Source organism: Anabrus simplex, chromosome 8 (assembly GCF_040414725.1).
Source record: "Anabrus simplex isolate iqAnaSimp1 chromosome 8, ASM4041472v1, whole genome shotgun sequence".
Taxonomy (NCBI): Eukaryota; Metazoa; Arthropoda; class Insecta; order Orthoptera; family Tettigoniidae; genus Anabrus; species Anabrus simplex.
In genome coordinates, this window is record NC_090272.1 from 32,093,358 (window position 1) to 32,237,536 (window position 144,179).

A 144,179-nucleotide genomic window follows, 5' to 3' on the forward strand; every position below is an offset into this window, starting at 1 on the left:
TGTACGAATAGTGGGCTGGTAGTATCCCTTTTTTGCAGTGACAGACTCCCGTTGATGTGTTGTAGATGACACTATCACTTGGGAGATCTGCGGGCCTGGTGGACAGGTTTCTCTTCACTCGCCGTCGTTCCACCCTCCTTACCAGCTTCACTATAATTCCGCTACGTTGTTGGTGCGGGGCTTTCGGGAGGCGATGAGAAGCGTCCATCATCTCTTCTTTCACCTCAATGTCCAATCTTTTGGATATCATGAACCCCCTGGATTTCAACTGTGTTCCTTCTTGAGTACATTTCCGCGCCATTCACTCAGCACACTAGGGATTTTATATTTTCCCTTAAATCGCAGTTTTCCGCAGTCAGGTTTTTTATGTGATCAAAACACTTGTCGAGATCAGTTTGTTGCGAAATAAGCTGAGCCGTATCGTCCAACTTATAACACGGTTCGAGTGAGTTCCCTAAATTACCCAGTGCCTTCATTTGCAGAATTTCTTCGGCTCGTTTAGAAGAGAAAAGATACTATCTAAGGATGGAATAGTGTTCCCCAGTGATTTCATTTTACTGTTGTCCGCTTCACTTACACTACAACTTCCACAAGTCCACACACTAAATCAATTTAGGTTGTTCACACATTTCTTGTGGTACCACTTTTTGCACTGAGCAATAAGCTCCGCAATTAATACTACTTCGGAATCCCCGATGAGTAAATTAGTGTATCTTTAATAACTTGACAATAGGTATAACACACTTGAATACGTCGGGAGCGCACACTGAAAATCCCGCTGTTAAACACTTGAAAATACTTTTGAGGAGCTCGTTTCGCTCGTGCCACTCAGACGCCATCTTGTTCAGCTCCTTACGATGTTACATTCACGTCATAACTATATACCGGTACTTCAGCATATGACTGTAATTGTGTTTAGTTCTACGCGACAATTTTAAGAGCGTGTCTGAAACGCAACGTAAGCCTTGGAAGTTCGCTGTTTATTCAAAAGTTTTTAAATGCGTCAGCAAAATTACTTCTGGGATGATCTGGCACTTAAAAAATGCAAATCACTGTAGAAGAATCGCGCAGAGAACACCTCCGGAACGGTCTACATCACAAGGTACCCTTGTCGACAAGAACTGCGAGGTATACACGTAGGTGTACATCCTATCTATAGTTATTAACTAATTACACAGGGTTATTAAGCCAAGATATCCGTGTCAAAAAACTCGTGATCAGTTTTAAGATACTGACATTCTATTTTCGGCACATAAGTTTCCATATGACGTTATTTCACGCAGTAATTGCTGATATATTATCAAGCTTAAGCTCGTCGTTGCTGGGACGCTGCATAGGAGAATCGGTCTCGATAGTCTCGAGGGAGAGCACTGCCCATCACTAAGGCAAACCTAGACTGGAGTACGTCGACCAGATCGGGGGTCTGGGCTACTCCACATACCTGGAGCTGAAGAGGCTGGCCAAGGACAGGCAGAAGTGGAGATGAGAACAAACCGCTGCAAACCAACCTTAGGATTGCCCTAGAAAAGATGACGTGCTGTTACACTCGGCAAGATTTGTTTCTAAATGTCATATACTAAAAGTGAACACGCAAGTAAAAGCTGGAGCAACACTTTATACGCACCAAAATAGGTATCTCTCAGCGAAAGATAGAAATCTTTACTCCATTAGCAATACTCAGGAAAATACGAGGGCTGTTTCTTATTAGTATGAACACCAGTAAACGAAACCAGGGTTTTTCGCACGTCACGGTGGTACCCAACTAATCTCACAGTACACGGACTCGTCCATCCAATGCTCCGCGCATGTGCTGCGAAGAACGCAGTCATCTCCGAGACCGGTCCAACGGTTAGTATCCAAGATGTTCTCGAAACAGGAACAACGCAGCTGGATAAAAATTGAATGTGCCTGCGGCCGTACAACACGAGTGTCATGAATATTTTCGTTGAGACATGCAGGGATTCGGCGTTGCCTTACAGAACTATGACACGGTCGGTGAAAATATTCAATAACGTAAACGCCTCGGCCGGGTCGTCCTCGTTGGGAACGTTTCGTGAGTGTTTCATATCCTGAAAGAACGCCTCGGCATGAGAAAAATTGCATCGCTGCGGATTCCGCACCAATTGACGGAACTGCAGAATGGTTATGATAGGGTGCTGTGCTAACCAACTTAGCGCTATGACTGCGATGGGGAGGTTTTGCTACGCCGTATCGTCAACAATGAACTGAGTCCTTACGGGTCCCCACCCCATACTTCAGCCTCTGTGAACCGAGGATGAAGGAAACGCTTCCGAACTTCTGCAGGCGACAGATCGCTCCGCCCATAGAACAGGCGCTGCTACAGGGACAACACGGCTTCCGCATAGAACAGACCGCTCCACCAGAGAACACGCGCTGCTACATGGGAGAGACAGCTTCCGCAAAGGCGGCAACGAGTTCTACACCATGCTGGGGACTGTATAAGTTTCACACAAGTATCTTCTTTCTACTGGTTGCCACATATTTTTTTGCTAGTTGCTTTACGTCGCACCGACACAGATAGCTCTTATGGCGACGAGCCACATAATAAAACAGCCCTCGTAACTTGTACCATCTTGAGGTCCGACGACATAGTGTCAATTGAGGACATTGAGTTTTATCAGAATTTTCCATTTAAAATTCATAGACAGTAACACTTCAGACCAACTGTACTCATGAGGAAGATTAGACTGTCCTCTGGTAATAGAATTTTCAATTGGAATAGGCAAGATCTGTTTATTTTACATCACAAGTCACATTGTTTACCTATGTGCTACTCCACAGCAAATTGATATTGTTTGCGTACAACTGTTGGTACTCTTATCTTTCTCTGTTGATATGGTGTTTGAAGTTTTCTCTTAGTCCTTGATTATTCACTTAAGGTGAGTGAAGACATTCTGATCTGTATTGAACATAGAATTTGTCCTCAAATTAGGACATCAGGCTTCGAATCAGTATTTTCAAAGACTTTTCTTATTTGATTCAGTCTTTATTTTTACAATTTTATTTTGTTTACAGAGATGTCACCGAGGAATGCACTATCTGCAGATGAAATTCTGGATCCGATTGAAAATGGCAATGTGAACATTTTGGAACATTCCTCTCCTGACATTGTACTGTATGAAGTTTATTTTGAAAACTGGAAAGTGGCTCAACAGGAGGACGATGTGGACGTAGTTCCATCTGAAATTACTGAATGTGAGTTGGAAGGGAATATTATCAAGCCGTCTGTTTCTTTCAAAGATGATTTATGCCTTCACATATGGAGAAGAGACTACCAGATTCAAATTCCAGAAATCGAGGACGATATTCATCCTTCAGTAGAGGATGTTCGTAATAGGAAAGAGTGGTCTGCCACTAATTATTTCCTACAATATGCGACTGAAGACATTTGTGAAACAATGACCTTGAACACTAACTTGCGATCTGTCCATACTGGAAAGTCTGAATGTAACCAAGGATGAAGTTACAAAATTTACTGACGCTGGCATTCTTATAGCTAGTTTAAATTACCCACAACTTAGAATGTACTGGCATCACAATCAGGACTAGTGCTCGACTTTTGTGTTTATAGGGGAAAGGAACATCATCTGCAAATTCCAGACAATGGGGATGTAGGCATTGGCTAATCATCTGTCATTCACTTCTGTGAGACAGTACCACTGGCATCCTATATGTACACAGGTCTTTCACATCTTGCAAACCGTTTGAGTTCTTGCTCCAAAAATCTTACCTATGTAACTCATACCATTCAAATCAATCAATTTCCTCTAATAGCAGAGAAAGAACTCTCGAAACAGTCCCACCGGTCATCTGAACAATTTGTCCATAATGGTAAAATTTATTTAATAAAATCATACGATAAGGGAACTATACCCGTGTCCTCTTGTCAAGATTCATCATCAGTTGGCAAGTGTGGGAGCAAGTACGATAGAAATACGCCGGCCAAATATGATCAAATTCTACGAGTTCATGGGAGGAATGGAATTGAATCACCGCACGATTGTGTATTATCGCACAAACAGGTGGACTCCACACAATTCTCCATCTCTTGTATTAACGCCTGGTTCCAGTATCGACAAGACAGCAAAATAAGGGGAATTGCCTGAAAGAACATAATGCAGTTCTTGAACATTCGCATTCTTCTTGCTGAAGAACTAATCACAAGAAAGGAGGGCACAAATGAAGCGAGTAGTGAAGATGACTATGAGCCACCTAGGAAAGTTCAACTTCCATGTGAGGCAACAAAAAAGGGGGCGGTAACACAGAATGTTGCCCTTGTGAAGGATGGCATGGGAAGAGCAGAACGCGTTGCATCAAGTGTGTTCCTGTGTCTCAACAAAGGCCAAAACTGCTTTGTTCTGTTCCATTCTTAAGTAGTATGTGATTTGGATTTCTGTGTTGTTAGCAGAACGCATTTTTCCAAGTGTATTCCTGTGTCTCAACAAAGGTCAAAATGGCTTTGTTCTGTTCCATTAATATTAAGTAATAAATATCATTTAAGACCCGATGTCATCAACCCAGGACACTATATTTAAATCACTTACTGCTGAACAATGTGAACTTTAGTACTGACACTGTATGTGTCACCACATAATAGGAAAACCTATATTCACAGAATAGTGAAAACCTATATTTGAGAATTAGACAAAAATATATATTTCAAAAAAATTTCTGGGCCTCAAGAGGATAAGGAACATTATGACCCAGTTGGAAGAGTTGTGACCACCTCCACAAAGATGAGCAGCTACATTTTTACATACATTACATTCTGCAGGGCATAAAGTCTTGCCTTTCTAGCCTAACCTAACCAATACTACTGAAGGAGGGCTTGATGGACGAACTGCTTATGAATTCCGTGTTTACACACACTAAAATAGGTGAAAACGTGAAACAGGCAATTCTATTTCAGTTTGTATCTTCTTTGCTGTTCAAACTAATGGTCTGTACAAGTTTGTCACTTTCATCTGCAGCCGGCGAGTTAAGCTCTTCAACACGACCCGCACAGAACATTAATAGGGGAGTGCTCCCAACAAACATAGGAATAACCGAAGAAGGAAGAGTAGAATGTGTATTTAAGGATTAATGATAGGGTTTATACAGTTAAAATTAGTAGTAAATATTTAATTTAACCTCTATAGGGTTTCCTGTAACAAGGTGACATGACTGGGTCAATTTCAAGTAACAAATATAACTTCTTTCTTTAGAGACAAGGCAAACACTACCGGAAATTCTGGGATACTGAGAGACGCAACTAGTGGAGAAACATCATATGGGTTCTGTAAATGTGCCTATTTATTGAACATTTTACAATAATTGTGACTTTCTTTCGGTTTCTCTCATTTTCCTAGTACATCACAGTTTCAACTGCTTCCAGATTTTATCCGACAGCAATCGAACTGAAGATCATATTCCTGGACCATTCCATTCTTCATATTCCTAGCAGTCCAAGTCTATGCAGCTATGGGACTCTTGGGTGCATGACATCAGAACGGGCCTAAGCATCAAAGGTACAAATGTAACGCGAAGATCTGCTTACTTGCCAAGGACTTCACTAAAGAACGAACATGTCTGGTATGAGCAATGATTGACAAATCTGTGCTACCATTACATCTATGGTGGTTGCATATACAGCGACTATAATCTTTTGTAGTTATTTTTTGACTGGAGACTTGTACTCTCCAACATTCAGACCATCCATTAGAATATTCACACGCTCACCTGTAATTCACTTTGTATATTTTCACTGTGATCAACCTTAGACCTTCAAGTTCAATATATCAGGCCCATGGAAAGAGAGGTTTATTCCTAAATAGATTGAAGTTCTTATGCTTATATCATAGTCAATGGTTTGGAGGTATCACAATAAGAAACCACATTTTGCCAGTTATATTTAAAAACCGATTCCATACCATTCATGATTACATGATGCATTCAGGATACACTATTTGAAAGTTTATTAACGGGAAAAGTACAGAATTATAGATTTCTTTTTGGATATATGAATGGGATTGAGGACCAAAATAAGCATCAGTTAATATTACTATCTTTACCAAAGAAGATGCATGATACATTTTAGAAACCTGACAAGGACTACACATCCTTGGGACAGAAACTGGTTTACAATTAACAACAGAAACCAATTCAAAGGTGAGAAGCCAGGGGGATCTAAAGACGGTTTGTCACACTACACCATAATTATGACAATGTTTTAACGTTCTTCTAGAGCAGAGTACTGACAATGGCATGACCATTTATGCACAAATCACAGAATTAAATTAGTAAGAGTCCATGCCAGATTAGGAACAAAAACAGCCATAAGAAGCACTACAATACATAAGAAATTATCTGCAATAGCAGCAGTTCACATGATTATAATTATTCTATCATAAAACCTACATCAATCTGAATGAACACGGTTTCCCCTGCTAAAATGCTACTAGTGACATTTCTTCCGGCATATAGAAGGTTTTCTTTGGTTGCAACTGGTCCTGCATTTGTATATTTCAGTATCAGAATAAAAAACCTGCAGCTCTAATAATGAAAACCCTACAAGAATGCAGCATGCTTTTCTTCCAGCCTGTACCCCAACCCTTAATATTTTTCCAAGAGCACATTTTCCCATCCTTTTTCCATATTATAAATATCATTCACAAACAGAAGAGCATGAGGTTCAAGTAAATAAAAGACCAAATATATATATATGCATTAAAAGATGAAGACTTGCAATATTTAGAAAAAAGCTTATTTGAGCATATCAATTAATGATGGATTGGGCACTTCCTCAAACTGCTGTAATCATGTCTAACTACAAATTGGATGGTATCAGCTTGCATTTGCTTCATTTGAATTATGTTGATTTATGGATGTTCTGGAATAAGTTGGATCATTTCAGATAAAAGGTTAGGGTATACATATGACATCTACAAGGTGTCAATCCCATGAACACAGGATTCAGGACAGGCATAATTTAATTTTCAAATTCATCAGCAAGTGGACAGGATAATAAGAGAGCAACATGCAACTTCACCAAAAAAATATTTATAACTTGCACAAAGTGACTAAATTCATGGGAAAATACCTTCAGCATTTTGTTGTGGAAAAACCACTTTTATTGAGAGATAATCAATCCTACCTGCTTCTTCAGTCAGCACTGCACTAGAAGAACAAAACACAACAACCACTGTCTTGGTCCTTGGTATTTCATTCAGGTTTATTATTAGAGTTTTGCACTGTACAAATCCAAGCTTGCTTGCTCTGCTGAGACCTCAAAATAAGGGATAAAAATACATTTATTTTGACGTGTATTCACATGGTTTGCACACAAAGTACTCTTCTATTCACTGTTTCGTTCAACCAGTTACGAACAAAATTAATTAAAAATAAATGAAAACACCATTTTGAAATACAGAGTTCAGCGTCGCCAAATACTATCGTCAATAAATTAAAGCAGTTTTTTATATTCACAGACAAGTCTTTAATCAATTTTTAATTGACTCATAGTTTACCGAAAGTTACAAAAGAGTAATTCTCGTCTCTCGTAACTTGAGGTAAACAAAATAACATAACATTCAATAGTTAGAAATAAAGAATATTTAAAAAAATTCAAAAATCTCTAATCCACCATAAAGCTTTATGCATTGCTGATGTGAGCAATTTACAACAATCCACGACATGGTAACAACTTCCTTAAATACTGCAACGTAGCATAGCGTTCCAATCCATCTAGCCATCCTTCACTTCCCAGTCCGTTTAACAATGGATACTTCTTAATCAGGATTCAAGTTCTTATACCAAAACAAATTAATAAAAAGTAACTAAATTTTATTTTTTTAAAGATGCATACCCTTTTTTCATACGAGGTACAAACAAGAATTTTGTAATATAACAGTAGTGTTTTCCTTCTTAAATTAATGCCCCAATCCTGTCAAAGGAAAAGTGGATTTACATTTAGCATCAAATTACACAGTATTTACAGTTCAGGTTTGGGTTTCATCTTTTTTATCAACATGAACTCAAGAAACTGAACAATGGTCCATTCAACTACACCCAAACAGATTCAGGTAGTAAAAGTGGTGTTTTCCATTGTATTGACAGTACCCCAAAGTGCATAATTCTTGAGAAAGTGATTCAACAATGGGGACAAGTTGACTGTCACGTATCATTAACATAGTAGTATATACACAAAGGATGCCTCAACACAAGATTCCATATTATGAATGTCCTTTGCACTGCATAATTATTCACTGCAAACCTCATGTTGTACAAGACAGAAAGACACAGACTAAAATGAAGTACCTCCTCCAGCATCAGTGATCTAAGGCTTTTTTTTCCACAGGTGGTAGGGTGAGTTTGTTTCAAAGAGAATTCACTAGAAGTCATAATAATAAGCATGATCAACTCCCAATGCTTCTGATAAATAATTTAAATGTGTATTATTTCAGTGTTTATTAACAAGTTTCACAAATAGTACGATTACACATGTTCCACTTCAAAATGGAAAAAACTGGAGAAAATGTACAATGAGAGAAAAAAACGATAAAGGGTCCGAACTTTGACCAGAGTCCCATCAAAGCTTGGTGCCTTTTCTTTTGTCTTCTCTTTTTAAATTATTTTCTTTATTATCTGAAGTAAGCGAATGAACCACCATTGATAAAAAGTTCATTCTAAGAACGACTCGTAGCGGAAGTGAGAAGTAAGGAGCGGGTGGGAAGAGGGAATCCAATGGAAGGATGAGATGACGGCGGGCAGTGAGAAAGCAAGGAAGGGGGCAGGAAGGAGCGTGTGATTGATTTACTCTCTAACTAGAAGTGTCCAACTCTTGTAGCAGACATGTTTTTGTTCAGGACATTATTTTGCCCAGCGGCGTGGCTGTGGCACAAGTATAAAGGAGGCGAGGAACTTCCTATGACCGGGCAAGTAAAAGCATAAACCCAAACCCTTCCGACTCGTCACATCATGCTCACTTTAAAACGTTAACACCTAGACTGACACCACCGAAAACTCATTTTCTTAAAAACCACCAAGTATACGTGCAAATAATTCAAAAGGGGAGCGACAACAATCGAATCAATGTTTCTTTTCCTTTTTCCCCCCCCTAAGTATAAAAAAGAAAGAAACGAGGTGGATCATTAGCAAGAACAACCAGGTCAGGAAGTCCCTTTCTTTGAGTTTTCTTTTTTGTTGTTTTCCTTTTAGTTCTATTGTTTATAGAAAATGTTTACGGACAGCTGATTTTGGGTGAGCCGGGCCGCTGACGGGATGGCATCACATGGCATACTTGCGCGTCCACTCCCTCGCAAGTTCATTGTATTTTTCCCTATCCGTCTTGTATATCCTAGCTATTTCTGGCACTAACGGGTCGTCTGGATTTGGATCACACAACAGAGAGCAGATGGACAAAAGAACTGAAAAAAGAAACAAGCGTTATTCGATTCTTTCAATGAAGCACAACTCATGAGCAGTCAATGGACAACTAGAACATACATACCTTTAGAAATAGTAAGCGCTGGAGACCATTGTGATCTCAAAATATCCAAACAAATGCTACCATTACTATTAATGTTTGGATGATAAATTCTGGTTGTAAATGCAACCTGTAAGAAAAAACAGAAAAAGAAATATTACTACTGAAGGAGTTTTTAATGCCGATAGACTACTCAACAAACAAAAATTATATGAAAGGAACCTGTGCCACAAATTTCAATCCAATGAATGCAGAGAAACAATGCGCTACATAAATCCTAAGTGATAAGGCAAACTGTGTCAATCTCATTTAGTCATAGTATTTGCCTCTGAACTATTCTGTAAAACCTTTTAAACATTTCCAGTAACAATAGTTTTAAACATCTTAACATATAGTCCCATCCAATTTAACCAGACATATTACAGTGGAACCTCGATTCTCCGTTTTGGGGGGAACCACGAGGAAAAAAGTACAATACGGTGAAACGGAAAATCCAGGAATGAAATAAAACCATAAACAATTTGGCTAAACATTATAATTATACACATTTAATAATTATGATCTCACGAACATTCCTAAAACGAACCAAAAACTACAGCCATACTGGGTCTTCGCCTACCAAGCGACCGCTGATCAGCCCGAAGAGTGCAGATTGCGAGGTGATGCATGGGGTGAGGAACCCTCTCGGCCATTATTTCTGGCTTTCTAGACCACAGTCGCCATCTCACAGTAAGATAGCTTCTCAATTAACAATAATCACGTAGGCTGAGTGGACCTAAAACCAGCCCTCATACTCAGGCAAAAGTAACTGACATGGTTGGGAATCGAACCCCGGGCCTTTGGATGAGAGGAAGGCAAGCTAGACCACGCAGCCGGCTTCAAACATTAATTACATCAATGAATATTTAATTTTCACGACCGCATTGTAATCAAAACAGACTTTCAACATATTAGGTCGTGTTACGTACATGTAGTACGTGTTGAAGAGATGTTAAGTACAGAACAAAAATGGCCAGCCGGACACCAGTGGGACCCGAACCCACAAACTCCCGATTTTGCGTCGGTTGCTCTACCAACTCTTCAACACGTACTACATGTACGTAACACGACCTAATACGTTGAAAGACTGTTTCGATTACAATGCGGTCGTGAAAATTAAATATTCATTGACACGCCCCACAACGGGCGACAAACGCACTCTACAGTGTGCTAGCAGCAGTGCCAGACCTGTACTTCAGATCCTTTCAAACAGAACAAAGATGGCCTAGGCCACCATAGCTCAATTGGTAGAGCAACCGACGCGAAATCAGGAGGTTGTGGGTTCGGATCCCACTGGTGTCCGGCTGGCCATTTTTGTTCTGTACTTAACATCTCTTCAACACCTAATACGTTGAAAGTCTGTTTCGATTAATTACATCAGTTAAAATTCTCAATACTTTACATTCAGTTTTACCAGGGAAACTTCCTTCATGTCAGCAACTTTTGATTAGCCAAGCCCATCGAAAAATCGAATAAATAATGCCAAACTGAATAACAATCGATCACGGGTAGTTTTTAGTTCCCTAATCTAATAAAATAAAGCACATTAGAAAAGCGCCCAACATAACGAAATCTCTTCCTCTTATCTTCCATTGTAATTTGGTCACCGGTATACTGTTTGTGATAAGTTTCTGGAAATCTTTTATCACTAAGTTAGGCCTATATTGACTTTAAAAGGCTATGTTGAACTCGAAGATATGGTTTCGGATGCATCGATTCTCAAAAATTCTCCAATGCATTATACTGTATATTCAATTCTGCCTGTCACTAATCACAAGCAGATTGGAAAGAGAGGGAAAATCATCAAAACTCCAGAAATTTTGTTGCACAAGCCAGTGGGAAATGATACAAACGTTTTAAATGTTACGCTGCACAAATGAAACTGCTGTTTTTATAAGGACATTTTAACATAAAAACGTAAACGTTTAAGTCCCTGTATTATATTAGGCCCAAAACCAAAGTAGCTCAATATACATAAAGTGCAACATCTCTTCTGGGATCGAGAACAGGATTGTATCCGATTATATAAAAATACTAGATTCATGTTAGGAAGGAGCATTTAGATTCCTGCCTGAAAGCGCAGTGACTGCTGTAGGCAGTGCCGAAAACTTGTTCGACAATACAATAGAAAAAAGCAAAAAAGTAACTTCTAACCCTGGACATAATGTAGAGGTTTTAGAAGTACGAATATTTGACGAAACTCGTTCGTCTTCATTCGTCCATCTTCAAGTAGAGCCGTCAAAATGTGATCTGTCTCCTTCCAGTTGTTGTGGCCACATTCTGCTTTATGCGTTACGAGGATTCCCTACCAGCTGAATGTGATGCTAAGCTGATCCCTTATGCAAGTTCACCGCCGATAACTTTCCCAGAACACTATTTGCTCAAGACCGTAACAGGCCACATGGCCCAGTGCTTGGAAGGATGATGATGATGATGATGATGACATAACCTCTCCTGCCCAAAGGCCAACCTCACCTTCCCAAGATGAAAAAGCCTGTTCCCAGCCCTGTTGACAGAGTCACGGCGGTATAACCGTTACATGGAGGAAATGCTGTGATTTCAGCTAGTCCATTAGCTGAGGTGGCAGCCCCACCAATGGTCTTACTTCCTTCAGGCTAGCAACCCGTCGGAAGGACATTTGATTGCTTTCAAGTCTTGCAAAAAGTAAAATGCAAGACCGTAACGGGTCACATGGCCCAATACTTGGAAGGAAGATGATGATGATGATGATCGCAACATCTAACATGAAGATCGAAAGGTATCTCATAGCCATCCTTTCGTGACATACTTTTTCTTGACAAACGTTTCATCGAGGATTTAGCATTGATAGGACTGAAATTTCTGGACGGTTGATCTGGGAAATCGTTTCTTCAAGGAATGATTAACGCGGGATTTTTGCTATTTAATTAAGATGTTTTCAGGACCACATAATTTGAACTAATAAACCAGGAAAACAGTTTCCATGAACAGATTATTGAGGTTCCACTGTATAGCTGTAACATACTCCCACAGGTACAAAACTTACTACTTTTACGGTTTTTGGAGACGCGGAAATGCCAGAATTTAGTCCCGGAGGAGTATCTTTACATGCCAGTAAATCTACAGACACGAGGCTGATGTATTTGAGCACCTTCAAATACTACCGGACTGAGCAAGGATCAAACCTGCCAAGTTGGGGACAAAAGGCCACCACCTCAACGATTTAAGCCACAAGCCCGGCGAGGATATCTTTCTCTGATGGGAAGTTCATAAAGAGTAACTATTGTAAGTAGACACCTCCAGTACAATTATCATGATTGCTGTCCCCCCGAGTTTTTTAGCATCCCAGTATAGCTAAAGTTCCGAGGTTAGCATCAAGCACAAAAAATCAGTTATAACACACAATATTTTCACTGGAGAGAATGAGCTACAATTAGATAGTAATTTCCATCCCATTCGCAGAGGAAGAAGGGAATTGCTAGAAGGATGGATTCTTAACATGAAAAAGTAGTAGTTGCTGACAAAGAATCAGTTCATATGTCATGCATCTTCAGTTAACATTATGTCAAACTGTTGAGATATCATGTATATACATATCTGGAGATATATTTAAAAAAAACAAAGGAAACAAGAATGACCATCAAATATATGCAATAGCTCCCTCTGTGGATCAGTGGTAGAGTGATGGCCTCCAGATCCCAAAATACAATATTGGGCTCAAACCCAGCAGAGGGAGTTAGATTTTCGAAGAATAGAAAAAAGTGCATTCAACACTCCATATTAAACGTCAGCACGTAAAAGATCTCTGATGAGTGAGGCTCAGGTGTTTAGGTAAAGTCATATTTTTTCATTGTCTATTTTCTTGCCTCATTGGATTTTGGTGCAAATCAGGTGATTACCATCACAATTAAATGATTTTTTTTGTCATATAAATGCATATTTTGGCTACTTTTTTGTCATAAGGTCATATTTTGAGATATTTTCGTAGAAACTTCACATTTCGGCGGTTTGAGGACAACTGTAGCTATGCAAAATCATCTTCAACTTACTGAATGCGAACTAGTTTCACAAAACCGCTTCTCGGTGTGACATCTGCAGTTAATGACAGTTGAATACACTTTGTATAGAATGAAGGTCATAGACTTCACTGCACCTTTTACCCCAACCACTACACTCTGAAACCTGGTCTCCCACGTACATATAGAAATAATCCTGGAAAAACCATCCCAGCAGTGAGCTAATTACTACTGGAAATAACTCACTCGTCTTTGTTCATATGTTGAAAACTAAACCTCTTTCATATACACAAGCGTCAGTTTACAGCGAATTGTACCGCAGCGCACATTTCAGTATGCCGAAGAAAAAGTCCTCTATTAGTATCAAGTTACAAACCTACAGACGGTTAGGTTCAATTTTGCAAGTTGCGTGAAATGATAGTGGTGGCTGAAAAACATTTTAATGTGCAACAACATTGTAACACGCCAAAAAAAAAACAGCAGCAATGTAAAAAGAGAGGCAGCAACTGATATTCGATAAGGCTGTAATATCTTTAGCGATGGACAGGTGTTCGAATGTTTCAAAGGAACTTTGTGAGATGATGGTGTTTGCAAACATTCCTCTATCAAGGTGAACAATCCACATTTCAAGATTTTCCTGGAGAAATACACAAAGAAATTTGTTCCTACAGAATCAACACTGCAAAAAAACTATTGTGTTGGTACGAAGATACTCTAAATTGAATACGACACAGTGTAGCAGACAACAGATTTGGATATCTACTGATGAGATGACGAACACTGCAGGTAGATATATAGGAAATGTAACTATCGAGGTTTTAGAGAGAGCAAATCATTCAACGATTGCAATTTTTTTGACAATTTTTTTTAAAGATGTACTTAAACACGAAAATCTTTTCTCTGTAGAGGGTGAAAGCTACTGAAGGCCTCAAGATGTTTTATCCAAGAATGACTCACCTCACTTGCCTTGCACTTTCTACGCAGGGTGGCAGAAGAAATTCGTGAAAATTTTCCTGAAGTCGTTAAATTAATATCTAAGGTCAACATTTTTGAATAATATTAATAATAATGTTATTTGTTTTACGTCCCACTAACTACTCTTTTACGGTTTTCAGAGACGCCGAGGTGCTGGAATTTCCGCAGGAATTCTTTTACGTGCCAGTAAATCTACCGACACGAGGCTGACGTATTTGAACACCTTCAAATACCATCGGACTGAGCCAGGATCGAACCTGCCAAGCTGGGGTCAGAAGGCCAGCGCCTTAACCGTCTGAGCCACTTAGCCCGGCCCCAACAACATTTTTTTTTTTTGAAAGTACCACTGCGGGTTGCTATTTTCAAGGAGTTAGCTCCTTTGACACCACTCACAGCCAGTTCTTACTAGGTGGGAGACGCGGCTTAATGCTGCTGTGTTTTATTGCGGAAACTACTCCACTGTCAAAAACATTGTTAACGTCTTCAACAAAGATGATGACTCTTCTTTCAAGATTGCGCAGGAATTGTTTTCCAACAGTTTGTCGGAAAGCCTGGCATATATTAAGTCTAACTTTGGAATTATATCGAGTGCAATTTACTTGTTTAGAAGCTGCTAGCATAGAAATTCATGCATGTATTGAAATTGTGAGAAGTGTTGAACTTTCAGTATAACAATCACATGGAATAGTTGGCGATAGTGTAAAACGGAAACTTCAAAATGGGCTTAAACAAAATGACTGTTTTCTCTGTGTGTGCAAGATAAATGATGTCCTTAGAGGAGAAGGTACCAGTATACTTCAAGACGAGTGCGTACTCGACAGCAGTGATTTAACATTATTTAAATATGCACCAACAAAGTCTTATGACATAGAAAGGAACCTCTCTTGTTACAAGAATGTGTTAAATGTTAATCAGAGGTCTTTCGCGCCTGATGCTTTGAAGATTACTCTTGTCATACGCTTCGATTCCATCCGCATAAAAGAATGAAGAAGACATGCGAGTTTGCACTATAGGCCCTGCTGACCTACCATGATGTACTGAAAGACATCTAGTAAATTCATTTCGTGGTGCTCAATTTAACCTTTAATGCATTTTAATGATGTTAATGAAATTGAGCTTAAATGTTCCAAAATAATCATTTTCAAGAGATTAAATTCTAGTTTTCCTGTATTTCAAACCACCAATGCAGAGTGCAAACATGTTCTGACTTTTAAAATGTGTGATCTGATAATCTTAGCGAACTTACTAGTTAACAAATACATATCAACGGAACTGCCATTTCGATTCAAGACTTTAAAATTGGATTTTTTAAGATTTAAATTAATTTTCGGGCCATATTTTGTAATTTTTATGCCACATTTAGTCACTTTTGAGGTCATATTTGCTTGCTTATTTGGGCTATGCTTAGGTCTTAGAAACATCCAAGCTCTACTGATACATTTGGTGTTCAGCCAGCAAAATTAATTGAACTCAGCCACAGACACACAAGGCAGATTCGGTTTATCTGCCATCTAGAAATCTAGTGTAGTGGTCCGCAAAGTGGCGGGCATGGAGAGTAATCTAGGAGGGCATGTCTAAGATACAATGTTCATGCAACAATACAAACGCCATCTCCTTTTTTGAATAATTATTACTATCCTCACATTCTCGGTACAGCAAATCAGCCAAGAGGTTCTTTCAATCCCATTTTTAAAAATTTATGTTAACACATTGCAGACCGGGTGCACTTCACCCCATGCACAGCCCTGTTCTCTGCCACTTTCTAACTACCTCTAAGCTGGAGTGCATGCATTCAAATAAACTGTCAGAACTTCACTATCTTTTGAAGGACTACTGCGTATTTTTCTAGTGGCCTTCCTGAATAGATTTTGAAATGCAGGGTTTTTCTTGAAATCTATTTCGGCTCATAGTTTTCGGAAATATGGGTTTTTTTATTAGGGGATCGGTTGGCCAGTAATCTTCCAGACATGATTTCTTCACCTGCCCTATCAATATACACAGAGCAATATTTTTTTAATTTCCCTGATAGTGACATTAGTCCACTTTATTTTAGGGGATACGTTATGAGAATGTGAATTCTGCTCATAGTATAAGTTTGTCTTTTCAGCTACATACTGAAAATATTCCTCACCAATCATAAGTCCTGCTACTTGTCCTATGTTTCCAGATTCATTAGACCATACCTTTATACCAGCAGCACCTTCAAAATCCTATAGCCTAGGTTCACTGTTGCCCATAACCCAGTTGTCAGAAAACACTACATTCTTTACAATATTTAGAATGTTTACACCCGCAACACAATTATCAGACTCGTTCTGCGCTACGAGTGTTTCACACCTTGAAGATAAGACTATATCCTCGTCATCACTTGAAACATTTCCGTCAGAAGATATTTCATCATCGAACTCTAAATATTCAGCATCACTTTGATATTCGGAGCCTGTATCAGCACATAATTCGCGAATAATTTCATCTTTGTCTAAACACGTGCGATCCCTGGGCGCTGCCATCTTGCATGGCTCTTCGAACTTTGTAAACATGTTGTCAGGAAATGCAAAGAAAATCTATGATATGAAGAATACTCGAAAAGAAATGCGACTATCGATTGTGTAGAACCATACATAACAGAGTTCTATCACCCCTGACCTCCAAATAGTTCCCGTATATCTCAAAAGATAGCACTAAAGTTCAGTCTGCTGGGTCTGCTGCTAACACGAGATAACTCTGGACCGGTCCGCAACGCTCGGCTAGGCAAACACGAGTTTTCTCGGGACCGGTCCGCAATGTGTTAACTTGGCAAATAGTTTGGGTTGCTGACTATGATGCAGTATACCAATTTACATTATAATTTAACTAATATACTTTCATGGAAGCACACTAGCTCACTTAGAATTTCACAAGTGCTGACCAGAAAAGCTGCTGATTAGACCCTGCCAACACGAGTTCGGATATTAGGTGCTGTAACATCTCGGCAATTACTCCAGAGCCTTTTCAGATCCGAACCTACCACTCATGGCGCCAACTTCCACCCATTTTAGCTTAATGACAATAAGCCACTTGACAATGTTACCGCCACTACCTCACTATGCTACGAGAATACATTTCTTCCTCAGGCTGAAACTCGATATCGCAAACACTGAGTACACAATTCAACAAGAAATTTGATCTTGAGAATAACTTGAAAAGCCTTTCTTTCCAAACACACAAAATGAAGGAACTGAATACAAGCTACAGATTTTTAAAATTCAATTAGCAAACTCATAAAAAATTATAAAAACTTAACATTTCTCATTGACAAAGTCTTAAATTACTGCCAAAAAACAAGAGTCTCAAGGTATTTTCTTTTTACAATTTGCTTTATATCGTGCCGACACAGATGGGTCTTTTGGCGACGATGGGATAGAAAAGAAGGAAGCAATCGTGGTCTTAAAAGACACAGCCCCGGCATTTGCCTGGTGTGAAAATGGAAAACCATAGAAAATCATCTTCAGAGCTGCCAAAAGTGGAGTTCAAACCCACTATCCCCCGAATGCAAGCTGATAGCTACGGGACGTAAACCACACAGCCACTTGCTCAGCAGTCAAGAGCGTGAGTGCATGCAAACATAACACTAGTCTATTATACTCCTCTTGACCATAGCAGATTTGACAAAAGTTGAAATAAGCTCACTCTAGGATTTATCACATTTGGAAACTAGCAAACTTCATGACCATCACAACTACACTAAAAAAAGGTACCATTAATTACAAGTATATTCCACATGCCTGCTCATCAGCTTTGGTAACTGCAGCTATCCCTATACATGTAAACTTAAATCATTAATCAAGCCCATGAAGCAATAACACATGCTGATATAGAAATCTTACCTTTGGAGGTTTGAAGGGATAGTCTGTAGGAAAGTGTATTGTTAAAAAGAATACCCCTCCTTGGTACGGACTGTCAGGCTGAAACAGAATAACACATTAACAACATTATAGGTAAATACTGAGAGTGGGGGAGAGAGAGAGAGAGAGAGAGAGAGAGGAAAACACAAAATCAATTCCTTTACTTCAATGAATTCCGTTGCTCTATGAATTCGATAATGGGTCTTTCTAACACATGGACACACGCAAAATTTCAAGACTCCCATATAGGATTTTTTTTGGGGGGGAGGGGGGATACAGTATCAGAAGATTGCACAGGATGAAAATGACTGCCTTGAAAACATCCCTTTCTAACAGCACGGCCGCTTTTGAGCGTCTACCAGCATCAAGATGGTTTCAACATTTGCTATTCTAGTCCCTCAGTATTGTGGTATACATTAGCAATGCATTAATTGCCTATTGTCTGGCCAAGAAATATGGGAGGACATGGGCAGCCTCATTGTTTTCTTGGGTAATAACATTGAAACCTGATGTCTACTTCTGTAGAAAGACTAGAAGAGACAGAAATTGCCTACCCTTGAAAAAAAAAAGAGATGAAAGAAGCAGAAGACCCTAGCTAAACTACGGAAAACTAAAAGAAAATCAGCAGCAAAAACAGCACAAGCCCATAATATAACTGCCAGTACCTTAAGCATCACAGCTGTCATGGAAAACCAGGCTCTCCCATTCAAAGTTTCTCCACAGTTGTGAGAAGAAATTTTTCACAGATTTTGAATGAGATATTAATGAATCTACAGATGAACATTCACATGAAGTGTAATAAGCGAGGATATAAACAGGCATCAGTAAAACAAAACTCCAAATAAAAGGCTTACTTCCGACAATCGTGCACAGTTCTGCTTCCTCAGAAGCACTCGTATAGTGCTGTGGGGAATAGTTCACCTATCTGTGTTAAGATGTCCTGCTAAGTAGTAAACTCTCTTACCTTTTTGTCTGTAAACAAAGTGAACATTTTACAAAAACTTTTGAGAAATCTTTTCAAACCTCCATGAATATACCTCGTATTCACAATACCTTAAATGACTTATAACACTGAGCCACAGTTCTGCTTCCTCAGAGGCACCATTATACTGTTATTGCGAAAAGTATCCCTACCTGTGTTAAGAAGATTTCTTGCGAAGTAGTAAACTCTTTTTCCACAGCGACTCTACAACGAACATGAAAACTTCACAAAAATTTCTGAGAAATCTCCACGATTCTGTACTACCCTTTATGGATAATTATATTGCCTTCAATGATTACACGTAAAGATTTAACTCAAAACTCTTCGCGATGATTCAGTAGCCAGCTGGTATCAAACTGAAATTTTCAGAAGGAACAGGGACTGAATTGCATGACTTTGCTTCAAAGTGATTTCATTTCAAACTACATATGTTTATAAGATCTAAGTATCCACCAGGAATAGAGGTTAGTGTAGATATGATATTGGAGTGGTACTCCTTGATATAGCATTGGGTAACCTGGAACAGTTGGAAGAGATGATTTGTAATGACCGAAACAGAAAAATAGCTGAACTTAGTTTTATAGTAAAGAAAAATTTCAGCATATAGCTACACAAATATGGCAACACAGACAAAATAAAGGGCACTAAGATCTGGAACAGACACTCTCATGAGCAGAACCACAGTCTGAAGAATAGTAAACTAGAAATGAAATGGCATGGCTTTTAGTGCTGGGAGTGTCCAAGGACAAGTTCGACTCGCCTGATGCACGTCTTTTGATTTGACGATCGTAGGCGACTTGGTGTCGTGATGAGGATGAAACGATGAAGATGTCACGCACACCCAGTCTCCGTGCCAATGAAATTAACCAATTACGGTTAAAATTCTCGACCCTACCAGGAATTGAACCCGGGACCCTTGTGACCAAAGGCCAGCATGCTAACCGTTCAGCCATGGACAACAGTAAAGTTCACAAGCTATCACTCCAGCATCAACAACGTCAAAAATCTTAATGATCCAAATTATCGTTTTATATATGATGGAACATAGTTATGCAGAAAATGAAGCTCTAACAAGAGTTCAATGGACATTGTATTCAGGGTGGTTAGTCTCAACATCTTGGGACAATGTGGTGTCCGTGTGATACGTATAATTTTCGTATTTACCTAAGATAAGTCAGAAAACAACGGAAGGGTGTGATTTCACACCTCTAAATTACATTACCCGGAAGTCACCTGCAACCTGCTCCGGCATCTCACACTAGTACTATTTAAGGCAGAGCCAGGAAATCAGGCCAAAGGAAACTAGCTATATGATCATGGTGGGGCTCGAACCCACCCTCTCCTAAAGGTAAGCTCAATGGGAAAACTGAGCAAGAAAGTACTATATAACACTAAGCAGCAAATATTACAGATAGATAGTATAGTAATATGCATAAGATAACTAGGGCTCGGATGTTTAAGAAAAGTCATATTTTTTCTTTGTCTCTATTTTCTTGCCTAATTGGATGTTGGTGCAAATCAGGTGATTATAGTCACAATTAAGTGATTTTTATTTGCCATATAAATGCATATTTTGGTTATTTTTTGTCACATGGTAATATTTTGAGCTATTTTTGTAGAAACGTCATATTTCAGCGGTTTGGCGACAGCTGTAGCTGTGCAAAATCATCGTCAACTTTCCGAATGAAAACTAGTATTTACAAAACTGCTCTTTCGTATCACATCTGTAGTTAATAAAAATGGAATACTCTGCCTCTTCTATCAAGATTGCGCAGGAATTATTTTCCTACAGTTTTTTTTTCAGAAAGCCCAGCATATATTAAGTTGAACTTTGGAATTATATCGAGTGGAATTACTCGTTTAGAAGCTGCTAGCTTAGAAAACCATGCAAGTATTGAAATTGTGAGAAGTGTTGAACTTTCAGCACAACAATCACATGGAATCGTTGGCGTCAGTGTAAAATGGAAACTTTAAAATATGCTTAATCGAAGTGACGGGTTTCACTGTGTGTGCAAGATAAATGATGCTCTTAGAGGAAAAGGTACCAGTACATTTCAAGATGAGTGCATACTCGACAGCAGTGATTCAATGTTATTTAAATATGCACCAATAACATCTTGTGACGTAGAAAGGAGTTTCTCTTCTTACGATTAAAATGGCCATATTTAATCATTTTCGGGTCATATTTTGCAATTTTTACGTCATATTTCGTCACTTTTGAGGTCATATTTGCTTGCTTATTTGGGCTATTTTTAGGTCTTAAACCTCCGAGCCCTAAGATAAAATACACAAATATCTACATTATGTACACCAAATATCCACATGTACACTACAGTTTCAAGGAAAGTTTCGAAGATAAAGCAACAGCTAGCTTTGTTTTTCAACTGGCCTGTTTAGCAAGTATTGGCACCAGAATTTAGGGTCTTCAAAAATGAAAAGAAGGCAGTTTCAGTTAATATGAAAAAATATGCATTGTATAGGATATGGAGAGAATAGACACCATTAAGCTGGAAATTATATGGTATTTACATAATCTGTTAGCTTGGACAGTATCATATGGATAACCACCCAAGAACTTCTTTAAAAAAAATGGAACTGTTTCACAGCATTAGTGTCCGGAAAAGCCTAAGACATCTTTAGGCATGAAAGATGCCAAATGCCTCAGATTACAATGAAAGGGAAAATTGTAGGAAAGACAAGTAAGTGTTGACTAATGGATTATGCATCTAGAGCATTGGAACAGTTGAAGACTAATAAAAAACACATGCAGCGAAGATTGTCAAAGTTCATTCAGGAGATGGCATATTCCTTTGATACATATTTGTTAACTAAATTCTTTATTTGTACTTTCATATTAATTTTCTGAATATACACGTTCAGCAGTTATTGACAGTCTATTGTCCTAGTTTCATTCTTCGAACATTTGTGAATACATACCTATAAAGTACTAAGTTCGCTAAGATTATCAGATCACACAACATTTTAAAAGTCAAAACATGGTTGTGGTTTGAAATACAAAGAAAACCATAAATCAATCTATTTTTTAAAAAATATTTTGTTTTCCTACAGTTTTCAGAAAGCCCGGCATATATTAAGTTGAACTTTGGAATTATATCGAGTGGAATTACTCGTTTAGAAGCTGCTAGCTTAGAAAATCATGCAAGTATTGAAATTGTTAGAAGTGTTGAACTTTCAGTACTGCGCAATCTTGATAGAAGAGGCAGAGTATTCCATTGTTATTAACTACAGATGCGATACGAAAGAGCAGTTTTGTAAATACTAGTTCTCATTCGGAAAGTTGACGATTACTTTGCACAACTACAGCTGTCGCCAAACCTCTGAAATATGACGTTTCTACAAAAATAGCTCAAAATATTACCATATGACAAAAAATAACCAAAATATGCATTTATATGGCTAATAAAAATCACTTAATTGTGACTATAATCACCTGATTTGCACCAACATCCAATCAGGCAAGAAAATGACGATCAAGCCACAAATTATAGAAATAGGCTCAAAGTTTAGCACCTTTTAGATCATTTTCAACCAAATTTCAAGTCATTTTACAAACTCAACCAAAAGCTATCACCAGAAGAAGGAATGATCCCATGGAGAGGGTATCTCAAACTTAGAACATACAACCAAGGAAAATTTACTGCATATAACAAACCATATTGTTAGTCTTGGGGCCTTTTTTTTAGGTATGTAGCATCACATACACCAGGATAATTACAGTTAACTCCTGGTTATTTGTGTGTGTGGATTATCTGGTTTGCAAGATATTCCTACATCCTAAAAAAAAAAAAAAAAAAAAAAAAAATTAAATAAAAAACCAGTACACTAAAGTGCACATTATTTTCACCCTGCTTTTGAGCTAGACTTTCTCCAAGTTGAGTTGTTACGAAATTCAGCTTCTGTGACAGCACAAACTTCCACGCCAAGTGCCAACAGAGCACCGCTCCTGTTACTATCTGTCAAAAGTCTTGCAGAAAATTGAACATTTCTGTTCATCAGTCTGCATAGTATTCAGTTTTCTCCCCTCGTGGCAAAAAAAAAAAAAAAAATTAAATTTAAACAAAAGCTGGAGGATTTTGTACAGAAAAGTAATTGCAGTGGACCTTTAAATTGTAGAAATTTTAAAAAGCCTACATATGAAAAATTAGATGTTGCACTACTAAAACAACTGTAGTCCAACAAAAACAGAACTGGGGAGGCATGGGAGTTTTCATCACAGGTGCAATGTCAGCAAAGAAAGTCAAGCTATACCACAAGTTTTCATTGAATTATCTGTGCTTTTCGTCCATGTCCTCTCCATTAGCCTAAATAACTGGAAAACTGAGCGGCCAGGTGAAGTGAAATCCCCTTCTGAGAAACTACAAAGAGAGGAATTGAGTTTTGTGCAGAGTGGGGAGGCTGCACTTCCAGTATGGAAAGGATTAGTTTGTTAGGATGATATCTACCATGCATGATGCCTCTGTGCAGTGTAGAGGCAAACAAGATAGAAAGAGTGGACAAGATTTCTATGAAACCAAAGTGTATAATTGAGTATAACATATGAGGGGTCGATCAAGCAGACCAGTGCTTATCTTACTTCACTATACTGCATAAGATAAACATCCCACAAAAATTAAGGTGCAAAGAGTTTTTGATGGGACTGGCTGGGGCCTGGTTGGCTGATTACCAAGGTGTGTCGGATCCTTAACACATTGATGACAGGTTCCGAATGGAGGCTGCTACCCCATGTAGACCGCATACTTCAAGTGTAAAAGAAATTACACTGCTACACTCAAACTACTATAACTTGAAAAGTATTGAAGATATCAACCTCAAACTTAGAACATGTTCTAGCTAGGTTGCTTAGGAGTTTGTGCATTGTGATACCTTTCAAAGCAGTACCATTTGTGGCTCCATTTAATAGTCTTTCTAAACACAATGCAGTATGAACACCCTGTTTGTGCCATTTGTGTACTCACCATTTTCAAGGCAGTATGCAAGGATTTCTCTTTACGTCTACTCCCCGTTTAGTGTTAGCCGTTAATCAGAGAAATATCTCATTTACTGTCGTTCAGCACCTCAGTCTGTACATAATTAATCACAATTATCGATAGCCATCAGCAAATGAATATGCCGCGCCATGTTGACATCTGCACTGGAGCTCCAAGGAATAGCTCTACATATCCGACATCATTTTGTTAAATACGTGAAGGTTTAAAAAAAAAGAAAGGTAGATGCAGCGATAATTTATATTCCATGACTACACCGTCTGGAACTCATGATCTGCAGCACAATTTCATCAATAATCAAGAAAATATAAGGTGCATAAAAGTGAGAATTCTCGTCGACTGCCACCTACTGTCAGCTGAGAAACTACGAGAATTCTCAGGGCTCATCACCCATGTGGCACATCAGACAATAAATCTGCAAATAAATTTTGAAATACTTTGTCGTCACAGGGCACGTTGCCATATGCACACCATCTTGTAGTTTCCATGGCTACAAAGACCGTACAATTAAAAAGGTACATCGACACTAAAAATCTAAGATCCCTCTACTCCATGACATGATTGAAAGCAGATAAAATTATAGCCAACAGATAGCACAACAAGCTACAAACAATGCCCGTGCGTAAAAATTGAGATCTCCTGGGCCCATCAACAACCGCTGGCCGCAGTACTACGGAGATCTCCGGGGCCGGAAGTCAACGTGTTAACCTTCTCCCTCTTCAAACTTGTCCAAGAGGGCTCCAAGTAAGTACACACCAGGAGACTGCCAGGTCAGATAAAGGATCATGTCCACATTGAAATTCCAGCTACAGGAGTGAAAAAGAATCCTACGAGAGTGTGCAGAGTGTATTCTAGCAAAGACAAACAGGTCGAAAGTAGGTACATCTGCAGTAGTAGTTTTGTGCTGCTTCAGCGATCACTGCTACACAACCTACCACACAAGAAAACATTAGGACACTTTCAGAAGGTCTCCAATAAATTTCAACACAATCAGTAAAACGTTAGAGAAGCTAGGCACATTTGATTCTATACATGCACTTAGCATTAAGTTGCTCAGAAAATGGCTGGGCAGAGGGAATGTGTAGAGTGAGGAGCACTGGTCAGTAATGTGTTAGAGTGCCATAATTAAAATTTGGAAATACAGAGTGTATAGATTAAGACTACACACTTCTGCACACAAGAATCCCCAAGCGAGTGCCATATGGCTTGTGTCAAAAAGTGTTGACAGCCGAGGCAGCATGATGTTTAGCTCTATCGCGATGGTTAAGTACACTACAACGGAGAGAATACTTCTGATCGAGTGTTATTTCAACAAGAAGAAGAAACCAGTCAAAAAGTGCCATCGAAAATTTTGTATAGAGAGTTTTCCGGTTCTACAATACCATCGAAACATTATGTGCATCAACTCATTCACAAGTGGTGTAGTACTGATTCCATAACTATTATGGAAAAACAGCGAAGGAGAACAGCTCTCACACAGGAGAGGTTAGAAGAAACACAGCAAGACTCCAAGTCAGTTCACGTAAGTCACTTCGGAGAGTAGCTCGGGAAACTGGTATTTCACATTCGTCAGCTCTGCCCCACGGTCTAGGGACAGAATGCCTGCCTCCAACCCAGAGGAAACAGGCGCGATTCCCGGCATGGTCAGGGATTTTTACTTGGTCCTGAAGGTTGGTTTGAGGTCCACTCATATGTGATTACAATTGAGGAGCTATCTGAATGTAAGATGGTGACCCTGGTCTAGAAAATCAAGAGTAACGACAGAGGATTCGTCGCACTGACCCAGCGTCACCTCGTAATCTGCAGGCCTTAGGGCTGGGAAGCAGTCACTTGGTAGTCCAAGGCCCATCAGGTCTGTTTAATAAATAATGTCCACGACGGCATCGTGGATACAAACTCTTTTTTTATGAGTGACGAAGCATAGTTTCATTTGAGTGGATATGTCGATTCACAAAACAATAGGATCTGGGATAGAGAGAACCCGCACATTTTATAGCGGACACCTCTGCACCATATGAAGGTGGGTGTATGGTGCACTGTCAGTGTCCGATGAATTATAATGCCTTGATACTCCGCTATGAAGTCTTAAAATATTCTTCTTCTTAAGACGTCGTCTCCAAACGGAGGTAGACGATCCACACGGCCAGCTCTGATCTTGACATTGCAGCCATGCCATGTGAATTTATTGGAATATCTCTCAGGATCTTTAATGCAGTGGTTTCCCGTTGCCTTCTGCATCCTAATGCCGTTGACCAAACTGGTTTCTCCGCCTTTGGGAACAATTTCTTGTCCCCAGGACAATAGAGTGCCCTTACCCATACCCGCTCATCCACTCTCAAAGAGACTGTTGGCACTTGGTATAGGGGATCTCCTTATACCGGGAGATAATCGGTCCATACATTCGTTAGCCGCCTGCATATAAAATAATTTTTATATGCAGTCGTTGCCCCCTCTCTACCACGGGGAAGTGAATGTCAGGATTTCACCGTCATATACTCCTAGTATAATTCTGAAAGTGGTCAGTTTATGTAGCTGTTACTTCAAAGAGCCTAATTAAAAAAGCAGAATGCAAACTAAATGGCCCAGCAATGAAAGAAAGTGTGGATGACACCACATGACTTCCCAAAATGTTGAATAATTAGAGAGTAAAAAGAACTGATGAACCAGCAATCTGTCTTTGAACCCATTGGTGACTGGTGAGGTTTTCGTCTGCTGTAAAATATATGACATAGTTGACATAATGACATAATGGAGTTGATTTTCATTCAAAAATTGCTATAGAATCTAGATGTTCAGAAAGCTAGATTTAATTTTATTTCAAAATACAGAAAAAGAATTCAAATTATGAACTAAAGTATGAAACTATTAAATGAAGATAATGCAGTAATTAACTTCACTTGGCACCAAAAATCTCTTAGCAATATGAAATTACAGTCAGGAACTCACCAGTAAAATCTGGAACATTATTGACACTTATAAAACATACCCATTTTTTAGATTTGACGGTTAACATTAAAAACCTACCTCTCACTTACATTAGATCCTAAACATGTGACTATCGCAAACCTGAAACATTTTTCATTAAGACAATTTCACTGTTGCAAAAGTTGTAGAAGCTGAGATTTAAAAAATATTTTAAATGACAAATTTCTGAAGGTTGTAACATATACCAATCGCCTAAGTGGTTGAAACAAATATCAAAACTTGTCCTCTAAACAAAATATTTTCGGACTACTGAACAGCTTCTCTTCAAACTCCTCTAAACTATATCTTCTAAAATAAATAACATACTTACTGGCCCCATAATTGTAGCCTGCCAATGGAACACTGGAAGAGAAGGAAAATATATTAGATATATTGGTGTTATTTCACTCTGAAACAATGTACACATCTTAAAATATAGTCACCCAAATGTTCATCTGGTTCTACCTTTTTCTACACAGCTAAAATGTTGGGGTGGGAGGAGGGAAAACCCCTCTTGTATTAAAACATGGCAGAAAAGGTGAAACATTGGAGTTGCTGGCTGGAAAACTGAATTTCAGTACTGCCAACTGGTATTCAAGAAGACTTTGATTTAACACACCTGAATAACTAAACTTACTTGGGTATAATCCTTGTGTATTCACTCCAGCTTATAACACACTACCTCAAAGAAATATTTAGAAATCATACTTTAAAATCCTTGTAGAGGAGATGTGTTCATTACCAATGCCAGGGATCCACCCAATCTGTCCAAAAAAGGTACATTTACTTTTATAACCTAATTAAAGATTTCATGCGCCATTGACTATGAGCCAGCCAGCTGCGAGCACAGCCATTGGCCGACATGACATCATTCCCGGAATTCCTATCGTGCTGCTTCCGTTACCAACCTGCGCAAAATAAAAACACAACAAAAAGCTTGGAAATAAAAAACGTAAGGGGGTCACACTTGCTTCAAGAGACTCTTTTAACTATCGCTGCGACACATACTGCCTGCACGGCAAGAAAAAAGTTAATTTAGTGGTTGTAACCTCTATATATATAAATAAAAGTAACATTTCCTCAAGAGATCGCTGGCAGATCGGAATGATGCTTGTATTGGCAATCCCGTGATCTAAAAATAAAAGAGCATCGCGGGTCACTGAGCCTCCGTGTACAGCGAGCGGAGTACACTAGGGCTATGCCGTTTTCCTGTACAATATTGATACCATGCAGGCTAAGAGACATTCTTTCTTAAAGTTAATTAAATACTTCTTGAAAAGAAATAAAACACTTCGAGGTTGAAAAATAAATCACGAAGAGATCAAGAAGGAAGGAGGAAAATGATGTTACTTTTTTAAATGGGCTTAACATCTCTGTCATCGGCCCCTAATGGTATGTGACAAAGCGCAATGATATGATTTATCAAAATTTCAAAAGCCATCCACTGACTCGAATTCAAAAAGACAAAAAAATGACTAGGATATTGAAACAAACAGTGGATCCAGTCCCCAATGCTCCACCTTCCCATAAAATAGCTTAAAAACAACAGTATAAATGGAACATGGGACTGCTACCAAAGCATAATCATATCGACGATGCTTGTTGTCCAAAGGGTTACCAGCCCCTCGTAATGGTACTAATCACTGATAAAGCAGATCCATGATGTTCCTCATATAGTGGTATTAATCAGAGGTGATGAATGCAGACCAATGGGATTCTTAACATAATTGTACTACTGACAGATGATGCAGACCCATGGTGTTTCTCACATAGCGGTACTAATCACAGGCAACGCCCAGAAACGAGGTGTTCCTCACATAATGGTACTAATCACTGGTAAAGTAGACCTATGATGTTCCTCATATAGCGGTATTAATCACAGGTAACGCAGACCCATGGTGTTCCTCATATAGTGGTATTAATCACAGGTAACGCAGACCCATGGTGTTCCTCATATAGTGGTATTAATCACAGGTAACGCAGACCCATGGTGTTCCTCAGATAGTAGTACTAATCACAGGCAATGCCCACACCCGTGATGTTCCTCGCACAGTGGTGCTAATCACAGGTAACATCGACCCAGGGTGTTCCTCACGTAATGGTACTAATCACCCGTAATCTCATGTTACAAAAACCATCATCACAGGGCGAGTTGGCCGTGCGGTTAGAGGTGTGCAGCTGTGATCTCGCATCCGGGAGATAGTGGGTTCGAACCCCACTGTCGGCAGCCCTGAAGATGGTTTTCTGTGGTTTCCCATTTTCATACCAGGCAAATGCTGGGGCTGTACCTTAATTAAGGCCATGGACCCTTCCTTCCAACTCCTAGGCCTTCCCTATCCCATCGTCGCCATAAGACCTATCTGTGTCCACGCGACGTAAAGCAACCAGCAAAAAAACATCACAGGGTCACCCCTTTTATTTGCCTCTTACGACAGGCAGGGGATACCACGGGTATATTCATCTGTGTCCCCCTCCCATAGGGGGTGAAGAATGAAGGCATTTGCTATGAAAAGATCAAGGTTAAGTTAGGAATGAACTATAATACAGCTATGGATATGAAAACAATTCAGTAGTGATATCTGTGTGATGTGGCATAGGAGAATAATGCACCCTGAAGTGAAAGGTAATAGATGCAGGGGATATGATGGCATGACTTGGCCTTTTTAATTATTACAAGGTAAGACTGACACACCAGTGGCAATTGCAAGGATCTTACTGCAGTCCCCTAGAAGTGTATCACATTTTACTCATTTGTGAACGGACAAACCATTTGATGTCCCAGAATAGTATATTGTAAAATATACACGTTGAAAGGGCTCTATAGCATAAGTGTGAAAGCGTATGTTTTACAATGGTCATTTCTGCAGGTGTGTAACATACTATTTCTTTCTACAAATGTAAACCAATTTAACTGCTCAAAGAAAATTGCATACAGGTCGGAATGAGTTCGAACGCAAGATAAACACATAGGTGTATTTATTAACAACACTGTGGAAAAAATTTCAACACTCTGCAGAAAAAGAAATTTTCAACAGCAGTTTTCTTAACGGAAACACAGTCTTTTTACACTCAGAGTGACTGAAGAACTTTGTAGAAAATGTTAAAGGGCAACTGCACACAACTGCATATGCCACACTACTCTCCTTTCAGCTTTTTGATATCCACTGTAGGGCACATGTGTCTCCAATCTATCTCACCTCGTTTGACTATTATTTTATGTTGTTCCACCTGACGCTTCCATTGCACAGCTTCTTTGTGCAAAACGCTGCATTTATTATTTCCAGTAATGCAGACAAACAGTTAGTGCTCCTCATCCTGGAGCAAGTCACATAAAACTATTTGCGGGAGAAGCAGCACGTTCATAGATCAATCGACACCTGCAGTGTGGAGCATTTGACTCTGTAACTTGTTGACAGTCATAGCGAAAGGGACACTCATGAGGAACTGCAAACGCTTGTACTGGAACGGATAGTTGTTGAAGACGAGAGGGATATGCAGGATGAACACACTTTCTCTAGGCCACTGTCTGTATGGTCCCTTGATCACATTTCTTCGTAGCGACTTCACCAGTCAAAATGATTTTTTTATATCAGCCGCCTGGTTATATTTTGTCATCAAGATACCCAGTTTTCTTTGCTTGAACGACGGTCTTATTATCGGGGTACACTTCGGTGATTAGTTCAATGACTAAGAGGAGGTTTGGAAAGCGGAAACTGAACTTCACCACTGACCTCAATCATTGTATCCTCTCTAACCTTCAACACTAGGTCAGAAAACTCTCATGCAAGCGAATCACCACTGGTAAGCAAGAACTTTCTTCCGCGAGACAAGAGGACATATTGCTTCAGGCCGGTGTCAACATGCATGCCTCAGGTGATTACAGAGAGATTCCAGTGGAAGTCGCCAGATGACAAGAATCTAACCCCACCCATTAATCGGGTATTGTTTATGCCATGTAGCATGCAGTTTACTGCTTCTACCATTTTCTCGTTTGCCACAGCGCACTCATCCCATGAGATGAGAACACAATCGCGCAGCACCTTCGCTAAATCATTTTTGAAATACACACAGGACACTTAGTGTAGGCAAGAACAATTGGTATTTTTAACATGCAATGCACCGCCCTGCCTCTTGACAGCAAGGTTACCGTTATTCCAGTAGATGCCACCACTATGTTGCCATCACCTCGAATCTTATCCAAAATCAGATTTAATAAGAAAGTTTTTCCAGAGCCCCTTGGGACATCAACGAAAAAATGATGAAGTTGTATGAGACAATGGTTTTCTATGTCGATACTATAAACGAATTAATTAAGCGTCCTATAAAAAGAGGGCTCAATCTGCTATTTATACAGTCAACCAGCCACATGCCCCATGTCATGAGAATAGAAATTAGGAAGTCTTGACAGTGCAAGACACTTAGAAAAGTAGTATTTTACTGTCCAATTTATTCAATGAATTTTATTTAACAATTCTCTTTGATTATCTTTTTACACTGACAATGGTACATATTTTGGCTTTATTAAGCCACTGTGAGCCATTAAATTTCACATCTGGTTAAGATAACATAAGAAAAAGTAGCACAACACTAAAAACTCATAAGTTAACTTCGTAATAAAATGTTTTTAAAATGCTTCTAAATTTCAGTTATTTTCAACAATGTTTCATAATAACCGATCAACGAACAAATCATGTATACATAATACTTGTTAAAATGTACCCTCAATGGTTACTCAACTTTATCATGTATCCTTTTAATTATAATGCTAAGTCAATTTTTGCATGTACTATGTGTAAGATGTATGAAATTTTAAATTATAAGATATACCCCAACCAAATGTTGTTTCAACAAATTCTGTTGCATAGTTGGAACGATAAAACTGAAGGCCTATAGGACATAAATTATAGGAAATTGTATTCTGAATAACTTTTGATATGTAGTATTCACCGACAGGACAGCTAATTGAAATAATAACATTAAATTATTATTTCAATCAAATATCATCAATACGGACCAAAAATGATATTTATTACATGTAATGTAAGGACAGCTAATAACACATATTTGAAATTACCCCTAACTACCATTTCACTCAGTGTGAAAAATATTACTTATAGCCTGACATGTAGCGTCTTATTGCCAGAATTTACGTAACGATTATCTTTAAATTCTGTTCAACCATTTTCTCATGGTGCACATACAGACATGATGGAAAATTAACTCTGCATTTCCTTCTTCTGTGGTCATAACAAATGCAGAAATACCATCATTTCTTCTTTTAAATTCTGAGCAATGTACAAACGAAACTCTTATGTTATTTTTTTTTTTTGCTAGGGGCTTTACGTCGCACCGACACAGATAGGTCTTATGGCGACGATGGGATGGGAAAGGCCTAGGAGTTGGAAGGAAGCGGCCGTGGCCTTAATTAAGGTACAGCCCCAGCATTTGCCTGGTATGAAAATGGGAAACCACGGAAAACCATTTTCAGGGCTGCCGATAGTGGGATTCGAACCTACTATCTCCCGGATGCAAGCTCACAGCCGCGCGCCTCTACGCGCACGGCCAACTCGCCCGGTCTCTTATGTTATACATACAGAAAGTATAATATAGATGAAAACACAACCCACTGCTGAAGGCCTATTATCCATACACCATACCCAAACATGCTATATCTCAACGTTATTTTTTTGCTAGTTGCTTAACATCGCACCGACACAGATAGGTCTTATGGTGACGACGGGACAGGAAAGGACTAGGAATGGGAAGGAAGCGGCCATGGCCTTAGTTAAGGTACACCCCCAGCTTATGCCTGGTGGGAAAATCGGAAACCACAGAAAAACACCTTCAGGGCTCTCGACAGTGGGGTTCGAACCTACTATCTCCCGGATGAGAGCTCACAGCTGCACGCTCCTAACTGCACGGCCAACTCGCCCGGTCTCAACTTTACAGAAACCGAGTGTCTGTAGGGTATTCAGCCCGAAGGCTGGTTTGATCGTCAACAGTTCCACCAACAGCTGTCATAGTTAGCCTAGGCGTCACTGAAGAGGCATACTAGGGAAATGAGGAGTAAGGTAGTTTCCCCCGTTGCTTTCCTCACCGAGCCAGAAGTTGCTATTACGTATCAGTCTGCCAAGTCCACTGAAATGCATGCACCAACCGACCCTATGAGTGATATTTTCACACCATTCATAACACGGACTGACTGCATAAGGAATGGTATTATTAGCATCGCTCATACCTCCGTCACTTTCATATTGCCAAAGCCAAGGATGAGACTGAGACAGGGCAATGAAAGTAACAAATTTATTCTACCCTATACCAGAAGACATAGCACATGCTAAACACATCTCACCGGCAAAGGCATCTACAAGGGAACATCGGCGATCGTTAAGTCTCCGATCCAGCAAAGAATTCCTACTGGCCAATGCTAAGCCGGCACACTAACTGCCTAGTGCCACACCTCTTCACTTCCTCCCCACCCCCTTCCTTCTGGTTCAGCACAGCACGTTTCCCTTCTCCCCGCGCCTGCCCGTCTGCTTAGGTGTTGAACGGGACTGGCGCTATACTTTGCATACTCTATCAGCCTTCCTCATGGCTCTCCTTTGTAATTCCCACACTGTATTTGTCGGTTTACTTTTTCTGAAAGGTTTATAAAAATGTTTGTGACGATTCCTTAAGCGTAATGTCGTTGAGCGTGTAAAAAATTATTTTGCATCTTCAAGCAAATCACGGAAGGCGCGGTGAAGAAGGTCTGCTGAACCTTCGCGAGCTACAGCTTTATGACGCGATTGAGGGTGTGTTAAGCAGTCAACTGTTTTCATATAGATTTTGACGCACACGAGGTGATGTCCCACTGCATGAAGCGTGGTCTTTTGCGCTACATGTGAAATTTTAGGTTTTAGTTTTCAGCACAGGACCGTCTGATATTTTAAAAAGTAAACTCTTATCCTCATCCCGAGGTGGTGCAGCTCTTTTCAGGCACACCCCCAATGAAGGTGAGCTGCATGTACCATTTCAGTTACAGACCAGCCCTCCTGCCATTCTTAAATTTCTGGCAGTACCGAGAATCAAAACCGTGTCCTAAGGACGGCAGCTAATAACACTAACCAATACACTCAATGAATATACATATAACAACATGCATTTTAATTATTTTTATTTTATTTTTCAGAGCTATTTTAAAGACATAAAAAGGTCTGGGCCTAAAACCGGATTTTGGTCGCCCGAGGTACTAAATCTCATTTCATTCATTGAGATCCTCTATCTGGGCACGTAATTTCTTTAAATATAAAGATATTTAACGTTGTTTGAAGGTGGATGATTTATTTAATGGTGGGTGATATAATTTAATTACTTTCACAGGTATGTCAATGTCCGCCTCTGTGGTGTAGTGTAAATTTGAAAAAAGTGGTATGAGGGCTGAAATGGGGTCCACTCAGCCTCGGGTGGTCAACTGAGCAAAGGTGGGTTCGATTTCCACCTCAGAGCCATCCTCGAGGTGATTTTCCGTGGTTTCCCACTTCTCCAGGCAAATGGTGGAATGGTACTTAAGGCCACAGCCGCCTCCTTCCTTCCTAGCCTGTCCATTCCAATCTTCCCAACCCTCCACAGGGCCCCTATTCAGTATAGCAGGTGAAGCTGCCTGGGCAAGGTACTGGTCCTCCTCCCCAGTTGTATCCACAACCCAATGTCTCAGACTCCAGGACACTGCCCTAGAAGTGGTAGAGGTGGGATCCCTCGCTGAGTAAGAGGGAAAAGCCGACCCGGAGAGTGAACAGATTAAGAAAGAAGGGTGTATGTCCATTCTAAAGGACACCACTGACAGCTTTACTGTGGTTGTAGAAGAAAATAAGCATTTAAGCGTAGGTAGGATGCGGTATTCCATCCTACGTTTGACCACATCCAATTGTGCTTAACTCGGGGTTGTACCCATGAATGGAACAACTCACCAGAATTAGCAGGAATTAAAGTATAACATTTGAATAAAATATGGGAGGGGGTTCTCAATGTTCTCACGTATATTTAATTCAAATCCATAATTACCAGACAAGGGATCCACATAAAGTTTTAAATGAAACAGTCACAAGCAACATTTTGTTTAAAAACTTGAGTTGACGTAACATCAGGTGCTTCCAATGCAACCTTGAGGTGATGTAACATCATGTGCTTGCAGCGCGGATCCGTACTTAAAGCTAAACATTTGTCAGTACTCGACCAACAGCCTGAACACGAGGAAAAGCCAGCCCTTCCTATAGTATGTCCATACCTTTTACAACAACATTATAAGTTAATATGTATTATTTTCATACTTTTACACTTGTTTTTTTATTTTCCTTATTTTACAGTTGATGTCAACATGGCTACATTTTAAACTCATTTTAACTAATTTTCACGACACTCATGTGGAATTAAATTTAAATTTTAACACTGATTATGGACCATAGTGTCCAAAAACTGGTTATGTTTAAAAAAACTGTGTGCTGATACGACTGTATATAATTAATAATAATAACAATAATAATAATAATAATAATAAAATAACTACATCAGCACTGTTTATAAGATTATAATTAGCTATAAAGTATGTACCAGTACAACTAGTCTTAAAGAGTAATAAGAGCATTTCTTTAAAAATTTATGTACCGGGCGAGTTGGCCGTGCGCATAGAGGCGCGCGGCTGTGAAGCTTGCATCCGGGAGATAGTAGGTTCGAATCCCACTATCGGCAGCCCTGAAAATGGTTTTCCGTGGTTTCCCATTTTCACACCAGGCAAATGCTGGGGCTGTACCTTAATTAAGGCCACGGCCGCTTCCTTCCAACTCCTAGGCCTTTCCTATCCATTGTCGCCATAAGACCTATCTGTGTCGGTGCGACGTAAAGCCCATAGCAAAAAAAAAAAAAAAAAATTATGTCCTTAGGCATTTTCCAAAATGCTAAACTAACAGCTGATTTCTAGAATAGTGTTCTCTTTATATGGGTAAAATAACTTATCATAGTCCATTTTTTAATATGAAACAGTTCCTCATAATATGTAATCTAAGAACCATCTATAATGTACAGATTTTCTTCCATCAGAATAAAAGATCTAATGTTACAGTTGCTCTAAAACAGCTTAATTTGATGATGTGCTATAGGTATTAGCCCTGTTTTTCAATGTTGATCCAATATTGTGGGGCTGAAGCCATGCGTTGATTGACGAGATATCTTGAAAATTTCAATTTTCAGGTGGATTAGAATGAGTTTAGAACGATCTCGAACCAACACTGACCTCGAGCACCAAACTGACAAGCATAGAGCATCGCAGTTCCTCACTAACTCTACGGGAAAGTTGGAAAGTGGTGATATCGTCAGACTCGTGTCAGCAGATTTACTGGCACGTAAAAGGACTCCCGTGGGACAAAATTCCAACACCTCGGCATCTCCGAAAACCATCAAAATGGTTAGTGGAACTTGAAAACAATATTTTTTTATTATAATTATTTTAGCACAGCTCTGACAATGATTATAGAGCATTTTCACTTCATCGTCCCCTGTGATGACTCATTGCTGTCATACTGATGTGTCTTAACACTGTACATGAGGATAACAGGCAATTAATAAGCAAAATTTTCCGCAAAAATGCTATATGGAATTAGCGTCACAAATCGCACCATAACAACAGAGGTGTTCTACTAAATGTTGAAAGGAGGCTGCAGCCAATTGTAGTGCCACAGATAACAATGGTAAACAGTTCTCTATATTGGCTTGCACTTATTTCATTCTGTTTAGTCATGCACGAAATTAAGGAAAAATGTAACGAGAAAATGAGTCGTAATATGATTTATCATCAGTAATGACTCTTTCTTCAACCTGGAGATTTCCTCCGTGTGCAACTAATAGTGCAATAATTCTTGCGTGCCTTTTTAAAAGTTAAAGAGACCCAGGGTCCCTTTTTCGTCACCTCTTATGACACGCAGGGGATACTGTGGATGTTATTCTACTGCCCTAACCCACAGGGAAAAAATAATGATTGGGGAATGAAAGAGACATCTGTATAATTATCTCTTGTCAGGAAAGTGTAAGGCTGACATATTTGAGCACCTTCAAATACCACCAGACTGAGCCAGGATTGACGCTGCCAGGCTGGGATCCGAAGGCTAGCACTTCAATCGTCTGAGCCACTCAGCCCGGCGTGTTCAAATAGGGAGCGGATATTCTGATGGGTTTGTCACGTTATGGGAATACAACAAGGCAGTGCTTTGTCATTATTATTCATCGCTGTGATGATATCATAAAGAAGGTGAAACAATAGAATTCTGGAAATGATTTTCAAGCATTTGCTTTTGCAGGTTATGTAGCGATATGACGTTGCTCAGACGAAGTACACAAGAAACTAAACATCTGGAACTACCAATTTAAGGAGTTTGGCTTTAAAATCAGTCCTACAGAACTAGTAGCAATGAAAGTGAGCAGGCAAGGACACTCACATTATGCTGAATGGAAAGAAATTAGAAAAAGTCTACCGTTTTCAATACCCTGGCAGCATTATAACTCACGACAGCCGAAGCTCAATTGAAATCACCAACTGAGTTCAGAAAGGGGCCCATTTTTAGCACCAAGTCAGGAACCTCCTTTGAAACAGTCAAGTGCCTGTGATAACTAAGAAGACTCTGCATCAGGTCTACTTCGTACCATTAACAACATATGGACTGAAAACCAGTACCATCAATGGGAGGTTAAGTAACCTAGAGGCAGTCCAAGGAGAAGATGGATATCCCAAATAAAAGAAGATGTGCAAGGAAAAGATGTAGAATGTAGTGAAGTTGAAGGGGAAGGAACGTGCCTGTGCAGATTAGTGATGTGACGAGTCGAATATTTCAACTCGTTTGACTTGAGTGACTTTCTGTTCTAATTCTAGTAAAGAAATCAATGGATGTCCAGATGAATCATGACTGACAGCGATCAGTCCTCACTCGCTGACACACTCCCGAGTCATTCGACTCAGAGACACAAACTCGACCGAATCATCCCGTGTGAGCTCCAGTGCTTTCTGTTCATTGATCGATTTTGAATACATGCTATGAAGAGAACTGAAGTTCAACTATCAAGTATTCATTCAATTATATAAATAATAGTAGTTTACTTTTGCATCCCATCTCATTCACAAGACATAGTGCTCGAGTTGCCAGCTTCCGAATACGAGTTACTTGAGTTGACAAAGTATTCGACTCATCGTTTGTTACATGAGGGAAAAGATATCAAATGTCCCGAATAGCCCTTAGGTCGGCTGAGTGCTTGCTGTTCTTTGATAGATTCCTAACCTAAGCAAGAAACCAGTTACAGTAATAACTTAATTTTCACAAATCATTATGCCTTTTTCCTCCTGCTTTAGTGTAATGTGGTACAGAATTAGTTTTCTTTACAAAGGACTGAGACTATTATTTGGTGTACATGTGAGAAGAACTCAGTATTTGTTTCCTTATTTATTAATGTTTTCTTCAGCTGCCGGCCAGTGTTAATTTAACAAGTATGGGATTCCTGGTAGAAAATACATTACTGTACTACTACAAATACAACTGTCTTCTTTTCATGACTCAAATGTGCAACGTGCACGGTCTTAAGATAGATTAAATCCTGCACACACAGAAAGCACTCTAGTTCCCTCACTCGTTTCTTTTACGAGACATAACGATGGCCTCGGCGTCTCGTCTAGCTTTCCCTACCTGACTCGTCAACTCGAGTTTCCCTACTCGCTTCATTCACTAGATATTGCAATTGTCTTGGCTCTCCCTGCCCTACCCGGTCGACTTGTCAACCCAAGTTTGCAGCGTTTCCGAATACGAGTGACTTGAGCTGATGAAGTATTCGACTCGTTACATCGCTAGTGCAGATGGAAATGGAGTGTGCTATTACACCACACCGAGGGAGCTGGAAATGTTTAAACAACACTGATCAACAAAACACAAATAATTTTATTAGATATCTTGAAACCCAACATGTGCTCAGAGATGTTGATTCAAAATATGCAAATCATCTGTTTACATCACTCATTGTTCTTGAGATACAAGACATCAACCATTTACATATAGCAAACTCTCGATTATTCGGTTTAATCACCAGACAAATTTACACGGATAACTACGTGCATACACAACGAAACTTTTAATAAAACAGAACATACAACACTGTTTGAAAATGCAATAATGTCAAACAATTAACACACTCAATAATCACTTTTATCCATAAAGTAAGCCAATATACAAATTACTTACAATATCTATTAGTAAAACACGTGGGGTACAAAAAGTATATAAAATGCCAGTTTTTGTGGTTTGGTGGAGAATAATCAGTATGGTCACTTGCTTTCGAAATTCATTGAAGTTCGTTCATATACAAGTACGAATGTTCCAAAGTGCTGTACGGCATGCCCTGAAAGAAGTCCACTGGTTCCAGGAAAAACCCCAGAAGAAAGGTACCCCCTGGACAGATAAGAGAAAGGAGTTACACCGGTAGAAAATGCGAGAATACTGGGCAAAGATCAAAGCCCAACAGTTGAACAAGCGTGGTCCAGAGTAGGACCATTCGAACCAAGAAGAAAAGTAGTCATCGTGTACTACACAGACACTCCCTAACGAAAAAGCCAGCGTTATTAAAGCAAGTATTACACAAGGCAGTCAAAATTATCAACTTTGTTATGCCACAATATTTGCAGAATAGACGGCTCAAACTACTGCATGAAGATATGGGAAGATAAAAGTATTCTGTGTAAAGTGTGACCTGTTTGCTTTAACCTTCATCGGCTAACTTATGTGGCTGTTGGCCGCAAAATTTGAAACCAACTCGCCGTTCCGTCTCCGTGTATCACAGTGTAATGGGAGGAGCCAGTATTCCTTAGTTACACCCTTCCCCGTTAGGCGGCACAGTTTCCGGAAGTCTCCACGACAAGGAGGCGCCCAGTGTGACTTCTAAGTTCATAGGTGTCAGATCAGCGGCTGTCTGCCGCACGTTAGCCAGTGTGTCTCAGCTTTTGGTCACAATGTAAGTGTATGTTATTATTTTGTTTTGTGGATTGCTTTGTAAATAGGCGTTTTCAACGACATTAACTATAAAATTATTGATGTCTAATATAAATAAGTACATATTATAAAACTTGTGTCATAATATAAAATATACGCATCGTTACTTAAGTGAATGATAAATTTCCGTTGGAAGTCTGAACTTTCTGACGGTAACCTTTGCACTATTTAGGCCTATTACTCTATCAAATAGTAGTATATTACTAAATCGCTCTGAAATAATATATATCTTTACCGAATAATAGAACCAATGTTTCTGTAGAGCGTAATTTTGGTTTCTTGTTTCTAGGGCGAGATATAGCACTCCAGAGGACATCCAAAGAATTCTAAGGGAACTAGAAGCTGAAGAGGCTGCTGGAGAAGAACAAGGGTGCGATTTAGATGACGACGAAGATCCTGACTTCGAACTTCAACGAATTCTCGACGATCATAATTCTGACTCAGAGACCTATATGGATAATGGTGACTTCGCAATGGAAGTGGATGATGAAGAGGAAATGTGGTTCTACATGAGGAAATGTGGTTCTACATTGGTAAAGATGGGGAGACTCTTTGGTCAAGTAAAATATTGTGGTCTCAGACAAAGGTGAAGTCAAAGAACATTGTGAAGGTTATTCCTGGGCCTAGGGCACAAGCTAGACAATGCCAAAGACCACTGGAGTGTTTCCTGAAAATTATAAGTCCCGACATAATTTCTGATATAGTTAAATTCACCAACATGTATATTGCAACCAAGAACCATCAGAACAAATGAAATGAAGCAGACGATAAGGTTCGAGAGAGCAGATTCAAGTCAACGACGAAATTATGGCTGTCATCAGTGCTCTGTTTCTAATCGGTGTGAAAAGGGGAAATCATGCTGATTTTTCAGAATATTTTGCGACAAACAGTACTGGATTGACAATTTTGCATGCGAATTTCAGCAAAGAGCGGTTGTCTCCTGAGGTGGATTAGGTTTGATGACATAACTAGGGAACAGAGGAAGAAAATTGACAAGTTGGCTCCAGTGAGAGATCTACAAACTAAATTCATAGCCAATAGCCAACAAGCGTACAACGTTGAGGAATTTGTAACCATCGACGAGATGCTCGTCGCATTTCGAGGACGATGTGGGTTTATTCAATATATGGCTAAGAAACCAGCTAAGTACGGCCTAAAAAAGGATAAGGCAGTTATCCCCCCCACCCCGAGTTTGTGACTGAAAGCAAGAATCTTCTACCAGGGAGTCACTTGTTTGCGTGTCAGGAGGATAAATCTTTGATTTCTTTTGTCACCCGAAAGAATAAAGTTTTTACTCTCCACTATGCACGACCGCAATGATATAGACGAAGAAACCGGTAAACCTATACACATCATGGATTACAATGCCACAAAAGGTGGCATAGACACAGTTGACTTGATGTGTTCATGTATTACTACGTCAAGGAAAACTCTCAGATGGACAATGAATTACTTCTTCCGCATTCTAGATCTAGCTGGAATAAACTCCATGCGTATTTTCCAGATGTACAATCCTACAGACAAATCATTGAGAAGAGAGTACCTCCACCAGTTGGTCCTTGAACTTGTGCAAGAAAACCTTCAAGATCGGGCCAAACTAATACCAAGGCTTCCTAAAGAGTTAGCTCTATTTTTGAAGGACTACAAAGAAGAAAGCTGCTCTACAAGAGAAATGCCGATATGACCAGGAATTTGCTATATTTGTGCAACACATAAGAATCACCGAACACGGCTCTCCTGCAACACATGCCAAAATAATGTTTGCCAAACACATGCTAAATTGTTCTGCCATAATTGTTATGAAAGTTCTGAAAATGAGGACGACTTTGTGACTAATGAATAATTTTAGAAACTTCACCAGCAACTACTACTTCTGTAGCTAACCGCTTCCTGAGCATCTTCTGAAGAATAGTATTACATTCCTTGGGATTCTACGTGAAGGTAGGTGGCTATCCTCCTCAAGTGTGTGATTGAAAAGAAAAGTTTTGTTTTGGTTGTTTGTAATATGTGAGATATATTTGTTTTGTTCAAACATGTACATTTTGGCTAATACACACTTTGAATGTTCATGATTTCCTTTCGCCTTTATTATATTTATATGATTAACATATTGATATTGTGCATACAAAGACAGCTTATTGACGTGAACTAAAACCAACTGAAAATTGATGTCTTAGAACAATAAGAATTGTGATAATGTTTAAGCTTCTCAAATATGTTGTAATGGAGAAATCACTCTGAAAAATAATAAAGTTTATTACTTAATACAGTACTTATTAATACTGATTTAAGAAAACTGCTGTCTATTATTCATTTAAGTTAAATAATAGCACTGACAGAAAGATGCAAGTGCGGCTAATAGCCGCAACACCCGAAGTGTTAAAAAATTTACGTTAGCCGATGAAGGTTAACTTCAAACAGAAGTTCCTTCACTTTTTAATGACTAAAGCAGTTTGCTAGCACGTTATTTGAATGATCAGGAATTGTGCAAATTATGTTACTCGCTAGACATTTCTTTTGAAAATGAACGGATTCAGCACATCCATACACGGGATAATTTTTGTTACAAATGACAAAATTGCTGTGCTGAAGAAATATAGCATTCTACGTTGAAAGCATCAAGAATAAGACCCTGACCTGTTTCTTATAGACTTCAAAATTTTTAGAAGATTAATAAGATAACAATAACAAATTTTTGCCAGTAATAACAAAATAACTCTAACTATTTGTTTCCAAATCTGGATTCAAACTTTCCAAGGGACACCCAGGAACCAATTTTAAAAAAATTCCAAGTGGGTATAAGGATAACGTAAGACCAAGAGCATGGCTAATGACAAGAACATGACAGAATAAGAGATACATCCAGCTAGCAACCAAACCATTGGTCTGGATTGATTAGGTCTGCCTAGTGACAAGACCATTGATTTGGATTGGTTAGGTCCGGCTAGTGACAAGACCATTGGGCTGAAGGCAAGCACAGGGGGTCGGGGGGCATAAGCTCACAGCTTAGGGCCGCAATGCAGCCAGCAAGCCTCTAGCATGCTCTGGAACAGTATTGGAGTATTGGATACTGAAAAGACAATTGAAATCCACCAAAAACCACTGACAGTGACAGATTAGGTTGTGATTCACTGAAAAGCACCGATACAGGATTAGGTTAAATGCGACAGAATTTCTGACCAACTGTTGTCAGGGAAACCACTGTTGGTGACAACAATTGAATGCAATAAACATAAATTAATTATTGGCCTATTAAGGTTTCGTCCGGTAGATCCACCAGGAACTGGGGACCCAACACCATATGAACACAGTTTACATACAATCAGTAAAACAGGATATTAAATTATGGTACTCACTGATCTGTAAAAAAATATATATCCAGTTAACTACAGTTACAGTGAACTTATTTTTTTACTACTACTGGGCAAAATAGGAACTTTGGCTAGAACATTATCTCGTCACTGACAACTGTCGGTCAATTAGAAATTCTGTTGTATCCAACCTAACCTGTGACTAGTGATTTTTGGTGGATAACAACCTCTCTCTCTGTATGTGTGTGTGTGTAACAGAAACTCAACTCATGAACAACTGGAAGATGTCCAACCACACCAATGTATGTTCCAGACTACTTCCATACTTAAAAAACTGGATTTGTCCTCTACAATGATTTTGCAATTTTTGTTGAATATATATGTGGCTAAAAGGAAGCTAAATAAGCTACAGGCTGTCCTTTTTATAAAAGGGGTGTGTTGTGGTAATAAAACTCATGAATTGGGTTTCATGTACTTTTTTATTGTTTCTCAAAGTTATGTTGATAGCAATTCAGTCACATACGACAGCGACATCTTTCATGGTAAATATGAATTTCAATGACTATATGTACAGTGTGGCCAAGTCCAATCCATCCGCCATGTTTTAGCCAAGTAGGCCTACTCAAGTCAGCTGAGATATGGAGAGTGGTATGATTATTGTTTCAATAAAGAACAAACTAGTTCAATGTTTTAATGTGTTTTTTATTTTGCTTATACTATGTGTATATATATCAGTATCTGTTGTATTCAGAACAACTACCTGACAAAACTAAAGTTAGATTTATGTGAGGTAGGCCTGTACAAGAAGTCGCAATTATGAGGTCATTGGTAGGTAAGGCTATAACAACATTCACATCAGTGTTCTCCCTAGTACCTTTTTAATGGGCACACCACCCGGCTGTTTCTACAGATCGCCCGGCTAACATAACCTAGATGTGTGCTAGTTACATAATATGAACATCTTAATTTGAGTCATTGGTTATTTCGAATTAAAATATAAATACTGTGAAACTGTTTATTTAAATGATAAAAATTCATTGTCAGCATAATTACACTGGAGTTTAAGTGTGTTGCTTGACTATCACGTAGCGCTGTGTGCCGCGCGAGCGACTCCTGGATCAGCATAGACTCACATGCGCGCACTCTGCTCGATTCCGCATGACGTCACAAACCTGCACGGCACTCCACAGCAACGGAGTGGCCAAGGCCGATGATACGCGTAGCGTTACAAAAATGTTGCAATGTTTGGGTTGGGAAGAATTGAGAGAAAGAAGAAGAGCTGCTCGACTAAGTGGTATGTTCCGAGCTGTCAGCGGAGAGATGGCGTGGAATGACATTAGTAGACGAATAGGTTTGAATGGCGTCTATAAAAGTAGGAAAGATCACAATATGAAGATAAAGTTGGAATTCAAGAGGACAAATTGGGGCAAATATTCATTTATAGGAAGGGGAGTTAGGGATTGGAATAACTTACCAAGGGAGATGTTCAATAAATTTCCAATTTCTTTGAAATCATTTCGGATAAGGCCAGGAAAGCAACAGATAGGGAATCTGCCACCTGGGCGACTGCCCTAAATGCAGATCAGTATTGATTGATTGATACGCGATTATGAACGAGCGGTAGAACACTAGAAGTTCAAAATTCTCGGTTAATACTTGAATTAATAACGATTATAACAAATTCTATGCAATACAAATGGAAGAAATAAACCATATAATATTGGCCAGAATTTAGAGACCACTATAAGAACGAGATAGTGATTGTGATGTCTTAGTAGCGTTCTAAAACAAAATTCTAACTACATTCTCTCAATATAGAAATACATTTACAAATCAACTGGAGGGGATTGTCTATTGCAACATCCCAAAGTGATGCGTGCTATGGCATCCTTCCAGTCACCTTGGTGAAGTCATTAACAGTGTTATTCTGATATTACTAATGTTATCCTTACGTACCAGTAACTACTTTGAATGGTTTTCGGAGACTCCTAGGTACCGGAATTGTATTATCCCGCAGGAGTTCTTTTACGTGCCAATAAATCTACCGAGGCTGACATATTTGAGCACCTTCAAATACTACCGGACTGAGTCAGGATTGAACCTGCCAGGTTGGGATCAGAAGGCTAGCTTCTCAACTGTCTAGAGCCACTCAGCCGGGCAACAAAATCACTAGCAGCTACAGAGAAATTACTGACATTCAGTCCTTCAATACTTAATTTCATGAAGTGGTAAGGCAAATACCACACTAATGTTTAATGAGATTTAAGTTCAGATTTAACCGAGTTTGGGTTTTTGTTCATTATTTTATTCTTGATTTGAAATGTATGTACTCTGCATATATTGAAGCACTTGGAATCATCAAGTGTTATTTTAAACACACTTCCTTCGTTATATCACGATTTCATTCCCACTAGTTTCGTTGTTATGAGTAATTTTACAAACTGTCAGAGATACGACGCGTTTTCCCATGGACTCTATTCCGGGGCTGTGTCAATTTCCAGGCATAGAAGTCAACTGGAGACCGACTTTCTCGACTCTGAATGAGTAAATTTCAGGTTCCCTATGGGAATCAACATCTATATCATCTGATGGCCAGCCAAGCATCAATTTTTGGTAACGAGACAAAGTCTCTCATAGTGCATTGGCACTGCCAGCGGCTCCAAGTAGCCTACGCAGTGGCATCTATGGTATGCACTAGCCATGCGTCTTGGTGGGTGTGCTATTTACCAACTGATGAGCCCAACTTAACACACTGGGCATTGGCAACCAGGAATGAGTTAGCTGGAAAATTTATGATGTCCAATAACAGACCATTTATATTGGTATTGCAGTTTGATCCCTGCAATGAGCAATGAAATATTGGTATCACTATACAATATAGTTTGAGAAAATACTGCTGGTTGCTCGCTGAAAACAAGCAGCTATCCAGGTACCGGAGTACATTTATTCAGGACTCTTGTTACCAACCACCCGCAGTTCGATCTTTGTGATGTGTGATTAATTCTGTGACCCGGTTCGGTTAGTACTGGTAGATGTCCATTGTATTTTACACGTTCTATTTGCTACTGTCGATTTTGCTATTACAGTTATAAGCTATAAATTTAATTTTCCAGATTTACTTCTTTGCCTGAGGTCGAAGCTCAACTTAAAGACATCACATTATGATAAAAAAATCACAACCATAATTTTTGTCATATGTATTTTAATGTTTCAATTATTCATGCAACATTGTCTTGTATACATATGTTTTAGTTGTCACATGATCTGTTCAATTTTTATTTGGCTGAAGATGGCCACTAAGTGGCTGAAAGTAGTCCCAAGACTGATGTAATATTACTTGATATATTGTTTTGAAAAGGTGGACTGTCAATTTATTTCTTACTAGCTGACCCAACAGATGTCGTTCTGTCAACAATAAATGACAATGGGACGAACTGAAATTCAGTCTGTACTGCACGCAAAAATCAGAATAATGTAAATGACTACATTATCAACATCAAATCAGTTATTTTTCTACTGCTACCAAACGTTAGTAGCAAACTACTCAAAAAAATGTGTTTTCACTACCTGCAATATTAATATCTTGATTGTGAATAAGAAAATGCTCAAATAGGTCACAGCATATCACTACCCAGAAATAACCCTGTTTGACTGTAACGTAGATGGGAACTGTTCAGCAGGTCTTCAAATCCCTCACAGAGCCATAATTATCCCCCGTAGCAAATCAAGTAATTTGATAAGTTGATGGCGTGAAGATAATGTGGCGTTACTCCTCTTTCTTCGTAGGAAATAACTATCATAGAAAACACCGATTCAAATGAACACTATGAAGTTATTTTTCATTGTAAAGCTTTTAGGTACACGATAATTTTGTTTGATTACCTGGCACGTAAACAAACAAAGTTGATGGTTTTCCAACATGGGAACAGGCAACATACAATTGGCCATGCGAGAAACATGGGTGTTCAAGATTAATGATGCAAACACTCAATGAATGCCCCTGGGATTTATTTATAGTCATAGCAAAAGCGACCCGCACTGGAAACTGCAAAGCAAAGCAAAGCAAAGTCACCTCCGTACAGGCCACGAAAGCCCCTTGGAGGAGTGGAAAGCAAAGGCTATTGTTAACCTTGGCACGTGATGGGGTAGAGTGGTTAGCTCTACGCCCGGCCGCCTTTGCCCCCAGGAATTAACCTGGTACTCATTTTTGTTGTAGGCTGAGTGAACCTCAGGACCATATGCACCTCCGGAAGTGGAAATCTCGTTTCTTAAATTTTACGCCTTCCTGATGGGGATTCGAAACCACGTCCTTCCTGGCAAGCCGAGCACGCTTTTACCGCCTCGGCCAGGCAGCGCCTACTCGAAACTGCAGTCATTTAAATTTAAATGGTATGTCAGTCAGCATCATAGACATGCGTGGTAACAAAACGTCTTCTCCATTATACTTCCCCATTAGAATGGTTGCTTCTATCACGTTGTTCAGTAATGTTTTCACCGCTAGCCGTGTGCCATTACAAAGACGCAGTTGGTTGATATTTCCTAACATTATGACCAATGATCCGACCTTTAATTGAAGAATGTGAGGCGGCAATCCTGGCAAATCCAATGAGTTCAAAAATCTGTAAATTAACAAGGACAGGTTTGTTATTTTTGTCACAAAAACTATAAAATCAAATCAAATAAAGCAATATGGGGGATAAGTCTGTTTGTTATATGTTAAAAGAAAGCAATGTTATATGTTACCTTGAAAGTCGGCATGAAATTGTCCCGAAGTATATTTGTTGCCCCAAATGAAGCCATTTGAAAGCAGTTGTCATATCTTTGGATATTTGTAAGGAAATGTATGGAATCTGTTCAAGTTCCTGAAACCAATTGGTACAATGGATCTGGTGATGGAATCTATGGTACTAATTTCACTTTGCCATTTGCGCAACACAACCCAGCGACTTCATTTTTGTATTTCAATGCCTTACAATTTTGGCAAACTGAGTGCATAGATCCAATAGCAACGCATTGTTAGGCATTGTAATCAATTGAAACATCGTAACTGAAAGCAGCTCGATTCAAACTTGGAAGTTTATTAGCTGAATGACGCGCTGCACGGGTTTGTGATATTTTTGCTATATGCTTTACGTCGCACCAACACAGACAGGTCTTTGGTGACGATGGGATTGGAAAGGCCTAGGAATGGGAAGGAAGCGGCCGTGGCCTTAATTAAGGTACAGCCCCAGCATTTGCCTGGTGTGAAAATGGCAAACCACAGAAAACCATCTTCAGGGCTGCCGACAGTGGGGTTCGAACCAACTATCTCCCGATTACTGGATACTGTCATAATTTTTAATGTGTATATTATTCTTGTGTTTTAAACATTATCACTGATATTAGATTTACATTCAATGTAATGAAATTTGTAACAACAATCCAACTATGACAAACCTTGAGGCAATTGTATAGGCTGATGATGCTTGTGAATAAAACCGAAACATGTCCCGGTAAATTAGTGTTGTAACATTACAACTCAGCAACACAAACTGTAATTTGTATTGAAAAGGTGGATCAAAATAACCAACAAATTGTTAGTATATCATACTGGATACTGGCCGCACTTAAGCAGCTGCAGCTATCGAGCTCGGTGGTTTGTGATACTCGAATCCTTTCAGTTTCATTTTGCTCCTCACGTTGTTGTGCAGTCCGATTAGACTGAAAATTAGCTTGGCTTGTAGCATTTCAAGTTCTTCGACCGAAGTTGCTCCGCCCGCGTCTTATAGGCAGCATGAGTCTTGAAATGAGTATACTGTATATGGAAGCACACACAACCATTCAACCAAAGAAATCGAACTTGTTTGTTGAGAAGCGAAGATTTAAAAATAATCAGGGTAGACAAAGGTCTCCAACTATAACAAAACATGACACTGCATGCGACTATCTGGAGAGCGATGTTTGGGAGATCTGTACCGGCAGTCGAGGCAGCCAGGCAGAGAGCCCGTGCAAAACCGAAGAAGACATTCTTCCTGTCACAAACTGAGAACTAAGTGAGATAAGGACTTGAGGTTTGTTTTAAAAATAACTTCCATATCTGAAGACCATATGCCTCGCTTTGACCCCCCATGCAAATTCAATAGCAAAGAAGTTGCCCAGCGACTTTTTCGTGCCTGCACATAAAAATCTCTGAATATGACTGAAAAGAAACACAAATAGTGCATGTTCTTATCATTTAAATTTAAAAACAAACTTATCTACGTCAAGCTGAAATGTTCCTTTACCAGCAGTGAAAAAATTACAAATATAGTGAATATAACATAGGAGTTATGACATGATAAGTTCTATGCAATGAAGATTTTGCATTTGAGGTAACATTCCATTATATTAACTTTTTCAAACTTAATTATTTTGTAAACCTTTTTTTGTTAGCGGAATCAAATGCGGCTAGAAATTTTGTACATAATCCGATATTCACCTATTTTAACCGATAACATTAAGATTTACGGACATTTGGCAAACGCGCTGGATTAAAGGAGGACAGCACCAAGCGCAAACATGGGAGAAGGAAAGAGAGACGAACAGTTTGAATGGAAAAAGAGAAATGGGGCTTTTACGTTTTTCCAGACATTTTTTCCAATTTTTTCTTCGTAAAAACCTTACTCGGACTTCGACGATTATTTGAAAAAAATAATTAGCCAAATTGGTCCAGCCGTTCCCGAGTTTTGCGCTTAGCAACACATTTAGCAATTCATTTTTATTTATATAGATAATTGCTATTACAGTGTTATTGTTATCATTACCATCTTCTTCCATCACTCTTCCCACAGCTGTGGGTGTGAACTGCAGCAAATGTGGATTTGACTCTGTTGTATGGCCGGATGCCCTTCGTGATGCCAATCCTATACGGAGAGATGTAATCACTATTGCCTATTTCTGTGGTGGTTTGTAGTGTGGTGTGCTGTCTGAATATGAAGAGGAGAGTGTTGGGACAAACACCCAGTCCCCGAGCCAAACTAATTAATCAGAAGCTATTAAATCCCCAACCAGAATTGAACCGGGGACCCTCTCAACTGAAAGGAAGTACGCTGACCAATCAGGCAAGGAGTCTGACAATTATTATTACAGTGGTTAATCATATTATTAGGGCCACTAGGTAAACAATGAAGAATTTATGTTTGGATCAATATTTTCGTGTATTTACTTATTGCTTACTTTTATGGTTGGATATTATTAAGTACACATTTCTGTAGTTAAATTCAGCAATCAACCCTACATTAAGAAGCCTAATAATGAAAACTCCAGTCAAGAATTGAGAAAGGCGCCAATTATGTTACAGTTCCTTGTTAACTGTTGTTGGAATAACACACGTGTTTTACTGTAGATTTGTTTTCTTGCATCTCTTGTGCGAATTTTGCTACCTATGTGATACAGTGAAGTGACAAGAGCAGAATAAAGTTAATTATCTTTCAGTATATTCTTAAAAATACTGGTATTTAGAAAACAAACATGGGGAAAGCTACAGACCTTTCTCGCAGTAAAATTTTATTTATTTATTTATTCACGAAGCACAAGATACAGCTACACTGAGCAAATTTCACGTGCACTGTCAACAGACTATTTAACAAATGTAAACTTTCATAATAAAATATAACATAACAAAAATAACAAGATCAGGTACACAGCCTACTAATAACTAATAGCGTCCATCACTTGTGTTTCAAAGTCAACAGTGGGCAGAATTAAGAAAAAACTTGACCAAGGCACGAATATGTCACCTGAACGGATGGGTAAATGTAGCCGCAAAAGTATCACATCTCCACGAGCAGAGCGCCAGTTAAGAAATATCATTAAACACAGAAAGGCTTCAATGAAAGTCGTTTCAACAAAGATTTGATAAGCGGGGATCAATGTATCTTCAATGACAGCTCGTCGGAGAATCAAAGAGCTCGGTTTCGCTTGTCATCGTCCAGCAAAGAAACCATTACTGACACCAACCATGATGAATAAGCGACTACTATGGGCAAAGCAACATCGAAATTGGACTGCTGATGAATGGAAAAGGGTAAGCTGTTTGACAAAGTTATAATTTGTTTACTTCCTCGCTGTTATGCTCAACTGCACTTGGTGTAAACAAGTTTTAGTACAAAACTACATTCTTTTCAGGTTTGCTTTTCAGATGAGTCACCAATACACATCCTTGATGACAGATCTGTATTTGAGAGGAGGCGCAAGGGTGAGAAATACGATACTGACTGCATTGTCAAGACCGTTAAGCACCCGTTATCAGTAGTAATGGAACCAACCGCCTGTATATTGTCGAAGGAAGCATGAACCAACACCAGCACGTTAAGGTTCTACAGAAACGGCTACTTCCACAAGTTTGTAAATGGTTCCCAGATGGCAAATTTGTGTTTATGCATGACTCTGCACCTTGTCACAAGGGTAAAACTATGACAAAGTTCCTTCTGGACAAAAAACTGAAGGTTCTGGACTGCCCCGGCAATTCTCCTGACCTCAACCCGATCGAGAACCTTTGGGGGCTAATGAAGAGGAAAATTTGTGCTCAAGTCACGAATAAGATCCAACTGATCAAAAGAGTAATCAGTATGTGGCATCATGATGATAAAATTAAAAATAACTGCCTCAGATGCATTTGTAGTATGCCAAATAGAGTCCAAGCTGTAATTGCTGCGAAGGGAGGTGTTACAAAATATTAGATTTTCCTAGTTCCCTTAGTTTTTTCATGATTTTCATTAATACTTCAAATAGAAAATTATGTAATATGTTTGTCAAAAGTCAATTTTAGATTAATTAAACGTATATCAGTGAAGTTTAATTGTGCATGTTTTATCAAGTTTGAAAAATACAACTTTCATCTAGTGGCCCTAATAATATGATCAACCGTTGTATGTTTAGGAATACTCAACTTCATACTGGCGGCACTTATAGCTTAGTCCTTTAAGGGACACTGGGACTGAAATTTTGGCAAAATATATGAAAAATATTGATTTTCGGTTTTTTCCATATTAATACACCCCTAACCCCTACGGATCAGATAGCAGTGTTTTTATCCGAATTCCGCCATTTTTAAAGCTCTAGCGTAGCTTTTAAATGCCTGGCGTGCAGTCCTTTAAACACCCACTTTCGTTCGACTCATGATCAGCGCACATTAGTGGTGTATTCAAGCAGATTTCTCGATGTCTTTTCATAGGAATAATTCAAAAAGGCCTCCTACATCTGTCCGTCTGCATTGTGCTGCTTTCTAGTGGAGGAAGTAGGCCCTTTTACTACGTAAACTATATAAGAAATACAAAAGTTTGAAAAAACTGAATGGAAATTACATGTGGTGTTGTGGCCTTGCATAATACATTGAGTATATTTTTATACCTATTTTCAAAGACAATGATTACTTATTAAAGAAATATTTATTAGTTTCAACATTATGACTATTTCCATACATACCATGTGCAAATCTTGTTGTTTTCGAGTTTGATTGTGTTGAGGTGTGCGAGTATTTTCTACTATTGTTTGGTGCTGTTCTGTGGTAAAATGCATACAATAAGTTCTCGGTGGCATAAGCCAAAATCCAAAAGTAGGAGAAAACAAATTTCTTTGAGATTATCAGCTGCTCTGTGGAAATCAGCTGGCAATACAGGTTATGAGCATTGTCCATTATTTTAAAAAATTGCTTTTTTCTCTATTTCACTTTTTCAGTCATTCAAAATGTTACATGCATCACAAATCTTATGACATTGTTTTCAAAACTTGCATGTATTATCTCCATTGCAATGACTATAAACCTGCGGATCGATTTTTGGATTGCACTTTTGGTCCGGCTGGAAAAAATTTACAAACTAAAACAATTGAAGATTTTTTGTAGAATAAAACTTGGATATGAAAAAAAAAAAAAATTTCTTCATACTCATTAATGCAATTTAAAAACGAATCCGTAGGATTCTTGCAATTGTATTAGTGCAATAGAATATTACCTAAAAGTTACACTATCTTGATTGGTTTAATGCAGCAGACCTTTATAAATCTTGAATAATTTGCGCATGAAAATGTACAAAATAATTAATATTTCAAGAACTAATCAACTTGCCATGCTCAAATTTCCCACAGTAGTTTACGTTATGACTATTCATAAGCATATAGAATTTCAAAACTGTACGTCAGTTTATATAGAATTTGGAAATTTCAGTCCCAGTGTCCCTTAAGAGTTGAATAGCCATAAAAGCTTGAATTCGAGTATATACCCATGACGATAGCATACGGTGAAATGAATGAGACAAATGATCAGAAGCGACCTTTCCTGTCACTTTTGTTATATACAGAGTAGATACTTGTTTAAAGAGGCCTAACATATAGGTCACCAGCCTGTACAGATTTTAGTTAAGATATATTTTCAGGGATATTTGGAAATTTGTGAAAAATATTATAATTGGGAAAATCCACGTTATTTTTCCTCAAACGGTAAAATCGCACAAAACTTAAAAATTAAAATTATATTCTTAACAACTTTTGTTATGTACAAGATTTTGATACGGCGAATATTAACGGAGAAAAACTGACATTTACTGACTTGGCCTCCATAAAATTACCATCCCATATTATTATTATTATCATCATTATTATTCTTCTTGTTTTCGAATGGGTCTACTATGGACCACGTTAAGCATCATTCATTTACGGTTCTTCCTCTTTCGATCGGCCCAGTACTTCTTCATCCTTTCGGAGTGGGCTTCTTTACGTTCTCGTGACCAGTTGTTGCCGGTCCGTTTTTTGCTACTATGATCTTGGAATCCCTTAATTTTGTTGATGATTTTTCTGTATTCCTGTCTGTTGTATACTACATCATTATTATTATTACCATTAAAATGCATGTGGCAGCTCTACTCGTTGCTAGGTGCACGTTATAACGTACTAATTTCAGAGCTGAAAACAAGCAATTTAGACCTCAGAAATACATAAATTTACACACATTTCAAAACTAATAACACTAAATAATCCAGCATGTTTAATAAAAACATTTTCAGTACTATTAAAGTTAGAACAGATAGCCTACATTTCACTGAAACTGCATAAAGAATGATATTACCCCGTGCGGAATACATACGTTTAAATCAGCTCATGAGACATTTGGCTAAAAGCTGCCAGAGCCAATCAGAACGAAGCCCTTGGTAGCCACATTGTACGAAAGAGTCACTGTAATAGGAATTACTTTGTAATGCCATCTGTCATAATGGCAATGTACTATGCATATGTATAGCCTATATGTTGCACTAACGAAAACAGCTAAGTGAAATATTTCAGCTTAGAACTTTGGCTGGAAAGGCTCTGTCATCTAAGGTTCAATACTGTGTGAGTTGTCACAGAATTCTCTCTTCATGATGTGCTGTGGGTCAGTATATTTCCCACACAGCATATTTTCCAGGCACAACAATGATATACGAATTTCAAATCTTTATGCATCAAGTGACATGTTAGCCAAGTGGTGAAGCTAATACACTATGGACTTCAAGACTGGTGGTTGAAATCAACCCATCACCAGCAATTTATACCAGGCAAGTTCAATTTGGATAAAATGCAATCATACAAGATGAAAATAAATGTAAGATGGCGGGGGGGGGGGGGGGGGGGGGGGGCGGCAGCGGCAGGTGGAGTGAAGAGGTCAAATTAAGACTAGTCACTAATTAATTTCTTCCCACCGGAAACCCTACTACCCAGGCAGGCCCTGCAAGAACGATGTCACAGACGTGCCGGCGTATTCTGGTTTTGTTCCGTGTGTTGTAGATAAATTTTCAGCGACATCAAAATCAGTAGCCCTCACCGTGGGAGAATTTATTTAGCATATAGCTTTACAGATACAACTCAAACATACATGATTTTGGAAAACAAACTAGGCTATATGAATATGAGGTCCTTGTAGACATGGTTTCAGACAGCCGCCTGCTATTATTTAAAAGCAAACCACTTCCCGAATTTTGGGCTCAGCTTGGGATGGATTTTTCAACAAAGTTGAAAAGCTAACATTTTGCAAATACCTTAACAAATTGTTATATCATTTAGTAGATTTCATTAATAAGATCGTCTCCAATTCCTTTTTACTATTGTTTTCTTTATTAATACAAAATTGACCATATCATTCATACCGTATAGCCCGCCTGCTGGCAATGACCGTCAAAGGCATTGAAGTCTGACACCGTGGTTAGCTGGTTCAAGTCCCGTTGGTCGGAAAATTTTTCAACATCAGAATGTTGGCCGGTAGGGTAGGGGAGATGGTGGTATACAATTTCTAATCACAAGATTCTTTTTTTTTACTTTATGAAGCCATTATTTTCATCCACGAAAGATTAAATTAAAATAACAGCTAGTCTGCCTTGTCTACTTCACATGATTTAGACAGTTCTCACAAGAACGCTATTATGTGATCTGCCAAGAAATTACAGAATTGTTTATAGACTTCTCAGGCTCACTAAACTGGACTTTGCCACCAGTCAGCAAGAATACAGGTATTATACAGTAATTCAATTTTCTACTCTTTAGTTGCCAACCTGGGAAATCGAAATATTTTATTGTTGTGACAAGTGACAAACTTCCAACAACATGTAGAGTGTACTCCTACAACAGCTTACTGTTAGTCAGAAGAATAATGATATTGCATTAGATTGATTTTTTGAACAGGATTTAAATCTCTACCTGTGACAAGCGGTCGAAATAACAACCTGAGAATTACCCCTCGAAAAGGACGAGACATTTGAAATTTCAACCACAGCCAAACCCCGCCAAAACCACGTAATTTATCTCACATTTTGCCGTGAATTATGGCTTATGAAAATGATCTTGTTTTATTACCAATATATGAGTCACTACGTGCAATGACTTGAATTATGGCTTATGAAAATGCACATAAGAATTTGGCAGCTGCATTTACGGCTAAAAAATAAAGCAATTAGTTCCTTAAAAGCAGTGAACATGGCTGTACATGCAAGTGTTGCGTTCCCTTAGTCACGACGATATGCTTTTTTTACATTTTTTTTTACAAGCTGCTTTACGTTGGACCGAAACAGATAGGTCATATGGCGACGATGGGATAGGAAAGGGCTAGGAGTGGGAAGGAAGCAGCCGTGATCTTAATTAAATTTCAGCCTCAGCATTTGCCTGGTGTGAAAATAGGAAACCATGGAAAACCATTTTCAGGGCTGCCGGCAGTGAATTCGAACAACGGCGAAGTGCAGGAAATTTTGATGGGACTCTGGATTCAGATGAAGATGTATTAACTGTGAGAGTGAAAGTGACGTGGGTGATTCAGAATGGAGGCACAGACTTCCCGGAGACAAAGCAAATGTGCACGCGTTTACCAACCTTCCCGCTGGATTATCTCGCTTAGGGAATGATCATTTCAAATCAGACTTACCTCTACTAGAAATTTTTAACTTACCGAAGAACTTTTCAGAATACTTTGAGACACAAACCATTACACATTTCAAACTTTCGGTGCAGATCATAAACGGTATGCACTAGCCAGCGTATTGGTAGGTGTGCTAGGTACCAACTGATGAGCCCAACCTAGCACACGAGGGCGAAATGCTGGCAACCAAGAATGAGCTAGCTGGAAAATTTATAATGTCCAATAACGGACCATTTATATTGGTATTATAAATTTGCTCATTCAGGACAAATATTTCAGATTCCCTATGGGAATCAACATCTATATCATCAGATCATAAACAGCCGGAAATTCAGATGCATGAACTGTACTATTTCTTGGCCACAATTGTACAGATAGGTCACTGCCAGAGAGACACTGGTCTACTCAGGAGCAGTACTACACTCCTTTCTATTCGAAAACAATGAACTGTGACCGCTTTCTCTACATTTTTAGGGTTCTATATTTAAAAAATAATGACAACCCATCTGACAAAACTGATCCCATTTATGATCGACTTTGGAAACTACATAACATATTCAATTACCTCAATGACATATTTTCTTCAGTTTACAACCCAACAGAACACCTAACAGCTGATGAAGTGCTAGTCCTATTCAAAGACAGAGTGACCTTCAAGCACTACATACCAAAATAAATAAGTGGTTTGGTATGAAACTGTACAAGCTCTGTGACAGAAATGGTTACACATACAATATGACGGTCTACCTTGGGAAACAATGGCAAAATGCCACAGCGAACAACAATTCTACGCTTCGTACATTTCTGCAGCTAACAAGTGGAGGGTGTAGGTCATAAATTATTCATGGACAATTACTTTTCCTCTCCAACTCTCTTCAATGATTTGCATGGAAGGAAAGTAAAGTGCTGTGGCACTCCAACAAACGGAAGGACATGCCGAAAAATTTTGGACGTAAAGATTTGAAATTGAAGGGAGATATTATTAGCAAAGTGAAGGCTAACCTATGCGCAATAAGCTTGAAAGATAAGAGGAAAGTGTATTTGCTTGTAGGCCCTAACTAACATCATAACCCCCCCCCCACCATCCGGTCACATTATGGATGATACTGGGATTTTGCACCGAAGCCTACAATAATCGAGAGCTACAATGCACATATGGGTGACAACAGCGATCACATAGCCAATAGTTACGATATTTCTCACCAAACATGGAAGTGGACAAAGAAACTATTTTTCCATCTGTTCAACATAGTTATTTTGAACGCCTTCATCATTCACACGTCGTGTGAAGGAAAGCTGTTTCTCAAGGAGTTTCGTGAGCTACTTCTTAGAAATCTAATACATGCTGCTGAAGACATGAACCCAGAACTACCATCCACTAATCTTGGCAGACGGGTTACCAGCGTTGCACGTCTCTCTCACCTTGAAGCGAAAAGTTCTAAACACTGGACTCAGAAGGAATCATCTCACAGATGCAAAGTGTGCTCCGAGAAGAAGGGTAAGGCATTAAGATAGAATTTCCATTGTGAGGAATTTGGTGTAGCACTTTGCGTGTATCCTTGCTTCAAAACGTACCACACTAAAAGTAGATTTTAAGGTCCATGTTTTCACCCTCTTCTTTATGAAATCATTCATTCGTTCGTTTGAATATTGTTTTTGTGCCTCAAGAAGTGTAGAGTGATATAAAGCGATAAAAATAAAATAACTTGCTACTTCCCTGCAGTCTTCACCTCAGCGTGGCTCGTTTCCTGTCATTGCATTAGCGCATTAGTTTCCTGTTACGGACATAAATTCCCATATCAAGCAGTACTATTGCTCCATATCTAACAAATGACTCAGGGAGATTTTCATGTCATTTCAAAGGTTTTCTTACAAGCAATATTGTGTAAGTGTGTGCAAATTCAAAGGTAACGTAGTGTAATAAGAGATTTTTGGACTAATTAATAAATTGTAACGGTTGTTTTATATATCATTTACTATCATCGCATTCCTCATTTTTTATGGGATAATCAAATCCTTATTCGAAAATCTCTAATTTCTAAGAAAGTATAATTAAGACGGTGTAGTTCATACTGTCACTCAAAAAGAATACTCCGGCTGGCATAGGCTTGGACCTTACTAATAATCCATCCACCACGCCCGTCCGATAAAGGTTAAATACGTAATTGATGAACGTAAATTGCTTAAAAAAAAAAAAGTATTTTTCAGGTTTAACAGTGCATATTTTGTTACTTTTAATGCAAATGCAAACGTGCATGTAAATTTGCCACTTTAGATGGTTGCTGTTAATGACAGGTAAGATTCTGGTTTACCGTAAAGCACTGTCAATTACAAGACTACATTCGAGTTTGGTTAGGTCACGCGACCTTAATGGCTATTTACTGCCAGTGTCTAAATTACTGATAGGGAGGGTTAGGTTACAGTCAGTGACATAATTTCTAACAGTGACTGTTAGTTTAATGTTTATGACAAAATTACTGATAGTAGTGACTGGTTACATTCTGGTTTACAGCAAAGCACTACTGATGAAAGGGTCAGGCTAGAGTTTGATTAGGAGAAACCTATGGCTCATGTATGGAGTATCGCCACTTGTTGACAGTACTGTGTGCCGTAGGAAGCTCATGACATCAATTTTGCTACTGCACAATATGCTGGCAAAGTCATTCATTGAGAAAGTTTTGGTAGAAAATTTCATTTCCTCTTAACTTGGTACATTAAATCTCAAAATAAACCAGATGAAAGATGCATATTTACTGACTAACCCATAGAGAGCTCAAAACGTTCTGATGGGAGAGAACAACCATCAAAACAACATATAGTAGAACACTAAACACAAAAATGAACTGACATACGTAAAACGTTACAAAGGCAGATGTGCTAAGGATGTCAGAAGACGTAGCAGTAAACAACGTAGCAACTAACTTTAGATCGACTGAAATGGCATTGCTGAATATTAAAACTGAAAATAACAGCAGCTGTCAAGTTCCCAGTCAGTGTTAAATGGACTGATGGTGCAGGTATAAGGGATCATGGCAATATGAAGAAATACCAATATACCCTTAATATCACATATTACACAAGGGATGGTTGATGGATGGTACAAGAGACTATGAAAGGGTTCCAACACAAAAGACTAAATCGAACAGCTCAAATTAGTGATTTACAGTATAAAATTATGAATAATATTACAAGAGTCCCATACCCAGAAATTCTATACTCTTGACTGGTTTACTGATAAAAGAATCGCTCATCTAAATAAAATGAATCCATTACTGTCCCAGAATTGAGCATCGGCTGATGATAATCTTGGAAATTTTAAAATATTACACATTTAATTGAGTTCACGGGTAGGGAGAAATTGGACACATGGGGAATACTGTCCCAGTATAGTGGAGCCATAAATTAGTCAAAGTAACAAAGAGATATGTTAGCAACCCTCTGTAATACAATCATCGAACTACTACTTTTCTTTTTTTTTTCTCTCAACGGCACCAGTGATTTGTGTAGCAATACCTCAGTGTCAACTGCATCAACTCTGAAAGGTCCAAACTAGAATGTGCACCATGATGGCAAGGTGCTACAGCTGGTGGGGATGAAGATTGGTTTCCACATGCTATTGCTCTTAATTTGAGTACACGTCCAAGGAGTCCGAGTTTTGTAGCATTCTGCTTAGGGTTCCTACAAATTAATATTTCTAGAGGGTTCATCAACTGGACAACTCAAGTGAGACAAATCAACTCTACCTGCAGTTCTGAACTGATTCCAACAACCCAAACTACTTAAAACTATCTGACATATTCCCTTACTGACGATCCTTCCAGATGCAACTAAGTGGACATAAATGAGATTGGCCTCGCCATTGCAGATCTTCCATTGAATCTGCAACACAAAGGGAATATTTCCTTACTGACATTACTACTTCAATTGGTTCAATGCTCATGATTTGATTTTGTTTTACTGCCATTATGTAGAAATTCATGCAGGACTAAGTTAAAAATTCCAAGAATTGCCTCCTATATTTCATATAAAAGTTCAAGACAATGTAAAACATACAATGAACAAAAGGTGAAAAACCTAATTTACCACCCATTAAAGAAATGTACTTAAAACTGAGAAACTGCTTTAAAAAAAAAATTGATTGAAGTAGTTTGCAATATTTAGGGCACCTTAAATTACACATCATGACAACTATTTGTGACAAGAGAACTAAAGTTTTTAACCACGTAAATTCTAAATTAGATATTTATATACTGCAAAAAGGAAAGTAATCCAGCACAGAAGTACCTAGCCTTAAATAAAAATGTTCAAATTTGTTCAGAACTGTAAGACACATACAAGCACTATTATTTTCCACTCACATTGGTGTAAAAGTTAAAAACATGCACTCTAGTAAATATTTATGAAAGACTCAAAATTAATAAATAACCTGCAAGTAAGTCGAAAACAGACATGACACTGTTATAAGCTCTCTGTCACTTGAAAGTGTGTTCCTGACCCAAGTAGAATTATTCTGACATTTGAGACTTTTAAATAAACTCACTGGACAAAAAATTAGTCACTAGCGCGCACACACAGATGGATCATTAAGCCTATACAGATGGCACAGCGAACGAGTCCCGTGCTCAACTGCACGCGCACTGCCTCCGCGCTTTCAATGGGCCAGTCTAACATCAAACATGGGACGTCTAACATTAACATCAAACATGGGACAGTAACTGAAAGGCCAAAGGAGTATTTCATCCTGGACGTGTGACAGGTCAGGTTGAAGCTGGAGGTGGGTCTGTGGTGTTTTTCGTATCATGGATTGGGCTCGCTCACTGAGATGACCCCGAACATGAACATTCCGGATGATCAGGTCTTGCCTTTCAGACATCTGCATGATGAGTATGCTATTGTTACCCCCCCCCATTTTTCAAGATAACAGCAAAGTTCAATGGGCTGGACGCATATGTGACTGGTTTTATGAACACCATTCCTCAATTAATATCAAGTGTAACATGTGTTGACACCAAAGCAAGCAACCAAGCAACCTTTTTTTTCTTTTAAATTTGTCAAGTGAAAAAAAAAAAAAAGTGAACTTGTCAATATCATTTTCCAATAACAATTAGTAGATGTTCTAACACTGCCGTGAAGATGATCTTCGAAACATTTTCTTCAGCTTATCCCAGACATTTCTGGACTCAATGGAGCTACCCATGCTCATTTTGGTTTTGGCTGGGGATGTAAAGGCCAGGTGCCCTTTCTGACATCACAATTTTTTAGTTGAAAATCTCAATCTAGGATCAACTACGATTCGACCTTCATCCTTCTGGGTAGGAAGCCTTCGAGTTAATCACGCCTCTGAACGTGGTCTTTAATGTGCCAATAAACCCACAAACATGGTCTTCCAAATTCAATCTTGATCTTACAATCTTGAGCACTGGAAACAAGGGCCTTATCTACTTTACTGACAAAGCAAAAAGGAAAGAAAGCTCTAGTAATGTGCAGTAAAGCCAGTCACTGAACAAAAAGTAATGACAATTTTAATGGTTAAAAAGTCAATATCCGTAAGGTCACATCCAATCCAGTGAATATGGCATGTGTGAAAGTATATATTTATGGTATTTAAACATGACATCCAAAGTATTATTTTATATGTGTTAAACATGACTTCCAATCTGAGTTTTAAATATTTGAAACGGCTACAAAATACTTTGCTAAGATCAGTCACCTTATACCACAGTCATAAAATGGAGCTGTTGTAAAACAGAACAATCCTCATGTCTGTAAGCAATGTAATGTACGGGCTGCAGGGAGTTGGAAAATAAACTCAGCCAAAAATAGCCAATGCAGCAACAAAAGTCCATGCATGTCCAATCCGTTATATGCCCTACAGAAAGTACATTCAGTATTATATAAGAGACTATTCACTAGAACTCCAGTTCTTTCCCTGTGCGCAATATTGAAAGTGTTGGACCCAAGCTCATCATTCTTCTCAAATATTAGTCATATTACATACGGCTATTGCAAAATCAAAAATCATCATTTTACAAGCATTTGGAATTAAAAATGGAAACCTTAACCCTTTGCTACTATCATGGATTTCTTCACATTACCACTATCCTCGGGTTTATTATGACCCGAAATATTTCACTACGACTTAAGACTATGGGTCCTAATATTTCCTTAATGTTATAGAAGTATTAGTCACCTCCGAAATCTACTTTACTGACAAAGCAAAAAGGAAAGAAAGCTCTAGTAATGTGCAGTAAAGCCAGTCACTGAACAAAAAGTAATGACAATTTTAATGGTTAAAAAGTCAATATCCGTAAGGTCACATCCAATCCAGTGAATATGGCATGTGTGAAAGTATATATTTATGGTATTACTTTCTCTTGAAGTAAATACTGTAGGTGAGAAAATACCTACAGATTTTTTTATTGTGAAGTTGCAGTCACTTCTTTAAAGTTGTCCCCACACAAAGCCGAGACCACTTTGTGAAATAATGTACAATAAGAGTCCGCTATAGCGAGTATGGGATATAACGAGAACCCCGTTGTAACATAAGTTTTTTTCTGTCCCTTCAAAATTCTTATATCAAACTATTATCCTTCGGTTACAGCGAGAGCCCTATGACCGATGCATCATTATTACGAGCAATTAAGCGTGCACATGTTGTTGTTTTTTCGTTATCGATATTTATGCACCCAGCCATTATATTGCATGGGATCGATCATCTTTGATACCGTTTCCTCGCTATATGCACAAGCGAGCTCTCTCGTTGACTTTCAAAGGCGATGTTGGAGTAGATTAGTAAAACCCGTCAATTGCTGTTCCTGAAAAAAAAAAAAAAAAAAAAAGAAAACTAAAGAGAACTATGTTTTCGTAATAAATGTGTAAATAACATATCCGATAGCAGTTGTTAACCCGTTAAAAATAAAGACTGTAGCACACAATCGCTTCATTTTAATGCTAAATACTGCAATTAAGTAAGATTGGGATACACCTCAAGATATGACAGAGTACATCATTTATTTCGGAGGTTAGTTTATATTTTCTCGCGGCTGGTTACATTGCGGAAAGGCTATTTCCATGCAAATTTATAGCAAGAAGGTTATCACTTCTCTACGGTTAAGTTAGGTGACGCTGTTTGAATAAGAAAACTGAAACATTTGCCACAAAATGCAATCAGTCATCTTCGGAACCGTATAGTTTTCTCACTACGTGCACTTGCGAGCTCTCTCGTCGACATTCGAAGGCGATGTTGAAGTTGATTATGCTGAAAGCCAACTCAAGAGCTGAGGCAAAGTATCCTTCCACAGGTGAGCACGTCCCCTGTTCCCCCTTCCAGTCTCCATTCTCCTCCTCCGCCACAACCAGCTTATTATAAACATTGTGCGTCAATCTGGCAAGTACTTCATTTTCAAATAGTATAACATCAAAAGAAATCACTTCCTTTCACATAGTTTTACTTTGATTACGTACCATACCTGTTTATTCCTTTATTGACCATGTAAAACCTACAGATTACTGACGAATACCGAGGCAAGAGAAGCAACGTTTATTTTTATTTCTTAATGCAATTTGTGTGAGGCACATGGGGACTTACAACGAAAAATACGACATAAATATACGAATCCTCTCTCGTGCAACGAATGTCAGTGGCAGATTCTCACAGTTCAACAAGCTGAAAACCCACCTATAAATAGGATTGCAAAATACAGTGTTTCCAGGAATGTTGTAAATATTGTAGTCTTTTCATTCGAAAGGTAAAAACAAACTCATAATCCCCTCATGGCAACATTTCTGCAGATAGAAAGTTATGAAAATAAAGTACAACTTATTATTATTATTATTATTATTATTATTATTTTTCCAGCGCGCTAATTATCCTATATTCATACCTTGTTGAGGCCCTTCCTGTTTAACATACGGCGAGGGCATAGTTCGAACTGAGCCGAAACATAAGGCCTACTGAAGAATAATCAAACGAACAAACTTTTTCTGTCACAAATCTGGCATGCAGCTTAGTTGTTACGTTTTGTTTCACTTTCCTTATCGCCTTAAATGCTTGTTTACATAATTCAGACACTGTCTTAAAACTAAATAATAGACCATTTATATTGGTATTATTTAGGGAGACGTATCGTCAGAAACACTCACGACAGGCCTATATAAAAAACCAAAGGCCAGCATATACGATATGGTACCACAAGAAAACATATAAATTCCTTTAAATTCAGCGCAAGCCGTATGAACAACGTACGTAGAAGTGCCGGCCAGCTGCGTGGTTTTCTTCATCCCTTCTTCCACAGTCCACAGCAGATTCTTATCTTGTAGGCTACTGTAAATTGTCATATCATTTTATTTAGATTTCCTACTTAATCTCCCCCCACTTTTATTGTGTTTAAAGTACTTCACTTCTGACTCAAGCAGCACAGCATCACCCACGTGTTGCTCACATCTGGCAGCCATTATGCATACTGAGCGTGCTATTGCAGGCAGTACTGCCAACAGTTTTCTTGGATCCATCTTCAACGCCGTAAAAACTCTTCACAAATCTTTAAAGTACACAATGCAATAAGATATCAAACTCATGTTAAATAATTATTTATTTTGCCACATGCACCACCGAGAACAATAACTATTCACAGCCATTTAAGTATGAAATATAAGAGTTGGTAACGAACCCGAATAACATACAACTTGTGAAATATTTTCCATATTTTTACAGTGTAAAATTTTTAAATTGGTCTAGTCAGTTCACCAGAAAATCTAACCAAACTGACTGATTGACGTTTGTTGTTTAAAGGGGCCTAACATCAAGGTAGTTGGTTCCTAATGGTACGAAATGAAATGACAACTTAAAAGTCCAAAATCCTCCACTGACCAGAATTCAAAGCATGAGGACGAAGAATGAACGGATGGACGGATATGAATTTAAAACGATCAGTGGATCCAACCCACAGTGCCTCACATGCACAGAAGCTGGCACAAAACAATAGTATTACTGTCCAAGGGACTGCTCATATAGCACGATGCTGAATCGATTATGCTTATAGTCGAAATGTGTCCAAAATCCAGGTCATCAGCCCCTCATAATGGTATTTATCGCTAGGAAAGTAGAACCATGATATGTGTAATGTTGCGGTACTAATCAAAAGCAGCGGAGACTCACGGTATTCCACACATTATGGTACTATTCACAGATAGTGTAATGCGCACATGTAACACAGACCTATGGTGTTTCGCACATTGTGGCGCTATTTGCAAGCAATACAAACCTATAAAGGCAACGCAAACCTATGGCGTTTCTAACATAAGTGGACTAACCACAGGGACTCGTACTATCCTGTGAAATTCCTCACATAGTGGGAACTGAGCATAGGTAAGGCAGAACCATGGTGTCGCTCATATAGGGGTACGAATCACAGGTACTGTACAACCCACCTCCTGATTCACACACTGTCTCTACAAATCACAAACCTATTGCGTACCTAAAACAGTGGTACTACGTGCAAGTAAATGCAACCCATGGTGTTCCCTGCATGATGGTACTAATTACAAGTAGTTTCATGGTTCTAATTGGATCATCTTACGACAGGCAGGGGATACCGTGGGTGAATTCTTCTTCTGCCTCCCCCACCCACAGGGGGCGTTTGGTCCGCGAGAGGTATTTTATTTTCCGCAAGTCCGCCGGCAAGCCGGTTAGGACCCACCTATCCGCCACCTGAGATGCGCCACGTGAGAGTATCACCTCTCCCCCTACTACGCCAGCGTAACAGGTTTGTGGTCTAACCAAACTGACGGCAAGCATAAAAGAAGGATTTCTCCCCATCTCTGAGTCACGTATCGTTTCAAATCGTTCGTACACGCATTTCTAATTCCTCAATATGCACCCGCGTTCAAAAATTGGGAACCGTAAATTGCTCCATAATGCTCAAACAGTAGAGAAGCGATCTCTGATGCTTTCTTCCTTTGTCATTACATCCCAGCATTTTAATGGTTCATTGTGATTTCTATGGTAAATTTATATCAGGGCCTCGATGTTAGGCTCCTTTAAACAACAAGCATCAAATTTATATCATCAGTATGCATTATGTGATGTGAAGTGCTCATTTTCTGTTGTAACCGATGGGGTGCTTAGTTTGTGTTTTCATGTAGGCCTACATGTAAATGTCAGATGTTGGCTCGTGATGTCATAGTTTCATCACGGCTGACCTTCCACAGAACGAAGGGATGAACTATGACGTCATAAACATGGCTACTATGGCAAGAACCATTTACATTAAAAAATTCTTACAAACTAGCTGATGTAACCGTGCTTTGCTACGGAATTCTGCATTGCATACAGAATTCTAGGTTAGGTAGTGTACACGTTTGAGCAAGACTGTATTAATTGCATAGCTCTTAACGTTACCCTACAAACGCGATGGGGAAATCAAACAACTTTTCTCATACGAAGACCGAGTAAGGGAATTTTCATTGTAATGGTAGGCCCACTTGCCTACCATCAGTCACAATCAAGTAGGGGAGTTTTCATTATAATGGTAGACACTCACCTTCCACCTGCCTTTTTACATCCTCCAAAAGACTGTTTTAGTGGTTTTCCCAACTGAAATGAATATAGTCCATTTAAATGGCATCAGTAGGAATGGCGCGATTAAAAGCAATACTTTCACATGAAATACCCGACCAAATGAAAAACTACACATTTTCTCACTTTTAACGAACAGTACAACACTGCTGTTCTAACAATCCAAAGTTCAAGAAATGGAATGACCAAATCACCGACAGCCGTTATCCGTGAACACTTCGTCTTTTTTCGACGCGGGAGAGGGGGGGGAATAGTAGTCACTCGGCAAAAACTGTGCCCTGTTACTAATCTGTATCCTAGGAGTACCCGATGAGTCGAAAAACCTGAATTCACTACACTGACGGCGGAAAAATCTATCTGACCTGGAGGCAAATTTTCCGCCAAGCCAGAGGACGAACCCCCTCTTTATTGCTAATATTTGGAATTTAAAAAGTGTAGAATTTAATAACAGTGAAGAGGAAGAAGCTTTTCTTAAGAAACGGCTCATTCGGGGTTGAATTTTGAGTTATTTAGTGAATTTTGGTGCTAGAATTTGGAATAGGCCTAAATTGTAATTGTAGACCAGGTCATACTACTACTACTACTACTAAGTGAGCCTCTGCCTTAAGATTGCACACTGCTCATTCATAACAGCTCGTCCAAATAGGGATCGAATAGCTGGAATACTATGATGAACCAGTGTGTTACGTACCAGCAGTATCAGAAAAAGTATGACCGGGTGAGTTGGCCGTGTGGTTAGGGGCGCGTGGCTGTGAGCTTGCATCCGGAAGACAAGTGAGTTCGAACCCCACTGTCGGCAGCCCTGAAGATGGTTTTCCATGGTTTCCAATTTTCATATCAGGCAAATGCTGGGGCCGTACCTTAATTAAGGCCACAACCGCTTCATTCCCAATCCTAGCTCTTTCCTATCCATTTGTTGCCAAAAGATCTATCTGTGTCGGTGCGATGTAAAGCAAACTGCAAATAAACTGTATGAACCAGAGGAATGGCATGCTGAAGAAGAAAGTCTTTTTCTAACTCCCCAGCTATTTCTCGCCAATATTCAGTCAGGCTCTTATACTCGGTACGCAACAGTAATCCCATCTATCGGAGTGGCAGCATAAGAGAAAGAACATCACAACAAACAATGGTCAATGTAATGTTATTGCCGATCAATGTTATGCGCTTTCGATATTGTAGGCCTTCAGATTTAGTTTTCTTCTGACTCTGAAATACCACTCTTATCACAGTCAGCGGTACAGTAAAAATGAATACAACATAAATGATCGGAAATTATATTCTCTATAACTTGTTATGTAGGCCTAGTACTTTTCGATAGGACTAATAACATAGGTATTTAAAAATTAAATTTTAGGTGCCTTCCCTTAAACTACAATTCATCCACGGTGAATAAAACAGTTTAGCTTAGACTGTTGTTTCTTATTCCACGACTCTAAATACCGATTTTCATTCACTTCTGCTAACCCATTTTCTCTTGGCATGCCTTGATATGGACTTAGCAACAAAAATACAAATTCATGAATATCTCTTATTATAGCCGGTACAGTACATATGTATGACATAGAAGATAATAAATTTAATTCTATATAACATTAGTTATGTAGTATTTATCAATAGGACCACTAATAACATAAATATTTGGGAATTAAATTTTAGGCCTTCCCCTAAACTACCATTTCACTAAGTGTGAATAAAACGATTTATAGCCGAGATTGTAGTGGCTCATCCCCAGACTTTACATAACAGATTTTCATTAAATTCTCTTCAGCCGGTTTCTCGTGGTGCGTGTACATACACACAGACAGAAATTACGGAAAAGTAAAAAAAGTGCATTTCCTCGTTAGTGTTCTTTTCAAATTCTAAGCAATGTACAGACAAAACTCTTATTTTATATACACAGATTGAAAAAAAATCATCATTTTCGTATCTAAGTTCCTTTTTTTTGGACATGGTAGAATTCGCACTTTAGGTTAAACAATTTCTGAGACCCAAATTGGAAATAGTCTGCTAGTATATTGGACCCCAATGTTGAATGTCGTGTTTGCTTTCCAAAACGGATTGCTGAAGTTCTTTCTTTGCCTACCGCTTTTTCCCACATCTGTGGGGTCACAGGTGCGAACTGCATCACACATACACACACACACACACCATTTATTTATTTATTTATTTATTTATTTATTTGGCCCTGTCTTACGGTTGGATGCCCTTCCTGACGCCAACCTTATATGGAGGGATTTAGTCACTATTGCATGTTTCTGTGGTGGTTGGTAGTGTGGTATGTTGTCTGAATATGAAGAGGAGAGTGTTGGGACGGACACAAATACCCAGTCCCCGAGCCAGAAGAATTAATCAGAAGTGATTAAAATCCCCGACCTGGCTGGAAATCTAACCCGGGATCTAACCGAAGGTCAGTACGCTTACCATTCAGCCAATGAGTCGGACAAAACGGATTGCTGAAATTTTTCGTCCCAAATTTGATCAATTGTAACTTATATTAAGAACTTTCTAGGTGTCGATATTTTAAGTTTTTAATTTAAGTTTAAGTATCTTGGAAGTATTGTGACCGAAGACCTTCACTCTATAACAGACATAAAAGTTTGAATTGCCTTAGCCAAGGAAAGCTTCAACAAGAAGAAAAAATTGTTTTGTGGCCTGCTGGAGAAAGATCTGAGGAAGAGGCTTGCAAGGTGTTACATATGGAATACAGCTCTATATGGCGCAGAAACATGGACATTAAGGAAGGAAGAACAGAGAAGAATAGAGGTATTTGAGATGTGGATTTGGCGAAGAATTGAAGGTGTAAAGTGGGAAGATAAAATATCCAATGAGGAAGTTCTGAAGAGAGTGGGAGAAGTGAGGAGCATGCTGACCGTAATCCAAAATAGGAAGAAAAACTGGATAGGGCATAATCTAAGACAGCACCTTACTACGAGTAGCAATTGAAGGGATGATGAAAGGAAAACGAGGAAGAGGAAGGAGACGGTATCAGTTATTAGACAGCATTAGAAAAAGAAAGGAAGATTATGCAGAAGTGAAGAAAAGGGCACAAGATCGAGAGATATGGAGGTCACAGCCATGATTGGACCTGCCGAATGGCAGAACAACCTATGATGATGAATTGAAGCCTTCAAGAAGTGCAACCTTTTATATCTGACTAAAACTGTGATTAACATTTTTAACAATCTGGCCTACCATCAGAATTCAACAAATATAGCCATATAAAAGTACATTAATAATCAAGAACATCTTCCATTCAACATATTTTTAATTGTCTTGTATAGAACTTTGACAATACATTTTTACAATCATTGTGATTTTTAGCTTGCATAACAATTTTATTATTGCAAGTCATGACTTGTTTTAACATACCAGTAATTTTGGCTTAAGATGGTCTCTTGAGAGACTGAAATTAGTCCCAAATTTATATAATTATTGTTAAAATAAACAAGTATTAAATAAGTGGAAACTTTTTAGCTCTTGTTTTCACATTTGTAAAGTTCATCTCATAGCCCTAAATCTTATACTTTCTTGAAATACTGGGTTAATCAAATATACTTATTGATGCTTACATTAACTGAACTAATTTCCAACACAGCTTTTCTAAGGATACTATAAAAACCACAATCTTCAATCAATGTACAAGAAATAGAACTGCACTAATTTCTAACTGCATTAAATTCAAACACAGCCTCCCTAGGGTTACTACAGGGACATAATTTTAGCTATGACTGGGATTGTCGCTCACCTGTCACAGAGTCATGGAATGTTTTCACACAAGATTTCCTGTACTTTATGAAGGTATTATGTATATACAACTAGCATAATGAAAATGGCATTGGAACAACAGAGTACAAAACAACTGAACAATTAACTACAATGAACCTTACACTGATAAAGCTCTCAGCAGGCTGCAAAGGAAGGAACATGTAGCACTGAGAATCGCATTACGGTAAAGTGCTCGGGCACAGCACTGGCGACGGGCGAGTGACAAACCTCGCCATAGATAAAACAATGTTGCTATACAAAAACCACAATCTTCTTGCAATGCACAAGAAATACAACTGCAAACTGTTGCCTCGTAATTTCATAACAGACTATTCCCCTACCATATTTGTAGTGGATTATAGCCCACCTAATGGCCACGATCGTTCAGCCGTCAAGTCTACACAGTCCGACACGGAGGTTAGCCGGTATACAATTTTTATTCTCTATACTGAGAGCCAAAAGCCGGGATTCAATTCCAAACCTCTCCGCAGTGTTCATATAGTGAGGGCATATGACGGTAATGGTGATTTGTCTGTAGGATGGAGAAGTAGAGCTTTGTGCAGACCCCGTAATGTTATTCGACGACAATGTGCTACATCATTACTCCAGCCCGGTCGACAAGACTTTCACACCCATGTAACGACTGTCGTTTGTTTATACACTTGCGGCCTTTTCGGGAAGGATGTTGTCAAGTGGGGCTCAGTGCTGACAAACTCTGTATTTAGGAACTAATGACTGAGTGGTGTTTCAATAGCTGGTGGTGGTGATTATTGTTACACAATTGGAGAGTTCTTGCCATGCGGATGTTAAGATAGGACCTGGACAAGACCAGTGATACAGGGGGTCTGGGGGCGTAAGTCCCCAGGTTAGAAGCTGCGAAGCAGCCCTAGGCCTTTAGTTTTGTGTGGAAACATAATTGGTCTGGACTGGTTCATGCCGTGCGGACGTTACGATAGGACCTGGACAAGATCACTGGTCTGGAGTGGTCCTTGCCATGCGGACGTTAGGATAGGATCTGGACAAGACCTCTCCAGATCATATCCTAACGTCCTCTTGCGCTTTTATTGTGCTGGGCTTGGTAACGTATTATGATTAACATTATTGATGGGAACGAGATCACGTGCCACTTTACAATGGCCAAAAGGAATTCAAGTAGCTACTTCAGAAATGAAAATGGTGTGTAATATTCTTCATTAGGTTATAAAAGTAAATGTACTTCTTGGGGTGAGATGGTGGATTCCTGGACATTGCAATGAACACATCTCTCCTCTGAGATGCACTCCAAGTAAGATTTTACTATTTTCCACTTATAACATTAGCCGTCTTACTAATAAACGGTGTATAACTTTTATACAAGGTTTATACACCGTTTACGCGAAATTCGTTACTAATAAACCGTGTATAAGCCTCCTGTGTATACATCTGTTATAGTTATTCACTGAATTGCTTATACAGTCCAGGACCCTAGTATAAGCGTTGTATAGCAGCGTGTAGCGGAAAAAAAGAAACGAGCGAGCAGTTTATTTTCGTGGTATTTATTGTCGACAGTAATATAATCGTTGTAAAATATTCGACTTATCCATTTAACATTGAACACACGTTGAAAGAATGACGATAACGTTGATGATCTTCACGATATTTTAAACATAGAAGACATACGGTACCGTACACGATTCAGAGGTTATGGAAGCTAGACATCTTCGTAAAGTAAAACACTTTAAAGAGACGGAATGACAATGAATGATGGTTGGGCGTATTTTAGTGTAAAAATATGTTACAGCTTAATAGACCTTTGATATTGCGAGTTTTTTATACACTATCTGCCCCTACAAAGATCTTTCTTAATTGAGTACCTACCGTATACAAGGGGACATATTCCTCGAGATAAAAAGTGGCATAACTTGAAAACCATACGTAATATGATTTCCATACTTTGTAGTTGAATACGTAGAAATGTGATGTATAAATGCCTAATAGAAACTTTTTTGATCTAACCTTTCGTTTAGCTACAAAACAGGTTTTCCTTTCTTCTGAAAAGTAAGGATTTTGGAATGTGTACCCTTTTCAACTCGCCGATTCAATTGCAATTGCTTACGTTTTCCGAACTACCCCAGTTAGGAGCTTTTGATATTTTCTTAAGCTTTTCCATTTCTTTTTTTAGCGTCCATTACACAAGCAAGCTGAAGAAATGTTGATATCAATATAAGTCAATTTCCAGCTGTCTCACGGAATGACAATGAATAACTATAAAATAAATTATGGTTGGGCGTATGTTTGTGTAATAAGGTGTTACTGCTTAATAGACTTTAAATTGCGAGTTTATTATACATTATCTGCCTCTACGAAGATCTTAGATCTTTCTCAAAGTTGAGTATAAAAAGGGACATATTCCTTGACATAAAAAATGGTATAACTTGAAAACCGTACGTAATATGATTTCCATACTTTGTAGTTGAATACGTAGAAATCTGATGTATAAATGCCTAATAGAAACTTTTTTGATCTAACCTTTCGTTTAGCTACAAAACAGGTTTTCCTTTCTCCTGAAAAGTAAGGATTTTGGAATGTGTACCCTTTTCAACCCGCCGATTGAATTACAATTGCTTAAGTTTTCCGTACTATCCCAGTTAAGAGCTATTGATCTTTTCTCAAGCCATTCCATTTCTTTTTTTGGCGATCATTACACAAGCAAGCTGAAGAAATGTTGATATCAATATAAGCGAATTTCCAGCTGTCTCACTTAGTGTTGCCACTGCCTTTTCGATATGCCGTGCTACTGTGCGACTTCCCGGAAAGTTTTGCTCGTAGATAACCAGCAGAAGCGATCATAAAGGCGGTGAACGTGCGAAATACGTCAGTGAACTACAGGAAGAGATTCCTACTCCTTGGAACGAGTGTATACGTGCTGTGTAGTAATACAATGCGTATACCTCGTTTATTAGTAAGAAAAATGTAAAACGCTTATACAGGGTTTATTCACTGTATAACTAAACAAGAGTTAAACAACGGTATAAGGACTTTTTATTAGTAAGACCCTAGAAATATGTTATCAATCGGGCTGGAGTAATATCCAAGCTACGTGTCGACACCCTCTCCCTACATCATCCTACATGCAAACGATCCGGTCGCCCATGAGCGTCAAATAGAAAGACCTGCACCAGGCAAGCTGAACATGTCCTCTTGACACTCCCAGCACTAAGTAGTGGATTATCAATCCTCAAAATTAAACAAGCCCCAATCAACAATCCCCCCAACATGAGTAATAATGTTAATAAATGTATATTTATATCACTCACAATCGTCTCCTACTGGACCAGCTGAACATTGTGCGGGTGGGTCTCTACCCAGGTCTTGCAATTCCTGTAAGAAAAATGAAAAGGTAAAAAAAAATCAATCTTTCAAAAAACCAAATATATATGACTTCCAAAATTTACACATGCAAGAATCTAGGTTATATGTAAATTTTGTACGTCATAAAAAAGCTTACAAAATACATACAAAATATTTCAACTGTCACATTTCGCATATAAGTGAATTAAAAACCGTATTATTTCTGCAAACCCTTGGATTTCTCAACATCCAAGGTATAGAATACCTGCATGTCAAATAACCTCAACTGTCATTCACAGGATTATAACAACAATAGTGTCCAGAAATCTATCTCTTAAATTTTACCTTAAGTCATACATAAACTTTACAAGAAATACAATATATACATACCATAATAACTGTATTCAGATAAAGGCCTACCTCAATTCACAGTTAAAAATGTAATCCTACCGAAACGTAAATTGGTTGTACTTAATTTATATAGGACAATATACCACCACACAAACTGGTGACTCATAAATTGACTCAATTTGCAACTGCACTTTTAAACAAACGAAGCGAAAATTGACTGATTTTCACATGCCACATGGAACTTCATGTACTTAACAGCAGCAACACTGCGTATTTCAGAATAATCACTGCATGAACCATGAAACACCATAACTTTAAATTATTTCTTTACTTCCTGCTTTCCACACACTCATTCATCTGCATGCCTAACGTTAACATTTTCGACGCTAAAACACTTAGATCACTCGGAACAAACAATTCTGCACGGAGGACAAAATTGTGAACCCTCGTACATACAAAATACGTGAACTAGATGCACTCAAATACAGCATTTCACCCAGCTGCCATCTCAAATACGGCAATAAGACGTTCAATGTTAGTTCACATTGTACGGTAGAAAATCGTTAAGGGCGTTTTGCTCTTTCAATATGCAAAACATACCTGTCACACATTATATATACCTCAAAATATTGTCAGCAATCCGTTATTTACCTTATTAATTCGTTTTAACGCCATTTGACGGCCTGTGTGTAGTAAATTACTGGTTTAAAACCAGACAATGAATCCGCTAGGCAGAGACCTTTGATTGGGTAATGTAAGATGGCTGCCGGCTGAACGCAATAATACAACGTTAATCAAATTTTATTTCTAAAACATAAATTATAATAACATGCCACCCGGTAAAAAAATTAAATATACTAATAACTGAAACTATATTAATATAGTTTTTATTTGCTACCAGGATGGCATTTTCGACATAAAAAAATCATTAAATAGGAACTCTATTCACTTTACAAAATCGTAACCCACTTCCTCCCCGGGTTGAACTTCCACGGATTTCCTTCAACTGCGCTTTGTGCATTGAGCAATAGATGGTGCGCTTGGTTCAACAACATGCAAAACAGTACGATTTTATGAGTAAAGAGTGCGCTCTGAACATTTTCCTTCCATACCAACGTGTTGAATTAATTCCCTTTTTTTTTTTTTTTTTTTTTTTTTTTAGTCAAGTAATGTCCCAACAACGAAAATGATTGAGGTATTATCTCAAAAAAAAAAAAAAAAGGATATACACGGTAGAAAATCGTTAAGTCTATTTTAATCAACAAATTATTTACCATGGCAACATGTGCTGTAATCAATCAAAGTTGACGGTAAACTATAATAAGATTATTACATAATTATATTCCTTGTTTTGTCGTGATCCGTAGAGAATCGCCAGCATATTTACGTCCTGAAAATCTATTCTGGGATATAGGCTACTACTAACTGAATGTTAGATATCGATATCATTCTGAATCAGCTAACCAAGCAGGTTGAAATTTCCTTGGAACTTGTTTATAAAATCGTCTGCAGGAACAAAAATATATCCTAAATCTAATGGAGATTAAAACCGCTGAATATCTCATTACCACCTTGTATTTGGAATTTCTATTGTAATACTCTGAACTTCATACCGTATCTCAAATTCCGTTCATGATTCCTGTCGGCTACATTCAAATTTGTTCATCTTTAACACGTTGGCTGCCAGAGCGGTACATTGTACCGCTGAGTGAGTGTCTCACGAGGCCACGGCGGTACAAAGTACCGCTGACAGGTGTTGCTATTTGACTTTCCCTGCCGGGCCGGCGGACCGCTGAGCCGTTGAATTCGCTATGCTAGCGTACCGCTATGGCCTCGGAGCAAATTCTGGCGTGCTTGGTTTCCAAAATATAATCTTTATTTTTTATTAATCCAACCTCCTTTTATCGGCAATATGTGAGTATTTGTCCAATCAGTTTAGCCATGCGCTTAGGTGTGCCGGGTTAGCTAACTCGCAAGCTCAAGATTTTGGAGATTGTGGGTTTGAACACTACTGTCGGGAAACCTGGTTATGGATTTCTGTGATTTCCCATTTTCACCCCAAGCTTATGCTTACCTAATCAATAGGCCACACTGATTCCTTCCAAACTGTTGCACCCATACCTGAGCTGATTTCTACGGTTATCGCAATAAATATAGCGTAAAAATGAGCGTATTTGTATTGACAACATAGCAAAATTTTACATTACCGCTGAGCATTTGGCAAGGAGTAAATAGGAAATAAATATCCTTCAAATTTAATTTGGTGAAGAGTTATTTGTGTTGCAGAATGTAATAGACCAGTTTGACATGGACACTACTTACCAGAGATCTCATACTGAAGGGCTAGCGTCATTATTTTCCGAGTTCGAGAAGAAAACGGTTTCATTTTTATAACTAACCTCTCCATTCACTAGTAAAATAACTTCGAAATATCTCACAAGTATTTCACACACACCCTACTGTAAAAGAATGAGTGCCTTGCGATTGTAGTCCTAAGCGCTAGTAAACAAATCGTGGCACACTCTGTTATCTACAATGTGTACTATCATGCGATGCAAGCTTCTGGTACCGCTCTGGCCGTCTAGGCAAAACCATGCAGTGAACTTTTCTGTGGGGCCACGGCGGTACCTCGGGGTGCTGAGAATTTTTATTGTATTTCGTACGTACATTGAACACTTAAGTGAAATATCACTTCGAATTTTGCTTTACTGCTTATTTACTACATGCCTTTTAGAAAAAATGCTTTGGCCACCGGGACATTTCTTGCTATGTGTCCTGGCAGTCAACGTGTTAATTATAAATTTGTCTATAGCTCTGAATTCTATTATTAATTAACTCTGAAACTGCGCATGATAATGTCCACCATTCTCACGTTAATTTCACTTATAATAATAAATAAACACTTAACAACATAGCCACTTTCAGCACCACAAGTTGGTCTAGGCCTATACACTTTCGTGAAGCGAAAGAGAAACCGTCAGGAACACATGAGAGAGATATATGAGCACCGTTGTCCCACATCATTTTTATATACCGGTACTTAATTCATAAATGTTAAATTACGGTAATTCGAAATACTGGTATCAACGTGTTTTTCCACTACAAAAGAGTAACTTCTTATTTAGATGTTGGTGTTAGTGTTCGTGGCCAAAAACAAAAGAAAATCATAAATTCTGACAGTCAGACATGCCGTGAAATTTTGTCATCGTACTTACCCTCTTTGATACTATTATCCGTGTTTGTGTTTATCATGCTGTCGTGCTGTAACTGTGGTAAATTCACCGTAAATATTTGACCAGTTTTCAAGTTTAACTTCTGAAATGTATATGTAATCTTGTTATAGTTGGTAAGTTTCTGACCGAAAGTCGGCTTGAACTTTTGTATACCTAGGCCTATAAGTGTGAAACTACCCCAAAAGCAAAGGACGTATCAAAAAACGAAATCCTATTGCATAGAAAAAGAGAAAGGCCAAGAGCTTGTTTCACGAACGAACTCTGCAACTTTTCACTTTCACTTCTCAGTTCAGATGTTGTTCCACCATTACTTTTCAGATTTGTTTTGCAAAGTAAAAAGTTAGGAATCTTTTCGCTTTTCAAACCTGTTATGTCCCTCCATCGGTACAGAAATGTAAAGTGCAAAGAAATGAAGTGAAAAGTTTTCAGAAATCTTGCAAAGAGTCGATTCCCTTTCCAGGTGTTAATTAACAAATACCTACACTAGTTTCTTAGCGTAGAATTTGATTTAGAGATATAAACATGTTACGACGAGAGCTGTTATTATCATCAAGTGAGGATAGTGATGAAGAATCCAAGAAGATAATGTACAAAGACAGGATTAATTTTCATAACCTCACTTCGACAGAAATTCGCGAGTGTTTTCGTGTTAGTACTCCAATACAAGCTGACTATATTCTTTAAATGATTGGTCGTTATTTATTGAAACTTGCAGCAGAAAAGAAGTCAATCCCTTTCGGAAAAAGAACAAATTATTATATGCTTACATTTGTGAGGAAATGGTGCCCAGCTGCACGGTGTGGCAGCAATTCATGGGACATCAGCATCAACTGTTCGCAGAACTGTTACTAAAGTCGTGGATGCTATGTGATATTTCCTAACATAGTACCCTGACCTTTTAATCCACATAATATAGTAAAGGAATTTCTAATGAAGGGTGGCCTTCCTTCTGTGTGTGGATGTGTTGACAGTATTCTCGTTCATTTGTATGCTCCTACTGAGCACGAAGAGGTTTATGTTGATAGACATGGGCATCATTCTCTCCATATTATTTTTAAAGTTGACAAATAGGATGTCCCGTTTCTCCTGGACAACTTCTTTCCACGATCAAAAATCAAAACTTTGAAACTACCGGTACCACATTTAGATCATCTTCACATTAAAAAAAACATTAAAATCATAGAGTATTATAATGTTCATGGAAAGAACTTGATCGATTTACTTTTACGCAAAGACTTTTCACTTTGCGAAGAAATTGAAAAGTAATACCTAGATCATGGTGGAACAGAAAGACTTTGCACTTTGCAATTATTTAATTTGATAAAACTTTAAACATGAAAATAAACTCACCTATCATAGAAGTTTTCGTGTTACATTGTCAACTCGTCGATCAAATCGTCCATAGTTGAAACTAGTAACGGGCTATAGAATGAAAACTACCAAATTATTAGATTTAGTCGTCAACAACGACATAAAAAGTATAGACTGCTAACGTGATGCCCATCTTTGAATCTTCTTGAACCACTGGCAGCCATGACACTTGAAGGCAAAACAAACGTTCTGAATCTACCATAGACAAGATCTGGAGATGTTGTTGTACGATGGAGTAAGACCTTTGAGAGCGCGCACAAAGTGAAAAAAAAAATCTAAAGCAAATGTACACAATGAATTCAATAGAATGAAATGAGGCGAGGGTTAACCAAGTGAGGTCCGATAGAAACATGAAAACGGTGATGCTGGTAGAAGTACCGTGCGTGGAAGGAATGCTAGGCTCAGCCAGGGACCGGTGGTCTCAAGTTTAGAGCCTAGAGTTATACCTTTTAGTGGCCCATACGACATACAGGGGATGCCGTGGAAATATTCCACGCCCGAACCAACGGGCGTGAATTCTGTTTGTTGCACAGCTGCTCTCCGGAAATAGCCATACATAGCAAAAGCATAAAACCTAACAAACTAGAGCAAGAAGCAAAATTCACAAATTACACCATAATTAAACTGAAGATATATTATTAAAAGGCAGTGGTATTCTTTTCTACACGTGTGAATTCCTCAATTAACTGCTGTATGTATAATATGTCTTCCTTTAGCGTATGAATTAGCCATCTTTCTACATACGTACCGGTAATCATTCGTATAACCAAATAAATGCTTGCCATATTCACCGCGCTTATTTCTTTATAACATTAATGTACCATTAAGAGTGTTTTGAAAATATTCTTCTTCTTTGTATATAAAACTTTATTTTGCAATAACAAATAATCGCATCAACTCAATGAACTGATAATAGGCTAAATATCAAGGCCAAAAAGTGGCAGCCTCCATGACAGTTACAGGCAACAGTTAGTTCGCTGTGCTTTAACCAAGGGCGCTGTAACGAGTATGTTAGCAGTCTATGGGCCGGTTGCATAAAATTTAATCTGAGTTCTACCACCTGAAACTGATTTCCAGTCAAGTTGAACTTAGAATTTTGGTTGTATAAACATTAATCCAAGATCATGTATTCTTGATGGAAGATCAAATCTGACTGGTGAATTTTCTCAGATTAACCTGGTTGAACTAAGTTCAGCAGAAGGAATATAATTATTATTTTTGTGAGAAATACCGGTAAATCTATTTAGGTGTCTATAACATAGTAACAAAGAAAAAGAATAAATAGGCCTACTGTTGATTAAAGTAAAATGGTAAGTAATGCTATTTGTCATTATTTGAACAATAATCCAACTATTAACAAGTTGTTTGTTATCCAATGTTTTATGCTTAGGGCCTATACGTTATGTTATTTTCAGATTTCAGATTACTCTGATGTTTCATCCGAGAATGGAGAGTATGAACTCCAAAGAGCTCCTCGCGTATTTCAACATAGAAGGAATTCCTTTTTAGAACTAAATGAACGACAATGTAAAATAAGGTTTCGACTAGGAAAACATGTAGTTGAAGAACTAGAACAAAGATTACATCTGCAATTAAGGACACAAACTAAACGAAATCATGCACTGAATCCAATGTTCATGATCCTTCTCACACTAAGATTTTACGCAACTGGTAGCTTCCAAATAGTAATTGCAGATGTATTCAATGTAAATACAGGAACTGTAAGTAAGGCTATACACAAAGTCACTAGAGAGATTGTAGCTCTAAAACCTCAATTCATCAAGATGCCTACTGAGAAGGGTGAAGTAAAAAGGGTAATGCGAGACTTCTACAACATTTGCAACTTTTCTGGAGTTCCAGGTGCAATAGACTGTGCACATATACCAATTACATCAGCTGGTGGCAATAATGCAGAAATATACAGAAATCGCCATGGTTGGTTTTCCTTAAATGTACAAACTGTCTGCGATTCAAAACTTCGTTTTCAAAATATTGTTACCAGATCTAGAATTCATGACCAATTTGAAGCTGGAGAATTTCCCCAAGGTGTGCTCTTGAGAGATAGTGCATAGCGCTGTTGTCACTATTTACTTACACCTACAATGCACGAAGAAAGCCGTGCAGAACGAGCATATAACAGGGCACACAGGAAGAAAATGTCAGTAATCGAACGGTCTTTTGGTGTTGTCAAAAGGCGATTTCCGTGTTTAAGAATGAAACTAGCAGTAAAGTTACTTCCAGTTCCACCTATCGTAGTGGCAACATTTGTATTACATACCTTGGCCATTAATGCAGATGATGACACTCCTGATGTTGATGATGCTGTTTTCAGAAGAATTCAGGAACTGCCTGAACATGCTGTAAATCAGGGAAATGGAAGAGAAAACACATCACTTAGAACTGCACTGATTAACAACACTTTCAGGTATTTCTGAACTTTTAATTACACTATAATTTTTATTAACACTTTATGAACTTTTAATTACACTATGAACTTGTTATTAACACATTCATTTTTTCTGATATTCTTTCATTTATATTTCTAGTTCCAAGTTCAATATCTTCATTTTCACTGCATGCTCTTCCTCCAAACATTCGAGCCTTCTCTTATAAAAAGTCTCCCTAATGTCTTCTTTCTTCCTCTTTTCAGGCAGTGAAGTTGAAGGTCCTGGATTGGAACTGCACACGGCCTCTCCATTTCGCTCATCTACTTGAGATTCATCACCTTCAGTTATCACTAAAAAACTTGACGAACATTCAGGAAATGAGGACTTCCATGTCCTTCACTTTGGTGATAACTTCCGCATGGAAGCCACCATCATCGTCGAACTCGCTGACGATGGAATGAAACTGCGGCTTAAGTGCAGCAATAAGTTTTTGCCCACTTTCGTCTAAGGAAGGCGGCATATACTGACCGCCCCCCGTTTTGTACAACTGTACCTTATCTTCGGCATTTGCCTGTTTTGCTCTCTTCTTCATGTTCTCATAACATAATTTGAGAGACTTCCATCCCCGCTGGACCACGTTCCTGGAATTGTACTCCAACGTTATTCGTTTCCAAGCTTCCTCCTTAGACTTCGTAGTGGAGCTGTCGGTCTTTTTATTTTCTATAATTTCCTAGTGTTCTAACGCAATATCAATTAACATATCTTTCTCCTCTTTCTTAAAATTTGCAGTACACGTCTTCTTACTACACTCTTGCTTGTCCATTTTGCGGCTTTGTTTACGTATCGCAGACAAATGAATGTCGAATGGCGTCGAGAATTGTCGATCGTTTCTATCTAAATCGCACATTCGATACAATCGCGATTATCTCTCTTATTTAACGATGTTGTCAACTCTGTTTCGTAGAACTTAATTCAACACTGAACTTGGTTCAGTGATCTGAGTGTTACACAAGTTCGATCAAAACTGAACTACAGTTAGCGATTTTTATGCAACCTTTCATGTCGTTGGTCTTTCAACTACCGTTACATCTGATTGTTTCCGTTTGCATTCGGTTTTTCCTCTTTCTAGCTCGTTGGGTTTTTAATTCGGATCGCATATTCCAATTGTTTCCGCTTGTCAGCGCTAAAATCGGCCTCTTTCGTCACGGAGTGAAGTCAGAGTTGATAGTAGAACATAATGTACTCTTTGGCATGAGCCCCTGGACTGGCGCGAATTATAATGTAAACATATAAACCTTATCTTTGATAATATAAACTAAATCAAGCAAATAATATGTTCGGATTTATTTCCCCCTCGCAGAAGTGAGCATCTTGGGTCATTTATTATAAATGAATAGATATCTGACTCATAATAATAAATTACATTTTATTACTGTGCACTTTATCAATAGATAAACATGCTATAGTTTTCATAAATGCTTTCCATATACTAACCATGAACCTGTAATGATCTAACATGAACCTTAAATCTTCTGCTTTTTCTACCGCTTTTCCCACACCTGTGGGGTCGCGGGTGCGAACTATGTCGCACATGTGGATTTGGCCCTGTTTTACGGCCGAATGTCATTCCTGACGCCAACCCTGTATGGAGGGATGTAATCACTATTGCGTGTTTCTGTGGTGGTTGATAGTGTGGTGTGTGAATATGAAAAGGAGAGTGTTGGGACATACACAAATACACAGTCTCCGAGCCAGAAGAATCAATGAAACGATTAAAATCCCCGACGCGGCCGGGAATCGAACCCGGGATCCACTGAACCGAAGGGCAGTACGCTGAGCATTCAGCCAACGAGTCGGACAACATTAACCTTAAAAGAACGGAATTATTTTTAAATTAATAGGTACATGCAGTATTACTTGGTCCTAGGAAAATACCGATATGTTATCTTTTCATTTAGTGTTGTTTGCTGTATTCACATTACTTTAATATGGGGTGTTATTACAATAAGGCGTAAACCTAACCTTCATCTGAAATTACCGATCATTTGTTATTTTAATAACAAAATGAAATGAAATGAAATGGGGTACCGAGGGCTTTTAGTGCCGGGAGTGTCTGAGGACAAGTTCGGCTCGCCAGATACAGGTCTTTTGATTTGACACCCGTAGGCGACCTGCGTGTCGTGATGAGGATGAAATGATAATGAAGACGACACATTTCGTGCCAGCGAAATTAACCAATTACGGTTAAAATTCCCGACCCTGTCTGGAATCGAACCCGGGACCCCTGTGACCAAAGGCCAGCACGCTAACCATTTAGCCATGGAACCGTACACTTTATGAACAGACGATCTTACATTCATTAACTTGTGGTTAGGGACACAAAAATGAACTTAATTTGAAATGAAACATAATTATCACAATTACTTTAATCAGGACTTTTTATCTTACAGTATTTTATAGACCAATGTATTTTAGTTTCCAATCGCTTCACTCAAACATTGTGTAACGTTTGTTACTAGTCTCTATATTTCCGCTTGTATCATTACCAATGAAACAAACACGTTATAACATTTGGTAGTACAGTATAATACAACAATCCAACATTCGATCTTTGTAGTTACTAGCAAATGACTTATTCCTAGTTACTAGCAGCCGAACACCGCAGTACAAAACGTATTTTACTGAATTTCAAACCGAATGAAAACATTCGATAGTCACGCTCCACAATCGGTAGTCTACCGATAGCTTAAAACATTCGATATTCTCATCAGTAGGTGGAACGATCAGTCAGGAGATCGGTATCGGTATAGGGCTATGAAGGGCGTGAAAATGAAAAATTCCCTAGGTCACGCAAACCTAATACCGTCGGGAACGGAAGAGAACAAGAGCTGACCAAGGGAAGCCGGACAGAAAGGATGAAAGTGAGGAGACTGGCACACCAGACTCAGCTGAGGGAACCATAGTCGTCAATCCACGCTCCCCTGGTTGCATCTTACGACAGGCAGGCTGTTATTCTGCCGCCCTCACCCACTAATGGTTTATTGCCGCACTAACTCAGCGACTCAGCATTACTTCCATATCCTACAGCTACTTTGTCAGTCCACAATTTTGGTCTCCCCTGCACTTCCTTCCAAACTCAACTGGATAAGTCCCGAGTGTCTCAAGGTATTAGTTATATCTTGTCAATCGTCTAGTTAAAGCCGTACCCAGAGTGAGGGCCCCAGATACTTTCAACTTTGGAGCGTGAGTTGTCGACCTAAGTCCTAGCATTTCTTCCACTTATGTCAGGCTCCTCACTTTCATCTATCCTGTCCGACATCCTTTGGTCATATCTTCTTCTCCGACCCCGACAGTATTAGGTCACCCTTGCCTTTCTTTGGATATGCCTTCATTTTTAGAAGTGTCGGACCCTTCCATATTTTCCCTCTGATTAGTATTAATAGAGGATGGTTACCTCGTTATACTTTCTCTTAAAACGAAAATCACCACCACCACCATCACCCAGGGGGGAGAGGGAGGGGTGTATATGGGGTTCAACGCCCCCCCCCCTCCCCGAAATAAGAAAGAACTTGGCAAATTTACACAGCACGTGCGGGTTTTCGAAAAATCAATCTATTAAATCAGGACTATTATAAAATAAAGCATTAACAAAATAAAACAATAGAATTAACCAATATAAATTGTGCCGTCTTTAAATGTTTCTCCACCTGGTGACCAGCGTCTGACACCGTGGATAGCCGATTTGAGCCCCGTCGGTGTTCCAAACCTCTCCGCACGAGTGAGGGCATATGACGCTGTCGATGGCGATTCATCTGTCGGATGGTGACGTAAAGCCTTAAGCAGATCGTCTCGCATTATTCGACACGAGTAGGCTATGTGCCGATACCGCTTACACCCTCTCCCTACCTCGTTATCATCATTATTCAAAAATCTTTAGTTTGATTTCTAAGTTCGTAAAAACCTATTTTGTAAGTTTTCTAATAGAAATGGCTGGTATTTGTTTTGCCTTTGAGGTCATATTTCGGCCCTTTCTGAGACATTAAATAGTGTTATTTGCTTTACGTTCCATTAACTATTTTTTCGGTGTTCGGAGCCGCGGAGGTGCCGGGATTTTGTCTTTTACGTGCCAGATATCTACCGACTCGAGGCTGACATATTTGAGCACGTTCAAATACCACCGGACTGAGCCAGGATTGAATCTGCCGCCTGAGCTAATCAGCCCGGTTCTGAGATATTGGTCATATCTCTAATTATTTTTTTTATAAAGGCATATTCCATAAAATGTTATATTATCGGTACTGGAACGAGAATTTCTGTGGCAAAATTTCATATATTACAGCTGCAACAGGTATGTGATGTCTTTTATTTCCCTATTCTAGTCTATTTTCAGCACGTAGCAGTAAACGCATGGACAAAGGACGTTAATGAGCTCAACCTTCACAGAGAAAGACAGTGTTTTGAGTAAGGCAGCTTGGCTTGGGACATCTTAACCTCACTCTTATCTGAATGGTCACGTTACCAGGATTTTTTTTTCTGGAAAAGCTATGGCAACTGAACTAACCTCACCTCCACACTTCATATATCCTATCCGACCTCCCTTGGTCGACTCTTGTTCTTTTCCGACCCTGGCGGTATTAGACCATTAGACGCCTAGGGAGTCGTTCATTTTTATGACCTAAGTGACCCTTGTCTTTCTTTGGCCGATACCTTCATTTTTCGAAGTGTCGCATCCCTTCCATATAGAAGATGGTTGCCTAGTTGTACTTTCTCTTCAAACAATTATCACCACCACCACCTCAATATTACTCTCTATTGTCCCAAGATGGCGATTGGAGTGCCCGAGAATGCTTCAAACGTGGATTCCTTGCTTCCGCATTGCAGTCAGTGTAATTGCATGTAATTTGACGAAATATATTAGTTTCTGGGTAAAATACATGTGCGTGAATGTTTTTATAAGTCAGTAGACACTTAAGATCTGCAATTATCGTCGCCATAAGACCTATCTGTGTCGGTGCGACGAAAAGTCACTAGGAAAAAGAAATAGGATCTGCAATTATGCACATTAATGTGAGAATGTGTTTCTTTTCATCGTGCTGTGTACCGGGTTTAAGTCGAACTACGGCTAAGGTTGCTAAAGGTAAAATACATTAAGAGAGAAGTGGATTAAGAATACGCATCGTGACTATTTGGAAGTCAATAATAAAACAGCGGTATGCCTACGTGGTGTCGAGAATAAGTTTGAGGTTAGCTAAGGCGTTTTCCTATTCTAAACGAGCTGATGTACCCGTGCTTCGCTACGAAATTCTACATTGTGTACAGAATTCTAGGTTAGGTAGAGTACACTTTGTGAGCAAGATTGTATTAAATTGCATAGCTCTTAACGTTACCCCAGAAACGCGACGGGGAAATCACCAAACGTCTTTTCTCATTCGAAGACTGGGTTAGGGAATTTTCATTGCAATGGTAGGCCCGCTTGCCTACCATTAGTCACAATCAGGCTGATGAGTTTTCATTATAATGGCAGACACTCACTCTCCACCTGCCTTTTTACATCCTCAGAAAGGCTGAGTTAGTGGTTTTCCCAACTGAAATGAACATAGGTCATTACACTCATTACAATGACGTCAATAGGAATGGCGCGGTTAAAAGCAATGCTTTCATATGAAATACTCGATTAAATGAAAAACCACACATTTGCTCACTTTTAACAAACATTACTACGCTGCCGATCTAACAGTCCAAAGTTCCAGAGCTGGAATGACCAAGCCGCAGAGAACCGTGATCCGTGAACAACACTCTTCGTCTTTTTTCGGCGGGAGGTGGGGGTGGGGGGTCGAATAGTGGAGAGTTCCAGGGCAAAAACTATGCCCGTTTACTAATCTGTTTCCTAGGAGTATCCGATGAGTCGGAAAATCTCAATTCACTACACTGGCGGCGGAAAAATGTATCTGAGTTGGAGGCAAATTTTTCCAGAGGAGAACCCCCCCTTCTTGCTAATTCGGAATAAAATGAATGTTGAATTTAATAAAAGTGAAGAGGAAGAAGCTTTTCTTAAGAAACGGTTCTTTTCAGGGTTGTATTTTGAGTTATTTAGTGAACTGTGGTGCTATAATTTGGAATAGACCTAAATTGTAATTCTAGGCCAAGTCATACTACTACTACTAAGTGAGCCTCTGCTCATTCAAAACAGCGCATCAGAGTAGGGATCGAATAGCTGAAATGCTATAATGAACCAGTGTGTTACGCAGCAGCAGTATCAGAAATAATGTATGAAGCAAAGGAATGTCATTCTACAGAGCTACCTCAGGGGCTCACAACTTGTAACTTATGACCTATTAGTTTTATCAGCCTAACATTCGAGAACTGCGACAACGGCTGCTATGCAAGATGGCTGATAAACTCTATTCATATAGACCTAACTAGAGAGCTGCCACAGGGGCTCACAACTTGTAACTTCTGACCTATTAGTTCTATCGGTGTCCGGACATTTGCGGTCATCACAAAATCACGGACATTTGCGGTCACTGAGACAAACTTGTGCCCACTCACAGAAATTTCCCAGTTGTCAGAGGACATTTGCGGTATTTAACACACACATGGATATCGCATACTCGGGGAATATAATTCACTTTGCATTTTCCCCTTAATGCAGTTCCTTTAATAAACTAACATAGGAAAAAATCTACTATGCTACCATCAGATCAATAAATGCCAACCGCGCTCTACTGGATACTTCGCTTGATCTGTACGAACCGGATGTCTTTATTTTAAATGAAACTTCTCTCACCCCTAAGCAACAGCCTAACTTTTCAAAATATCAATTATTCCGCGCAGGTAGACAAGGAAAAGCTCGCAGAGATGTGACTGTTGGAATAAGAAAGGGGATAACATGCAAATTACAACTTTAAAGAATACCTAACAATTGAAACTTTTCTTCCAAACAATGTGACTGTTACGCCTAACATCTACTGCTTCTCCTCCAGTCGATTTTATTCATTATATACATTGAAAATTTAATAATTACATCTTTGTTGCCGACATAAATATACATTCATATAATGTTACTCAAAATAACATTTTGATAATCTTATCAGTGACATCCGGGGATTACAGATTCGTTTCCCATTCCATACCCGCCCCAATTCCAACTCCACCCCAGACGCCCTCATCATCTCGCCATCCCTATCCATTAATCCCAGCATAGAAAAGCTCCTACCTATAGATTCAGATCACGCCCCAGCTCTCATTACCAATCCCAAGATTACCTATACAACAAGCACACATTTTCGACCTCCTCCTGCAAGACGATTTTCTCAAATTAACTGGAAAAACTATCGACAAACAATAACAGAACTACATAACTATCCTCCTCCCACCCCAACCTACTTTTCCTAATAAAACTGGTAGAGCAAGCTATAATAACCACAGATAACCTACACATACTGCGACATTCCTACCATCGTACGAAACCACCTAGACCGCCTAAAGCACTTAAACTAGCACACGACGATTACAATTCTTACATTCGAACCCGTGACCCCAGGACCTTACGGAAACACCGACGATCTATGAGACACACTAGATCAGTATATTAAAGCAATCAGACAAAAACAATGGACTACAGCCTGCTCAGAACTGTCAGACATGCACGAACCAATAACAGTTTGGACAACGTTTAATAGATGAACTAAAACTAAAAACCCTACACCATCCTATCTTACACACAATCCTCCCAACCCGCCTCCTATCACTGATAAGCAACAAGCAGATACATTTGCCCCTTATTATTCAAATATTTTCAGCCCGTCAACACTACCGTGCCATGACAATCCAGACTAACCAAAAATACGACAATACTGTAACCCCGACCTACCACAATAATTACAGCCTTCGTTCATTCACTTCAAAGACGTAGACTTTACCCATCCTTTAAATGCACAAATTACCCCACAGAAATTCAAAAATGTATAAAATACAAACGAAATACTGCTCCAGGATCAGATCATATTACCTGCCGACATATCAAAGGAGCCCATTAATATTAATACATATCGTATGTACGATATTCAATACTATGCTATATACCGGTGTTTTTCCAGAACACTGGGGGAAAGCAACTACCTTACTCACTTTTATTCACTTTTCACTTTCACTATTCACTTTTAATAGTGAATATTTCGTAACGCCTAATAAACCGTATTATCTAAAAATTTTGAAGGAATACTATGTAAACGTATGTACCGATACTTAAACTCCCTAAATTTAATCTCCCCCTCCCAAGCCGGCTTCCGAACACAATTTTCTATCCAAGACCACCTCTTCCACATTACTTTATCCCTTAACAGACATATTAAAACCAACCGACTACCGGCATTAATATGCCTAGATATTGAAAATAGACTTTGACTCGGTGTGGCATGAAGGTTCATTATTTACATTTCGACATCTTCCGTTACCCACTACAAGTGTCGGACTAAAGGATGGTATTTCTGTATCAGTCGTGCCCACAGTAGCAAGGAAGTGCATTTTTTACTTTTCCGTAATTTTTGACTGTCTGTCTGTCCGTCTGTATGTATGTACACGCATCACGAGAAAACAGCTGAAGATAATTTAATGAAAATCGTTATACAAAGTCGGGTAATAAGTCGCAATAATCTAGGCCATACATAATTTTACCCACACTGAGCGAAATGGTAGTTTAGGGAAAGGCGTAAAATTTAATTCTCCAATATTTGTTGTTAATGGCCGTATCTTAACTAAAATCGGTAGGGGAAGTCGAGGAATAAGTCGCTATAATCTAGGCCATAAATAATTTTATTCACGCTGAGAAAAATGGTATAGGGAATGGAATTCTCAAATATTTATGTTATTAGTGGTCCTATCTTCATTAAAATCGGCATGCAAAGTCGGAGAATAAGTCGCTATAATCTAGGCCATAAATAATTTTATTCACGCTGAATGAAATGGTAGTTTAGGGGTAGGCCTAAAATTTAATTCCCAAATAATTATGTTATTACTGGTCGTATCGTTAAATACTACATAACTAAAGTTATACGGTATGGTATTATATTTCCGATCATTTATGTCTTATACATTGTTACCATACCGGCTATGATCAGAGATATTCAAGAATTTGGATTTTTGTTACTTAAGTCCTTATCAGCACCCAGTCACGAGAAAATGGATAGACAGGATTTTATGAAAAATCGGTATGTAAAGCCGAAGAATAAGGAACTACAGTATACGCTATAAATAATTTTATAAGACGCCCTAAGATCACAGAGTCGAAAGAATACTAAATATGAAGGCCTACAATATAGAAAGCTCAAAAAATTGATCAACAATAACATTACATTGACCATTGTTTGTTGTGATGTGCTTTGTCTTCTGTTGACACACATCCGATAGATAGGATTACTGCTGCGTACCGGTACCGAGTATTTTTTTTTAATTTGCCTTACGTCGCACCGACACAGTTAGGTCTTATGGCGACGATGGGATAGAAAAAGGGCTATGAGTGTGAAGAAAGCGGCCTTGGTTTTAATTACGGTATAGCCCTAGCATTTGCCTGGTGTGTCTACGGAATAACATCTTCAAGACTGCCGACAGTGGGGTTCGTATCCACTATCTCCCGGATGCAAGCTCACAGCTGCGCGCCCCTAACCACACGGCCAACTCGCTCAGTCGTACGAGTGTAACAGTCTACCTAAATATTGGCGGGAAGTAGCTGGGGAGTTAGGTAACTTTCTTCTTTAGCACGCCATTCCTCTGTTTCATAAATTTTCCGATACTACTGCTACGTAACACACTGGTCCATCATAGCATTCGAGCTATTCAATCCTTACTCTGAGTCACAGATTGGAATAAGCATATTGCATATTTAACGGAATAAGGGCAGAGAAGCGTTCACGGCTGTCTGCGGCCTGCTCATTCCAGCACTGGAACTTTGGACTGTTAGACTAGCACCGTAGTACTTTTCGTTAAAAGTGGGAAAATGTGCAGTTTTTCATTTGATCGAGTATTTTATATGATAAAGTTGCTTTTAATCGCTACACTCCTACCGACGTTCTTGTAATGACCTATATTGACTTCAGTTAGGAAAGCCACAAAATCAGTCTTTCTGAGAATCCCGTAGCGAAGCATGCGTACATCAGCTAGTAACTATCTAAAATGCAAGACAGCAACAATTAACATTCGTGGCAGATACTCTTACTAATTTGAGGAAAGGAACGTTAAGGACGACACAAACACCCAGTCTCCAGGCCATGAATATTAATAATTTACTATTAAAAACCCCTGACCCAGCCGTTGTTTTACGTACGATACGAACAACTTAAAACTTACGCCGAAATGACGAATTAACGTAGCGACAAAGAATCTACTAGCAGGGCTCAATGTATATATGTATGTATGTTTAGTCCTCAGCCCGAAGGCACATGCGTACCTTAGTTCTATAGGTAGGTCTATATATTTTGTCAAATGCCCGGGGACTGATTAGAACTTCAAATGGCACCATCAAAAGTGCATGTAACTATCTTGTAATTAGCGGACGTGATAACTCAGTTCCAATGGTTCTATCTTCTCATCAAGACGGCCGAGGCTTGAGTCGCAGTCGATGCATGAAACATTTTTAAAATGGGAAGTCACGTTCTATTGATACAGATTCTACTTAAAACACTAGGTCGCGTGCCTTACCTTTCTTTAGTACTTTTGAGTAATAACCGCATCATTTATGATGGTGTATTTTGAGTATCAACCATTCTTCGGGCTTACCTTGTACCTTAAATGGTGAGTGGATGCAGTGGCGTACCCACGAAACAATTTCAATGGCCGGTAGCGTAGATACAACTTTTCCATGGAAGGGGTTGTGAAAAGATGTTTTATTTTGTATTTAGAATTTGCTTTACGTCGCACCGCAGGTCTTGTGGCAACGATGGGAAAGTAAAGGGTTAGGAGTGGGAAGGAAGCGGCCGTAGCCTTAGTTGTATGTTGTATGTTCAGTCTTCAGCCCTAAGGCTGGTTGGATCCTCAACAGCTCCGCCATCAGCTGTCATTAAGGTGTGAAAATGGGAAACCACGGAAAACCATCTTTAGGGCTGCCGACAGTGGGGTTCGAAGCGGATGCAAGCACACAGCTGTGCGCCTTTAACCGCACGGCCAACTAGCCCGGTGGATATGAAAAGAAAGCCGGTCCTACCGAGTGCGGTGACGGATCTTCTGTAGATATTGATGGTTTTGATTCTTGCCATGTAATTATATCCAACAATCGAAATCATAGCTTCTGTACTCTAAACCGTCTGCATTATTGAAACTGTTCGTAAAATTGATAATATCGTTCTTCGTTTGTGAGGAAGTAGAATCTTCATTTAATTTTTTTTCTAAAAAAAAAGAACCACTTTGGTACGACGCCCCGTGAAGGTGACTACCTGCCAGGTCGTAGGTATTTCGATCACGGGAGACTCATGGCCAACTCTATTGCACCCACAAACAAGGCTGTATCTTCCCGATCCCATGCCTTTCTTAACTCTGTCAGTGGCGGGCATCGAATGCAGGATGCCTTAAGACCAATTCTAAAATAAGGTGACCTGAAAGTAACAAGCCGACCCCGCGGTGTAGGGGTAGCTTGCCTGCCTCTTACCGGAGGCCTCGGGTTCGATTCCCGGCCAGGTCAGGGTTTTTACCTGGATCTGAGGACTGGTTCGAGGTACACTCAGCCCACGAGCTTATAATTGAGGAGCTATCTGACGGTGAGATAACGGCCCCGGTCTAGAAAGCCTAGAATAACGGCGGAGAGGATTCGTCGTACTGACCACAGGACACCTCATAATTTGCAGGACTTCGGGCTGAACAGCGGTCGCTTGGTAGGCGATGGCCCTTCGGGGCTGTTACGTCATGGAGTTTGGTTTGGAAAAGTGTACAGAGAAGTAAGCGACACCCCTGCAAGGCTCTTTAGCTTCCAGCTAGTTCTTCCGTCCGGTCTCGTGCATTTAGGACAGTTGGAAAACGTGCGCCTCAATAAATGCTCTTCATAAAACCTGTGTAAACATACTAACTGAATCTATTTATAACAATAATCACAAACGCCTCCTTTTCAAGTGGTTCAGTTGGTTAAGTCGCTGTCCTTCTGAGTCCGAGTTCGCAGGTTCAAATCCCGACTTTGGTCGGTGGCCCTCAAAACGGTGTTGAAATGGCAACAGCTCCATGTCGTTGGTTTCTGGCACGTTAATAAAAATTATACATACGAATATTAGCGTCATAAAACTGTAACTTAATGCTACTATATTCTGCACCCTAGGCTTGCGAGGGAAACGAATTAACAATTTGCTTTACGTCGCAACGACACTGATAGGCCTTATGGTGACGGTGGGATAGGAAAGGCGTAGGAGTGGGATGGAAGCGGCCGTTCCCTTAATTAAGGTACAGCCCCAGCACTTGCCTGGTGTGAAAATGGGAAACCACGGGAAACCATTTTCAGGGCTGCCGACAGAAGGGTTCGAATCCACTGGTTCCCGGATGCAAGCTCACAACTGCGCTGCCCTAACCGCTAGGAAAACAAATAGGACAAGGTAAACACTCCCTAGCGTATGTTGTGACATATATTTTTCTTTACCAACTAACAAAATATATATACCCATACCCCTTACATTCTATATTTACTTATTTATTTATTAGTGCCTTTTTTTACAGTGGCGAAGTTAGGGCTCGAGGCCCTCTCGTATACTTAACCACATACTAATCAAAATCTCAAATAGAATACTGAGATACGTAAAACAGTTAAAACTACATAAATTTTTAGTTTTAAAAATAAATTTAAATACATTACTAACTAAATTAATATTAAAACTAATTAATATTGAAAAGTGCGGCTCCATGGCTAAATGGTTAGCGAGTTGGCCTTTGGTCACAGGGGTCCTGGATTCGATTCCCAGCAGGGTCGGGAATTTTAACCATCATTGGTTAATTTCGCTAGCACGGGGGCTGGGTGTATGTGTCGTCTTCATCATCATTACATTCTCATCCCGACGCGAGCCTAACATGTTCTAGGACACTCCTGGCACTAAAACCCATACGCCATTTCATTTCAATATTAAAAACTCTTAAAAATGACATCCTCAGGCACGCACACATTCACACTTCAACCATTCAGTCAGCTGTCCTCAGTAGGTAGTCTCGGCAGGTTTAATTTAATTTCGTGTGGCTATTTCTAGCCGAGTGCAGCCCTTGTAAGGCAGACCCTCCGATGATGGTGGGCGGCATCTGCCATGTGTAGGTAACTGCGTGTTATTGTGGTAGAGGATAGTGTTATGTGTGGTGTGTGAGTTGCAGGGATGTTGGGGACAGCACAAACACCCAGCCTCCGGGCCATTGGAATTAACCAATGAAGGTTAAAATTCCCGACCCGGCCGGGAATCGAACTCGGAACCGTCTGAACCGAAGGCCAATACGCTGACCATTCAGCCAACGAGTCGGACGTCTCGGCAGGTGACCTTAAATCTTAATAAAGAGCTAGTTTCTCTGACCTGAGCTGACAGGGAATTCCATAATGTGACGCCGATCACCACAAATAATCTATTAATTGTATTTGTGCGGTGCAGTGGAATAGAAAGATAAGATCTAGAACGTGTATTTAAGTTGTGAAATGATGATAAAAAGGTGAATTTAGAAGAAATATGCAGTGGCTGACTTTCAGCTAACACTCCTAAACACCATCGTTAAAGTGTGTAGCTGCCGACGTTTATCAGGCTTCAGCCATGAGACAGCGTGATAGTATGGGGTGGTATGAACATCGTACCCGATGTTGTAAATAAATCTCAGGCAGGAATTCAGTGCTCGTTGAAGTTTAAGTATTTCTTCTCTCGTCATATCAACTAATATAACGTAACAGTAATCAAGAATAGGGGGAATGAGTGTCTGTATTAGTTTTGCCTTTAGCTCAAATGGAAATATATCCCTCTGCCGTTTAAGAGGGTGAAGCACTCCAAAGGTTTTTTTTACGTATTTCTTTCGTGTGACCAGAACAATCAAGTGTTTCATTCATAATTAAGCCAATATTTTTAACCGGTTTACTGTGGGGAATAATGTTCCCATTCAGTAGGATAGGTGGGATTGCGACATTGTTTGAGCAGCTCAGTAATTTTCGTGGTCCAATTATGATTGCCTGAGATTTTGTGGAGTTTAGTATAAGAGAATTTCGTTGTGCATATATACTGAGTCATCAGAGGTCATTGTTAATATCTTGTCTTGCAGTGTCGATATGTTATTTCCTGTCACGGATGGTATGTCATTGATATAAATACAGAAAAGTACGGGCCCTAGAATACTGCCCTGCGGGGCACCACTAAGTTTCATTTTCCATTTAGAGGCCTTGCCGTTTACTATTACACGCTGTTGATGGTTACTCAAATAATAACTAAGAAACTTAAGCGCAACCAGGTCGAAATGTAGCAGTTCCATTTACTTTATCATAGTCGGAATTTCTATAGTGTCAAAGGTGCTACTGAAGTCAAGAATGATAAGTTTAGTGAGCAGTCGTTTGTCTATAGCGTTTCTTCTTACCTTCAAAAGTGCTGTCGCGGTACTGCGACCCTTCTTAAATCCAGATTGCAAAGGGTCCAAAGGAGCATTTTTATTTAGGTATTCCAGAACTTGCTCATATACTAAACGTTCAAAGGCTTTAGAAAGCGCAGGGAGCATGAACACAGGACGAATGTCAGAGAGAGATTGTGGGTCTAAACTCTTAGGTACCAGTATAATATTCAATATTGTCTGTTTTCCAGACAGTAGGGGAAAATTCCGTTTAGTAAACAGTAGTTCAGTATGTGCGTCAGTATAGGTAGGACAGCACCAATAATGTTATGTATAAAAGTAATAGGATTATCATCTACACGCGTGGCCTTTGATTTAATCGAGTACAAAGCCTTTTTAATCTGATTTTCTGTGACACTGTGAAATGTGAATGGTGGATTGGCTGGAGGGGAGGGCGGTGATTTGGTGGATTTGGTGCAGTTAATTGGGGTAGGTTGAATATTTATTCCACTAGAGTAATCGTTCAGTTCGTCAAGTAGAATGTCAGGAGTAGTCTGGCTCTGTTGATGTTTTCCTATTCCCAGAGCTCTAAATTGGTCCCGTGCGCGATTGGAATTAAAGTTGTTAACTAAATTACGGAAATATGCACATTTTTTATTTCTGATTAACTGCTTTGTGCGATTTCTTAAGATGCGGTAAGATTCGAAGTCTGTGTCATCTAAGGTTTGTTTATAATGTCGAAATAACGAGTCACGGTGGCCATCATTCTCTTGGATTCAACATCTAGCCATGGAGAAGGGCGAGAAACCTTTACGACGTGTATGTGTGTGTTTCTTTGCCGCATTAATCGTATAAAATGTCACTTCTTTATAGCTTATCACATGACCATTATTATAATAAAATTACCGTATTTATATTCTGGCTTGGGGACTTGGTGTCTGTCCCAACATTTTCCTCTTCATATTCAGACAACATACTACACTACCAGACACCAAAGAAACACACAACAGTGATTATATCCCTCCATATAGGATTGCGTCGGGAAGAGCATCCGGCCGTAAAATAGGGCCAAATTCACATGTATGACACAGTTCGCACCCGTGACCCCCACAGATGTAGGAAAAACGGAAGAAGAAGAAGAAGAAGAAGAAGAAGAGGAGGAAGAAGAAGAAGAAGAAGAAGAAGAAGAAGAAGAAGAAGATGATGATGATGATGATTACTATTAGCTTCCGGAATCCGCACGAATCCACCACTCTTACTTGGATCCAAGGACACTAATTTCCTTTTTAGGTATTCTATACCACCTAAACTCTGGAAGTTTGGTCACCTAAAAATGGGCCCCCCCTAAACTGAAATCCTGGCTACGCTACTGGTTCCTACACATACTCTATACTTACGACATCCCACACCCTGAACCACCCCTACGACTATATACAAATACTTTTTTTATTTATTTATTTAATTATTAGATACAGCCTTTGGAGGGCCATTTTACACTAATAATAATAATAATAATAATAATAATAATAATAATAATAATAATAATAATAATTTTAAATAAGTATAAAAGATAACAAAGGTATAAACAATAATATTAAGTAACAACAATAGTTAACAATTTTAACAGTAACAATGTAACAACAATGAAAACGGTAACTGGGAAGTGTCGGTTTCAGAAATTAGGAAGAAGAAAGGTCAAGGGTTGGAGGGACGGAAGAAAGTGAAAACCTGGAGAGGACTTCAAAGGAATCTTTTAATTTTTTATTTGAAGGATGCGAAAGGTGTGAGTATGTCGATATCGGGTAGTGAATTACCAAGAGTAGGGAGACGGTGGAAGATAGAGCGTTGTTGTAAGGTTAGGCGCGGATGGGACACATGATGGGTGCGCCGGTTGCGTGTAGGGCGGGGAGGAACGTGTATAGGGAAGTACGCTGGAAGAGAATTACATTTGGTGTAGCCATTGATTATTTTATGGAGGTAACGTAGATCAGAGAACTGTAAACGGCTTCTCAGGTCAAGTATACCCAGATAGTTCATAATGTCAGATTTAGTTTTGTTCTTAAAAACAGGATTGCGAGTCTTAACAATGAAAGTGAAAAAGTTAAAAATACTGTTTAGTTGAGATATGTTTGTGATAGCAGATGAGGACCAAATAGGGGAACAAAAGTCAATAATGGGGAGAACACACGAGACAAAGTATAATTTTAAGGCGTTAATATCATTAATTTCAGTAAACCTGTAAAGAATGCCTAGAGTACGCATAGCACGGGATTTTATGGAGTGAATGTGAGCAGAGAAGGTTAGTTTACAGTCTATTATAACACCTAGGTCTCTTACCTGAGAAGCCGATTGCAATGTATTTCCGTGGATGGTATATGCAGTGTTCATTCCTTGCTTTAGCAATGAAAAGGAGATTGTATTGCACTTCTTGAAATTGGGAGAAAGATTCCATTTCTTAAATCAGTCACCACACGAATTGAGAACAGTCTGTAATTCGTCACAGTCATCAGGCGTAGACACTTCTCTTAGGATTTTCAGGTCGTCGGCGTACAAGAGGAGGGAACACTGACTATTTCGGGTGCAACAAATTATGTCATCGATATAGAGAACAAAGAGTAGGGGTCCCAGAATACTGCCCTGAGATACTCCTGATAACACAGATAACCATGATGAGGCAGATTCAGGGAGTACCACTGAGTACGCTGATGACTTAGCTATCTTGGCAATAGAACAGTCATACAGCATTAAACAAAAATATATATACAGAGCTACTTAAATAAACTAGAAACCCGGCTAAATTCTTGGCATATTTCAGTCAACCCAAACAAAACTCAATTCATAGTTTTTAAAAAAATCACGTATTTGCCAACTGCGTAACAAAATCAACCTAACGATGTACAACATTCCCTTCATAGAAACAAAAATGTTAAATTATATAGGAATTAAATTTCAAAATAATCTCGAATGGTCCCATCATCTTCACGAAATCTACACTAAAGCAATACGTAGATTCCGAGGCCTGCGAACCCTTACTGAACACACCTGGGGACTCAAACCCAAACAAATAATAAACATACATAAATCCTTCATTAGAACAGTAATCACATACGCTTCCTTAACGTGGATCAATACCCACCCGACTGACTACTTCAAACTACACAGTCGTGATCGACACGCAATAAGAATAGCATACCATCTCCACCTCGACACTCCCTCAGCTAATTTCCAACCACTATACACATTTCCTTCCATCCTGACACATACCCACTCACTACGCCTAAAATACCTTACCAAAGGTACTCTCAACAACAATCAGCTTATACCCGTAGCTACAGAAATTCTGTCAATGGTCAAAAGAACTCAGGGAAGGTTATCATCTATATTGGTCGGGAGGAAGTTGAACTAAGAATGGAGTGAGTGTTATAATGGACCATTCAATGAAATAGCATGTAATAGACATAAACTTCAAATCTGACAGGATTATTCAAATCAATCTAAAATTAAACCCTGCCCAGAACATTAGTATCATTCAGGAGGTTGTGATAGTTCAGAGAAAGACCTGTTTGAAGAATGCTTGGAAGAGCAAGTTAGAGGTGAAGGAACCATTGTTATCGGTGACATGAATGCCCAAGTAGGGTCTGATAGGCAAGGATATGAAAGCGTCATAGGCACACATGAATGGGGACCAAGGAACTCTGAGGGAAGCAGACTCCTAGATTTCTGCCTGAGAAATAACATAGTTATTAGTAATACCTGGTATCACAAACAAAAAAGTCACAAAATCACCAGATATGGGTGGAATGGGCAACAGAAGTCCATCATTGATTGTATTATAGTGGATAAACATATACAAGAAATGTTGTTGGATGTGAAAGTCATCCCAAGTGTGTCTCTTGACAATGATCGTAGGCTGCTTGTTAGTTGTTTCAGTTTTTAAAAAGTTGAAGGAAATAATAATCATCCAGGACAAGAAATTAAAGGTATGGAAATTGAACGGTAAAGAGAAGGCCACAGAATATCAAGAAAAAATCCAGCAGCGAATATCAAAAACAGACAGTGAAACAGTTGAACAAGAATGGAAAAATTTCAAGGAATGCTTCGTCAAGACAACAGAGGAGACATGTGGAAGAACAAATGGCAAAAGGAAACGGAAAGAGACACCATGGTGGAATGATAAAACAAGAGACACAGTCCTTAAAAAGAACAATAACCAAAAACCAAACCCCACAGCACTTAATGCCCTTGAAAGGGTTTTAGCCTGCCCAGCGACCGCTGCTCAGGCCGAAGGCCTGCAGATTACGAGGGGCCGTGTAGTCAGCACGACGCACCCTCTCGGCAGTTATTCTGGGCTTTCGAGACCGGGGCCGCCATCTCACCGTCAGATAGCTCTTCAATTCTAATCACGTAGGCTTAATGGACCTGGAACCAGCCCTCAGGTCCAGAGAAAAATCCCTGACCTGGCCAGGAATCGAACCCGGGGCCACGCTACCCCTACACCACGGGGCCGGCACTAAAAAGAACAATGCCTACAGAAAATATTTCAAAAGTCGAACAGATAAGGACAAAGAACTCTATAAGTTGGCAAAAAATAATCTAAACAGGTTGTCAGAGCAGAAAACATGTTTGAATGAATGGAGTGATAAACTAAATGATGATGTAGATGGCAACAGAAAAATGTTCCATGGAATGATGATGAATAGGAGGAGGGACAAAGTACAGACTAATTATCTGAGTAGTGATAGTGGGTATCTCATTACAGATGACAGAGAGATCAAATAAGAATGGAAGAATTATTTTTGACAAGACATTAAATGTGAATTATATCACAAACATTCCATTAGATAGGTTAGTTAATGATGGAAGAATGTAAGATACTATAACTGATCTGACATGGGATGATATAGAATATGCATGGAAGTACATCAAAACTGGAAAAATCTCCGGGCATTGATGAAGTGTGTGGTGAAATGATCAAGTCCATGGCAGATACAGAAAGGCAGTGGACGTATAGACTTTTCCCAATATATGGAAGGACGGGCAGATACCAGCAGATTGGAAAAAAGGTATCATCATTCCACTCTTTAAGAATGGTGGCAGGAAGAAAGGTTCCTATTACAGAGGAATTACATTTACTTCCCAAGTGGGAAAGCTATATTACAGGATTTTAGAAAGAAAAATAAGCCCATTGATAGAATTAAAGTTATCAGAGAAACAATACGGGTACCGTAAAGGCAGATCAACAGTTGGTCCAATATTTGGACTGCGTCAGCTAATGGAGAATTATTGTGAACATAATAAGGTCCTTTGGCTAGCCTTCCTGGATATCAAAAAGGCCTTCGATGCTATAAGCAGGGACAAAGTCTGGGAAGTGTTGAGAAACAGTGGATTCAATAATGACATAATAAAACGAATTGAGAATTTATATGAAGACATCAGTAGTCGCGTCAAAACACCATCAGGAATGACGGAACCCTTTAGAATAACTACGGGCCTAACACAAAGTGGAGTTCTGTCACCTCTTCTCTTCATTACTGTGGTGAATGAGATTCAACAACAAGTATGCCAAAACGTTGGTGACAACAAAATGAAAGTCATGCTATTTGCTGATGACATCTGTATGTGGTGAGATTCCAAGGAGGAACTTCAGGATCAGATCAATGCATGGACAGTAACAGCTAAATGGTACGGCCTAAGATTCAGTCAGGAAAATAGTGAAGTGTTAGTTATGCAGAGAAATGGTCAACCTGGAGGTTACATTGAAATAGAGGGTAAACAACTCAAGATGTCCAACAAATTCAAATATCTAGGAAGCATGATATCAGCAACAGGCTCCATTGAAGAGGAACTTACCAGCAGGTTCAAGCTGGAGGAACATTCTCTAGAGTTGTCCGAGACCTAATATGGAACCCAAAAGTACTATTGAAATGCAAGCAAGCAATTTATCTGACTTATTACATGCCAATTTTGACATATGGGTGTGAGACCTGGAGCGTGAGGAAAAAGGATGAAGCATGGATTCAGTCAGCTGAAATGAGATTCGTCCAAGCGATGGTTGGCAAAACAAGACGAGATTAAATTCGTAATGAGAACATCAGGGACATGGCTCAGTTTGGCAGAATGCATGATAACCTAACCCTGCATAGACTCCAATGGCATGGTCACATGCGAAGAATGGATCCTGATCGCATACCTAGAAAAATGTATGATCTGCAGTTTAACATATTCAAGACCAAGAGGGCGGCCAAGAATGGGTTATACAGACATGGTGAAAAACTACATTCAGCAACGAGGGGGGGGGGGGGACTGGGACAGTACTGAAGAAGGAGAAAAGTATAAAGACAGAAGTTGGTGGAGGGGCTTCATTCGCAGACCCATCATATAGATGGAACGACGTGGGATATGTACCCGAACCCCACAACATGCCTATCTCTCCCCCGCCCCCACCAATAACATAGCTTCCACTCCTCTTCATACCCACCGCCCTACCGCTCACTAGTGGAGTACAATTTAATTGAATATCTAGGATTGCTCCGACTGCGGTGGAACATCACCTTTCCACTAGCCGACAACGGCACCAAAAGTGCCCTTAGTGAAGTGCAGTGTTCAGTGAGTAGTGCTTCGAGAAAGAAGAGTGCAAATAAATGAAGTAGTGTTTCACTAAATGCAGTACCATTTCTACATTAAAAAACTTCCAAAGCTATTATTATCATTGATATGTCTTGTTAATATCTTTAATAGTTTTATTACTATCATTGTTGAATAAGTGTTACTAATTTATGACTGAGATAGCGATCAATATCATTATTTGTCTCCATTATTATTATTATTATTATTATTATTATTATTATTATTATTATTACAAATGGCATTATAACCATCACCAATATCTTAACAACACCAGTAATATTATCACACCATCCATATTATTTTTATCATTATGATTATTATTATTAGTTATCTCATTCCACTTAGGACACTCCATTTAATAGTAAATAGGCCCAAGACGAGATCAAAATATCAATGACCACGTGTTTCCTACTACCACATTGTTGACAATACTGACTGACTCTGTAACGGTGACCCCTACGACTTATGAATTACATTCCTAAGAAACATATGTTGAATAGTACTATTACAATTGTTTTAAAACACGCAAACTAACGGCAAGAAATAGACACAAAAACTCAAGTAAGACAAGAGGCATATAAAGCAATGAAAATATATGTATAAACGCATGTAATATTATGTAAACTATGTCAATTCTATGTTAATATTATTGAATACCTAACAAAATGTGCTAAATCGTACCACCAATTGCCAAAATACTCAAATTTACCTCAAGAAACGGACTCGAGGGTTAACTCCAAACAAGAGTCATGCAAAACAAATGAAAAATAAATACATACAATTCATATAAATTATGTAAAATTTGTAAATACTTTGTATATAAAAGATTTCAATAAACGGGGGATAGCGGGGAAAACTATGGGGGGGGGGTGCGGTGCAGGTCTCTCTTTGGGGTGCCTCCTGGGTGCCCGGCAACCTCTGCGCCAAAAGCCAAATAACATACGAAAAACGTATGTACAAACATACAAACTCACCTAACTATCAAATCAGCAAATTCAAATCAAAAGCCTAAGAGTTACCAATTTAGCTGACGGCCCACCTGCCGTAAAACGAGCGAGAATGAAATAACTTCGTTCAGTTCAGACCGCATAAAGCACAAACAGTGTTAAGTGGCGAAAGGGTAAAGCTAAATGGCTAAAAGGACAAAAGGGCAAAATACCGAAAGGGCTAAATGGCAAAAGGCCTAAAAGACTAAATGGCGAAGGGGATAAATGGCAAAAGGGCTTACATTTTTACATATTTATTTGTCTCTCCTCCTTTATCCTGGCTTGAGACCAGCTCTACAGGTAGAGGCGGAGTTAACACCCTAAGGAAGGGAGAATGTTGAAAAAGAGTCTGTACCGTTGTGGCTACTCGATCCACTATGTGCTACAGAAGGTTGACTTAGATAAGTGTAAGGATGGGGACTGGGAGTATAGGAAGGTGTTTACGCTGCAGTACTGTCGAGAGAGAGAGAGAGCTTACAGGTAAGGTCTTCACTTTGAAGAGCTATTACTCAATAATACCTGCACGGCGTAATTGTTGCTCTATTTCATAAATATCTGCTTTACCCCCTATGTATACTCTGTGTCACCAGCACCTTGATAGGCTCTTAGCAGTTGCAAACGTTTATGTATACTCTATGTAACCAGCATCTTGAAAGGCTCTTAGCAGTTGCAAACGTTTTACGAGTAGGTTGGGGTCTTCAGAGTATCTTACGTCTACATGGGGTAACAAAGGCTTGTTGTGAACTTTGAGCCTGCATGCAGACAGTTGATGTGTAGGGACTTGTTTTGATGAAATTCGTATTTCTGCAGTAGCGTTCCTAGGTACAAACTTAACTTGTTTTGATAGCAAAGAAGCGTTGAAATCTTCTTCTACTTCATCTTGCATCTCTTCTTCTTGAAATGTTTGCACGGCGACAGAACGTGTAGTAGGCTTAGAGTATGAAGTAAAATCATATAGCTCTAATGGAAAAGAAACATTGCCATCATATTTTTCTTCTTCTTCTCCTTCTTTTTCTTGTTATCACTATCATCATCATCATCATCATCATCTTGCTTCTCCTTTTGTTGAAATGTGTGCTTAGTAACAGAACTTGTAGCAGGCTTAGACAACCAGGGAGAATTATAAATCTCTCGCAGAGATTTTTAAAAATAAATCAGTATTTGCTTGAATACGGTTGAGCTCTTTAAATTTTCTTCTCGATAAAGCTACATTATAGTACGCGACTTCGTGACGTTGAGCGCTGTAAGCGTTCTTAAACTCTCTTCTACAATGTTTGCACTGAAAAATTGTCCTACAAGATATATCATGACATCTCTAGTAATAGCCTCGGAGAAATGTTTTTCCACACTCTTTGCAAATATAGCTAGAAATGGGTAGTTCCATGATGGACTTTATCTTCTGCTAACAGATCCTTCTTTAAGAAGAAACAAACTAAATCTACTAGACACCTGCTGCTCTTTACTCATATAATGTAATACAAAGCTGTGTAGATTAGAAAAGTAACCTATATTAGCTTTAGGACGAGAGTTCTTACCACGATGTGAACAGCTTAAAGATTAGCAGTAAACTAACACAAAAAGCGTATAACCTATCTTATATACCTTATACAGGATGGGTGGGGAGATTAGAAGGGATAGTCAAGGAAGAGGGAACGAAGTGGTGGTTGCTTGGTTCATATGGGCAATATGTCCATATATTTCCGATGAAATCGAGCCCCCTGCGTCGATTGTCACCTCCACATCCTCACCGGCTGCCCTTCGTTACGTCAGCCCGTAATGGAGCCATTTTCTCTCTGTGCGTGGGGTGATGGAGTAATGTATGTTTTGGAGCAACTTTCGTAACTTCACCTTTTCTTGCAATGGCATATGTCATAAAGTGCTAGAAACAACGGTTCTATTCGTCAAATTTGGGAGCTTGAATGCCAAAGAGTCAAATATCTCGAAAACGGTGCGTCCTAGAACAAAACGGACAATTTTCCAGGCCCCTAACCGTACAGCAGTCCATCTGATCCCGCTATCTAGAACACTATGGCATAAGTTATAAAGTGCTAGAAACAACGGTTCGATTCGTCAAATTTCAGGGGGCTTAAATGTCAAAGGGCCTAAGTAGCAACCGAACCGTTGGCTCTATGACCCCCTCGGAGATCACGAACTTCAGAGAGAGGGAAGAATCAAAAACTATAGAGTTTATAAAGTTTACAATATTGTATTGTTAAAGGCGCTATAAACCAATGAAACCAATAAACCAATTCTGTGTCAATGAGCTGTGGACTTTTGTACGACTCTAGGTGTCACATTCAGTGCATTCGAACTGTTCTAATGCAAATCCTCGTGTGTTTTGAACTCATTGCTTCATGCATCTAACAACAAATTTTTCTGGTCCTGTCTCTCTGTTTCCTTCATTTCCTCCATTCCCTAGCCTATACTGTGTCTTGTTAGAATTATTTATATCAATCACAGTATCCTTGAGATATTTTGTATAAGAATTTAACGACCTTAGCTTCTATTTCATTATTTGTCTAGCAATTTTGGGTGAATTTCATTGTTGGTCATGTTAAATAGGCTTGTTTGCATAGCACTCATTTATTCTCCCTGGCACATTAGTCTTTGTAAAAATTTCCGACACAGATGTATGTATATGCAGGAGCCTAACTGAACTGCTTTGGCTAAAATTGTTTTCATCACCCCTTTTTGTAATGTAACCACCTAAGTATCTTGCCCTAACATTTTTGATACTTATTTTAAATTCGCATCGGAAATTATTCCAGCAATTGTTTTTTACCCACCCCCCGCTGGTCGTAAATGTACACACCGCATTTATTGAAGTAAAAGTAATTGTTATTATTGAAATTCCTTTAACTACATATATCGCTACCACTCTCTACACCCCCGGATCCCTCTGGCTTTATTTCCCTCTGCGTATGTTTGCTACAATAACTGTTTTATTATTATTATTATTATTATTATTATTATTATTATTATTATTATTATTATTATTATTATTATTCTTGATCTCTTAACCTGTTCTCAACTATCGAAATCGGACTTCCGCAACTACCCGTAACACACATACATGTATATAATAAGAGTTTTGTCTGTATTTTGCTCAGAATTTAAAAAGAATGGCATTTCTGTATCGGCTATGTCCACAGTAACAAGGAATTTGCGTGGTTTAGGCTTAAGTTTTATTTTCACCAATTTTTTAAACACAGATATGTCTTATGGCGACGATGGTATAGTAAAGGCCTAGGAATGAGAAGGAAGAGCCTATGGCCTTAATTAAAGTCAGCATCAGCATTTGCCTGGTGTGAAAATGGGAAACCACGGAAAACCATCTTCAGGACTGCCGATAGTGGGGTTCGAACCCACTATATCCCGGATGCAAGCTCACAGCTGCGCGGTCCTAACCGCACGGCCAACTCGCCTGGTTTAAGATGTAAAACCCTCCTTATAATATTATCTTCTTAAATATTAATACTTTTACAAACTCATTCTGAATTAACATTATCTGAGCACATAAAAATTGAAAGTGCGTTCTAATTTTTCCCTAATATGCGCACCATGATTTACACCACAAATAAAATAGGTGAAACTGAAAGTAAAGCACTTGCAAACAAAAATATTACTATCATAGTGAACAGTTATTTTGATTAGCGTTTCCTACTGCAGACTAGGATTGACAAGATTATAATGCGCTTTATTTAGACTTTATATTGTCAGATTTTTCTGGAATAGAGTATTAACAATTGTATTATTTCATTATAAAGCAAATGGGAAAAAATGGAGAAATGAAGACTTACGATACTCGCTTAAGTGCGGCCAGTATTCAGTATTCGGGAGATAGTAGGTTCGAACCCCACTGTCGGCAGCCCTGAAGATGGTTTTCCGTAGTTTCCCATTTTCACACCAGTACCTTAATTAAGGCCACGGCCGCTTCCTTCCCACTCCTAGCCCTTTCCTGTCCCATCGTCGCCATAAGACCTATCTGTGTCGGTGCGACGTAAAGCAACTTGCAAAAAAAAAAAAAACTAAAAATCATTTTTCAGATAACTGATCATTTGAAGCAATACCTTACCCTAATATTAAAAGGTTTTATCAAGTTGTATCAATCATACCTTACGGATTCTAGGCCCAGCTTTATCAAATTTGTAATACCGCAACACAGTTTGTGTGAAAAATATGTAGCCTTTTTCAGAACAGCTGTTTAGTTCTAAACTATTATCTCCGATGAATTGTCAAAAGGCAAACAAAAACAAGAAGAAGTAGTCTAAATATTCTAAATGTCATGCCCATGCGTTCCCTGAATCAACCACCCTACAACCTGTTTAGTTCTCGATTAGGCCCTATGGTAAATGAAAGTTATTTTATAACAGTTCAATTTCTACTCATACGTGAAAATAAATACCAGATCCCTTCCGATAGCAACCCGTACAAATGAAGGCTGCACACGAATTCACCCTCGTAAATATCTTTCCATTCCACAGGTAAGGCCTAACTTTAGGGCTAATATTGACGAAACTACTGCAATGTATCAGCTCGCACACTCCTTGAAAATATTTGACAATATATTATCACTGCGTGACATATAATACAAAAACAGAACCCCTAACAGGCATGATTCAAATCGAAAACATGCAAGGGTCTGTAAACATTACCACGTGCTAGCCATGTATTCGAAGCTGAAGCGCCCGCAACATGGCGATGCGCGAAAGTGTTCAATATTCCGCATAGCATCAGCGCGCTCTGTGAGTCTAAATACGTAATATTAAAGTCTTTGGGCAGAACATTCCACGTCACGAATTCTCGGAAGCTGGAGGTTGGACATCCCAGCGCCTCGGGCGAACGTGTTGTTCAATTGTCACGGAGAAAGATTCAAATTAAGCGCTCGCCTTAGCCCAATCACAAAATACATATGGCCACACAGGAATACCAGCTTGAGTGAAATGAATTGAAACATCAGTTATTTCCGAAATTAATCATTAATTAAATATTGCTGTTACATGAATTAAATCAAGAATAAAAAGAATCAATTGTAAATTTTGTAAATTGAAGAATAAAATTCTCGGAATTGGGTCATCTCGAACGCTATTGGCCGGAAAGTGACCACGCTATGATAGACTGTTTAGCCCGCGAAATATTGAGGGGCGATATCTGCTAATATCTCTGAGATCTGCAACCGTTAGGAGGTCATATTAAACCATGTGTATGTTCCATACGAATGGATTAATTGGTATCAATCACAACCTTCTATTCGGACTTCCAGTGCCGATTTAAGGAAACTACTTCCTCTCTCCAAGGCGTGACGTCAATTGATCTAGCAGTAAGGCGTTCCATCCATAAATACGAGTGAAAGGAGCAAACCACACTCTCAATCGTATTCGGATCTCGGGCGAAGTAACGTGTCATTCTAATTGAGGAAGTTGTATTCGTGTCACAGTCACCTGCGTTCGAGTGAACTTTAGATCCAGCCAGATCTTGTTACGATCTGAGCTGACTATTAGTTAAACAATGAATTCAAGCAGATGGGTAGCAGTCAGAAAGTGATAAACATTTTTTAAATAACTAACGTTGAGAGCAGAAATAGCAAGTAGTGCGACGAACAGTCAGTACAAGCTATAGTGAATGTTACTGGTCAGTAATTAAGCCTGTATTGTAGGACGGTGATATGAACAACGTGGAGTGCCGGAACCATGAACACATCAAGAGTGCGGCTTGATAATATTTCGGACGCGCCGTATCGATACTCGTGAAACGCACCGGGAGATTTATTCGACACTACGTCGTACGTGTCCCAGTCCTTTGTGCGGGAAAGGACGAAGAATAATCAATGTAAATAAAATATGGGTCTTAGGTATCTCAGTGTGATCATGTGTTAAAATAAAATTTCAATGTATAAATATTAAATTTCAAACCAGTGTTATAATGGCTGAATGCCATCGTGTAAAGTGTCTTTGTGAAATGAAGCCAGCCACCATGCAGGAGTAAACGGATAAGGGCCGGTATGGGCCTCTCATTCGTAACATGCCGACCAAGAGCAAACCACAGAGATGAGTACTAATCTGTAAATTATTTGGGAATGTTACCGTGTTTAGGAGGAAAACAGCAGTATTTGGATTTGATTACTTCGTGTAACAAATGGATCGCTTCCCGAGTCCATTATAAATTTAGAATAGACGGACGGAGTTAAATTTTGGTAGCATAAATGAATGGGTCAGATTCAGTAGTATATTTTATTTGTTGTATGTAGGCTGCAGTAGGTGTGGGGCAGTATATTAAGTCTTGCATGTATTATAGCGTTAATTGATTCTAGCTTTTCTCGATATGGATGTTGTTGTTTATTGTTTGTACTGATCCATAATTTGCTTCTTTTTATATCAGTAACTTGATGACAAGTTGTGTGAAATTTTTCTATGGCAAATCCAGTCACATGCAATGCCAGTGTTTCGTTTGTTTTGATTTTTTAAAATTTATTATTATGTATTTGTACGGAAGATCACGATATAATAATTCATCGTGCCAATATTTGTTGGATTATAAATATGAATTAAATTATCGGGATGTAAATGCAATATCCAAATGTAAACAATGCTGAACTTTGGAATTTTAAATGGATTAAATGCTAGAATAAATGGGAATCGCTAATGTCGCACTAACATTTCAAATTGAATTTAAAATATGGTGTTAATTAAATTTGCGAAATTATGAAGATGAATGCTAACACCAGTGCTAATAAATACTAAATAATGATATGAACTTATTGTTAAATTACGGTTCTAATAAATTTTAAATAATAATCAGAAGTTTAATGTACAAGTATTGGTTTAGGGCCACGTAGGCATAATAATTACATACACATGATTGTCAAATTTATGCGAATAGAAAGTCACGCCCTTGCGATTATTTGTGGAGACTAACCTCAGAAACAGATCCAGTGTGAAGGGAGACGTTATGAAGATCATGCAGTTGATAGATAAATATATCATACTATGTCGTCGATGAAATATAAATCAGTCGTAAACTCTGTGAATAATATTACATTGGAAGATGAGGAAGGATGGAATTCCGTATGGGGACACTCATAATGAAGCTATGTTGAAAGATAATGTGATACGATGAAATATGTGAAAATATGATAAACACAGAGAGTATTAGTGTACGAGTATGGACAATGTAGGCAGAGTAAGACTGAGTTACAGGTAGTACAGAGTTCGCACCCGTGGTGGTACGTACGAGATAGATGGGCTGCATGCGTAGTCATTTGAAATACTACGGACCCAGAGGTCAAAGAGATTGATAGTGCACACAAATGACCGTAAGGTGTAATGATTAATAATGAAAAGTGAGGGTAATCATAATAATAATAATAAGTATTACAGATCTATAACTTTGATTATATTAATGAAGGAACGATGTTGAACATGTTAAGGAGAAATATAACTAAAGATTTAACACCAGTAATAACAATCATAACGTTATGGTGGTGACAAATAATAATGATAATAATAATAATCATAATAATAATCATAATATTGCCGTCTCGGCGATCGTAAATAATAACAACAACAACAATAATAATAACAATAATAATATCCAACCGGAGAAATTTGAATTACGCGGGTGTCATTCACCTGAGTGCGCTAAATTAAAGTTATCTGATAATATCTTGGATAAATAATAATTCTAATAATAATAATAATAATAATAATAATAATAATAAAAATTTAACGACGATATCCTTAAGCTAAAGACTTGTAGCAATGATAATAATCGCACGTCTATTGAAAAGGGAGAAGCCGATTTGTAAGAAGACGACCCGTCGTGTGTCAAGTTTACAGTTAGACCCGGTTTGTTTATATTTGCTTGAGGGATGTGAGCAGAGAGTAGTCAGATATAACCCGTTAATCCCTTGTTATGTAAGTGAGGCGTTGACCTTCCCAGACCAGGCAGTCGAGCTTGGCAGTAATAAACATATTGAGTCAATATTTGTAATGACAAGTTCGATTTGGCATGGCATCAACTGGATTGATTATAGGGTCCGTCCGTAAAATACATCCTACCTAATCATGGTGGCTTTCCCAACCCGAGATGCCGACCTCGGGAAATGTACATATCTGTCAGAGGTACTTCATCAAACCGGATAGAGAAGCCGACAGTAAAATTTATTTTATTCTCAGGCTCTTGACTCCTAAAGGGTCGTCCTTGTGAACTATCCAGTCATACGAACGCTGGTTCGATCCCAAACGGGATCAGATGGTGGAGCCAGCTCCAGAAATTCACCCAACTAAGGTGGATTATATCCCACATTTTGTTGTTTTTCTTACAGGATGGGTATTATAACTGTATCCTCACCACTTGCGGAGAAGCAAGAATCATGTAATTTAGTTTGTTGTCAAATCAATGTGTTGGTAAACCGTATCTGAAATCAGTGCGCCGAATGGTGCAATAAACTGCTCCTTATGGCGTTTATTTTCAAAGGAAACCATTCTCATACTCTTTTTCATTGTAGTTAGCTATGATGCCAATGAACATTTTAAGTATCACTTCCTAGTCCTATCATGGAGTCCTTAAATTTATGTTTATAATTGAGCCTCCCCCATCTTATTTTGCATTCCCCGTTCATCCCTGTGTTTATTTGTGCCTCTATATTTATGGTTATATTTTTGATTAGATGATTTAAAAATGAAACGACACCCCTGAGATTAATGCTAGCCTGGGACTTAGAGGGTCAGCGGGTGCAGTATGTATGTACGCGCATCGCGAGAAAACGGCTGAAGAGAATTTAATGAAAATCGTAATGTAAAGTCGGGGAATAAACGTCACTGCAATCTAGGCCATAAATAATTTTATTCACTCTGAGTGAAATGGTGGTTTAGGGGTTGGCCTAACAGTTGATTCTCAAATATTTATGTTATTAGTGGTCCTATCGATAAATACTACACAACTAAAGTTATGTCATACATGTTTTACTCTACCGACTATAACAACAGAAATATTCATGAATTTCGATTTTTGTTGCTCGGTCTATATCAACGCCGAGCCACGAGAAAATGGGTAAACAGAATTTATTGAAAATCGGTATACAATGCAGTACACCAATACAATAGCAAACACCCGGAAACAAACATGTTGATCTTCTAAACAGAACTCCCCTTCATCTGTTGAGTCCGTAGGTGACTGTACAGCCCAATACGGTAGCCACACAATTTGCCGCAGAGATGGCAGATAGTCCCGCCTGGAGCAGCTTCTGTTCCCCTATTTCGTTCTTTTTCCTTCCTTCGTTGCCTCTTATCTTCTGCTAGTCGCCTACGGTTTTCTTCAAAAGTATTGTGTCGCGATGAACTAATGATCTCCAGGATGAACGGTTGAGTGCTAAGGTCTCCCAGTTGTCCGCTATTTTTAAGAGGGGAACTTGACTATAAATGTTGGTACCCAAGGTTGGTACCCAATATTGTGTACACATTAGCATTGTTGTTCTAAAACATTGAATATAATAGTTTCCAACTTGTTCATAGTTTCATTTTAAAATAATAAGAAAATGTATGGTTTTATCAATAAAAACATTAGAATAGGAGTGTATAGCATACGAGCATATCATGCGGCCAGATGTGTCCACTGTCCTTTTAAGAGGACAGGCCTTAACTTAGGTCTGAAGCAACAGCTGAGAAAAAAAAACATATTTTGGGTACTCGGTAGACCCACGTGACTAACATATTACAACTATTCCGAAAAAGTATGAAAAAACAAATTCTGGGAAAATATGGGTTAATATGCCGTCTGTAGCATGTCTAGGATTCAGATCCACACAGAAAGCTGGGAACTGCCACTGAGTTGTATACGAGGATCGTTGTTGCAACGTTGACATCATGATTGTCAAATACTCGGGATCATAGTTTGGCAAAGGATGCTCCAGCATGGTTGATTCTAAATTGGATTTTCGAATCTACATGTTTGCGCTTGATGACTGGATGATGCCAAGGTAAGAAAAAGAAAAGGAGTTTACAACTTGAAGGCTCACTCCGTCGATGGAGACATTGATCTATGTCTTTTTCAAGAGTTTGGTTCATAGAGAATCTGTGTCTTACAGGTATTCAATCTCAAACCAATCTTTCTGTATGCAGTTGAAAATGCATTCCGGATTAACACTAGCTCTTTTACAGACTCAGTTACAACTGCATTTTCATAATGTAATTCGACGAATGTTGTAGAAAGTGTACGAGTCTTCGTCCTTAGACGGCTCAAATTAAACAGTTTCCCATCAAGTCTATAATATATCGGTATTCATGGAGGGAGAACGTCCTTGATAAGCTGCATGATAGCGGCTATATATAATGAGAACAAAGTGGGGCAATCACGCAACCTTGCTTAACACCGGTAGTGATATGAAATAGCTTTACAAAAGAGCTGGTACCGATAACAGATGCTGTCATATCAGTGTAGAATATTTTACGATGGAAATACATTCCAGTGGAAAACCATACAAACCTTAAAATATTCCACAAAGCATCACGGGTTACAGAATCAAATGCCTTAGTGAGATCAATGAAGGCAATATAAGGAGGTCGATTTTGTTCTATCCTCTATTCCTGATGCTGACGAGCCTGTGAGTATCATATCCGTGGTTCCTCTAGGAGGCCTGAAGCCACACTGGCTCTCTGGTAGTATTTCCTCTACTAAGGGTGGTATACAATTTGCCAAAATTCGAACAATGAACTTCCCAAGGAAGACAGTAATGATACTCCCAGTTAGTTATTACAGTCTGTTCGATCACCTTTCTTAAACAACTGAACTATAAGACTACCTATGAAATCGGGAGACATTTCTTCAGTGTTCCAAATTTTAACAATCAGTTCATTTTAGTGTCTTTTGAGTTCATCACCTCCTTATATAAGAGCTTCCGCAGGTATACCATCAAGACCGGTGGCCTTGTGTCGCTTTGCTTGATTAACAGCACGCTTCACTTCATCCTGTGTTGGTAGGGAGACAAGTTCTTCTTTGACGGGTGCTTGTTCTATTGAGTCATACACCTGTACAGATTCAGGAGACCTTCAAAATGTTCTTTCCATCTGTTCATGATGGAGGGCTGATCTTTTAGATGTGTTCTCCTATCACTGGAAAGAGTGGATTTCTACGAACGATTGTGGAACCATAAATTGCTTTCGTGGCTTGGGAGAATCGCCGCGAATCTTTGTCTCCTAGATATTCCAAATCTTTTGATTTGGTTGTCCACTATGCATTCTTGAGCATACGAGTTATTCTTTGGACATTTGCTTTGGCAAGACAAAAGACTTCTTTCTTTGCGAGGCTCTTCTCTGGAAATCAATGCTTCAATCTCTTCATCATTTTCATCAAAGTAATCCTGATGTTTCTTGGCCTTATAGTTATCGTCTCTTTGCAAGCATCCTACTACGTGGCCCTCAGGCTCTCCCAGTGTTGTGTTACATCCTGATGATACTCCTCTGACAGTGTCTGATGAAGCAGGTCTATATTGTGAGGTCTATTCTTGCTGACATGAAAATAACGTTCAATCATGTTAACTGGCGATGGATTTTGTCATGATTGTCTTAATGTGTAAACACGCATAGTCATCGGTTCATATCGAAAAGAAAATTGGGAAGATGATTAAGAAAGTGAGAAAAACATAAAAGAACGATCGCTTGAAGAATAAGACAAGAGGGAGTCATGAAGGAAGGGAGGATTCCCTTTACATTAGATGCCGTAAAATCACAGAGTCGGAAGAAAACTTAATGTGAAGGCCTACAATATGCGTAGAAAGCTCCTAAAATTGATCAACAATAACATTACATTGACCATTGTTTGTTGTGATGTCTTTTGCGTCTTCTGGTGCCAGTTGCTCATAGCAGGAGGTGACCAAAGCATCGAGCAAGAACAGGACATTTCGGAAGACCTTGGGAAATGGATAATACCATTTTGGCTAACAACCCCTATTGGAAGAGATTTCAGCAATGTCATTAGAGAGGAAGTAATTAATAAGAATTTTTGGAATCATTTGACGAAGCTCACTTCACAAGGAGAAATATAATTAATTATGCCCAGAGAAAAGTCGCCTGTCTATTGAGAGAAGGGGAACCGCACGAGGCGAGGTCATCCAGTTAGAATACGCGCAAAAGTCACCCACGGAATTAATTAATTAATTAATTACGCCCGTGAAAAAAGCAGAAGAAATTAACGAACAATACCATTGTGATCGGGAAAATGGGAGGAATCTCTGGTGCGAGATTCATAAAAGTCGGTCCAGCGGTATAGAAGGGATGATTGCGGAAGAAAGATGCATATAAATGCCTCCCCTGACCATCGGCCCGAGAGGGTGAATGTGCGACAATCAACGCCAAGAAGAGGACTTAAAAATTGAAGAACTAGGTGATAGACTTGGGAAAGGCAAAGTGTTAGGAAACTTCAAATTAAGTTTAATAATAGCAATGCTGCAGTCATTGTAGTGCGAAGGGAACATTGTGACTCCATGTATTAAAGATTATGAAGGTTCTAATGAAATTCTGTAAGGGAGATTGAAGTGTGTTAACACAGGGGAAACATTTGGTCTGCGGGTGAGAAAATGAGACGAGCCTTATCTCTTCCCACGGATACACAGGAACGAACACCTGGTCATTAGACGTTAGTAGCTTCATGCGGTCCAAGCAGTGGGCGAAGTTATAATTTTGTGCACCATATCTTTCATTTCTGTATGTTTCGAAGTGTTATTGTATTAGATTATAATTTCTCAGAAGAAGAATCAATTTGCGTTGCATCAAGAAGTGCAGTCAGTGTAATTGATAGGTTAGTATTTAAATGAAAAATTCCACCTATCATTATGATGCATTAAGTCGGAGTTGCTGGCTTGCTAAATGCAGCCAAAATGACGCCACATCAATCAGCATAATTACAGGTCTGTCTAATTCAATACTAAGTCTTTGTAGTTAGAAATCTAAATGCTTGTCCTCTTAAATTAGTTGGTAAAAATATGACACCGCGTTTTATATGTGGCGTGTGGAGAATTACGTGTGTTACAATGATGATTTTGTATCATGTCCGCAGAAAGAGAGCCAGGAAACACTATAGGTGCGATTTTCGGTCATGTGTAGCCACAAGGCGTAAAACTGCGTTAATCTTCTTAAAATTTGAAATTAAATAATACAATAAAATTCAGTTAAATATGTTCATGCCGGTAAACGTTGTGTTAATGATAAAGTGAAGATAATAACTATAAGTGTAATAAAGTCTAATAATAATAATAATAATAATAATAATACTAATAATAATAATACCCCCACGGCACTTAACGCCCTTGAAAGGGCCTTGGCCTGCCCAGCGACAGCTGCTTAGCCCGAAGGCCTGCAGATTGCGAGAGGTCGTGTAGTCAGCACGACGCATCCTCTTGGCTGTTATTCTGGGCTTTCGAGACCGGGGCCGCCATCTCACCGTCAGATAATTCTAATCACGTAGGCTGAGTGGAACTCGAACCAGCTCTCAGGTCGAAAGAAAAATCCCTGACCTGGCCGGGAATCGAACCCGGGGCCTTCGGGCGAGAGGTAGGCACGCTACCCCCTACTCCACCGGCCCGGAAATAATAATAATAATAATAATAATAATAATAATAATAATAATAATAATAATAATAATAATAATAATAATAATAATCGCGTTAGGAGTAAATTGAAGTAATAATAATTAGAGTCTAGCCTAACCAAGCAACGGTGCGGACGTGCTGAGTGGAGAGTGACGAGCAGTATGGTGGGAGTCGAGCAGTATCGGGCCGCGATTGGGAGATGGCAGTGGAGAAGAAGAAAAGTATAACCAAACGAACGGAGTGGACGGAAGGTAGGGAAAGATGGGAGAAGCTGTTTTGGTGGCTGTGGTGATAACTGGTTATCGGGAAGGAGGGTATTAAACTCTGGCCTGAATGTTAGTGGCAGCCTCAGCTGGGAAGACGCCGGGAAGATTAGGGAGCTGGTGAAGGAAATAGTCAAAGAATTCGGTATATCTGAACAGTTCAAAGAGATGAGAAATGAGCAGAAAGAGATGATGCAAGAACAAGTCAAGGAATACGGAGACTTGAAGAAGCGGATACAAGAAAAAACGGAATAATCAATTACCAAGGTGAGAAGTAATGAGAAAGAAATGGTGATGCTAAGAGAGAAGGTGAAAAATCTGGAAGAGGAGATGTCGAAACTAAAGAAATAAGCAGAAGCCAGCAGTCAGGAGTGCATGAAGAAATTCTCAATTATATATGGTCTGAAGGAAGATAAGAAAAGAAAGCAAAGTGGACGTAATCCACGAAGAGGTGGACTTGATTCGGAGTAAAATGAAAATCAATTTCAGTGAAGTTGACATAGGCGACGCCGAAAGGATAGGTAAAGCTAGAGGTCATAGATCAATAAAAGTTAAGTCATTAACGACCTTGATGGCGGACATATTGTCAAGAAATGCAGCAAATCTACAAAGGAAAAATTGGGTCAAGAGGGACATGGGAAGAGAAGGGAGTGAAAACTTGAACATTTTAAAGAAACATTTAGTGAGAGCCAGACATCAAGGGTTGCGGGCACACATAAGGGGACAGCAGCTGGTGGTTTCCAATGGCAGATAGGTTCGAGTGTGGCCAGTGATAAAACTGCAAGCAATGGAGGAGAAGCTCAAGAAGGAAGAGCCATAGTGACAAGACAAGAGGGAGAGCAGGTTGCAGACCAAACGGAGCGACGAGCCGAGGTAAGAGACAGTGACCAGTGCAGTGCGGGAACAGAAGTAAGTATCCGGGAGGTGGTGGAGGAGGGAGGCTCTCAAGAAGCGCCAAGGGCGGAGTGCAGTGGACAAGTACATAACAAAGGTAAGGGTTCTAGGGACGAAATGAAATGAAGAGAAGCTTTGATTAAAGGGAGAAGTATGAGTTTAAGAGACTTATGGGGTAAAAGAAATACAGGTACTAAAGACAAAGAGGAAAAGAACGCCCAAAAATATTAAGAAAAGAGGTAACTGAGTTAGGAGAGAGAGCCATAATGACGAGGAGCAAAAATAAGGGAGGAAATGGAGACGGTGGGAGGGCAACGTATAACTAGATTGGAAGAGAGGGTTTGTAAATATTGAAGGATTGTTAAGTAAATTAGGTGATACGAAGGTTAAAGAAGTAGTGGAAAGCTTCGACATTGTGGCACTCCTAGAAAAGTTGCTGGAAATGGGAAAAGAGATAACATGGAAGGGGTTTGTGATCAAGTATAAGTTCAAGAAAAAGAGCGCAATAAGGGGAGAACACTGGGGGATAGTAGTGTTAATTAAGGAAGAGATTAGTGAACTAGTAGAGGAGATCGAAACTGAGTTGGAAGAAATGGTTTGGCTTAGGTTTAATATGGCAAAAGAAAAAGGCAGAGTAAAGAAGGTACGTTTGGCTTTTACATACTGTCACCCCAAGAGCTCCTTATATGCGAATAACACATTCTTTGTGGAGGTATTATTGGAAATTAATTTTCTAAGGGAGAAATTTGAAGATGGAATATTATTATTTGGTGATTTAAATGCTAGAATTGGAGAGCAGTGCCTTGTGCTTAGGAAAGAGGACGAGGTAAAAATAAGGGGAGGGAGACGGAGTGAAGATAAAGAAAGTAACAGCTACGGAGCAAAATTCTTGGAATTGTGTGAAGTAAGGAATTTTTACATTTTGAACGGTTACTGGGAGAGGGATAGGGAAGGAAAACTGATATATATTGCAGTCCAGGGAGGAAGCGTTATTAATCTAGTAATTCGCTCTGAAGATATGTTAGGGCAAATTAAAAGAATGGAGGTAGGTGATTTGGATTGAATCCCATCATTCACCGGTTTGGGTACCGACAGAAAGAAGTGCGGAAGAAGTAAGGAAGAGAGAGATAAAGATGGGAATCGAGAAGGGAAGAAGTTACATTAAATACAAATGGACAGATAATGTAAAATGGGAATTGGACGCCCATATAGAAAATGAATTAGAACTGATAAGGGATGTTGGGAAGTTGTTTTGAGGGAAGATAATATTGAGAGAGCGCTGGAATTAATTGAATACCGTATTCGAAGGGTAGCTCCGATGGACAAATGCAGGGGAAATAAGAAGGAAACAGGGGTAGCCTGTTATAAAAAAAGAGTGTGAGGAATTAAGAAAAAAGGTTATGAAATCGCTAAAAGAATTTAGGAAAAATGGAGGGAGTATGGAAAGAAAAGTTTTCTGTAAATTAAGGACAGAATATAAACATAAAATTGTGGAGAGGAAGAAACTATAGATGAAAGAACAAACAGAGTTAATAAATAGGGAATGTAGGATGACTCAACCCGAGAGAGTATGGAATAGAGTGAACAGGATTATAAGGGAGGAAAGAGGTTTGAGAAACCGGGTGTTGAATATGACCAGTGGGTGATCTACTTCCGAGAATTATTAGGAGGGAAGGATAACTGGAATTATAGAAAAGAGGAGAGGGTTTTGTGGAGCGAGATAGAGGTAACGATATATGAACTCGATAAAATAATCGCAAAAGAGGAAGTATTCGAGGTGACAGACAAACTAAAGGGTAGGTCGGCGGGGGGAAGAAACGGGATCAATAACCAGTTTTGGAAAAAGATAGGTAAATACGGACAGGTTATTGAGGGCATAGTAAAATTATTCAACACAATTTTCGAGGGTGGTATATTTCCAAAAGAGTGGGGAACGGGAATTATATGCCCGATTTACAAGAAGAAAGGCAATAGAAATAAACAAAGTAATTATAGAGGAATAACTATTGAACACATTAGGCAAGATTTACAAAGGTGTATTAGCAAATAGATTAAGGGATTGGGTGGAAGAGAAGTCGGTATTGTCAATATTTCAGCGCGGTTTTAGGAAAGGCAGAAGGGCGTCAGACAATATAATGACAGTGAAGATGATACTAGAAAAATACCTGAACAGGGAAAGAGGCAAAGTATACTTAGCTGCCACAGACTTTGAAAAGGCGTTTGATACCGTAAGTAGAAAGGCCTTAACAGAAAAATTAACCATAAGGGCAGTACAAGCGATATATCAGAATGTTTATTGTTGTATTAAACTGGAGGAAAATATAATAAGTAGTCCGATAGATTGTAAAATAGGATTAAAACAGGGATGTACATTATCGCCGATTCTATTTCTATTGTTCATAAATGATATATTGCAAGGGCACGGAGGAATTAACTGAGCGGTGCCGGTGATGAACGGACTAGAGATACCAGGACTGATTGGTGGCGTGGTTACGATGGCTTTGACGTGGGGTGGGGGTTCTGCAGAGAAATTTGAACAAGGCTTCGGAATACGGTAGGGAGTGGTCACTGAAAATTAACGTAAATAAATCACAAGTGATAGTAATACAAAAAATAAAGGGACCAAAAAAGAAATGAAATGGATAGTGCATGGGGAGATGGTTGAACAAATAGATAAATTAGAATATTTGGGAGTGATTATAAACAGAAGAGGCGGGTGGGAAGATCAAATAAAGAGAGTGAAATGGAAAGGGTTATCAGCCCTCTCAGTTGTTAAAATTTTAGAGTCAGTATTCGGGCGATAGTAGGTTCGAACCCCACTGTCGGCAGCCCTGAAAATGGTTTTCCGTGGTTTCCCATTTTCACACCAGGCAAATGCTGGGTCTGTACCTTAATTATGGCCACGGCCGCTTCCTTCCCACTCCTACCCCTTTCCTGTCCCATCGTCGCCATATGATCTATCTGTGTCGGTGCGATGTAAAGCAACTAGCAAAAAAAATTGGAGTCGAGGTTCCCGGGGATAAATTATCAAATATTACGGCTAGTGTTCAGGACATTAGGATTAAGTAGAGTATTATATGAGGCCGAATTACGGGGTCTCGTGGAAAAGAGAGATACGCTAAACCAAATTGTTTGTAGATTTAGCAAGTTGATAATGCGACTTCCGCAGTGCACAGCAAATGCCGGAGCGGTATTAATGTGCGGGGAATCTATGGAAATAAAGAGTGCTAAGACAGTACTCAAAGACTGGATGGTTTGAAAAGGGGAGGGGGTGAAGTGCTGTAAAAGGCTTTCCAACAACAACGGGATAGAATGTATACTGAGAGCTGGTTATCAAATATTAAAAGGTATGTGGAGACGACTGGGCTGGGATATATTTGGAATGAGGTTTGAAACAGGAAGGGCGGTAGAAACCAAAAAGCGATTATAACGAGGATTAGGGATATACAGAAACAGAGACAGATAGAAGAAAACAGAAATAGAGCATGCCTCAGCGTATTCAATAGGGTAATTACAGTCACAGAGATAAATATGAGGAGCGGGGATAGAATGATGAAAGGAGGTCTATTGTGGTGGCTTATGGGATTATATAAAAAGAAAGGGTGGATAAAGAACAAAGATAAGGCTTTATGTATATTATGCGGGAAGATGATCGATGACTTACACTTGGTAGCTCAATGCAAAGAAACGGACGAGTTAACAGGGAAGCTTTTGAGCGATAGTAGTAAAGCGATATCAAAACAAGGAGATGAACAAAAATTTCTAGGGTGGGTGATTAAGGAATGGTACAAGAGTGGAAACTTAATCCGGTACTTAATTGCGGTCAAAAGATTGTGTAAACAAACTAAAAGAAGGGGGAACATAGATTCATAAAGGAAGCATGAAAAGTAGAAGAAAAGATTGTGCGGTCTCATATGGGGATAGGAACTGTTAAATTAGTATTGTGGTGGCTTAAGAAAAGATGGTGTGGTCTCATATGTAGATAGAAAATATTAAGACAGTAAGTTACAATGAGAGAAGAATGAGGACACTTGGTCTTGAATGGTATGCAGGCAGCGGCTGATGAAATGTTATGATTGTCTCAGCAGGTAGTGGTATAATGTAATACTAGACGTGCTGACACAACCAGGTCAAAGAAGTGGACATACAATTTACATAATCGGGAGATAGTTGGTTCGAGCCCTACTGTCGGCAGCCCTGAAGATGGTTTTCCGTGGTTTCCCATTTTCACACCAGGCAAATGCTGGGGCTGTACCTTAATTAAATCCACGGCCGCTTCCTTCTAATTCCTAGGCCTTTCCTATCCCATCGTCGCCATAAAACCTATATGTGTCGGTGCGACGTAAAGCTAATAGCAAAAAAATTTACATACTCAGGGGCTGACGAAAGTTATAATTATAGCAGCAAGCCCTAGTAGAGTAGGTTAGGATTAAAGTGAGTAAGATGTGTACGCAGAGTAAGCGTGTAAATTTGAACTTGCTGCCATAATCAGGTCAGAGGAGGCAGTTCAACGGCCTCCCTTGGCGAGAGGTGTTTTTTTAAATTTTTATTCCAAGCATATGGTTAACACCAGAGTTCACGCCAACTTTCTGATTAGTGCCTGGCGCCACCGTGACTAGATGGGGGCACTATTATTCCTATTATGCTTATTGTTCAGTATTTAGGTAGAGTGTAAGTTAAAGGAGCTTGTTTATGCTAGACTTTCTTGTAGTAATGATAGACCATATTGTGAAAGTAGATGTATAATGGAAATATGTGAATAGTAAGAGGTAGTTTAAAGAAGTGAGATGGTAGAGGGTAGGACGCAGTTGAAAGAGGAAGAGATAGGTCTTCCCTATCCCAGTAATGTATGGTCAGAACGTTTGCATGTGTAGAATAGATGGTAGGACGTGATCTATCAATTAGGCAGTGGAAGTTGAGTTGCGGTGGACCACGTGCAGAGCTGGTTATCCACTCACATGTGGCCGGTCGCATAATGGAAGGGTGAGGAATTTAGCATTGTCAGCTCTAAGGGTATGTCGGTCCACAGTAGGGGCTCCACGAGACAGGGCTGACCGTGTCGTCCCAGAGAGGGTGGCTTATTCCACACAGGGTGGGATGACACGGCCGGTCAGATTTGGAATATAATTAGTGTAGATGTAGAGGTGGCGTCTTGCATGTGGACTGGCATTTCGCCCATGTGAGTGGCCACAAGGTAGATTTAGTGTTTTAGAGTTTAGTTAGTTGTAGGGGTGGCGTCTTGCATGTGGACTAGTTTTCCATCCAAGTGAGAGGCCACATAGTAGGTTTAGTTTTACAGAGTTTAGTTAATTAGATGTAGGGATGGCTTTTTGCATCTAGTCTGGCTATCCGCCCATGCGAGAGACCATATAATTATGTAGGGGTTGCGCCTTACATATGGAGCTGGCGATCCGCCCATGCGTGAGGGGCCACATAAAGATTAAGTATGTTTTATTATTTGTATGTATTCTGCAGTGTTCATTTTAGTAGTTAATTTTGAACTTGGCACATTGGAACATGTAATTGGGCGAAATCCTGTTTTTGTTCAATAAATTATCCATTATTCATTAATAATAATGGATTCAGCACTTTTCTTGAGCGAGGTTTGCCGTTTCATATCGAAATCCAGCGAAGTGAGATACATTTTGGCATTTGGGAATTCAATTTTGTGACACCGTGTATTGGAGATATAGAATCACAGCATGCTGTTTTACTCCTGAAGTCTGGGAAAAATTTTAGTAGTTACTTTGAGATTATTATGAAGTGTTTGGTTATGGGATGGCTTGTGCTTCAAATTTTATCAAACTCCGGAAGAAAATGGATGAGAATGAGGAATTAAATATTTATGAGAATAATTAGAAAGAAAGTCTGAGGCAGAGTAAGCCCTGTATTTTGTGAGTGGGAAGTTCTAAGCAGGATGCCGAAGAGACCCAGTGGTTTGATGGAGAGGGTTTTTTTCGTGGCAAGGTGTATATGTTGATGTGTAATATTTCCGAGACAAGCCGCATAAGAGGAGCGACATCCTGTAGAGATCCTGAATTATGTTAAACAGAGCGACTGAAATTGTCAAATCCAAGTGAGTGCATTGCAACGCATATTATAAATACAAGTGATATTCACCCATGATTATTATTTTACGTAAGACTGTAAATAAAGTCAGTTAAGTCAAATTGACGATTCCATTTGATACCGGTGAAGTGCATTTTGTTGTAACCGACCTCACGAACAAAGCACATTCTTACTCACGGTCAAGGTAATACTTGTTTATTGGAAATTGAATTTTATTCGGTATATTTACGAGGCTAAAAGCATTGCGAATTGGAAACATTGCAGGTGACGAGTGAGTTTACCAAATTAAGAGTTTACCCTGCGTATGCTGATGAAAGTTTACTTCACTGCAGTGTTTACAATGACACATGTTTGGAGTGTTGACATTGCAGGTTATTTGGAGCCTCAAACTCTAGGCTATGCCGCGAATATCGTGGTAGTTTTGATTATTGTTTTCATTAATATCACGTAATATAAGACGAAATTTGAGTTTATTTTTATTTAGCGCATTTCACTTCATGTGTTTGAATTTCAGTGAGTGATAGATTGAACTATCCAAACCCGTTATTTAATTTATTTCACACTATAATATAATATAATATAATATAATATAATATAATATAATATAATATAATATAATATAATATAATATAATATAATATAATATAATATAATATAATATAATATAATACATTGTAGGAAATGGACATAGTTAATAGTGTTCAAGATTCGAGTTCATTTCTGTAGCGGATTTTACTTCATGTGTTTGAATTTCAGTGAAAACTAGATTTAAATATTCGGGCATTGTTTCAAATTTTCGATTTCGCCGACATTATCAGTGATGTGTAGATACCATAGTGTTGGCTCAACGATGGGTTCGGGATGCCGCATGTACATGATCACTGTTAGGAGTGTGTAGACACTTTAGCGTTTGCTCAACGATAGGTTCGGGAAGCCATTTGTACATAGCCAAGTCATAGATTAAGCATTTTCATGAATCGAATTGAACGATGATAGTGTCTGCAGTAGTGCATATAGGTACGGAAGATATTAGCAGATAATATTTAGGCCCCGTTTTGGCTTAACCTTTACTAGCTGGAAAATGCTTCTTGATAGTTAATTAGGTTCGATTCAGGATCCATTCGGGGGATGTCCCGGTATCCGAGAGGATATTCGACTGGTGGATTACCTTAATTAAATGTAAATCTGGAATTCTATTTGTTGAAGGTCAGATTTTCCACGGATCGTGTGGGTTAACAGCCGGCCCCGCGGTGTAGGGGTAGCGTTCGTGCATCATAGTCGGAGGCCCTGGGTTCGATTCCCGGCCAGGTCAGGGATTTTTACCTGCATCTTAGGGCTGGTTCGAGGTCCACTCAGCCTACGTGATTACAACTGAGGAGCTACTTGACAGCGAGATGGCTGCCCCGGTCTAGGAAGCCTAGAATAACGGCCGAGAGGATCCGTCGTGCTGACCACATGACACCCCGTAATCTGCAGGCCTTCGTGGTGAGTAGCGGTCGCTTAGTAGGCCATGGCCCTTCGGGGCTGTTGCGCCATGGGGTTTGGGCTTGGTGTGGGTTAACACTCAGTTATCGTTTGGGTCAATATTGCCCGATTTTCAGGTTTTCTCTTCCTTTTCTGGTTTTGCTGTCCACAAATCTTATATTGCGTTTTCAAACTTGGAAAAACGCTAATATAAATAATTTTAGGATACTTTTGCCGTTCACGTTATGTTCTGTGACTGATTTATAACATTTTTTGTTCAATTTAATTGGTTTATTTGCTTTTTTAAAATCACTATTGTTCTAACGAAGCAGCCAAGGCAGAAGACCGAAGATGGAATATTAGGTTCAAGGGTTCAATATAACTCTTCTCTAGCATGCCATCCCTCTGGTTCATAAATCGTCTGATACTACTGGTACGTAACACACTGGTTCATTACAGTATTCCAGCTATTCGATCCCTACTCTGAGGCGCTTTTTGAAACGAGCATAATAATTAACAGAATAATTGCAGAGGCGTGTTCACGGCTGCCTGCGGCCTGGTTATTCCAGCTCTGGAGCTTTGGACTGTTAGATCGGCAGCGCAGTACTGTTTGTTAAACATGAGAAAATGTGCGACTTTTCCTTTTGAGTATTTCATAGGTTAGCATTGCTTTAAATCGCGACATTCCTACTGACGTCGTTGTAGTGACCCATGTTAACTTCAGATGAGAAAACCACGAAGACAGTCTTTCTAAGGATGTAAAAAGGCAGGTGGGGGGAGGGTGTCTGCCATCATAATGAAAACTCCTCTACTTGATCGTGACTGAGTGAAGGCAAGAGGACCTGTCATTACACGAAAATTCCCTAACCCAGTCTTCACATGAAAAAAGACGTATGGTGACTTCCCTGTCGCATTTCTTTCTTTCTTTCTTTCTTTCTTTCTTTCTTTCTTTCTTTCTTTCTTTCTTTCTTTCTTTCTTTCTTTCTTAATACGTTTACAGATCAAAGTTGGTTTTTCCCTCAGACTCAGTGAGGGATCCCACCACTACCGCCTCAAGGGCAGAGTCCTAAAGAGTGAGACTTTGGGTCCGGGATACAACTGGAGAGGACGACCAGTACCTCGCCCAGGCGGTCTCACCTGCTATGCTGAAAAGGTGTGTTGTTGGGGTGATCAGAAGATTGGAATTATTGGAGTCGGCAAGTGATGTGTATTTGGCACAGTTTTACAGCCGGATACCCTTCCTGACGTCAACCTATTGCGCGTTTCTGCGATTGCTGGTGTGTGGTGTATAGATGAAAGAAAGTGTAGTAAGATGAACACGAACACCCAGTCCCCGAGCAAGAGGAATTAACAATGCACATGGCCGGGAATCGAACTCTGGGCCCTCTGAGCCGGAGTCCAGTACGCTGACCAGTCAAGGAGCCGGTCAATTAAATGACACAAACATGTAAATGGACATTTGTTGTTTTATTTTCCAACTTTACTCACTCATTCCAAGTATCAAATACCAAGGGTGTCATTGTTTTAGTAATATTATACAACTCTTTACTACCACTATTGTTATTATTTATTTATTTATTTCCTAAAGCCCACTAACACTACGCAAAGTGTGCTTCTGCGTTCTTTTGTGCCCATATTTCACTGTAGTCTTCCTTTCTGTCTTCGAACGAGGTGGTTCCAAGTCTTCTCCTTTGGTCCTTCCTCTTGCCATTTGTGAATTTTGGATTCGAAGATTACCCGGTTTTGGACATCTGCTGGTGTTATTCCCGCCTGTTGGTTTCAGATCGGTTTTAATTTCGCCAATTTCATTGTGTCTGTATTTGTTTTCATAGAATACGACTATTTGTTTTTAAGTCTGTCTAGGCCCATTCTTTTAATATGTCCATAGAATCTTAACGTGCGTTTTCTATTGTCACTGTGAATATTTGTTTATTGGTTGATTTCCTGTTTATTATTATTATTATTATTATTATTATTATTATGTTCTTTCCTTATCTGTTTACTCTACAGGGTTGGTTTTCCCTCACACTCAGTGAGGGATCCCACCTCAACCGCATCAAGGGCAGTGCCCTGGAGCTTCAGACTCTGGGTTGGGATATACAACTGGGGAGGAGGACCAGTACCTCACCCAGGCTGCCTCACCTGCTATGCTAAACAGGGGCCTAGTGGGAGAGGGAAGATTGGAAGGGATAGACAAGGAAGAGAGAAGAAAGCGGCCGTGGCCTTAAGCGAGGTACCATCCCGGAATTTGCCTGGAGGAGAAGTGCGAAACCACAGAAAACCACTTCGAGGATGGCTGACGTGAGAATCGAACCCCCCTCCCGAGGCTGAGTGGATCCCGTTCCAGCCCTCGTACCAGTTTTCAAATTTCGTGGCAGAGCCGGGAATTGAACTCGAACCTCTAGGAATGGCAGCTAATCACGCTAACCACTACACCGCAGAGACGGATTATTATTATTATTATTATTATTATTATTATTATTATTATTATTATTATTATTATTATTATTATTATTATTATTATTCTTTCTTCGTTATGCCCATTCATAGAGCGCGTTTGAACTTGTTAGTTGGTTTGATGGTTTGTGCCTTCTTAGCCTCCCAAAATCTCTTCATGAATGCACTGTGTTGCATCTTGCGTTCTGTCGACCACTTCCTACCAGTTGTCTTTTTTAGTTTCTCCCTAAATTTATGATTGGCTACTTTTGTTCTAAAAGCTCCACGATTTTCCATGATGTCGTCTGTGATATTTATTTCTTGGAGGTCCGCCTTAGTTTCTTCTAGCCATTTTATTTTGACCTTCTTCGAGTTGATTACTTTGAATAATCTTTTAGTCTGTCGCTGTTCATTCTGTAGATATGGCCGTAGAAATTAAGGCGCCTTTTCCTTACGGCATCAGTAAACCTGTCGGTGAAGGAGTAGAGGTCCGCTGTTCTCCTCTTAATCCACATTCCATTTTGTCTCGTAGGTCCATAAATTTTCCTGAGAATTTTCCGCTCCTGCTTTTCAATTTCTGTAATTTTAGAGTGACCACCTGAGCATATGGTTTCTGAGGCATATAAAGCTTCGGGCAATACAACTGTCTTGTAGTGTCGTAATTTTGCATTACGCGATATGACTCTTTTGTTGTAGTAATTCCACGTCAGTCTGTATGCCTTATGTAGTTTGGTGTTTCTTTCTACATTGGCACTACTGTCTAATCCTGATGGTAGTATAATTTCTCCAAGGTATTTGAAGGAGGGCACCTGTGAAATTGTGCCGTTTTCCATCTCTAGCGGAGTTCTTTTGCTATTTTGACGTAGATTTTCCATGTACTTGGTTTTCTCGTAGGATATCTGGAGGCCTGCCTTTGATGCTATATTGTGTAGTCTCTGTATGGCATACCTTGTTTCATCCTTGGTCTTAGTAATGATTGCGAGATCATCAGCAAATGCTAAACATTTCACATTGACCTTGCTTCCCAAATTTCCGATGTTCACACCCTTGATATCCTCTTCCCACTCTCTAATAACTTTGTCTAGAACTAAGTTAAACAGAATAGGGGAGATGCTGTCACCTTGACGAACGCCCGTACAATATTTCAAAAGGCTCAGAGATTTCTCCAAGGAATTTCACTTTAGAGGTCGTACTTGTGAGGGTCTGCTGGATAAGTGCTCTGGTCTTCTTGTCCACTCTGAGTTCTTCTAGAGTATCAAATACTGTCTGTCTGTCCACAGAGTCATACGCCTTCGTAAAATTATTATTATTATTATTATTATTATTATTATTATTATTATTATTATTATTATTATTATTATTATTATTATTATTATTATTATTATTATTATCATTATTATTATTTGCCCCGAACAGTATTTAAAATACACAAATAGATACATGCAATATTTAAATAGGCTTATTTTTCACACTCTGAGCAGTGGTGTGAAATGACATCAGTAGACGAATAAGATCATACCATGAAGATAAATTTGGAATTCAAGAGAACATATTGGGGTAAATATTCGTCTATAGGAAGAGGACTTAGTGATTGCAAACACTCATGTTATGAAAACAATTAATGGGGAACCTGCCACCTGGATGAGAGCTCTAAATGCAGATCAGGGCAGAATACACGTGTTGTTTTTGAGAAAAGACGCATTGCACGTGAATATCTGTCTGCAAAGTGCGATGTCTCTCTCATTATTGTCGTTACGAATCAGGTGTTTTTGGGTCGGTGGCTCCGCTCCGGTAGCCTGCCTGCCTGTTCGCTCACTTGCCGACTTTCTGTTGTTCACTGCTCGCCAGCAGGACGTGTCGTTCAGTGAGTCCGAGCGGGTTTACGTGTTTTGTGCGAGTGGTCTAGTGTGAAAACAAAGTGATGTGGTGTAGTGGAGTGGGTTAAAACTGAATATGCTGCTTCATCTCCAGCTACTTGCGGATGTCGAAACTCAACCCCTCTGCAGGTGGATCATCCAAAAGGGTGAGTACACAGTAAGAGTTTCTATAAATTTCATATCCATTGCATTGACATGAGAAAGTGGTCACGCAAGAAGAACACAGAACAACGGAGAACCTTTTCTCGTCGCCGTCTATTTTATATGGAATTAAATTGCTCCAGTGGTCAGGAGATAGTCCATTTGCAGTATGTAAATTGCGCCAGTTCTCGGGTGATACGCCCCTTAGCAAATGCAAATTGCGCCTGTTGTCGGGTGATACGCCCCTTAGCAATATGTAAATTGCGCAGTTGTCGGGTGATACGCCCCTTAGCAAATGTAAATTGCGCCAGTTGTCGGGTTATACGCCCCTTAGCAATATGTAAATTGCGCAGTTGTCGGGTGATACGCCCCTTAGCAAATGTAAATTGCGCCAGTGGTCGGGAGATAGACCCTTAGCAATATGTAAATTGCGCAGTTGTCGGGTGATACGCCCCTTAGCAATATGTAAATTGCGCCAGTGGTCGGGTGATACGCCCCTTAGCAATATGTAAATTGCGCCAGTGGTCGGGTGATACGCCCCTTAGCAATATGTAAATTGCGCCAGTGGTCGGGTGATACGCCCCTTAGCAATATGTAAATTGCGCCAGTGGTCGGGTGATACGCCCCTTAGCAATATGTAAATTGCGCCAGTGGTCGGGTGATACGCCCCTTAGCAGTATATAAATTGCACCAGTGGTCGGGAGATAGACCCTTAGCAATATGTAAATTGCACCAGTGGTCGGGAGATAGACCCTTAGCAATATGTAAATTGCACCAGTGGTCGGGAGATAGACCCTTAGCAATATGTAAATTGCGCCAGGGGTCGGGAGATAGACCCTTAGCAGTATATAAATTGCACCAGTGGTCATTTGGAGCTAATTTAGAGTTTAATACTAGCTGCTGACTTAGACCTACGAAACCAAACATGTAGTTTAAAATTTACTGGCACTGAGATTTTTAACATGGATAAAATTGAACTTAGTTCATATTTTGTGAATTTCAAGGAGAGAAAAACAATTTAAAATCATTATAGCCAAGTTGAGTGGCTCAGACGGTTGAGGCGCTGGTCTTCTGACCCCAGCTTGGCAGGTTCGATTCTGGTTCAGTCCGGTGGTATTTGGAGGTGCTCAAATACGTCAGCCTCGTCTTGGTAGATTTACTGGCATGTAAAAGAACTCCTGCAGGACAAATTTCTAGAACCTCGGCGTCTCCGAAAACACTGAAAGTTTAGTTAGTGGGACGTAAAACCAATGACATTATTAATAGTTATTATACAAATTCGGACTGAGTCGTAGTCACTTAAAGCCCCTCAGGGCTCTAGTGTCATGGGATTTGTGTTGGTTTTGTTATATCCATACTTTGTCACGCGTGAAGGACACTCCCTGTACTTGTACAAAATTTCACCTTTATTGTTGAAGTAATAACGCCTGCTGCCCCCGGAAAGACACTTCTTTCTTTAGGAAATATAATGTTTCCTATCGATACACCGATGCGTGAATTTGTTTCGCCGAATATGTTGAACATGTTCATATTCGAAGGACCATGACCGTTAAACCTGAAAGGACTCAAAGTTGACTACTGGCGAAATGTATAGGCCTACACTTTTCAGGGAACAGGGAGGCAGGGCCTTCCACATTCCTTTGACCGCACTGGGCGAGTTGGCCGTGCGGTTAGAGGCGCGCGGCTGTGAGCTTGCATCCGGAAGATAGTGGGCTCGAACCCCACTGGCGGCAGCCCTGAAGATGGTTTTCCGTGGTTTCCCATCTTCACACCAGGCAAATGCTGCGGCTGTACCTTCATCAAGGCCACGGCCGCTTCCTTCCCATTCCTATGCCCTTCCTATCCCATCGTCACCATAAGACCTATCTGTGTCGGTGCGACGTAAAGCAAATAGCTACACTACATATACCTTTGATCGCAAACGTAGTTTACTATGAGCCATTCCACATAGAGCAGAAACGCGGTAACCCGGACTAAATCCACGATAGAGGTGGGGGGGGGGGGGAATCACATGAAAGTGTAAAGAAGGGATTTTAATCACAGTGCAGTGCTTCAAAGTAATTATTTAAACTAGAATTTAGAGCAATAGAATCAAAATACAGTACATTGGTAATATTACAGATCTGATAGGGGACAAGCTATAAAATGACGATGGATCACGTAGCTGTAAGCTTGCATTAGAGAGATAGTGGGTTCGAACCCCACTGCCAGCAGCCCTGAAGACGGTTTTCTGTGGTTTCCCACTTTCACACCAGGTAAATGCCGCGGTTGTGCATTAATTAAAGCTGCGGTCGCTTCCTTCCCACTCCTAGCTCTTTCCTATCCCATCGTCACCATAAGACCTATCTGTGTCGGAGCAAAATTGTAAAAAAAAAAAAAAAAAAAAAAAAAGTCAAATACTGTAAGCAACTTAATATTGTATTCTGTGTCCGGCTCCATGGCTAAATGGTTAGCGTGCTGGCCTTTGGTTACAGGTGTCCCGGGTTCGATTCCCGGCAGGGTTGGGAATTTTAACCATCATTGGTTAATTTCGCAGGCACAGGGGTTGGGTGGGTGTATGTGTCGTCATCATCACTTCATCCTTATCACGGCACGCAGGTCACCTATGGACGTCAAGTCAAAAGACCTGCACCTGGCAAGCCGAACTTGTCCTCGGACACTCCCGGCACGAAAAGCCGTACGCCATTTCACTGCATTATGTACTGTAAGCAGGATGTTGGCATCTGAACTCAGGCAGTACAAACTAAAGAGTTGTGCTCATAAACAAAGATTCTAATAGTGAGGAAGAATATTCCGAAAATCACTATTAATATACTTCTGAGAACCTCTAGTGTTCTAGGGAAGCATTATCAGTTATCACTGAGGACGGATGTGCTTCTGAAATGAAATGGCGTGTGGCCTCCGGAGGAGCCTGATGCAGGTCTTTTGATTTGACACCCGTAGGCGACCTGCACATCGTTTCTAAAATAAATAACAGCTTGGCTTTGGCTAAACGAGCTTACGTAACCAAAAAACGTATCTTGACTAGTAGGCACATGGGTATGAAAGGTGTGCAGCTGGAAACAAGGAGAGATCTCGGCTAGAGGCAACGGGGATGTGGATATGGAGGAGAATCGCCACAACGAACTGGAATTATAGAAAATCAACTCTTCAAGTTTTAGTAGAAGTCCAGGAAAAGTGAACACTCATGTAAAGGAGGAAAACCAGAACTTATAGGCCACCTGCTGAGACATGTTAAGATGCTTACAAATAGTTTTGAAGGGAAAGTACTAGTAAAGAGAGGTAAAGGAAGGCACAGAATACCATACTTCGAAGATCTGCTGGAGAACGTGATGAAGCACAGCGACTACAAGAAGTGAAGAGGGGAGAAAAATGATGATTCTATACTGCGCCTACATAACACCTTTGTTGCGTAAGAACAATACTGTATTTTACAGTATAATGCACTGTTTAAGAATGTTGTAACAATACAAAGTAATCCCCTTAAATTACGTAAATGTCACATTTGTACGAAAATAGTAAATTCACTTAAGTAGAAAAATCCTCAGTCTTCTTTTGGTGCAAGGGACTAAATCTGCTGCGTTGCCTTGTTGCTGCTAATACTGAAGTTGTAACTGTGTTACATGCTTTTATCCCGGATAACCTGAACATTTCCAAATGCAAACTGATCACAACCCCAAGTACTTCGGATTACCGGGGTTTCAGCGGACTTATTATTAATACAACTTGCCTCATAAGGAGAAACAATATCAATTACACAAAAAACACGGAAGTCTTTGAAAGTCACTGGTGAAAATTAATAAAAATATCAGAGATGGGAAACATCAAAAGTTTCTGAAACAAAGAAAGGAATACAGTATATGACGTAAATATAACTTTGTGAAGTGCTGTACAAATGATTCCGAAGTGTGGCTAGTGAACTTCGTATTGCGGCGATAGGGATGTCTTGAAGCCATTTGCTCCGAGCACCGATCATGAGTCCATGGACGGGAAATGCTGTGCTGGTGATATTTTCACTTATGATAGGTTACGGTTGGCTGGTAAATTGACTTCTAGGAATCTATCTCTGCACGCTGGCTAGCGTGTGACTCGAAGTACACTGTACGATCTAATTCCGAAATATTTTAAAACCTCTCACAGCTAGTGTCAGTGTTTGCTAACAAACTGGTATTTTTGCCTGTGGCAAATGCTAAAGTGACACCTATTACGACCCCAATGGTTGCCGAACAGTTTCAGTTATCCCCAACAATCTAGAGTACATGTCACAACTAGTAGCTTATTTTGAATCAAATAGCCTTCCCTGCAGGAACGGCGAAGGAAAATCAACATTGAAGCAATCAAATCTCTCTTCGTGCAATTTAAGCTTCAGAAAAAAGGAAAGTTGCTCAAGTCACACTGTATGATTAGCAAATCCTTTGATTGTATCTCCCATTCATTTTTAATTTCAAAATTGAATAATCACCAAGTTGCTTTACGTCGCCCCGACTCAGACAAGTGTTATGGCGACGATGGGACCGGTAAGGGCTAGGAGTGGAAAGGAAGCGGCCGTGGCCTTAATTAAAGTACAGCCCCGCCATTTGCCTGGTGTTAAAATGGGAAACTACGGAAAACTATTTTCAGGGCTGCCGACAGTGGGATTCGAACCCACAGTCTCCCGAATACTGGATACTGGCCGCACTTAAGCGACTGCAACTATCGAGATCGGTAAATTGAATAATTACTATGATATATAATAATAATAATAATAATAATAATAATAATAATAATAATAATAATAATAATAATAATAATAATAATACACCAGTGTCCAAAAATTAAGCATAAGTTATGAGTAAGCAGGGCAACAGGAAATAGACCGCAAATCGCACGACATATGCACCTACCAACCTTGCGTGTTCGCTCTGTATAGGAAAGGAGTGTTCCCTGCTTTGACTAGCGGCGTAACCGCAAGGTAAACACAGCCAGTGCCTGCGCCCCATATTCCCTTCGTCGTATTTGCCCTGTTATAGTGTACGGAGTGTAGCCTCGTGGTGAACGTGACAACATAATGGCACAACGACGCCATCTGGACCCCGTTTTGCAGGGTAGAATACTCGGCCGCCTGGAAGCAGGCCAGGCACAGACCGAAGTCGCCGTATCCTTGAATGTGCCACGAAGTGTCATTTCCAGGCTCTGGAGACGATTGCGAGACCCAGATGATATTAGTCTTAGGCCAGTACCAGGTCGACCAAGGTTAACCACCCCACAGCAGGACCGATATCTAGCCTTAACCGCCCAACGAAATCGGAGTGCACCTGCAAGACAATTGCCGGCGAAGCTTGCAACCGTCTCAGGGGTTGCCGTTTCCCGGCAAACTGTGTACCGGAGGCTCAGAACAGCAGGGTTGTTTGCCCAACGTTCAGCGGTGTGCGTCCCGCTCACTCCAGCACAGAGACAGGCCCGTTTACTGTGGACCCGTCAACATCGAAACTGGACCATGAATAAATGGAGGCATGTGCTCTTCACATATGAATCCCGCTTCTGTTTGCAGAACGATTCCCGCCGCACATTAATCTGGAGACAACCGGGTAGCCGATACAACCACAGGAACATCGTGGAACGGGACCTGTATGGTGGTGGTGGCCTCATGGTGTGGGGAGGCATCATGTTGAATGACCGTACGGACCTGCACATCTTCATGGGTGGTCCGAGGAACACCGTTAACGCTCGGAAATACAGGGATGAGATACTGAGACCACATGTTCGACTCTTCAGAGGTGCGGTTGGTCCAGACTTCCTCTTAATGGACGATAGTGTCCGACTGCATCGCACTGCTCTGGTGAATAAATTTCTGGCTGGGAAAGACATTCATCGCATGGACTGGCCAGCGAGGTATGCGGATCTGAATCCTGTAGACCACGCCTGGGATGCATTGGGGAGGCGAATTGCATCCCGCCAGTCTCCACCAGGGACCCTCCAACACCTTCTCATTGCCCTTTCGGAGGAATGGGATCGACTGCCACAAGAGCTCTTGGACCATCTGATAGAGAGCATGCCACGTCGCTGCAAAGCATGTGTGGCCGTTAGGGGTAACGATACACCCTATTAACAGCATATTTTGTTGTGGAAGACATTGCCAAGTTTTGTTAGTTGTTGTCAAAGGCGTACCTTAGCTATCAGAACTTTTCTGACACTGTTTTTTTGGACAAGTTGTGTGACATATGGTGTGTGATTCAGCTTCCGTCTGTTCAGCAATCCGTCTGACACTCCTATAAGGCGGTATGGCCTCGTTTAGTAATTATGCTTAACTTTTGGACACTAGTTTATAAATGCCCGATTTTCTCCAGTTGATAATGAAATGACAATTATGAAGTTTCGTTTCGCCAGAACATTTCTCAGGATATCAGTACACTGACGGTATCAATCGAAATAGAGTAAGAGTTTGAACATGTAGATATGCAAACTAAATAATAATAAGGTAAATAAAAACGTGCGTGTCCAGAACCCGAAATGATTGTGTCTTGTCTTGTTTCTTATATCTGAGAAAGTTTCGTGATCGTTGTTGCTTTAAGCGACCGGAGTGCTGAGTTCATTAGCTTCCAGAAACATTTCACTATTAAGGCAAATATTGTTTGATTACAACGTAGGAAGCTCCGTTAACAGATTGGTGACAGCGAGACATCTCTATCTCCGTGACGTATCCTACAGCTCACTTCAGATGCATTTACTCGTAAATGATAGCGGATGCAAGGGCTTCATGTTCATCGCAAAAAACGATAAATATTCTTCCGCAACATACAAAGCAGAATGCCAAATGTCCTACTCGTATGAGAACGCGAAAACACATTTTAATATCATTTAAAAACAAATCCATCTACTGTACTTATATTATCATCAATACAGTAGAGGTTTCAAGGCACAGGTGGAATGTTCACGCTGCTTGAGAAACGGCTTAATACATTTTCATATTTGAAAACGAACCATCTAGGACAAAGTGTAAGATTAGTATACGAAGCCGCGAAGTTTTTAGGAATTTCGAGGTCTTCGACACTTCGAAAAATGAAGGTATCGGCCAAAGGAACACAAGGGCCACGAAGGGCATGAAAATGAAAGACTCCCTAGGCCTCCATACATAATACCGTCGGGGTCTGAAAAGAACAAGAGTTGACCAAGGGAGGACGGATAGGATAGATGAAAGTGAGGAGCCTGGCCCAAGTAAGTGGAAGCAATGTCAGGACTCAGCTGAGGGCCTATGGTCGCCAACCCACGATCCGAATTTCAGAGATCCTGAGGCCCCTTTTAGTCGCCTCTTACGGCAGGCAGGGGATACCGTGGGTGTTATTCTACCGCCCCCACCTACAGGGGGAAGCTAGCGAAGGGCCACTCCAGATTCCCAGCAAGAAACGGGAAAGGAAACAGTTAATTTGCATGAATTGCAGACTCGTTAAATACGATGATTTTTGTTAGAAGTGGAATACGGCGCATTGTTCATGAATTCTATTTTAGAAATGAACCGTCAACTCTGAACACTGCAATGCATGGAGAACGAAACACTATGCAGCCCAGAAAGACGATCACTTCAAACTGATCAATATACCACCGTCACACGCGCTGTTCGCCACGTGTTGACTACCAACTCCCGCCACTCCACGATCTGACAAACATGGCGGGCTGTAATAATAAAAAAGATATCAAAATGATTGTACGTCTTCTTCAGAATCATACGGCACAGCCAATGCTTGTTTCATAAGGAACATAATACATTTTGATAGGGCTTCATTATAATTCTCACATACATTTGGATCTAAAGGGACAAACATCAATAGAAGTAAAAGCCCATAAGGCCCCTAGTCTGGATGCTCTTGTGGCGAAGTCTCGTTTAATGGGTACAGTTGCTCAGTTGCCCGCCTAGCGGCCACTATCGTTAAGGTGTCAAGTCTATGTGATCTGACACCGTGGTTGGCCGGTTCGAGTCCCGTTGGTCGACAACGTTTTCTCCATCAGAATGGTGACCGGCAGGTAGGTATATAATGTTTAATCACTAGATTGCATGCCCAGAGCCTGGATTTAATTCCAAACCTCTCCGTAGTGCTCAATGCAGTGAGGGCATATGCCATTGTTGATGGAGATTCGTCCGTCGGATGGAGACGTAAAGCTTTGAGCACATCCTTGGTGTTATTCAACATGAGTAGGCTTCGTGCCGGCACCGGGTTTCACTCTCTCCCTACCTCATTGCCATCTCAATCCCACATTCAAACGCGCAGGTCGCCCACGGGAGTAAATATAAAGACCTGAAGCAGGCGAGCCGAACATGTCCTCGGACACTCCCGGCACTAAAAGCCACACGGTAAGTACTGCCCAGTTTCTAATGTTTAATAAATTACCAGCAGATTTGAAGGCACTAGCGTTCTATATATTCAGAAATAAGTTGTTAACTATGCATCCTTTTTACTGGGTGCATGAATACTTTGAAACTAACGAGTTTGTTATACAATGAAATTGTTATTATTCTGAGTTTCATTATGTAGGTCTATCAACCGAAGAAAATGTGGCCCCTATCTAAAATCGAGCATGGTGGTGATGGTGAGGTGGTGATTAATGTTTTAAGAGGAAGTACAACCAGGCAACCATCCTCTATATAACTCCAATCAGAGAGAAAAATGAAAGGAATCCGACACTTCGAAAAATGAAGGTATCGGCCAAAGAGAGGGAAGGGCCACGAAGGACGTGAAAATGAAAGACTCCTCAGGCCTCGATAAACCTAATATTCCCGGGATAGGAAAAGAACAAGTGTTGACCAAGTGAGGTCGCATAGGAAAGATGAAAGTGAGGAGGCAGGACTCAGCTAAGGGTTCCGAGGTCGCCAACCCAAGCTACCAAGTTCAGAACTTTTGGTCCCACTTTTCGTCACCTCTTATGGCAGGCAGGGGATGCCGTGGACGTTGCACAGTAGTGGTCACAGAACGGAAGCATCTTGCTTGCAGACATCACTGAGATCCGATTTTGAGTCTAACAAAATGGCATAGACGCGTTTGACCTTCAACCAAAACGTAACGCAACTTTGAAGTGGTATTTCCAAGTGGAAAACACGTCCCATGAATTCTGAGGAACGTGTAATGGAGTGTGTGTTCGCCACACGATTGTCTGATGAAGTTCAGTTTAAATGAAGTGGTATTTAACGGGCATAATTGTGTTTACTGGGCTCCAGGAAATCCGCACATCCATGTGGATAAAGCAGTGAATTTATCAGGGGTTATTTGTATAATTAGGAGCCTCCGTGGCTCAGACAGCAGCGCGTCGGCCCCTTGCCGCTGGGTTCCGTGGTTCAGAACCCGGTCACCCCATGTGAGATTTGTGCTGAACAAAGCGGAGGCAGGACAGTTTTTTCTCCGGATACTCCGGGTTTCCCTGTCATCTTTCATTCCAGCAACTCTCTCCAATATCAGTTCATTTCATCTGTCAGTCACTGATCATTGCCACAGAGTAGTGCGAGAGGCTTCGGCAGCAGGCGCAATTTCTATCCTCGCCGCTAGCAGGGGCTTCATTCATTCCATTCCTGACCCGGTCGAATGACTGGAAACAGGCTATAGATTTTTTATATTTTTTAGAAGAAGCAAGTACACTATAATAATTTCGTGTGGCTATTTCTAGCCGAGTGCAGCCCTTGTAAGGCAGACCCTCCGATGAGGGTGGGCGGCATCTGCCATGTGTAGGTATCTGCGTGTTATTGTGGTGGAGGATAGTGTTAAGTGTGGTGTGTGAGTTGCAGGAATGTTGGGGACAGCACAAACACCCAGCCCCCGGGCCACTGGAATTAACCACTTAAGGTTAAAATCCCCGAACCGGCCGGGAATCGAACCCGGGACCCTCTGAACCGAAGGCCAGTACGCTGACCATTCAGCCAACGAGTCGGACAGCAAGTACACTGTAACGAATGAAGCTAACGGCAGAAGAAAATAAAAGGACGAATTTGTCGAAGACAACGTTTGATTGGAGATGAAACCCTTCTACCGTATTGCTTCTTTGTCGTCATTACATAACATTTCACAACTTATAAGAATGTGTGAGCAATTTAACAGAATAGTAATGAACTGAAATTAATTTAACTTTGCGTTATCTTTTTTCAAAACATGTTTTTCACTTTAAACAGTTTTAAAAAAAATAATAGACAGCATGACCCAGAGGAGTGCGACAGGCTTCGACAGCCGGCACATTTCTTATCCTCGCCGCTAGATGGGGGCCTCATTCATTCCATTCCTGACCCGGTCGAATGACTGGAAACAGGCTGTGATTTTCAATGGACAGCATGAGGAGAGACTGAGCATGTATAGACACTGACAGGTACTGGTAACTTAAATCCTAATAATCGTAATTGTTTCAGTTTCTTTAATTTTGTACTATTTTTGCCCCTTTTCTTGTTCATTGCTAATTATCAGCTAATTAATCTTTATAATTGTTATTATTGTTTATTATTACTATTAGCGATAATATCGGTACATCTGTTAAAGTTCTGTAAATAATAATAATAATAATAATAATAATAATAATAATAATAATAATAATAATAATAATAATAATAATAATAATAATAATAATAATAATAATAATAATGTTTAAATGGTGGTACTTAATTAAAATAGTGCTATATATGCGCATAGTATTCAGGGATTTATTCTTATAATTGTTTGTACTATTAATATCATTATAACTGTGTGTGTGTTAGGTCATCAGCCCAGAGGCTGGTTGGATCCTCAAATAGCACCACCAAATATCGCGAAACCACCAAAACCCATGACAGGACCAAAATGAGGCGTACTAGGCAAGATGAGGAGTGAAATAGTTTGCCATTGCTTTCCCCATTGGGCCAGAAAGTGTATTGCAGCACGACTGGCCCTATGAGCAACACCTTTCACAACACTCAGTCACACTTGTCGTGGTCCAACACCACCCACACCCCAGCAGCTTCCATACTGTCGCGGCCTTGGATGAGACTGGGACTTCGGTGGAAGCTACACCTTGCTATGGCCTGTGCTATTGTAATAATTATTGTTATTATTTCCGTAAATATTATGCAGTAGGAGTTAGTCTGTTACCGCCCGGTTTAATTGGGGAAGTATCCCGGTTATGGATGTAGTAAATAAATATATTCTACGTAATTGTGAGTGATACTCAGCTATTGTTCAGCAATTAATTATAACACAACCGAGCTCGATAGCTGCAGTCGCTTAAGTGCGGCCACTATGCAGTATTCGGGAGATAGTGGGTTCGAACCCCACTGTCGACAGCCCTGAAGATGGTTTTCCGTGGTTTCCGATTTTTTCAGCAGGTAAATGCTGGGGCTGTACCTTAATTAAGGCCACGGCCGCTTCCTTTCCACTCCCAGCCCTTTCCTGTCCCATCGTCGCCATAAGATATATCTGTGTCGGTGCGACGTAAAGCCAATAGCAAAAAAAAACTATATATATATATATAAAACACTCTCGTTGATTTCACGGCAAAATGATCATCACTAGAGCGCGGATGTTTATGACGTGTCATATTTTATTTCTTTATATTATTTCCATGGAAAATACGAATTAAGCATGATTTTTATACGGTGACAAAAATTATGCAATAATCACGGCTCATGTAAGTCATATTTTGGCGCTTTGACGCTTTTGTCATTTTCCGGTAATTTTTCATATGGTTATATTTCCCGTGAATTTTCCTGTTTTTGTCATATTTTTATTCCACTTCGCATATCTTCTTCCAGTCGTCTCACAGGCGGATTTTTCACGTCTCCTAATTGTTGTTTGCAATTTCTTACATTATATTTATTAGAAATATATATTTATGTGAATTAGGAGGGTAGGCTCTATAGGAAGAGACAGAAGGGTGAGCTCAATTGAACTCTAATGATTTGACGTGTTTCAAATATGCCCCGATAACATTTTGCGATGTTGAGCGTTACAAGTCAATGTTGCGTGAAAATAGAAGATCGTTCCTACTTTACAATATACTGTATGTAATTTGTTATTGCTAGTCTTTCTGATCGCCCATCGAAATGCGGCATATTTCATTCTGTGCAGAGTCGAGAGTTACCTCTGGATTGAGTAATTAAATACATTCAAAATATAATAAAAATATTAATATTATTATTTATTATTATTGAATGTTCTATCTTTTAACAGTATATTTTCAATATAATGTCAATTTAAACAGCGGCAAGATTTTGAAGATTTCGAAAATGTTACCAAAAAACTTTACAGTCATATTTATTGTCATATTTTAATACTTTTTAGGTCATAAATGCTTGCATATTTCTAACATGTTTAGGTCATAAACATCCGGGCCCTAATTATCACCGTTTACTTTTGGATATGTTAATTTCTCATTCCAACGAGTTTCATTCCGACCTGTCTGATCCAACACAAATCCATTTTTAGCCACGTTCCACGCCAGAATATCGAGCTGGTAGCATTTGAGGCTCTGAGTAGAGAACTCCTGCGGGACAAGCTCCGCCGTTAGCTCATCAGAACAGGATGACAATGCCCTTCAGCTTGGCGGGCACACAATGAATTCACGGTACATATATCGGACACAATGAAAGGCACTTCCTGTGACTGGACAGGCGAGATTGCCACTTCCATAGTCAGTGAGAGCTCAGCACAGTCGTACTTGTGTTGGAACCTTAATCGATTATTTGCATCCCGATAGCTCCAATTAAATTCTTGGAAAATACAATTAGTATAATGACAATGGACCAAAATATCATACCGTAGAGGCTACTTTGCTCCATTTTCAAGAATTTTCTAATGTAAATATATAAGAAATGGATTGTAATCTAATCCAAACATTGTCAGAGTAACGATGGCTATGGAGTCAAGCTCATCATTCGGGAGGTGACTGGGTGCTGTTGGTCCCGTCTCCTCATATGGAGTCGAATATGAGGCGAGATGAAATTATATAACGTCGTAAAAGTAAAACTATTCGGAAATATCATATAGTTGATAAGAGAGACATGGGAATATTTTAAAAAGCAATTATGATCAGTGGAAAAAGGGGAATAAAAATGTCAACAACCTATGGGAGGGGTTTAAAGCAATTGTTGACGAGGGTGAAAACAGATATATACCTTTAAATGTGGTAAGGAATGGTAAGGACGCATTATATTATAACAGGGAAATAAAGAGATTAAGAAAGAGGTGCAGATTACAAAAGAATGGTTGCGCAAAGAAGGAGAGATTGAAGGAGC

At 39.4% G+C, this 144,179-nt stretch overlaps 1 protein-coding gene across 1 annotated transcript; it reads right to left on the reverse strand.

Annotated features, from left to right (window-relative positions):
* Nucleotides 1–7,471: 7,471 nt before the first annotated feature.
* Nucleotides 7,472–75,898, reverse strand: eff (ubiquitin-conjugating enzyme E2 eff). The gene is made up of 6 exons (XM_067153088.2): nt 75,762–75,898; nt 74,726–74,789; nt 27,661–27,692; nt 18,360–18,437; nt 9,509–9,614; nt 7,472–9,425 (listed from the first exon to the last, which is right to left on the reverse strand). Exons 1-6 carry the CDS (start codon nt 75,783–75,785, stop codon nt 9,286–9,288), a joined length of 444 nt encoding a protein of 147 aa, XP_067009189.1. The 5' UTR covers nt 75,786–75,898; the 3' UTR covers nt 7,472–9,285.
* Between the last annotated feature and the right edge of the window lie 68,281 nt (nt 75,899–144,179).

Excerpts from the sequence above, each read along its gene's own strand:
- eff (XM_067153088.2), bottom strand. The coding sequence starts at position 75,785 with ATGGCGTTAAAACGAATTAATAAG. Across the intron at positions 18,438-27,660 it reads AGGCTACAATTATGGGGCCA|CCTGACAGTCCGTACCAAGG; the intron begins GTAAGTATGTTA and ends ATTCTGTTTCAG. Across the intron at positions 9,615-18,359 it reads ATCCCTTCAAACCTCCAAAG|GTTGCATTTACAACCAGAAT; the intron begins GTAAGATTTCTA and ends TTTTTCTTACAG.